At 37.1% G+C, this 144,179-nt stretch overlaps 2 protein-coding genes and 2 long non-coding RNA genes across 19 annotated transcripts; 1 reads left to right on the top strand and 3 right to left on the bottom strand.

Annotated features, from left to right (window-relative positions):
* Positions 1-44,174: 44,174 nt before the first annotated feature.
* On the bottom strand, positions 44,175-47,865 carry LOC110131866 (uncharacterized). 2 transcript variants are annotated; one of them, XR_002312291.2, is made up of 3 exons: positions 47,118-47,865; positions 46,104-46,188; positions 44,175-44,910 (listed from the first exon to the last, which is right to left on the bottom strand). It is a non-coding gene; the product is annotated as an uncharacterized lncRNA (long non-coding RNA). The 2 variants fall into 2 exon arrangements; XR_002312292.2 differs by having other exon boundaries at positions 47,439-47,865.
* A 933-nt stretch (positions 47,866-48,798) lies between these two features.
* LOC139039445 (uncharacterized) lies at positions 48,799-51,957 on the bottom strand. The gene is made up of 3 exons (XR_011492707.1): positions 51,780-51,957; positions 50,224-50,359; positions 48,799-48,885 (listed from the first exon to the last, which is right to left on the bottom strand). It is a non-coding gene; the product is annotated as an uncharacterized lncRNA (long non-coding RNA).
* Positions 51,958-60,990: 9,033 nt separating this feature from the next.
* Positions 60,991-100,905, bottom strand: FBXO8 (F-box protein 8). The gene is made up of 6 exons (XM_020884847.2): positions 100,725-100,905; positions 86,458-86,794; positions 84,734-84,860; positions 67,504-67,622; positions 65,238-65,434; positions 60,991-63,973 (listed from the first exon to the last, which is right to left on the bottom strand). Exons 2-6 carry the CDS (start codon positions 86,784-86,786, stop codon positions 63,786-63,788), a joined length of 960 nt encoding a protein of 319 aa, XP_020740506.1. The 5' UTR covers positions 86,787-86,794; positions 100,725-100,905; the 3' UTR covers positions 60,991-63,785.
* Positions 100,832-137,824, top strand: CEP44 (centrosomal protein 44). Of its 15 annotated transcripts, XM_070480673.1 has the most exons (15): positions 100,832-101,427; positions 102,621-102,729; positions 104,439-104,486; positions 107,561-107,819; positions 109,112-109,250; positions 111,922-112,069; positions 113,223-113,369; positions 113,753-113,875; positions 115,840-115,998; positions 116,682-116,888; positions 117,342-117,417; positions 119,916-120,040; positions 120,340-120,374; positions 131,959-132,007; positions 133,850-137,824. In XM_070480673.1, exons 5-15 carry the CDS (start codon positions 109,162-109,164, stop codon positions 134,015-134,017), a joined length of 1,326 nt encoding a protein of 441 aa, XP_070336774.1. In that variant the 5' UTR covers positions 100,832-101,427; positions 102,621-102,729; positions 104,439-104,486; positions 107,561-107,819; positions 109,112-109,161; the 3' UTR covers positions 134,018-137,824. The 15 variants fall into 15 exon arrangements, 14 of the variants coding, with proteins under 14 accessions (XP_070336774.1, XP_070336775.1, XP_070336773.1 ...); XM_070480674.1 differs by lacking the exon at positions 102,621-102,729; XM_070480672.1 differs by lacking the exon at positions 107,561-107,819.
* The last annotated feature ends 6,355 nt before the right edge of the window (positions 137,825-144,179 follow it).

The following is a 144,179-nucleotide window of genomic DNA, read 5'->3' as shown; positions in this document are numbered from 1 at the left end:
ACTTATCAGTGCTTGGAACAATTTTCAAATTGATGATAAAAATGAAATCAAAGAAAGAATAATATTTCAAACCTAACATTTTCTATGAATCAAAACTGGCTTTGAACTTCAAGTTAAAGGGAAATATGTCAAAAAAAGGTTATTTTTAACAATTAGTTGCAATGTTTTTCTATTGTTTTGTGTGTGTGTGATCTAATTTCATAGTTCTCTTTTATTCCGCTTTTCAAAGAGCAAAAGATGATCTGATCCATAAATAAAGAATAGATACAGAACAGGTGTAAAATGCAGCCACAAAGTGAAGAGTGAAAAAAATATGACTCCAGTGAACAAGGTGTCATTTTATCTGATGTAGAAAAATTCACCTGGTTACCCTTCTTAAGTAAACTCAATTGGTTGCGTTTTTCAATCATTTCAGGCCTAAATTTCAATGAATTGAGAATAGACTGCAATCCTGTTGAATCTTCCTGAGACTCGTGCGAACACTGTGGGGCTCCTCTCCTCCAGTGATGGACAGGAGCGACCCTCTACCTCACAGGCGTCAGACGCCGTCATCCTCTGTTGACATCTGTCATCTGTTCCAACAGCACTCCTCACCCCAACCCCAGAACTGCCACCAGCCACAGTGTAACTATGACTCATCCAGTACCAGCCACAGAGTCACTCTTCATCCTTTGCTAGCTTGTCCTTCATCTGCAGAAAAATCCTCAGGGGTCCCCATCTCCCTTTCCCCCCACTTATTCTCCTCCCCCTTCTCCTATGCCCTAATTTGAGGCAAGCACAGGCTCCTAGGATATCTGAGCTCTGGAAAGATGAGCAGCAACCCCTGCCTCTCACATGGAAGTCACCTTGTTACAGCCATGCCAGGACATTCTCACTGAGACCCTCTGTCCTCCTGTTTGTCTGGGGAGTGAGGGACCAAGTCCTTATACTTCATAGGTGCTTCTATTGTCTTCTGCCCTGCACTCACTGATTTTCTTCTGCCCTGCGCTCGCTGCCCTGGAACAAGAGTGGGGCAGGGCGGGAGTCCTGTGCTGCATCCAGCTAGCTAAGCCCTTCTCTGACCTTGCCTTCGCACCCACCCCACACTGTCCAAGGGCAGAGAAACCTGCTCAGATTTAACTTCTTCGAGTTCAAAGCTTTGATATTTCATGCCCAAACCTAAATTTCCAAATGTTCACAAAGTGTATCTTGGGTTTCAAGAATCTCTTCCAAAACTCCCAAAGGTGGTGAAGAAGGGACTCTTTTCTTACTTGGAGGAAAGGGGGGATAAAGTTGTACAAGTCCAATAAATGTAAGGGAAAAAAGCATCTCATTGTTAGTATCTTATGTTCATTATTCTGCTACAACTCTTTTCCATGATGAACAATATAAAGAGAAACTTGAGGGCAATTGTAATGAGTATATCTAAAGCATTGAAAGATGTGGAATTTCTCTTCTGTAAGTGGCTCTTTGATTTTGTTTAATTTCCTAACTGTGACTTAACATTATGGCAATTAAGTTTTTACGTCTTTCTATGGATATATTTTTAGTGTTTTACTCAGAAAGGAATAATAGTATTTCAGAATGTCTAAGGTAATAGAAATAATCAAGACAAATTTATTCCCACAGAAAGGCATTACTACTAAAAACCCCTACCCCCCCAAAAAAATTTACATCATATAATAAATAGTCACCTCAGAATAGAACATACAGATGTGTTGTGGTTATATACAGTGTTTTTTCATTTCCCTCATTTTATTATAATTACCAATGGTGTGTCTGCAAATGTCACAATGATCCATTAAATTGTTTTAAAAGTTAATTAATTGAAAAACCCAGCCAAGCTAAATGTAAGCTGATATCAACTCTTTTAGATTAACATTAGTTCAATGAAACCTCAAATATGCATTTTTGCTTTAATGCAGAACCTACATTCTCTTTAGTAAATGAATAGAAAAAGATTTTAGACATGTGTTATATCATCTGCCAAGTGCTGTCTTACCTAGTAATCTCATCTTCAGAGCCTGCTTCTTGCCTGTTTCACTGTGACATTGTTTACATTTTAAAAATGGGATGATAATGCAGACAAAATAAGGGAAAAAGGAAAGAAGGAAATTCGAAAGAAAAAGGTACTTTTATACAATGGTTATCAAAACTAATAATTTCTTTAAATCACCTCATAACTTTCACTTTAAAATTCATCCCTCCCTTCTTCAACACCTGCCCACAGGTTTGCTTCCTCATCTTTGAAAGAAGGGGTAAAACAGAAGGTCTAGGATTTCAAAAAGAGACATTCGAAACAGCTGAAAAACCGCAAACCAAAGAAAAATATTGCTATCAGTGTTTGTCAAATAGTAGAACATTAAAACGCTTACCAAAAATGTGATTGCTTACTTAGAGGGTATGTTCAGTATCTCAGTGCTGAGAAATCTTCCAGAGTAGAAATAATTTACCATCCAAAGAGGAAACTTCCAGGATGAGTCTGGCTTAATTCTCTTTTAAAGTTGTTAAAGACAGATAAAGACTGATCCTGTAGTTAAACACTTCCCCAAGTGTTTTTAAGTTCCCCAAACAATTTAGTTGCTATTTTTGTTATGGGTTATTGATCTTTTTTAATATTTTGGTGGTAACAGCAAAGACAAGGTTGATCTTTCTGTTCTTTAACATACATTAACAATGAACTCTCTCCTATATCCAGGCAATGAATACAAATATGTGTTGATCACCTACTAAAGTGGTGATAAATTCTGTAGGAGAATATTAAAATGTAGAGTCATCAGAAAACATAGAAAATAAAATATGGAGGCCATTTTAAGGGAAAAGCTGAAAATACGGCAGCAGAGACAAAGTTTTATTTGAGTTCAAAAGAAGGAACAGATACTTTTGGCCTGAAGAGTATCAAGATGATTTTTTTTTAATTTTTAAAAAATTTATTTATTTATTTCAGTTGGAGGCTAACTACTTTACAGTATTGTAGTAGTTTTTGCCATACATTGACATGAATCTGCCATGGGCGTACATGTGTTCCCCATCCTGAATGCCCCCTCCCACCTCCTTACCCATCCCATCCCTAAGAAGGGTCATTCCAATGTACCAGCACTAAGCACCCTGTCTCATGCATCAAACCTGGACTGGCGATTTGTTTCACATATGATAATATACATGTTTCAATGCTATTCTTCAAATCATCCCATCCTCGCCTTCTCCCACAGAGTCCAAAAAACTATTCTTTACATCTCTGTCTCTTTTGCTGTCTTGCATATAGGGTCATTGTTACTATCTTTCTAAATTCCATATATATGTGTTAGTATACTGCATTGGTGTTTTTCTTTCTGACTTACTTCACTCTGTATAATAGGCTCCAGTTTCATCCACCTCATTAGAACTGATTCAAATGCATTTTTTGATGGCTGAGTAATATTCCATTGTGTATATGTACCACAGCTTTCTTATCCATCCATCTGCTGATGGACATCTAGATTGCATCCATGTCCTGGCTATTGTAAACAGTGCTGCAATGAACATTGGGGTACATGTGTCTCTTTCAATTCTGGTTTCCTCAATGTGTATGTCCAGCAGTGGGATTGCTGGGTCGTAGGGCAATTCTATTTCCATTTTTTAAGGAATCTCCACACTGTTCTCCATAGTGGCTGTATTAGTTTGCATTCCCACCAACGTGCTCCCTTTTCTCCGCACCCTCTCCAGCATTTATTGTTTGTAGGCTTTTTGATAGCAGCCATTCTGACTGGCGTGAGATGGTACCTCATTGTGGTTTTGATTTGCATTTCTCTGATAATGAGTGATGTTGAGCATCTTTTCATGTGTTTGTTAGCCATCTGTATGTCTTCTTTGGAGAAATGTCTATTTAGTTATTTGGCCCTTTTTTAAATTGGGTCATTTATTTTTCTGGAATTGAGCTGCAGGAGCTGCTTGCATATTTTTGAGATTAATTCTTTGTCTGTTGCTTCATTTGCTATTTTTTCCTGCCATTCTGAAGGCTGTCTTTTCACCTTGCTTATAGTTTCCTTTGTTGTGCAAATGCTTCTAAGTTTAATTAGGTCCATTTGTTTATTTTTGCATTTATTTCCATTACTCTGGGAGGTGGGTCATAGAGGATACTGCTATGATTTATGTCAGAGAGTTTTGTCTATGTTTTCCTATAGGAGTTTTATAGTTTCTGGTCTTACATTTATATCTTTAATCCATTTTGAGTTTACTTTTGTTTATGGTATTAGAAACTGTTCTAGTTTCATTCTTTTACAAGTGGTTGAACAGTTTTCCCAGTACCACTTGTTAAAGAGATTGTCTTTTCTCCATTAAATATTCTTGCCTCCTTTGTCAAAGATAAGGTGTCCATAGGTGCGTGGATTTATCTCTAGGCTTTCTATTTTGTTCCATTGATCTATATTTTTGTCTTTGTGCCAGTACCAGTCTTGATGGCTGTAGCTTTGTAGTATAGCCTGAAGTCAGGCAGGTTGATTTCTCCAGGTCCATTCTTCTTTCTCCAGATTGCTTTGGCTATTCAAGGTTTTTTGTATTTCCACACAAATTGTGAAATTATTTGTTCTAGTTCTGTGAAAAAATACCGTTGGTAGCTTGATAGGGATTGCATTGAATCTATAGATTGCTTTGGGTAGTATACTCACTTTCACTCTATTGATTCTTCTGATCCATGAACATGGTATATTTCTCCAACTATTTGTGTCATCTTTGATTTCTTTCATCAGTGTTTTATAGTTTTCTATATATAGGTATTTTGTTTCTTTAGGTAAATTTATTCCTAAGTATTTTATTCTTTTCATTGCAATGGTGAATAGAATTGTTTCCTTAATTTCTCTTTCTGTTTTCTCATTGTTAGTGTATAGGGATGCAAGGGATTTCTGTGTGTTAATTTTATATCCTGCAACTTTACTATATTCATTGATTAGCTCTAGTAATTTTATGGTGGAGTTTTTAGGGTTTTCTATGTAGAGGATCATGTCATCTGCAAACAATGAGAGTTTTACTTCTTCTTTTCCAATCTGGATTCTTTTTATTTCTTTTTCTTCTCTGATTGCTGTGGCTAAAACTTCAAAAACTATATTGAATAGTAGTGGTAAGAATGGGCATCCTTGTTTTGTCCCTGACTTTAGGGGAAATGTTTTCAATTTTTCACCATTGAAGATAATGTTTGCTGTGGTTTTATCATATATGGCTTTTATTATGTTGAGGTATGTTCCTTCTATGCCTGCTTTCTGGAGGGTTTTTATCATAAATGGATGTTGAATTTTGTCAAAAGCTTTCTCTGAATCTACTGAGATAATCATATGGTTTTTATCTTTCAATTTGTTACTGTGGTGTATCACATTGATTGATTTGCGAATATTAAAGAATCCTTGCATTCCTGGGATAAAGCCCACTTGGTCATGATGTATGATCTTTTAAATATGTTGCTGGATTCTGTTTGCTATAATTTTGTTAAGGATTTTTACATCTATGTTCATCAGTGATGGCAGGTGCCAGTTCATGAGGCCTCCAAATGGGTCAGGACTGTAATCAAATGGAGCACAGCAGGTCCCTTCCAGTAAAAAGAACTGAAAAGGAAGGAGAGTGAATGTGACATGATTAATGCAGAAAACACCAAAGGACCCAAATCACAAAATCGTCAAACACTGACACATTCTTCAAGTACTATGGCAAGGGAGATCCTTTTTATAATGAAAATTAAATACCTGAGTATCCTGTATCAATTGTCTAAACAAAAGCCAATAACACACAAACCTTTTCTAAGTTTCTGACTTTACCACCAAGCTCGAGAAGTCACGTATGTCCATTTTAATATGAACACAGTAAAGTGAACGAGGGTCAGTAGACAATTATAATAAAAATCTTGCCATTTATCTGCTTCAAGTAGTATGACAAGGGAGATTCTATTTAAAATGAAAATTAAATACCTGAGTATCATCAGAAGGACTGATGCTGAGGCTGAAACTCCAATACTTTGGCCACCTCATGTGAAGAGTTGACTCATTGGAAAAGACCCTGAAGCTGGGAGGGATTGGGGGCAGGAGGAGAAGGGGACAACATAGGATGAGAGGGCTGGATGGCATCACCGACTTCATGGACATGAGTTTGAGTAAACTCCAGGAGTTGGTGATGGACAGGGAGGCCTGGCGTACTGCGATTCATGGGGTCGCAAAGAGTCAGACACGACTGAGTGACTGAACTGAACTGAACTGATCCTGTATCAATTGTCTAAATAAAAGCCAATAACACACAAATCTTTTCTAAGTTTCTGACTTCACCACCAAGCACAAGAAGTCATGTATGTCCATGTTAATAGGAACACAGTAAAATGAACGAGGGTCAGTAAACAATTATAATAAAAATCTTGCCATTTATCTTCTGAGTGACCACATGAAAGTTACTAGACTCTCTGAGTCTCACCTAGAGGCAAGAGATAATAAAACTTCCCTCAGGGGTTCTCCTGGCGATCCAGTGAATAAGACTTTATCCTTCCAATGCAGGGAACATGGCTTCCATGCCCTAGTTAGGGGACCAAGGTCCCATATGCTACACAGCGTAGCAAAAAAATAAAAATAAACCTGCTCCAACAGTGTCCTGTGCTTGTTCAGTTCAGTTCAGTCACTCAGTCATGTTTGACTCTTTGCGACTGCATGTACTGCAGCACACCAGGATTCCCTGTCCACCATCAACTCCTGGAGCCTGCTCAAATTCATATCCATTGAGTTGGTGATGCCACTCAACCATCGAAACCCCTGAAGTCCCCTTCTCCTCCTGCCTTCAATCTTTTCAAGCATCAGGGTCTTTTCCAATGAGTCAGTTCTTCACATCAGGTGGCCAAAGTATTGGAGGTTCAGCTTCAGCATTGGTCCTTCCAATGAATATTCAGGAATGATTTCTTTAGGATTGACTGGTTTGATCTCCTTGCAGTCCAAGGGACTCTCAAGAGTCTTCTCCAACACCACAGTTAAAAAGCATCAATTCTTCAGTGCTCAACCTTCTTTTGGACCAACTCTCTCATCCATACATGACTACTGGGAAAACCATGGCTTTGACTATACAGACTTTTGTTGGCAAAATAATGTCTCTGCTTTTTAATATCCTGTCTAGTTTGGTCATAGTTTTTCTTCCAAGGAGCAAGCATGTTTTATTTTCATGGTTGCAGTCACCATCTGCAGTGATTTTGGAGCCCAAGAAAATAAAATCTCTCGCTGTTTTCATTGTTTCTCCATCTATTTGCCATGAACTGATGGGACCAGATGCCATGATCTTAGTTTTTTGAATGTTGAGTTTTAAGCCAACTTTTTCACTCTCCTCTTTCACTTTCATCAAGAGGCTCTTTAGTTCTTCTCCACTTTCTGCCATTAGGGTGGTGTCATCTGCATTTCCGAGGTTATTGATGTCTCTCCCAGCAATCTTGATTCCAGCTTGCACTTCAACCAGCCTGGCATTTCTCATGATGTACTCTGCATATAAGTTAAATAAGCGGGGTGACAATATACAGCCTTCACGTACTACTCTACCAATCTGGAACCAGTCTGTTGTTCTGTATCTGGCTCTAACTGTTGCTTCTTGACCTGCATACTGATTTCTCAGGAGGCAGTTAAGGGTGTCTGGTATTCCCATCTCTTTAAGAATTCTCTGTAGTTTTTTGTGGTCCACACAGTCAATGGCTTTAGCGTAGTCAGTGAAGCAGAAGTAGATGTTTTTATGGAACTCCCTTGCTTTTTCTATGATCCAACAGATGTTGGCCACTTGATATCTGGTTCCTCTGTCTTTTCTAAATCCAGCCTGAACATCAGGAAATTCTTCATTCACATACTGTTGAAGCCTAGCTTGGAGAATTTTGAGTATTACTTTGCTAGCCTGTGAGATGAGTACAATTGTGCTGTAGTTTGAACATTCTTTGGCACAGGCTTTCTTTGGAATTGGAATGAAAACTGACATTTTTCAATCCTGTGGTCACTGCTGAGTTTTCCAAATTAGCTGGCATGTTGAGTGCAGCATTTTAACAGCATCATCTTTTAGGATTTGGAATAGCTCAGCTGGAATTCCATCACCTCCACTACCTTTGTTCTGAGTGATTCTTCCTAAGGCCCACTTGACCTTGCACTCCAAGATGTGTGCCTCTAGGTGAGTGATCACACCATTGTGGTTATCTGGGTCATTAATATATTTTTGGATAGTTCTTCTGTGTATTCTTGCCACCTCTTCTTATTATTTCCTGCTTCTATTAAGTCCATACAATTTCTGTCCTTTATTGTGCCGATCTTTGCATGAAATGTTCCCTTGATATCTCTAATTTTCTTGAAGAGATCTCTAGTCTTTCCCATTCTATTGTTTTCCTATAATTCTTTGCATTGATCACTGAGGAAGGCTTTCTTATCTCTCCTTGCTATTCTTTGGAAACTCTGCATTCAGATAGATTTATCTTTCCTTTCCTCCTTTGCCTTTCACTTCTCTTCTTTTCTCAGCTATTTGTAATGTATCCTCAGACAACCATTTTGCCTCTTTGCATTTCTTTTTCTTGGGGACGATTTTGTTCACATTCGTACAATGTTACAAACCTCCATGCACAGTTCTTCAGGCACTCTGTCTATCATATCTAATCCCTTGAATTTATTTGTCACTTCCACTGGATAATGGTAAGGGATATGATTTAGGTCTTACCTGAATGGTCTAGTGGTTTTCTCTATTTTCTAGTGGTTGAGTGGTTGTTGGGGTCACTGGTGGTTGTTGAAGTCACTAAGAAAATGGAATTCAAAGGGAAATAAACACTTTCAAAAATTTATTATTTGGTAGCACAGTTATATGAGAAAGGTGATGCTTGCATTCTTCAGTTTTCACAAACACAAACATGCACACACAGAGATGATTGACTCTTTTCTTTTTCTTTTCCTTTTTTTGAGAAGAGACAAGCAGTGACTATGTGTATGGACGTGCTGAAGGGTCTTCCTGTACTACAAGAAGCCTTCCAGAACATGTCTTCCATTATGATGGAGTTCTGTCCTGCTTCCAGGAAACCTCTGAAGGTCCATCATGAAAATCATCCAGGGATCAGAGATGGCCTTTTCATTAAAGTTGCAATGCTCACTAAATACTGAACAAAAGTTCCTCAAACGAGAAAATACCTTAGTTTCTGTCAGATTTTACCTAAAAACCTCTTACAACCCCTTGTTTATGTCAGATATTACCTTGGAACCCTCTAGTTTCTGTCAGATTTTACATCAGGTCATCCTAGTTAGACACCCTTCTTTCTGTCACATTTTACCTAAAACGCCCTAGGTCTATCAGATTTTACCTCAGAACATCCTACCTCAGAATGCTCAAATTTCTGTGAGATTTTACTTCAGAATATCATACTTTCTGTCAGATTGTAACTCAGAACCCATTCCTTATGTCAGATTTTACCTCAGATCTCCCTAGTTTCTATCTGATTTTACCTCAGAATCCCCTAGTGCCTCAGAATGCCCTAGTTTCTGTCAGATATTACCTTTTCTGTCATATTTTACCTTAGAATTCTCTGGTTTCTGTCAGATCTTATCTCAGAATCCTGAATTTCTTTCAGATTTTACCTTAGAACCCTCTAGTTTCTGTCAGGTTTTACCTCAGAATGTCCTGGGTTCTGTCAGATTTTATCTCAGAAACCTCTAAGTTCAGTAAGATTGTACAAGAGAATGCTGTAGTTTCTGTCAGATTTTACCTCAGAATGTCCTAAATTCTGTTTGATTTTACACTAGAATCCCCCAGTTTCTGTCTGATTTTACCTCAGAATGTCCTAGTTCTATCAGATTTTACCTCAAATCCCCTTTCATTCTGTCAGAATTTCCCTCAGAACACCCTAGGTTCTGTTAGATTTTACCTCTGAAGCCTCTAGGTTCAGTTAGATTTTACCTGAGATCATCCCAGGTTATGTCATATTTTACTTCAGAATCTCCCAATTTCTGTCAGATTTTACCTCAGAATATCCTAGTTCTCTCAGATTTTGCCTCAGAAACCTCAAGTTTCTGTCAAATTTTACCTCATTGCCTCCTAGGTTCTGTCAGAATTTACCTCAGAACCCTCTAAATTCTGTCAGAGTTTAACCCCAAACCCCTTAGGTTCTGTCAGATTTTATCTCAGAATGTACTAGATTCTGTCAGAATTTACCTCAGAACACTCTTTCTGTCAGATTTTGCCTCAGAACACTTATTTCTGCCAGATTGTACCTCAGAACCCCATGCTTCCTGTAAGATTTTACCTCAGAATCCTTGAGATTCTGTTAGATTTTTACCTCAGAACCCCTTTGATTCTGTAAGATTTTACCTCAGATCTCCCTAGTTTCTGTCAGATCTTAACTCAGAAGCCTCAAGTTTCTGTTAGATTTTACCTCAGAACCCCCTAGTTTCTGTCAAATATTACTTCAGAACCATCTAGGTCCTGTCAGACATTACATCAGAACCCATTTCTTTCTCCCAGACTTTACCTCAGAGCCCCCTAGTTTCTGTCAGATTTTACCTCACAACTCCCTAGTTTCGGTACTTCAGAACCCTCTTGGTCCTGTCAGATTTTACCTCAGTACTGTCTTCTTTCTGTCAGATTTTACCTCAGAACCCTCTTGGTACTGTCGGATTTTACCTCAGAACGTTCAAGTTTCTGTCAGAGTTTACCTCAGGACCCCCTAGTTTCCATCAGACTTTACCTCAAAATGCTCTAGTTTTGTCAGATTTTACTACAGAACCCTCTCATTTCTATAAAATTTTACCTCAGAATATCCTATGTTCTGTCAGAAATTGCCTCAGAACATGCCAAGCTCTGTCAGATTTTTCCTTAGAACCCCCTTATTTCTGTTAGATTTTACTTCAGAACCCTCTGGTTTCTGTCAGATTTTACCTCAGATCCCCCTAGTCTGTAAGTTTTTACCTCAGAACCCTCTAGGTTCTGTCATATTTTACCTCAGAGCATCCCAGTTTCTGTCAGATATTACTTCAGAATCCCTCAATTTCTGTCAGACTTTACCTCAGAACATCCTAGTTCTCTCAGATTTTACCTCAATCTTCTAGGTTCTGTCAGATTTTACCTCAGAATGTAAAATCTGAGTTTCTGTCAGAATTTACTTCAGGATCCTCTAGTTCCTGTCACATTTTACCTCACAATGCTCAAGTTTCTGTCAGATTTTTGCCTCAGAACTCTATGGTTCCTGTCGGATTTTATATCAGATCCCTCTAGTTTCTGTCAGATTTGACCTCAGAATCCTCTTCTTTATGTCAAATTTTACCTCAGAGCCCCGTAGTTTCTTTCAGATTTTTACCTCACAACCCCCTAGTTTCACTTCATTTCATAACATCTATCAAGGAATGATGAATTCAAGTTTCATGTGTGCTTTATGACATGAGAGACACATGTGGAATACTTTTTTACTCTTCATCACATTCTAAAAAATATTCTTAGGGAATTCCCTGGTGTCCAGTGCTTAGGGCTCAGCTCTTTCACTGTTTGGACCCAGATTTGATCCCTGATCAGGGAAATATAATCCCACATGCAACGTGCTGCAGCCAAATAAAGTGAAAGTAAAATGAAACTGAAGTCGCATTCAACTCTGCAGGCAGAGGCTTTACGCTCTGAGCCACCAGGGAAGGCATGGGCCCTGGAGAAACTCTGAATGACCCATCCCCCAAGGGACTATCATAAAGCTCTACTCTGCAAACCCTCAGCAAATCTCAGGCCACAATGACCTCTACAGTGAGCCTTTCATGGGTGTCCTATGCAGCCCTGGTGGCTCAGACAGTAAAGAATCCACCTGCAATGTGGGAGACCTGGGCTCGGTCCCTGGGTTGGGAAGGTCCCCTGGATGGAGGAGGGCATGCAAACCACTCCAGTATTCTTGCCTGGAGAATCCCATGGACAGAGGAGCCTGTGGGCTATAGTCCATGGTCACAAAGAGTTGTACACGACTGGGTGACTAACACACAACTTTTTATAAATACAGAGCAAAGTATATATATATTTAGATCATTTTTTTAGAGTAAAAGGATATATATATATATATATGTATATATATATATTTAAATCATCATTTTAGAATAAAAAGAAATAGTTATTAAATCAGCTTTTTAAAAATAAAAAGCAAAAGCTTAAAAATCTCATGTCATAGGCTTGGTAATAAAAATAAAATAATCTGATCATGAGAGTAAATGTGCATAAAATGGCTACATGCTACTCTTTATAAAACTAATGGCACACACAGACACAACAAGAAATAAAATAAAAAACAACAACAGAAAACTAATGGCACAAAAATTTATTAAAGAATTTCTTCTTATATGTTTATGGATACTAACAAAGAAAGTGTTCTATGTACTCACTGTCTATGATCTACTTTATTTTGTGTCCATGCTTTAATTATATGAATTTTTGAGAAAAAAATCATTTGGATGCATCTATTCTAGGTTTCACCACTGAATCATGCAGAACTAGAGATGTTAATCTTCTTCCTCCAAACAACCATTTTCTTTTGCATCTCTAAATGACACCGTTTCAGGCAAGCTCTCCATCAGCTGTACAGCTGTGACACAAGACGATGTGCAGTGTGATCTGCCCTGCCACATCTGCTTGCTGTCTCACATATTTAACAAAGCTTTCATCTCTGAAGTGCAAAGATAATTATTTCCAGAAGTCCCTGAAAAAAGCAGGACCATTGGAGGACATGGGCATTAGAGATTTGCTTGACTTTCAGACCGTGAGCATAAGTGAAAAATCCCCCAAAAGAGGAATTAGTGAGATTTTACAGGAAGTATGTATTTTACATTCAGGTTTGGTCTTAGACAATGAGAAATCTACTATTGGTCAGGAAACCCCACCAGGGCAGGAAGCATGCTTTTCAGCAGTCATTCATTCCAGTGAGTTGGAGAGCTCCATGGCTATCCTGAGACGGAGCACAAAACCTGTCCTGCATATGGAAAAGCCTCTTGTGCAAAGTAGGTCCTGGTGTAGGCAGAGGGCTGCCCACAGTCCCAAAAGAACCAGATAAAGCAGGCTTTAATGAAAGAGGATTGATTTAAATATTTCTGTTAGCAAGTTATGACATCATTATTGTTCTGCTAAAACATGATTATTGGATTTCTTTTTTATTAACTAAACAAATAGAAATAGTTCTTGATTTGCTTAGAATTTTGCAAGTGTTGATATCATGTCAAAACATTCAGAAATTGTGTAGTCTTTTTCCTTTTTACTCATGATAATGACTTGGATATGAAAACGTGAAAAAATAATTACTAGTAGGTCCTTTATTTGTGATAAATAATAAAACAGCTATATCCTATTCAATTAAAAAAGAAAAAAATTATATATAGCTGTTATGCTGTTAAAAAATATAACTTGTATTTGGAACAATTCATTTTAAAAATGACATCCTTACATCAATATTTCACCATGTCCATGATGTTAACTATCACTCTTTGAAGATTACCATTATAGTAATTAGTTTGACATATTGTTTTTAGTATATACTATATGCCAAACACTGCTAAGAGCTTTACTTGCATTATTTTTATCATTTTAAATTTTTATTGTGGAAATTTTCAATAAAATACAAAACTAAAATGACATAATGAGTTCCTATGTACCTCATAATCCATTCCCTACAATCAAAACCTCATGGCCAACCTAGTTATTTCTATCAGCTCAGTTCAGTTCAGTTGCTCAGTCATGACTGACTCTTTGCAACCCATGAATTGCAGCACGCCAGGCCTCCCTGTCCATCACCAACTCCCAGAGTTTACTCAAACTCATGTCCATCAAGTCGGTGATGCCATCCAGGCATCTCATTCTCTGTCGTCCCCTTCTCTTCCTGCCCCCAATCCCTCCCAACATCAGGGTCTTTTCCAATGACCCAACTCTTTGCATGAAGTATTGGAGTTTCAGCTTCAACATCAGTCCTTCCAATGAACACCCAGGACTGATCTCTTTCAGGATGGACTGGTTGGATCTCCTTGCAGTTCAAGGGACTCTCAAGAGTTCTCCAACACCATAGTTCAAAAGCATCAATTTTTCAGTGCTCAGCTTTCCTTACAGTCCAACTCTCATATCCATACATGACCACTGGAAAAACCATAGCCTTGACTAGACAGACCTTTGTTGGCAAAGTAATGTCTTTGCTTTTTAATATGCTATCTAGGTTGGTCATAACTTTCCTTCCAAGGAGTAAGTGTCTTTTAATTTCATTGCTGCAATCACCATCTGCAGTGATTTTGGAGCTCCCCAAAATAGTCCACCACTGTTTTCCACTGTTTCTCCATCTATTTGCCATGAAGTGAGGGGACCAGATGCCATGATCTTAGTTTTCTGAATGTTGAGCTTTAAGCCAACTTTTTCACTCTCCTCTTTCACTTTCATCAAGAGACTTTTTAGGTCCTCTTCACCTTCTGCCCTAAGGGTGGTGTCATCTGCATATCTGAGGCTATTGATATTTCTCCTAGCAATCTTGATTCCAGCTTGTGCTTCCTCCAGCCCTGTGTTTCTCATGATGTACCCTGCATATAAGTTAAATAAGCAAGGTGACAATACACAGCCTTGACGTACTCCTTTTCCCATTTGGAACCAGTCTGTTGTTCCATGCCCAGTTCTAACTGCTTCCTGACCTGCATATAGGTTTCTCAAGAGGGAGGTCAGGTGGTCTAGTATTCCCATCTCTTTCAGAATTTTCCACTGTTTATTATGATCCACACAGTCAAAGGCTTTGGCATAGTCAGTAAAGCAGAAATAGATGTTTTTCTGGAACTCTCTTGCTTTTTTGATGATCCAGTGGATGTTGGCAATTTGATCTCTGGTTCCTCTGCCTTTTCTAAAACCAGCTTAAACATCTGGAAGTTCACGGTTCACGTATTGCTGAAGCCCAGCTTGGAGAATTTTGAGCATTACTTTACTATTATGTTAGATGAGTGCAATTGTGCGGTAGTTTGAGCATTCTTTGGGATTGCCTTTCTTTGGGATTGGAATGAAAACTGACCTTTTCCAGTCCTGTGGTCAGTGCTGAGTTTTCCAAATTTGCTGGCATATTGAGTGTAGCACCTTCACAGCATCATCTTTCAAGATTTGAAATAGCTCAACTGGAATTCTATCACCTCCACTAGCTTTGTTCGTATTTCTATACCTTTACACATTTCCTCATATCTGCATTATTTTGAAGTAAGTCCTAAACTTCATATTATTTTATCCATAAGTACTTCAATACAGAATCTCTAGATTTTTTTAAGCAGCATCATATTTATATGATCCTCAAAACAACTTTATGAAGCTGGTCCCATTAACACTCCCATTTCTCAGATGAGAACACTAAGGCTTAGTGAAGTGAAGTGTCTTGTCCAAAATACTCTACTAGTGCATAACCTACTGGAGATTCAAATACAGCTCTGTCTTAAGTCAAAGTCAAAGATCCTGGACATTACTTTGGTTCTCTGATGAAAGGCAATTTCACTCTTTAGAAGCCTTTATGACTTTTTTTAATATCTCAGTACTGGCTGGTACTTCATGGCGATAACACCAAGAAAGTAAAAATGCCTCTAATCACTTTAAAAATTGAGAATTTTACTCAACACATGAAATAACATGAATTTCTGAAAACCAAGGTGGTCACAGAAATTATGACATGCTTCTTTCTTTACTGTCGTTTAGGTTCATCAAAATGTGTGACTTTGACATATAGACTCCCAAAATTCTGCCTCTGGGTAAGAAAAGTCTCTGGGTCGTGTGTACTCTGAAGTGCTGAAGGTAAAGAGCCCTGACATATATCCGGGCAGGCCAAGGGGAAGGCTGTCCAGGAGATGGATAAGTCCCAGGAGTTAATATGTCACTGCAGGACTTCCCTGGTGGTTCAGTGGTTAAGAATCTGGCTACTAATGAAAGGGACACGAGTTCGATCTCTGGTCTTGGAAGATTCCACAGCCACAGAACAACTTAACCTGAGCACTGCAAGTACTCATACCCACGCACCCTAGAGCCCCCGAGCCACAAGAGAAGCCAGTGCAGTGAGAAGTCCGAGCATCACAGCTAGAGAGCAGCCCCTGCTTGCTGCAACTAAAGAAACTCTGCTCATAGCAACAAAGATTCAGTGCAATAAAAAAAATAATAATAATAATTTAAAAAACAAAAAATAAAAAAACTGTCACTACAACTCAACATTTCTCCACAGTATGGCACATGCTTTAGTGGGGGGTTAGGGTTAGGGGTGGAGGAGAGGGTGATGCATAGGGGTTTCTGGCTGGTGACTAAAAGTTGCTGGTTGTTTTTAATGTTTTCATTCTACACAGATTCTTTTCATACAAAATATGCCTTCTAAAATAATTTTCACAACTAAATATTTTGCCACAAGTTATTTATGTTACTCTACTTGTAAAGCCAGCATGGAATTACTTTCAAGTTCCCTATATGAATAGAAATAACAGTTACATGACATGGATTTTTCAGTTCAAATCAAGCTGTATAATCACAGTGATTTCCATGCAAATTATCCTAGACATCATTCTGACCTAAAGAAACCTAACCTGCAATTTTCAACTGCCAAATGACATGGAAGCAGTTGTCACAGAGACAGACCCATGGAATAGTCAAGGATTCAGCAAAAAATAAGAGTTTCTTTCTACTCTGTGGTGATGGGATATCTGAGCAGGCTGAACTGAGAGATGAGAAAATGGAAAAGTCTTTGCTTAGGATTCTAACGCTAATGTTTCACTTACATTCTTGTCTGCCTTAAATAAGATTCCTTCCATTTCTGTATATTTGGACCTGGATATAAACAAATCAAAAGTACATGATAATTTTTCACTTTCATTTAGTTCATTAGCCTACTTCATTGTAACTTTGATTCCATAAACAAGCACAATTTGCGTATGTGGTGAATACAAATATGAGTAAGTCATAGACCCCCCCATTACAGTCTGGTAGAGAGAAGTACAGTGATGACTATGATACATTGTAGAATAAGATGTTCCTCTTATGAAAGGAAAGAAATTATAAATAAAGTGTTATTGGGTTGGAGATGAGGATAGAAGAAAGGACTGATACTATTCAACTGAGATGGAATAAAAAAGTCATGACATTTGGGCATTGGACCTTAAGACATCCCCTTTTGGCCCTTTTCACCCCTATTATTGCTCAGTCTCAAGTAGAGGGTCACCTTCTCTAGGAATCCTTCCTTGACTCCATCCCCAGACTGAGTTCCCTGGCCATTCTTAGTCCTCCCATGTTGCTATTAAAGCCCTTTTCGGTGATACTAAAATGATGCTGCTAATCAGGGTATCTACATTGAATTTGAAGGCACTGACTTATCCATCATTGCATCACTTTTGCAATCTTGGCACATACTAGATACTCAAAACTCTGTCAAACCAATGAAGAGTGCTAAGATGTAAGCAGGACTACATCTCAAGGGGGGAGCCCTGGTGACTCAGTGGTAAAGAATCCGCCGGCAATGTCAGAGATCTTACACTGATCCCTGGGTTGGAAAGAGCCCTGGGTTGGAGAAGGAAATGGCAAACCACCCTAGTATTCTTTCCTGAGAAGTCCCATTGACACAGGAGACTTACAGGCTACAGTACATGGGGTAGCAAAAGAGTCTGACATGACTTAGCAACTAAACAGCAACAGCACCACCTCGGGGAGAGACAGCATTAGATGTATAGATTGGGAGATGACTTACCTAGAGGTGCTGGTCATGGAAGTTAAAGTGGGTGAGCTCCCTAAGGAATAAGATACAGAGGAAAAGATCAGCCCTTGTGGGACTCTCTTCTCAATGAGGTCCACTCCTAATAGGAGTAGCTGCTTCCTGCTTTGTGCTCACCACCTACTGCATCCTCGCGCATCCTCAGGATGCCTCTTACCCTGGGTTTTGTTTGTTTGTTTGTTTTTGTTGTTGTTTGGCTTACAGGATTCCCACACCAGGTAGCAAATCCAGGACCCCTGCATTGGAAGTGTGGAGTTCTAACCACTGAACAGCCAGGCAATTCCCAAATTCTCTTTCTTTATTAAGGCATTTTTCTATAGTACCAACATTTTATTGCACTACAGCATTTCATTATATTACCAACAAAATGCCAAGAAGCAGGACGAGGCCAACCTTGGTTGCCTCAACATGCCACCCATGGTTTAAGACCCAGCCATATGAACAAATCCCATAAAGCATCAAGCTATACCTAAGACAGGTGACTTTCTCCAAAGTTTCTGTATTGAGCTCTCCAGTTCACCCAAGGCATTGATCCAGATACAAAGAGGAGGTTGAGAGCATAACCACCAGATCAGCAAGTCGAGGCTGGCCTGAGCACCTTCATCACTGATCACTTTAATGAGTTAGTTAGCTAACTATTTCCATACCACCTTTTCTAAATGGATGATTCCTAAGGTTGGGATAACTTCCCTCAAGGTGCACATAATAAGTAGGTTATCCCTCCAGGACACCTTTCAAGAAAGGGCCATCTTGTTTAGAGAGACTTTCACTGTCTTCTGAGGCAACATAATCTGCTGATGATTTTACTTCAAACTCTTGAAGTTTACGTATGATCACCCTGATAATGCAGCTTACCATTTGGGGAGGAGAGAAGCAAGTTAATGCCTGACTTTTACACAATAAGTACGCATCTCTCCCAGTGGTGCATGGAAAGGAAGTTTTGTTTGCAAACGTCCGAGCTATCCAAGTGGAACCTACACAGGTCACACATCACAGGGTGATAGTTTTCCAAGGGAGCCCTGACATGGAGGCGGTTGCACTTTTAGATAAAGTGACAGGGAAAGACTGACAAGTTGGAATAAAGACATGAGCAGCATGAGATGAGGAGTGGCTTTGTGAATGTCCGGAATTGTATCATACTCTCTTATTCATGGAGAAACAGCACTAATAAAAGGTTGCTAAAAAATACTTGACTGAAAACTAGAGAACATGGGTTAGAGGGCCAGCATTGTCATTTACACTGACAATCTGTGTAAACTAGGGTGCAATCAACTGGAGTTTCCTCTCCTCAATATGGTCTACAACCGGAAGGGGATAGACCATAGAGGCTTTCCTGCCTGAGATTCCATGATGATCCACACCTGCAGAAGCCCAAGTAAATCTTAAGCTCCTCCTCATCGATAAAGTTTTGTACCTGAGAATCTGGACTTTTTAAGATGAGCCCCTTGGCTAAAACAGCTGGTTCCCACCACTACCACCACCTCCTCAAGGACTGTCATCTCACACTGATTTCTGATTTCTTGCAGTAATCTTCTCAATTTGAAATCTGAAAAAAAAATACTTTTGTTTATTATTTCCCTTACTAGCATATAGGCTTCATGAGGGAAGGGATTTTTGAATCTTTTTTGCTTCCAAATTCCTAGCAAATAAAATAGTGCCTAACAGATAATAGGCACAAGATAGGTGTTTGTTGAATGCTATCACTTAATTATGAAAATACTTGATTTGTCAGATTTCCTACTGAAAGGCATGTCTAGCTACTCTGGAACCTATTTTCAAGTCAAATGAACCCTGAGAGTATTTGCTACTTGTAACTTAAGTATCATACATTTCCTGATTATAGGCATTTAGTTAAATATAATGGTATTTTTAATCATATTTCTAACTAAAAGAAAAAATACAAAATAAACTCATCTGACTGTACTGCTTTCATAGCTTCAAAAACAACTTAGTTTTAAAATTTGATTATACTTCAAAAAAATTATCTGTTTCAATAAGATGACTTGAGGGGAAAACCAAGTTGGATTTCCTAGATAATCTAATGAAATAATACAGCACTTCTAGGGATGATTACGATATTGAACAAGGAATTTCTTTTAACTCTCCACTTGCATTCACATGTTTTTCCCCTCAGAAAAACATCAGTTTGCTGATTTTGATACTTAACCAGATTAACAGATGTCTTATTTTTTAACTGTGATACCAACATTTATCACTTTTAAATATCTCTCAGCTGTCCAATATGTGAGATGGAATAGATTTTTTAAACCTTCTAATAACTTGACCAACAAAACAAAGTAGAAGTAAACAAACAAAAGCAAAACTTTGGATAAGCCATATAATTTGTGGTCAAGAAGATAAATTCTGGAATTGTATAATTTAGATCCAGTTCTGACACTGCCTCATGATCTTAGGAAAGTTATGTACCACTAGGAGCTTCACTTTCTCTATATGTAAAAACTGGGTTAATAGTGTAGTGTCCACCAGTTGGGAAAGCCAAAAGAGATATTTGCAAAGCATTTGTCACAGTATCTGGCAAAGAATAAATTCCATTAAATCTTTGCTATTGCTATCATTTTAGACTTCAACTGACTAAACATCTTAATTAAAATCTCTTCTGGTCAGTTTAAGTCTTTAATAAATATTCTGCATGTGTTTACCAAGAATCTACTAAGTTAGCAATATCACAATCATAAATATTCATGGTGCTGTTGACACACCCTACCTTAGCCCAGTTTTCTGGAAACAGAGCCCCAGGCAAAACAGATGTGCTGATGTTTGATGTTTGTTGAAGAGGGCAATCCAGAAAGGCAGGCGTGGGAAGATCAACTACAAGCAATGCAGGATACAGCTTCACAGTGAGCTGGTTGCTCACTTTCACAATGTATCGCCAGCAGACACTTACAGCTTCCCTGGTAGCTGAGTGATAAAGAATCTGCATGCAATGCAGGAGACAGGGCAGGAGCCATGAGTTTGATCCCTGGGCTGGGGAAGATCCCCTGGAGAAGGAAATATATCAACTTACTTTTAAAAGGTCAGTTTTCATTCCAATTCCACAGAAAGATAATCCCAAAGAAAGGCAATCCCAAAGAATGCTCAAACTACCTCACAATTGCATTCATCTCACATGATAGTAAAGTAATGCTAAACATTCTCCAAGCGAGGCTTCAGCAATATGTGAACCGTGAACTTTCAGATGTTCAAGCTGGTTTTATAAAAGGCAGAGGAACCAGAGATCAAATTGCCAACATCCACTGGATCATCGAAAAAGCAAGAGAGTTCCAGAAAAACATCTATTTCTGCTTTACTGACTATGCCAAAGCCTTTGACTGTGTGGATCATAATAAACAGTGGAAAATTCTGAAACAGATGGGAATACCAGATCACCTCACCTGCCTCTTGAGAAACCTATATGCAGGTCAGGAAGCGGTTAGAACTGGGCATGGAACAACAGACTGGTTCCAAATGGGAAAAGGAGTACGTCAAGGCTGTGTATTGTCACCATGCTTATTTAACTTATATGCAGAGTACATCATGAGAAACACAGGGCTGGAGGAAGCACAAGCTGGAATCAAGATTGCTGGGAGAAATATCAATAACCTTAGATATGCAGATGACACCACGCTTATGGCAGAAGGTGAAGAGGACCTAAAAAGTCTCTTGATGAAAGTGAAAGAGGAGAGTGAAAAAGTTGGCTTAAAGCTCAACATTCAGAAAACTAAGATCATGGCATCTGGTCCCCTCACTTCATGGCAAATAGATAGGGAAACAGTGGAAAACAGTGCGGACTATTTTGGGGGGCTCCAAAATCACTGCAGATGGTGATTGCAGCAATGAAATTAAAACACGCTTATTCCTTGGAAGTAAAGTTATGACCAACCTAGATAGCATGTTAAAAGGAGAGACATTACTTTGCCAACAAAGGTCTGTCTGGTCAAGGCTATGGTTTTTCCAGTGGTCATGTATGGATGTGAGAGTTGGACTGTAAGGAAAGCTGAACGCCAAAAAATTGATGCTTTTGAACTATGGTGTTGGAGAAGACTCTTGAGAGTCCCTTGGACTGCAAGGAGATCCAACCAGTCCACCCTGAAGGAGATCAGTTCTGGGTGTTCATTGGAAGGACTGATGCTGAAGCTGAAACTCCTATACATTGGCCACCTCATGCAAAGAGTTGGCTCATTGGAAAAGACCCTGATGCTGGGAGGGATTGGGGGCAGGAGGAGAATGGGACAACATAGGATGAGATGGCTGGATGGCATCACTGACTCGATGGACATGGGTTTGGGTGGACTCCAGGAGTTGGTGATGGACAGGGAGGCCTGGCATGCTGCAATTCATGGGGTCGCAAAGAGTCGAACATGACTGATCGACTGAACTGAACTGAACTGAACTCTGAATATCTAAAACACTCACAAGTGAACTATATATGACTATCCCTATTAGACTCCAAGAAACTCTGCTACTGTAATTGATCTGCAGCCTCTTCAAATGCTACTTCATTCTCTAGCATGTGAAAGAGCAAAGCAACAAAAAGTCAAACACAAACCAAAACAAAATTAGCTGAAACTGCCTATAGTAGCCAGCTAGAAAACATGCTACACGCAAAGAACAAAAACTTTGTAGATTATTGTTTTCAACAGTGATGCAAAAAATTGTTCCTATTAAATAAAATGTAGACAAAGGACTCCATGGACATGAATTTGAGCAAACTCCGGGAGATAGTGGAGGACAAAAGAGCTTGGCGTGCTGTAGTCCATGAGGTCACAAAGAGTCGGACATGACTGAACAACAGGACAGACAAAGGTAAGCCTTCCATACCAGTTAATATTTGACATATATTTTAGTGAGATATTATGATCCTAAGATGCATGCCAGAACTATTTGAAAGTACATCATATAACTGAAAAATATCTACTTTACCTCAAAGAAACTGTAAAATGATGGGAAAACTTTGAGGTATATTCTGGTTAAATTTGAATGGAAGGGTGAGAAGGGATAGAGTAGGAGGCTGGGGTTAGCAGATGCAAATTATTATGTATAGGATGGATAAATAGCAAGATCCTACTGTATAGAATAGGGAATTATATTTGATATCCCATGGTAGAGATTTACCTGGTGGTCCAGTGATTAAGGATCCACCTTGCAATGCAGGGGATGCAGGTTCAACACCTGGGTGGGTAGGTCAGATCCCACATGCCTCAGGGCTACTGAACCAGTGTGCCAAAATGAAAGATCCCACATGATGCAACTAAGATCCAATGCAGCCAAATAAATAAATAAATATTTTGGGAAAAATGCAACAAATGTTTAAAAATACTAAGATAAACCATAATGGAAAAGAATTTTTTTAAAGTATATATGTGTGTGTGTGTGTGTATATATATATATATATACATATATATATATATATATATATATGTATATATATATGTAAGACCTTACGGACTGCATATAATTTTCCAGGCCAGAATACTGGAGTGGGTAGTCATTCCCTTCTCCAGGGGATCTTCCCAACCCAGGGATCAAACCCAAGTCTCCCACATTGCAGGTGGATTCTTTACCAGCTGAGCCACAAGGAAAGTCCAAGAATACTTGAGTGGGTAGCTTATTCCTTCTCCAGGGGATCTTTCTGAATCGAATTGGGGTCTCCTGCATTGCAGGCAGATTATTTACCAGCTAGTTATCAGGGAAGCCCTACATATATATACGTACGTGTGTGTGCAGTTACAATGTTGTGTTAATTTCTGCTGTGCAGCAATGTGATTCAACTATATTGCAATAAAAAAATAAGTAAAAAATTAAAATTTAAAAATTTGAGAAAATCTGAATGGAAGGAAAAGTAGGAGAGTTGAAAGCCACAAAGATATGTAAAAGATGATGCTTAGCCCAGAGGGCTTCTGCTTCAATCTGTTGAACCAGCTTCAACCAAAGATAAATAAGTTGTCACTGTATCAAGGAAAGTTTGACCATAAAATGGAAAAAAATAACATCTGTTATAGCACAATGAATTAAAGGGAAAGTGGTGGACTAGATTATTTAGAGTGGTTCTCTGCCATGTATTGAAACAACTGGATCAAACATGCAAAACATCTGGTTTTAAGGCTAGGAGAGCTATCTTGTTTGTGAAGTGCTACTGCTTCAGTATCTTGAGGTATAAAAGGGAAGCAGAAAATTCGGTCCAGCTCTGACCACTTTTCACATTTTTCCTCTAATTTGAAAGAGCAAGGGTGAGAGCATGAGAAGTGCTTTTGACAGAGAAAATGGAAACAGTCCAGAGCCTGTCAATGGGAGTTCCCAGTTGAAATCCTCTTCTTTTAGTTGGAAGGAAGGCACCTTCAGGTGACAAGGATAAGGATAAAGAATAAGATAAGAGTGAGATGTGGGGTGTGGCACTTGCAGGACCCAGAGCTCAACTTAAAATCTTCTCAATAAGTGAAACTGGACTAAGATGACTCCCCCCGCACTAGGTACCTGATGGAGGGAAAAGTAAATCCTCTCTGGAAATAAAAACAGTATCCCCTTTTCCAGAAAAATTTAAAAACAGTCTTATGAACATTATGGCAGGGGTGAGGCAGTGAGCAGGCACAGAAAAATGACACTACTGAAAAATAGCAAAAACAAACAATAGAAGCAGATCCACAGGAACTTCAAATTTGGAGTTAAGCTTATCGTGTACAAGGACATAAAAAATCAAGACTTCAAATTTTAGCAGAAACTAAAAATCAAGTTTTTTTAAAGATAGAATTCCAAAACAACAACAAAACAATTACAAAGTTAAAATTTCAGTGAGAAGTTTTTATGGTAAATTAAAAATATTAAAAAGAGAATTAGTGAACTGAGATATAGGTCAGAACAAAATGTTCAGAATAAAGCATGGAGAAATTAAGAATGAAAAATATGAAAAAGAAAACAAGAATTATAAAGGGATATAGTATAAAAGCTTAATATAAATAAAATGGAAGTCCCAAAATAAGAATAGAAAGAGAATGGAACAGCAGTTATATTTAAGGAGAAAATGACTGAGAATGTTTGCAAACTAATGGAATAAGCCAAGCCATGTATTCAAAAAGCCTCACAAATCTCAAGTGGAAATAGCTTAAAAAAAAAATCAGTATCTGTTCCAATAATAATAAAGCTAATGCTGAGAAGCAATCCAAGAAATAATCTTAAAAGCAGTTAAAAGAAAAAAGAAACAACAATTAGACTGACAGCTGACTCTCAACAGAAACAGTATAAGCAAAAACAAAAAAGCAAACAAATCCATAAAGCTATAAAGTATTTAGATAAAGTTATAGCTTAAATTGGAATTATATGCATAGCAAAAATACCTTCCAAAAATAATGATGAAATTAGGACATTTTTCAGAGAACAAAAACTAAGAAAATTTATCTTTAGCAGACTTATATTTAAAATATTTTCCAAGCTGAATACAATTTATCTGAGGAAAGTCAGAAATTCAAGAAATAAAGACTAAAACACAATAAGTGTAGGTAAATCTAAATCAATCTAGCATCTGATTAATGTTTTTATGACGCTGCTCTCTAAGGACTAAAACCTAGAGGTGTACATCCGTTTCATATGTGCCTCTAAACTGACACACGTGATCATGAATCCTGTTCTCTCATTTGTTGTTGTTTAGTCACTAAGTTGTGTCTTGACTCTTTTGCAGCCCCATGGACTGTAGCCCCCCAGCTTCCTTTGTCTTCAGGATTTCCCAGGCAAGAATACTGGAGTGGGTTGCATTTCCTTTCCAGAGGATATTCCCCACCCAGGGACGGAACCCGCATCTCCTGCATTGTTGGGCAGATTCTTGACCACTGAGCCACCAGGGAAGCCCTCTCTTGAATACACTGCTAATATAGTAGCCAGTTGCCACATATGGCTAGTCTAAATTGAGATAGATTGTAAGAATTTAGTGAACTTAATTTTTTCAAATACAAATATTCTATTAATACTTTACAATGATTAAATATTGGTGTAATATGTATCCATTTGATTAAATACAATGTTATTGAAATTTCACTTTCTTTTTGCTTATTCTAATGTGACTATTAAACTGCTACAAGTTTCAAAATGACATATATGGCTCTTATGGTGTTTTTATTGGGTAATGCTGCCTTAGAGCATGAATTCCATTCCTTCAAAATGGAAAGTTTCCTATATCTACTCTGCGAAGTCCCTGTAGGGAGTTTATATTCATAGCATAGACATAGTAATTCATGAACACTATGACTTCTCCACTCTAAGATAAAGTCATTTCTTAAATTTATTCATCACTTCAAGAGCTACAACTATTCTTCAAACAAGAGTCTTTTACAAACCAGATCTGCTTGTGAGGATGTAGTTGGATAGGAATGTGAAGATTTGCGATGGTAGCGGCAGCCCCAGCACCACAGAGCGTCTCCCTGGAATCGCCCTGCCTGGTGGGAGTTCACCCTATCAACAGGGAAGGAAGCTCCAATCGCCTCTGGAATTATATGATATTCAGTCACTGAGAAAGGAAAGTGGTTATGTCTTAGGGATGGTTCGTGTTTCTTATTTATTACAGTCTCTTGGTAAATACATCAAGGTTTTGACATGTGAACAGCACATGGGAAGTGAAATGAGAAATGAAGACCAGCCCATAAACTGTGATGGTGAGTGTGTACACACAAGCCTGTGATGATACAGCCTAGCACACAAAAAGCAGGCAGATGGTCCTCCGTGAATATATGTGGGAATATGTGTATTATGTAAATACACAAGTCTCCTCTCGTGACTTAGGAAGGACACTGAATGTGCTTTCCTCACAGACTGCTCAGTAATCAGCTATTTGAAAGGCAGTTTGGTTCCCTGACGTTTTTTTTAAATCTTCATTCCAGACCCTGATCCCTTGGAGGTCAGTGTGTGCTGAGATAAAGAAACGATGCTACAGAAATCTTACCAACTGTTTGTGGGAACAAAGTGTAATAGTTACAGGCGTCTTTCAATTCATACCAGACAGGAAGCCAGGAATATGATCCAATGGGGACATCGCCATCTAAGCCTGATACAGGAAGAAGTTGAGGGGAGAGAAGTAATTGAGAAAATATTTTCATGTGCCCACAAGTTAACCCATTGAAGTAGTCCAATGTCATTTCTTCAAATTACAAGTCCTAAGATCTGTGCTTCTATTTTGCATATTAAGGTCCTTCACAACCTGAGGTTGCCATGTCAACCTCATCCCCCGTCACCCTCCCGCTTGTCTTTGCGCTCCAGAAAGACCAACTTTCTGCTACTTTCCTGGGCGTGTCATTTTCTTTCACTCTTATGCTTCTGCCTACGTGCTTTCCCCTCTATGTGGAATATTCGTCCTCACTTCCTCTGGTGACTTTTAACCTATTTTTTCCATATAACGAAACTCAAACTTTACATCTTGGTTTATCTTCACCTCATAAAAAATGATTTTTAAAATCCATTTTAAAGCATTTATAGGTGAAACTGTGGGAAACAGGGAGAAATAATGTCATTCAATCTAGAATAGTTTTCTTAAAGTTTTACTTTATTTATTTTTAAATTTTTACTGGAGAAAAGTTGATTTACAATATTGTATTAGTTTTGAGGTGTACCGCAAAGTGATTCAGTTATACATATACATATATCCATTCTTTTTTTTTTTTAGAATCTTTCCCCACATAGATCATTACAGAGTATTGAGTAGAACTACCTGTGTTTACAGCAGGTTTTTATTAGTTATCTATTTTATATTTATATTGTAGTACGTATATGTCAATCCTAATCTCCTAATTTATCCCTCCCGCTCAGAATAATTTTAAGAATTAACAGTTATCCAAATAGAATAAGCTTATAAAAATAAAACCTAGATTATGCTCACACATCTATGAATACATATATACTTTCATAATTTCTCTTTGAAAATGATATGAAGAATTCTACATACACACATAAATATAGGCACATACAATATTACTGTTAACCAAAAAAGGAAAATTTTGTCACTATATTTGTTAATGTTTGGGAAACAAAATCATGTAATAGTCACTGGAGATATATTTGCTGTTCTTTTGTTGTTAAAGTATTTCCTTACTAAAATGATTAAAAATGTGAGCTTCTGATGAAAAAATAAATGACGCAGTTTGCAAAGGGACACCAAATTAACATCTCAACTTCAGTCATGACAACAAAAACATGTTTCTCTTCAAATTTAATTTCCATGAGAAACTATTCTAAATTAAAACCTTCCAGTGCAGTGTCCTTCCATTTTTTGCATTTTTACTACCTAGAGATCAAACAGTTTGACACAGCAAAAATTCTGGTAAGTTAGGAAGAAATGCTGATTGGTTTGTTGGCTGGTGGCCGGGGGAATGTTATGACCGAGTAATTATGTGTTCTGGACAGATGCATTAACCAGGCTTGGGGCTGGAGCCACTGGATATTATTTTAGTCATAAGGCTAGAGGAACTGAATCATTTTCAAAGCATCGGCTGGCTGACATTGCCTCACTGATGCCTGTTCCAATGACTCTTTGGCAATAACTTCCAACGCTGCACTTATGACATGGTAAACAAAAACTACATTAAAGGTTTGCTTTTTAATCATGAAGGACTTCAACATTTCCACTAAGCTCTCTTGCTATTCATCAAGTCACATAGAAGTCTATTGCAGATTTTCACAGCCCTGTCTTCCGATGGAAGAGTTGTAGCAGGCAGAAAGGCTTAGTTTTTGGGTTTTTTTTTTAATAGCAATCGAAAGGCTCATGATCAAAATTCAAAATGATAATACACTTTTACAATTGTTCTCAACTATTAAATAGACTGAAAGTTGATAATAGCTTTCACCTTTTACCAATGACATATATTAATTCATAAAATGCTGTTCCTTACAATGCATCTATGTTTAATGATCAGAAAAATATACATAATAAAATAATACAGTCAACATGATGACTTTTTGCTTCTAGGAAAATACAGTAAGTCCCATAATAATCAATTGTTTAGCTTTAAGTAAATTTTGTGTCATATAGACTTGAAATTTTGCTTCCACATCAGGTACTAACTATAAATTTAATAATAATTTAATTGGAATCACACTCAGTTAATGCAGATATTTTAATACTTATTATTTAAAAACTTAATCATTTTAATATGATTTAAAGCAGAAACATTTTTACTTTTTTAATGGGTTTGAATTATGAGGGCCTAGTGACATTTCTCACCAATGTAGCACTACTGAAATAAAATGCAAATAATAATCAGGGTTTATGACATTTGAAAGACCTTGAATCATTTTTTCATATTTGCAAATGATTGATTTTGATAGATAGCAAGGTAGGTGATGAATGGAAGAATGGATGAATTAGCAGACAGACATAAATAGGTGATAGCAATAGATAAAGATGGAAGTGTTTCATTGTGGTTTTATTTTCTTTTTTTGTATTTTTAGAGCATAATGACTACAAATTTTAAAACAATTAAACAAAAAAATTATTGGAGGATATTCTCCAAAATCAGATATGCTTAAAAACATTCTTTGGAGATTCATCATTTTGTTTCAGTTTCATAATATTATTGTGATTTTTTAAAATTTTGATTACTATTAAATAAATAATCCATCAGGGGAAAAGGAAAAATTAATTTCATGGATAGAATTTTTTCTTTAATTACAAAGAATCTCTCAACAAATTATAGTATTAGTGCCTGTGCTATAACTGTTATATGTCTCAAATAGCTGCAATGGAAATTTCTCAGGAAAACACTCCATGAGATAATTATAAATTAGTAAAGAAACACATTACTATGATCATTACAATCATTGTAACCATCTTGTTATTTTTATTAACAAAATTCACTATTTAAAATGCTGTTTGTTTGTTTCAAATGAGCTCATCCAGGAAACGCTATCCCCTTGGGCTAAAGAACTATCAGAAGCCTGGAGGCCTCTGTTAATTAGAACGTACTTAATGACTTTGGGAAAAATCTAGAAAAATTTCTTCCTATACCATCAAGCATTGACAAAAATATAAACTGGCTTTTTTTGTTGTTCTATGCAGGAAGAATTTACTGAAAGAAAACTTTAAACTATATCTAAAAAGCAATAGACAGACATAAATGAAACCATGATGATGTAAATGATGAAAACTGTATTTCCTAGAAAGTGGAGACTACAGAAATAAAAAGGATTGTTGAAGAAAGCGGCAGAGTTAAAAGCACTGTCTTAAGTTAAAAATTATATCATGATTTTAAAAATGGTTGTTTATGATTCAAAAATACAGGATATATCAAAATATGATATAACTATAATCTAATTAGGTTAAAGTTCAAAATATATAATGAAATATTATAATGATACTATAATTATTCTATAATAAAATATTTTAGTCCATTAGAATTTAATACATAACCAATATAACAGAAAAACTTTTACAAGAAAAGAATATATGTTACAGCCCAACAATAAGAATATACTCTAGAAATTTCTTATTTAAAAATTTCTTCTTTCTTTTTTCTAGGGACTCAAACATTTTCACAAAATAAAAGGTTAATTTTTTTTACTATTTTAATCATTTTAATAAACATTTTGCTCTGAATTGTTACTAATTTCACTAGTAGTGTTAATTAGTGAAACTAATTGCCACTTAAACTGATCTTTAATAAGTGAGTAGAATATGAATTAGTGCTACTTTATCATATGTGGTATATTCAATTCCTTTCTGGAAAACAAAAAAATCAAAATAGTTTGATAGCACTGTTTAGGTTGTAAAATTCAAATATGTAATGTAACATCTGCCACATAACAACAGTTTACAAATATCATGAATAAATAAATCTGTTCGTAATAAATGGGTTTTTGTTTACAAAGTCTAGTATTCGGGATTTATTTTCCGGCTTACTCTATTCTCAGGCATTATTTTCATTCAGTATATAGATTGGATAGATCCATAAGCTAATTCCTGTTCAAATGCAAGAAATTCTGGGACTTATCTTTTCAAAAGTTTTTATAAGAGATGTTTTTGATTTTTAAAAAAGCTATGTGATCAGATGTTCACCTAGCTGAAGTGCCACTCCCCACCAAAAAAAAAAAAAGAGAGAGACTTTGAAAAAATAAGTCTTTGAACAAGCACAGTATAAAATATGGTGAAAATGTTGAAAGGTATTTTATTACCAGAGGGTGTAGTAAATGTGAATTTAGCAGAGAGTGACCTAAATTAAATACAGAAACTTATACAATATATTCTCTGATGGAGCTAATGAAAATACACTTTTTAAGCAAGCTGTAAAAAAGAATACAAAATAAATGCATTTTAACGTGAAATGATCCTCCACTAATGATTTTCTTTAAAAAAAAAGGAAGAAACTTTCTATAAAGCCTAAACAGGCAGAAAAGACACACAGACACACATCTGTCATATGTTTGCTGCCTTATGGTTACTGCTTTAAGGAAGGATGTGACTTATGAAGTGAGTCCTTTTGTAAACATTCTAATAAAGTCTGGGTAAGATATACAAGACTTCAGAACGCTTTAAGCTGCTGTTCTCTAAATAACACTAAGAATTCTATAAGAGTCTCAAAGTTATTTGTGTAAATTGCTACACCAATGCAAAACACTGGGCTGCTTTATCATTTTTAAAATCCTTTTAAGAAAACCTGTCGTTATTCTTCCACTTTACAGAGAGGTGATAACACAACAGTGAAGAATCTACATTTTATAAGATGTTCATGGTTTTTGGAGAAAGGGGTCAGTACATTTAATTTATGAGCCCTATTTCTTTTCTTTTTTTTTCCCTTCCTAAAACTTCATGTCATTAGCTCCATTGAGGGAGATGACATGACCACGAGCACATTCTAGGCATTTATTCTTAAGAAAGAGGTTGGTAAGAGGATATGGAAAAGTCAACTAACCTTTGATTACTTTATGAACTGTAGTCTATAAAAATCTAAAATGAAAGGACCCTAGATTTTTAAAGCTCAGAACAAACAGTAGACTATCTCCTCTTGTTCTCACCTGTCATTTCTACTAAATATTTCTGAATCAAATCATTTAAATTTGGGGGGACTAATTTCCACAAAGACTGTTTGAAGAACTGAGTCCCCATTCCTATTTTCAGATTGTAGTAATGCTAGTTCAGCCCTAGTCCTAGCGACCCTGTTTCATGGCATATTTTTATCATTCACTTCCAAACTAAAACTAACTTCTAAAAAAGAAAATGTTAAAAATTATTAAAAAATCTCTGCCACTAGTTGAATAAAAAACATTTTTCTTGGTTTCTAAAAATACTTAAAGGAAATGTTAATCTCTTGAGAAAATATGAAGCTAAAGTAAAAAGTTGAACCTAACTCCAGTGGACAAGTTGTTATCAAAGCATTGATTGTTTACAAGGTTTCATTGTTTCATGACTATTTACAGCGTGACCAGTTGAAAGAAAGAAAAGTATATAAACATAATGATGGAAAAAATAAATTTAAAAAGCAAAAACTAACAGATTTGTTTATTGTCTCATGTAGAATGTGGAACTGTAATCCACTTCCTAAGACACTCAAATTAGTGTTTACTGCTTTTTCGTAAGGATTTATGTTCCTTAAATTTACTGTTACATTGAGTCTGGGAATCTAACATCACAGATTTGTTTCTCTTTTCTTCAATAGCAATTCCCTATGGATAAGAGTTGCTACTGCAAAATTAGATGTTAAGGAAAAAGAGAAAAAAATAGAGACAGCAAAGAGTTTGAGATTCTAAAAGTTAGAAGGACATTTTAATTTTTACTTTCTTTTCTGTTAGCAACACCCAGCAACTCTGGGACTTACTTTTTTTTGGGGGGAGGGGGACTTACTCTCTTTAACTGATGCTATAGAATATTTATGCATGCATGACAACAAAATATGTTTCAATAAAAATATATTTGAAAGAGCAAAGCAAAATTGCTTTAAGCTTTTGATCTGTCTCAGAGCTCACATGGCTGAAAGTCTTTTCCTTTCAACAGTTACATTCAGAAAGTCAAAGATATACAGCTGACGATTCAAGCTGAATGACAGTACGATAAACTATGGTTTCTCCTGAAGATAAAATACATCATAAATCCAGGCAACACTTACCTCATTTTAAATATTACTGTCTCCTTTTATCAGGTAACACTATATGACCTCCCCTTACCTCCTTTCTTCCCATATTTTACATGGGATTTTAATTCTATGCAATGATCACAACCAGAATTTTTTTAATTAAAATAGGATATATGGCTTTAAAGGCTTAGGTTATCTGATAGACAGATTTAATTTGAAAAAATAACAAAGGCAGACTGACTTCTGATGCCCTATAAAATGTGACAATAATGGAATTATATCTATTTTAAAATGGCACTAACTCAAAACTTAAATGCAATTTATCACATGATATAAAAATGATAGGCAACACTTTTGAATAAAATGGAAATGCATTCACGACTACATGGCAAAGGGATATTTTTGCAGGGAGTGTTATGAGAACATAAAGTGTCATTTTTTTTCTCATTAATGTATCTATTCATGAATTATCGCAACCTTATCAACACTGTATGCCCAGTGAACTGCTTGATTTATACTGTCCAGTCTCCAGCAAGAAGTTATCCTTTTTTTTTTTGTATACATAAATTTGGACTACACTCCTCGAACTCTTCAGTGTGTTAGTGTACTAGTATAAATGCCAATTATCCACTGCACAGCTAGGGGTTTATATGCTCCCCTCATCGGGAGGGGAGCACCTCACAGCAGACAGCAGGGTAACCAGGTGCTCTCTGCCCTTTTCCTTTCACTGGCTGCCCCAGAGCAGAAGCTAGGCCCTTTTAGTTACCCCTATCTTGTCCATCACTGGAAAACATGAGTCACAGAGACACCCCAGACAGAAGCCACGGAAGGCACTCTCAACCATATCCTTTCATCCAGGGGATCGTGGCTACCAGCAGGTAAGGATCACGTCCCAGGTGGAGGGAGATGCCCAAGCTAGCTGAAAGTCTCTTTATCGACTTCATCCATTCTGTTGTAAATGATTACTTTTTTCCCCCTACACAGGGACTCAGGGACTTCTGAGTATATGAAAGCTTTACACACAGCAGTAAATAATATATCCTATTTTCATAAAATATGAGAAAGAAATAAAGTGCCTTAGATTCTGACCTATAGATTCTAATGGTTTCCTTTAAGGTCATGCTTTGTGGTAGATTCGTACTGATGGGTATCAAAACGTTTCACACCCCCAGGGTCTATGAACCAGGACCTGTCCACCACCCTGGGCTGACATGGGGTTGAGAGTCCAGCTTTCAGCCTTGAAACAGAATAAGGCCAATTAATTCCAGCATGAGAACACAAGGGCTTTCTGCACCCACATTCCCGATGCCTCAACTTCACCTCAAGGCTAAGGCACCCGGCTTGAACCTTGCCAGCTCTGAACAGCATTATCTCTATGCTATAGTGTTCTCTTATTCCTCTTGCCTTTAAAAAAAAAAAAATCAATGTCCTTCTTTTCCACAAGTAAACCTCTCCATCTGTGCTGAATTTCACCTTCTCTTGCCTCCCCGAGAACTTTGCACCATCAATTATCTACCCTTGACCTCCTCATAGACTCCTCCCAATTATGCCTCCATATTGGATCCACTTGGAAAAACAAAATTATTTCATGTGTCCCTACCACATTCTTCCAGCTATTTTTCCATTTCTATCTTTCTTTTCACTGCTGTAAACTTCCAAAGCATTAATTTTTCTCCTTCTATGACACATAATCTATACATCATTAATGACTTGTTTCCTGTCTATTTTCACAAGCAATCTATAAACTCCATAAAAGCAGAGATTAAGTTGTCTTGTTCCAGGCTATTCCCTCAACACTTAATACTGTTTCTGGCACATAATAAGTGATCAAAAAAAAACCATTGATTATATTAGATTATTTAATTTTAATAAGTACTTCTTCTTTTTCTTACCAGTGTCACCATCATTTATGAAAATCTGGTTTCCACCCCACCACTGACATGAAAATGTACACTCATCAAAAATACATGGTTTATACTTTCTCAACACTTACTTACAGGTCAGTAAATACAATAGCATTGTCTCAGCCCTCACTGTTTTTGACCCTCAAGAATTGGAGGTGATGAGGATAGAGGAGCCTAGTGGGCTACAGTCCATAGGGTCACACAGTCAGACACAACTGAAGTGACTTAGCACGCACACACGAAGACTCTCTTTGGTGACTTTCCAGGGCACTGGCTCTCCTCACGTTACAATCCCTGGGACTTCATCTCTGTTTCCTTCATCTAAACTTTGCAAACTCTGGGAATTTCCTGACAGTCCAGTGGTAAGGACTCCTTGCTTTCATGGCTAGAAGGTCCTGGGTTTGATCCCTGGTTGGGGAACTAAGACCCTACAAGCTGCATGGCACAGTCAACAAGATAAAGAAATTAAAAAATAAATTTTACAAACTCACCTCACCACCTCCACCCCAATCTCCTTGCCTGGGGTGCTGTCTTTGATTCCAGCCTCTCCTGTCTCATTCCACACTGAAAGTTATTAGGGGCCTTACTACCCCTGTTCAAAATTTTGAAAGCTTCTCTCTGTTTACATTATTATTAAATCTAAACTCCTTTTCCTGGCATTCAAGGCTCTTTATAATCTATCCCTTAATCTCTTCAGCTCAAATTACTTACAGTCATCCCCATTTACTTATTAGGACCATAAATGTTGTCTTTTTTCCTCTGTAGGGCTTTTGCTCAATGTCAGTTGAATTCAGAATGCTTCCACCTCCTTTTGGAGTATCCAAATAGTATCTATCTTTTAATATTCAGTCCAGATTCCCATTTCTTCATTAAGAAGAATTCATAATTTAAATATTTCAAGTATAATGGTTTTCCATTTGCACCATTGTTTTGGAAAGTAACCATGTACTTAAATATTGATTTTCTTTTTATTTTGTTCATTTGGAGTACTTTTGTAATACATTCTTGGTGTTGAAAAATCAAGAGGTACAAAAAAGTATTTACCAGAAAAAAAAAAAATGCCGGGGACTTCACTAGTGGTCCAGTGGCTAAAACTCTGTGCTCCCAATGCAGAAGGCCGGATTCAATCCCTGGTCTGGGAACTAGATCCCACATGCCTCAACTAAGACCCAATGCAACCAAATAAATAAATAAGTATATATATTTTTAAAATACCTCTCATCCTTCAACCAGGTAGGTTTCCTCCTGGTAATAACCAGTGTTGTCAGCTTCTTGTGTATCCTAGAGATTTATTTATTAGAAGCAAATAAAATGTACCACATTTTAATATGTTTCACATTTTGTACCAAACAACTATGTATCTACACATCTCCTTTTCTAGATATTTAACATTTTATATATATACTTACATATTATCTTCCCACTTATGGAGATTGTGTGTCTTGGCTTCTTTATACAAAAAAAAAAAAAAAGCTGTCACACAAATATTGCTTGATTGTGTAATTCTTCCTTTCAAGTTTGGGATAGAGTATGCAATGGGAAGACTGAATCTCCACCACCTCCTCAATTAAGGATAAAAATGTAAGCAGTAGGTTTTTCTCAAACACTTCCTCCCCATCCGCCACCACCATTAAAGGAAAATTAAAGCATGACTAATCACATATGCAGATGTGCATTGTTTTCCTGCGATAGTTTAATGTGTTCCAGATTCAAGCATGTATTACCATATTTCCTTTGGTCCTGATACATCTGCTGATACAAAGATTAACAAAATCACTGATTTGTAATGGACGATTCTGTTTCATTTTAGAAATCTTTCATTCCTGCAGCATTCCAAGTTCACCCAAGGTATGTTTGCATTGAAATTTTTGCTTCGTAATTGAGTCCATCTCCATTTCATGTTGCATGTATTAGAAATGACGTGAAAGCCCACCCACCTTGTTACTGCTTAAGTGCCCTACAGTCTCCTATAATTATTTTAAATGTATATACCAAACTGTGAAATGATAAACCTTCCAATTTTTTTTAATAAAGTCATGAAATAATACCTAGGAGTGAAGCATTGGAATCCGAGTAAGTTTCATTCATAGCTAAACACTGCTCTCAGTCGTATTAATTTAAAGTGTTGCCTAGTACATGAGTAAGTGTTTGTAATGAAACAGGTTATTTGGTCAATAGAGAAACAAAGCAGATAAGCCAGAATCCCTCAAAATCCATTAGTTAAAAGGTCTTTAACTATGAAGTTGTCTGTTTTTAATGGAAGAAACTGAATAGATAGTTCCAAATATTGTCTTCACTTCACACCATGCCAAACATAACTTTAAGGTATACCTCACACTTGTTCCTTGAATTATGATATTTCTTGCTGATTAATCTTGTATCTAAATCCATCTCCAAGATTTAAATATTAATTATAAAGCCTCAATTTTCCTTAGGGGGGGAAAAACTGTCTTGAACCAATAAATAAAATTCTAGTTTAAAAAAGTCAACCTAAATGATTTTTTTCTCTACTAGTAGTGATGCTTTTTAAAGTTTGAAATTTTTTCCCACAGAACTCTGGAAAACACTAGTATTTTAGGCTTAAGAATTTTAGTAACTCATTAAATCACCATAATTGCAGCATAGTTTTGGCTTATGTTATTTTTCTTAATGGCATCTGTTCTTCCCAACTAAACAACATAAAATGGTCATAGGTTTGTTTTTATTCCTATAGGCCTTCTACCTACAACAGTCCTCTAAGTATGAAATTCACAGTAAGTGTGAGTGAGATTAAATGAGATTCAATAGCTGTCATTCATCCTTACAAAGACTGAAGGTTTTGGAGGAATTGTTTGTTTCTGCTTTTTTTAGGGGGAGGGGCTGCATACAGGCTTACTTTACTGTGCTTTGCAGGTATTGCACTTTTTTTTTAAACATATTGAAGGTTTATGGCAACCCTGCGTTAAGCACATTTATCAGCACCATTTTTGTAACAGCATTTGCTCACTTCATGTCTGTGTGTCACTTTTGGTAATTCTTGCAGTATTTCGGATTTTTGTTATCCTGAACTGGGATACATTTTGTTTTGGGTTTTATTTCAGGATGGGAGTATCTGTTGTCATCCATGGTTTGGACTTTTGCTAGCTAAGAAATTAAGTAAATTTAACAATTCAACAGAACGCTCATGTTAGATGTTAAGACACGCCGAAGGTAGGTTGGAAATGCTTAGCTTTGATAGGCGTGATATATAGTTGGGGAAGTGAGTGTTCCTAAATAATTATGCTGTCTTTGAAAGAGTGGCCTATTTATAAGCAGAACAACCAATGAGACTGAGGTAGCAGTTGTCAAATTTACAGGAAGTAATTAAAGAACCAACGATTCTCCTCTTTTACTGGCTGTTTCTGGGTTACATAGAGATTATGAAGAGAGACAAGAAAAATGACAGAGGAGCCTAAACAGCCCATCAAACTTTCCACTAAGAAAATTGTTTTTTTCCCCAGATAAACTTTCCAATTAACAAACACTTATTGTTTTTATTTCATACCCTATTGTGATTCTGCACACGCACACACACACTCACACGCACACACATGCACATGCACACACACGCATGCACACACGCACGCACACACGCACACGCGCGCACGCACACACACACGCACACACACGCATGCACACACACACACGCACACACTGATTTCTACAGGTTAGCAGAAAACACAGGGATGTTTATTCCCCTAAGGACTCGTTCCCTGTTTCACCAGCATTTTATAATCTCCTCCATCCGCCGTGCCTTTGGTGGCCTGCCATCTGGCATTGTGCCTTTTATTTTATGAATAAGGTCCCCAATTGTTTCTGCAGCTGCTATCAGTGCAGTCTGACCTGCTGCAGATGAGGATACCAGAGAAAATCATCTTCAAGACTTGCACAGCGTTTCATTCCTGTGGTTCTCTTCCCAGACCGCAAGCTGTACTTTTCTCGCATTTATTCCTCACCACAGATGGGGACAATACTAGACCCTGAGTTCAAGGAAGATATAAAAGTGAACCCTTTCCAGTAATCACTGTTTATGAACGCATTTATGAATCGATGAATATGGAACCTATTCGTTCTATACATAGTACATACATGTGGTTGTTCCCATTCATGGTCTCTGAGAATCCTAATTAATCAATTTCTCTCTCCTTCCAACCAGTTGTTTTTTATGCCAATATCTTCCTATCAACCTCAGGCAAAATAATCATTTTCAAACTATTCTCAAGAGTCCACGGGGATGAATGGAAGAGATCCAAGTGGCAGGATGCTGCCCAGCACCATCCTGTCAACCAGGGTAGTTCTTTTTAATTTCTTTTTTCTTAATGTGGACCACTTTTAAAGTCATTATTGAATTGGCTAAAATTTCTGCTTCTGTTTCATGTTTTTGTTTCTTAGGCCATAAGGCATGTGGGAGATTAGCTCCCTAGTCAGTTCAGTCGCTCAGTTGTGTCCGACTCTTTGCAACCCCAGGGACTGCAGCACGCCAGGCTTCCCTGTCCATCAACAACTCCCGGAAGCTACTCAAACTCATGTCCATTGAATTGATGATGCCATCCAACCATCTCATCCTCATCCCAACCAGGGATCAGACCCATACCCCTGCATTGGAAGGCAAAGTTTTAACCTCTGGACTGCCAGGGAAATCAGAGGAAACTCTTTTTAAATGTCTTTCATGTATTTAGTTTAGGAGTAAAATTTCATTTGGAAAAGGGGTCTGCCTACTCAATTAGAAGCTAACTGAATCCACTCACTTTGAGAGGTGGCCTCAGGCCAGTTCAGCCCACAGACAAGATTTCATTGTGTTGAAGGGGCCTTTGTCACCAACTTCCCCCAAAGCATCTCCCCTTGTATTTTGCCACAGGAGAATTTCTACTTCTAGGCCCATTTCTTTTTAAGGCATTGAAAACAGCAGTTGGGAGAACCTAGAACAGATTGGTCAGGAAAACACATTAAGGCATCCATTAGCACTTCCATGTGAATAAGATTGGGCTTCCCTAGCGGCTTAGTGGAATCTGCCTGCTAATACAGGAGACATGGGTTCAATCACTGGGTTAAGAAGACCCCCTGAAGAAGGAAATGGCAACACACTCCAATATTCTTGACTGGAAAATCCCATGGACAAAGGAACCTGGCAGCTACAGTCCATGGGATCGCAAAGACATGATTGAGTGACTGAGCATGCATGCATGAATAAGGTTATCTATTAACTCATGGGACCTAGTAGGGCCTGGAGAAAACTTGATAAGTTTCTGTGGAGAGGACAAGAAGGAAACGACTGGAAACCTGAGCAAAAAAAGGGCAACGATAGGAAACCTAGGTTCTGAAAGTTGAGACCCATGAGTCAAGGAGAGTGGAGAGCTGATGGCTAGTAAGGGCAGCAGTAGGGGGGGGGTGTAGTTTTCATCTACCCCCCACTGCTCCCCCACCCTCCCCAATCTCACCTTGGTTAGCAGAGCTCCTATCTCCAGATCAATAGAGTTTTTCTTCTCTAATATAAGAACTTTATTCTTCTGATTGTGTCAACTATTAATATAAATATTTTTGTTTAACTGAATTTTACTCTAAAAGGCTTCTGTTGGAGGAAAGGATAAAGAAGATGTGGTACGTATATATATATATATATATATATATATATATATATATATATATAGGAACATTATTCGGCCATAAAAAAGAATGAAATTGTTCCATTTGCAGAGACATGGGTGGAACTAGAGACTGTCATACAGAGTGAAATTAAGTCAGAAAGAGAAAAGCAAATATTGTTATGTTAATGCATATATGTGGAATCTAGAAAAATGGTATAACTGAACTTATTTGTGGGATAAGAATAGAGACACAGACATAGAGAACCAACCTATGAACACCAAGGGGGAAAGGGAAGAGGACGGGATGGATTGGGAGATAGGGCTTGGCATATATACACTATTATACATATAAGAGATAACCAACAAGAATCTACTGTGTGGCACAAGGAACTCTACTCAATGCTCTGTGGTGACCTAAATGGGAAGGAAATCCAAAACAGAGGGGGTGTGTGTACATGTTTGGCTGAGTCACTGTGCTTTACAGCGGAAACTAACACAGCGTTGTAAAGCAACAAACTCCAGTAAAAAATTAAAAATAAATAAATGAATGGTTCTGTTGTCACCAGTACCAATAATAATGCCTAACCTATATTCATCTTGAGTTTTGCTACCTTCATAAAGCCTGTTTATTTTTTTTCCAAATTCAAGCCACAAAGTTCTCAAATCTATCCACAGAACTGGTTATACACACTAATGTTTAGGTCTCCCACTTTGGCACAGGAAGAGATGGATAGAAGCTCGCCTAGGGTACAAAGGTAAGATGCATGCAGTCGGTTCCCTAAATTACATTCTCCTTGCAGCAAGGTATGAGAAGAGTCTTTACTTAACCTGTACAATTTGTAAAATGGCAGAAGGAAAAGCCTACTGGGTCTAGTTTTTACATTACATTAAAGTGATAAGTAAAATTGAGTTATAGCCATGACTCACTCTCTGCAAATTACCATCCCACATCTCCCAGCCTGCACTGGAGGACATTTCTCTGAAGAAACGTGCTTAAGAGAAACATGCTTCTGAACTGTGAATGACTGAGGTAAATTCTAAAGCCAAGTTGGCAGGGCGCTTAACTGTACAAAGATGAAGACAGAAATAGGACTGTGTTTTTACAAAGACTGTGTCAACTTTCAGTAGAAGTCAACCTCAGATGAGAGTGGAAGTGAAAGAGAGGTGGCAGAGAACTTGAATGAAATGAATTTTCTTACCAATTGTCCCCACATAGATACATGAACATTTCAGATACACCAAGTAATACTGCCAGCTAATAGTCTACAATTGAAGAAGTGCTTTCATGTGTGTTTTCCCTTCTTTGCAGACTGTGAGCCTTGAACATCAATCAGTCATCCAGGATGCTGCTGGAGGCTAAAGAAGAGCCTTCTAGACCTCAGCTTTCTTCAGGTATCACCTATATATAGATACACCCCATGGCACCCCTCCAAGGTCCATGGGTCTCAGGACTGTGTGTGTGTTTGCGTGCACACTGTCTCTACTGCACATTGCAAGGTCAAGACACAAGGAACAGCTGCATCTTCTTTCTGCAGGTAAGAGCTCTCTCTTCCTCACAATCTATTGTTCATCACATTTAGAAGCCAAACCCACACCCAAACACCCTTTGAAAACTCTCAGTGCTGCCTAGGATGCTGACAGAGATGTCTTGCTGATTTACCCAGTCCTTTGATGATAAATAAAATCAAGCCCTGATCCCCACTGCTGTTTGGTATTCAGCTATGTCCAGGGAGGGAGCCCTGCTGGTCACTCATAATGCAGCCTCCCAGTCTTCATCTGTTTGTGAAGGACCTATGGAAGGTAGGATGCTAACAGGCCGACTCTTCCTTTTCTAAAGCCCTATTGACACAAGTTGTTGTTTAGTTTCTAAGCCCTGTCTGACTCTTTTGCAACCCCATGGACTGTAGCCCTCTAGGCTCCTCTGTCTATGGGATTTCCCAGGCAGGAATACTGGAGTGGGTTGTCATTTCCTTCTCCAAGGGATCTTCCTGACCCAGGGATCAAACCCAAGTGTCCTGCATTGGCAGACAGATTCTTTACCGCAGAGCCATTAGCGAAGCCCATGTTTACACAAATTACTTCTTCCTTTTAATGAGCAACCAGGATTTCTTTTCTCTTTGTATCAAACACACACACACACACACACACACACACACACACACACACACACACATACACATTCAGTGCTGGAGAACTAGTGAACATTAGTGTTCTTACTTATTTTATTCCTAATGAAGCAGGTTCAAATCAAACAGCAAAGTCTGAGAAAATAATCAAAAAGCTCATGGAAGGCTTTTTGCCTTTGTGTTTGTTCTAGTTTTCCTCCACTGATCATTTTCAACTCTCTTCTCAATCAAGGGCAATTAAGTAGGTGTCCTGACCCCAGGGCAGGTGGTAGCCCCAGGTTCAGGCAAAAATCACTGAGACCCTGACAACTACCGTGTCTTGGTACTCAATGGGCAACTTTCCCAGGGGAGGCTTTCAGTGGAGAAACAGAGACACTTGAGAGACCTTTCTGCAAAACCAGGTATTACCTGGAAACCCAGCCAGTTCTGACTGTTGTTGAGAAGATGCTCAGCCTTCCCCAGGCAACACTTCTGTCCCCAGAAAGGAGAGGGCAGTGAGATCCCAGGTAGGTAAAGTGAGAAAACCCCTTCTGTCCCTGAGAGATGTGACCTGCTCTTTGTCTTGAATTTGGCCTGGTGTCAGTGAAGATCCATGGGGCCGAGATCCCATAAACGACACTAAGTATACTGAATTGTTGACTCCATGGCTTGAATCAAGACCAACACTAGTTTGAGAGGGGTTTGGAGAGCCCTTCACCCACTGCCACACAGATGGAAATGGTGTGAGCCAGGCGAAAAGGATGGAGGGTGCTGCTATCTGCTTTGTATCGAAGCAGGTACCTGGTAGAAAGACTGGGGAAAGAAAGGCAGTGTAATTTGATTTATTATGTAATAGGATTGTACACAATAAAGAAACCTCTTAGGTGACAAGGAGAGAGGTCTCAACCAGATGGCTAGGACTGTACCTTATGCTTCTATTAAAAATTACATCCTCTGTGTGTCCAGCCCAAAGTGAGTCCTAATATAAAGCTGACACTCCCCACTAGAGTAAAAGCTCTAGAAAAGGATTTTTGTTGTTGTTTTGATTTTTAATTGTGTGTACCCATCACCTAAACAGGTAGGCATTCAGTACGTATTTACTCATTGACAGAACTTTCCATGTCCTCCTCCCTCCCCATCCCCATGAAACAGGGATTTATAAACCAAAGCCAGTGAAAAGGGAGATGCTGGTAGAAAGAAACGCTTTCTAACCACGGTTTACGGAAGAACTGGCCACCCAGGAAGATACGTTCTGACTCAACACCACCTTCACCTACTCTTTATGAATAAGGGAAGCAAAGTCACAGGTGTGTTGGGGACCTTGGGTGGGAGGGGCCTGAGCACTCCTAAGGACTTTTCCTGAGATTCTTGGAGAAAAGAGATCCTGGGTACTGGGGATGATGGGTACAGGTGAAAGATGGCATAAACATCAGACGCATAAGAACTTGCAGACTACTACATAACGGAAGTGTATCCATTCAAAATACAGGTAACGGGAAAACGGGTTTTGGGAATGGCTCTAGTTTTTGTTTTGTTTTTTTTTTAAGTGTTGATCTTGGAGCTTCTGGTTTAGACTCTTTCTCCGCTTCCTTCTTGTGGGTCCTTACAGAAAGAGGATGCTCCACGGACGACACCAGTGTCCCCTTCGCTGCTCAGGGACCGGGTGATGCCAGGTTCGGTTCTGGCCCCCAATTCCCCTTGTCACAGTCCCTACCCCCACCCATCCCCCGGCTACTGACCGAGGCCTCGAGCAGCTGCCATAATGTGTATAAAAGAACCTCTCCCAGACATTGGTTTCCTCTGTTCTTGGAATGTTTTTGGCAGATTCCCCCCGTTTTCCAGGTCTCTTGGGAGTCTAAACACACATTTTCTTTATTTCAGACTAGATTACAAAGTGTTCACTACATTGCGCGCTTCCTAACCCTCTCCCCCTCCCAACCGTGCGCTCGTCCCTGCCAGCCCCGGGCGCGCGGGGACTCGAGGGCGTGAGCCCTGGCAGACCCAGCCTTTTGCAACTTCCAGTGCAGAATCTGATTCAGAGTCAGGACGATTCAAACTGCTATATGCCGCCGGAAGACTGAAGGGCCCCGTGCGGCCAAACGAGAGCTGCTGCGGACCCAGCGCCGCGGTCTCCGGAATGCGGGTCCGGTGCCTGCGACCAGGCTCCACATCGCCGCCCCACTTTTCAGACGCACGCTTTTCAGAAAGCTGTTCATTGGAATACATCCTTCAAACCGGTGGGGAGAGGAGCGGGTGGAGCAAAGCCCGAGTGGAGTCTAGGGGCTCCAGAGCAGAGGAACTCGAAAATGCGAAATAGGCTTCTGCTGGCCTTGGATCATTCGGCTTTTATACTGAGCTGCGGCTATGTTGGGTGGTTTCGGTCCCGGCCCTCACTGGCTCTAGATCCTTGAGCTAGTTACAGCCGTTCCACTGGTACGCGGGTGGGGCAATTCATTAGGCAAGACGCGGATTAGTTGTTTATTATCTATAAACATTCCAACCACAGCAACCAATCATAAAACCGCGGAAGGGCCTTGGTGTGAGCGGTGCGGGCTCAGTGACCGTTCCTGGAGACGAGGGGTCCTTGAGAGAGAGAAAGAAGGAGAGAGAGGGAAGCGGTTTGGGGTGGCGTGGGGTCAACAAGAAAGCCATTTGTCGGAAAATCATTTACTAGATTTTTGAGAATAACGATTTAAAAAAAAAAATGGAACAGGGGAACAGAAAAATTAGGCAGCTTAAAGTCATAAGTGGGGTTGTTGATGCCAGCAATAAAAGCTATTGATTAAATGGGAAGAACAATTTAGTCTTTGGTTCTTGGTGAAATACAAAGTGACCAATCATGAAAGGAACCTAACAATAATTATGGAGGGAAAACATGTTTCAAACTGCCTTCTTTTTAGTGACAGAAATTAGCTTTTGAGTATGGCTGAGACCCTTTTTAAAATTCTCGTTTGGGATAAAACATTTTCGAATACTCGGAGTTAGTATCAAACAATTAAATACCGTTTTAAAGTATGAAGTCTCGTCGTTGTTTTTAACCAAATAGCTATTTTATTTCTTTAGATATTAGACAAGGTTTAAATTCTCAGTGCTCATTTGATATTTTACTATATTAGAAAGCCATCCAACTTTTATACTGGTTTTCTAATAATTCAAGCGCATTGTTCTCAGTCTGATTCAGAACCTATTACTGAGAAACCAAGTTATTGGTAAATTTCTTATATATAGTTTAACAAATATATTGGTTTGCAAATTCATTAGAAATAGATTTTAGGAGATCTAGTGACATACACACATACCAGAGGTTTCCTATTTTTTAGATTTTTTAAAGCTTTTAATTGAAGTATAACAATGCAAAAAGAGCCACAAATCATACACTAAATGCTCAATAAATTATTAAAAACAGTACATCTCCTGTAACTACCTAGATCAAGAAAAAACATTACCAACATCCAAGAAGTCCCCCTCATTTAAAAGTAAAATAGGTTTGCTTTTGATTTGGAGATAGGCTTTTTAAAACAGTTGCTCATCACATGCTCAGATTTCTTTTTAGTATCAGTATTGTGGATTTTTTTTCCAGGGGATTATCTTCTGGTAAATAAAAATAAAATGCTCTGAGTTTCCCTGTGTTGAAAGGGAATAAAAAGTCTCCAAATTCATTTCCCCCCTTGGCAACCCACACCCCTTCCCAGCTTTCCCGAGTCCACACCGGGAGACATAACAAACAAACGATTACATGTTGAAAAACACAGCTGAAAACAGAAAGGTCACATTACCCCTGAGTCCTGGGGAACATTAATCTCGTGTTTGGAAAACAGTTGACAGTTGAAGGTTGGGGTTTCTCTCTCTTCTACAGTAGGTCTAAAACGGGCGGGGGAGGGGGAGGGGAGGGGGGAGAGGGAGAGTCATTTGAGAATAAAAGGGAAGAGATCATCTCTGTGGCCTCTTATAGAAATAAATGCTTTGGGGGACCACCAACTTCCAACCCAGATTTAAGTGAATGAGTGAATGCATGCATGATTGGGGGGGGAAAAAAAGAACGCCACCGGGAGAAAAAGAGAATCCGAAATTGCTTGCCTTTACTCAAAGAGTGCAGAGGTGTGCGTGAGCTTTCCTAGAATAATTAATGTGAATAGTGAGCAATAGTAAGATAGCGTCAAGCCCAGAGCGCCTAAGGGCAGAGTTTGCTGGACGAAAACCAGTCCCTTCTCTAATAGTTTATGGGAAGGTGAAAGCTGATTGCCTAACTACTCGCCTGGATCGGCATTTCCCTGAGCCTGCGCTTACCCCAGGTCCCCCACCCCTCCAGTTCTCTGACTGCTCGGAATTCCTCCTCCTGACTTGGATGAGTGCCCAGAACCCACTGCCGGGTGGGGGCGGGGGTGGGGGGCAAAGTGTCTGGGGAGGTGGATTGGGTGTCTAGCACCCTGCTATCTAAGATCGCACGAGATTCTGCGTATCTGAATTTATGAGGTAGAATGAGGAAAGATCTGAAGTACGTTTCTGCGACGATAACTAGAAATATCACGCCGAAAATTATACTGGTCTATTGCAAATTCAGCATATAGTGATTTCCCCTTTATTAGCATCCTTACATCCTGACATCTCTAAAACAATGAACTTGAGAGGCAGGACGATGGAGGGGCCAGGCAGTGATAGCGAGAACCAAGGGACTTCGGGCCAAGCAGAAGTTTTCCAAGAGCTTTAAATGACCTTGAGAATGTCACTTTAACCTTAATGAGCTCAGGGATCCCCGTGCACAAAATGCGATCTGATGATGCGCTCTCTACCTCTCTGACTGCAGGTCAGTAATCAGGCCCTGGCGAAAAGAGGCGGTAGGTGGCTAGAAACATCTTCCTGGCTCCCTCTGCGCGTCCGAGAAAGTGCAAGCTCGCGTCTGAAGCCCAGGAGATCGGGGTGGGAAAATTAGCGGGCAATTCGCTCTGAGCCGGGACAGTTAATCTGCCTAGAGCCCGCGTGGCCAGGACTAACGCGCTTTCTCTCTGCCTGCTCTGTCCGGCTGACAGTGATTTATGCGCCGGTGACACAAGCAGGCCGTGAACCTGGATGGTTGGACGGTTCTTGGGGCCTGCAAGGAGTTAAAGCAGTACCTCTCAGCGCGGCGCAACCTGCACGCCTCTCGCGGGTGCTCGCAGTTGCAGCGCGCGGATGCGGCAGATTTTCCCGCTCAGTTGGATTCAACGTCAACCTTCTCGGTTAACCGAAGGCATTTCCACTGCTGGGTGTGTGGCCCTCGAGCCCCGGGCTCCGGACCGAACTCGAGGTGCAGGTCTCGCGCCGCTGGTGGAAACCACTTCTCCTAGAATTCAAAGCCAACTGCCTTCGGGGGAAGGGGGGGCTGGGTGGATGCTTTGCCTCGGGAAAGAACTGTCCCTGGTTGTTTATTTTAAGACATGAACTCCTCCAGATCCGGAGCCCAGCCTCCCTGCGGCTATAGCCCCCGCGCCAGGCAAGCGGCCACACCGCGCTCTCTGTGAAGCAGCGAGACTGGATCAATCCGGTTGCAAATATAGTTGTTTGTTTGTTTGTTTGTTTGTTTTACAGCCGCCGGCCACGGCCGCACTTTCCTCGCGGTTCAAAGTCCACAGCAGCCGGCTCCCCGGAGGCTGCAGGCCGCCTCCCGGGACCACAGAGCGAGCGCCTCCGCCCGGCAGGCCGCGGGCGGGGCCGCGGGACTCCTGAGGTGTTGGGGGATGCTGGCTCGACTCTCCGCGGTTCCTTTGTCGGCCCAGGGGTTCAAACATTCATTTTATAATCGTCCCCGAAGAACAACGCGCGACTAAGAAAGACTGCCAAGAATTAAACTGAAGTCAGGCACCCACGTTTCGGGGAGACCTTTTTTCCCTTGAGCTTGGGACAAGGGGGCTGTGCCCCTTACGATTCATTCACCCTCTTTCTTCCAGCTCTCTGTTCTGCTTGATTTCGAGGAGGGACGTGGACCCGGTGTGAAACCAGGCGGGCGGAAGGTGGGGGTCCTCTCCCTGGCTCAGGCGTGTCATCTCCAACCCACTGCCATCCCCAGCCCACCTCCCCCTCCCCACCCCCGGTTGCAGGGACGCGGGAGAAGCAAGCATATCTGGGCACCGGTGGGAAGAAGGTCAGGCCTTAATGCTCTGCGAGGGTGAGGTGTGGCGATCTCTGGGGAGTTGGGCCTTGCTGCCCTACTGCTCCTCTCCTTTATATCTCCCACCTCCTCCCCATGACACACACACCTGGAGGGAGGGAAAATGGATGGAGAGGAGGCTGGAGAGACACTCCCACCCACCAGGAGATCAGACTCTTCTACGGCCACGCGATTTGCCCAGTTCTGGTGGAGGTCACAGAAGGTGCTAAGACCTGCTAAGATGATGCTAAGAAGATGCTAAGATGAGAAGACACAGGAATGGTCCAACGCAACGAAGCTCAGAAGGAGACAACCCTCTCTCATTCATAAATATCACTGCAAATGTATTAGAGACCTCAAGTGATTTTTTATTCCGTTTGCAGTCTCCGCTGAAAAGGATCTGGTACTGTTTGTGCTAGTCAAGCGCCAGAACACTGTTAAAGTGAAAGGGAAAAGGGAACTAAGAATGTTTAAAAAGACACACGTAACATTTTAAGATAACCACATACAAAATGCTCACATAACTTTTATGAGGCCAGTTACAGTTAAGAAAATACATTTTCTAATTTAATAAAATTTAGTTCCTTTGGTTGTTTCAACAGACTTTCAAAATTGATGACATTTGATTATGAAACTTGACTTTGCAGAAAAATTAGTACCTTTGGCTTTTTAAACATACATAGTTATTTTGAAACAAAATGTTTTTAACTATCTGGCACAAACACAAAATACAAAACATATTTTAGGAATTATCATAATACCTCCTCCTCTATGAGATCAGAATTTGACCTATTTAAACCAAGAATAAATAGCTAACTCTTTGGCTTCAACAATTTTTTCTTCTTAGTTCCTAGATGTTGATTGAAAAGTAATAAATGACTGTTTTTAACAAATCCTTAAAAAGCAAGATTAAAAACTGCGTAATCTTCCTAGATTATAAAACATAAACATACTAGAAAACAAAATTTACATAAATTTCACCTCTGTATGAAACTATTTATAAATTTTATACTCTTATGAAACATAATTCACTTATGTATTTTGTAACAAAATGGGAGCCTTATTGTATTACTATTTTCCTTTATCTTTAAAAAACCCCTCTCCCCAATGAAAGATCTTTTTCTTTAAGCAGCAAATTTTGTCAAAACATAAAATCTAAAGGAATTGGCTATTTTAAAGATTTTTGACAACTTTGGAGATTATGTATTGGTGTTTTTTTCTCTTTCTCTCTAATTTCCCTAATTTCCATATGTGAATATGTGTTTGTGTAACTTTCACTATCTTTCCCCATGTAAGTCATGTATATCAGGCAGGAAAAGTTAATTTTGAGACTCATATTTATTTTAAAAATGTTACACATTGTATGTATGAGGCGAGTAAACTAAATTTAGAATATTTTTTCACAACGATAGAGCAAATGTAAGGAATACTATATTATTGACGTTAAAAGAGAAAACCTCTCAGGCTGTGAAAATCAACGACCTATCTTCTCTTGATTAAAAAAAAGTACATTGAATTCTTTGGTTAGGCTCTGTATATATTAATAATGTGTCCTCAATAGTTTTGATCTCCAGTATTAATGTTGAGATTATAGAGCTAGCTTTATACCAATTAAAGAGAATTTCAGAGCAACATAAACATAAAAGGGAAAAGACATCTTCCCACATATCCACACCCCAAACTTCTATCCCCGATGCAGTAAGAATAATCTTTTTATTCCATTAAAATGGTCACTAACCTTATAATGATAAAAGAATGTTTCCATCTCTTACCTGAAAGGAGGCTTGTCAATATAACAGGAACTGAAATTGGGACTGTTCTGTGCTGTCTATTACAGTACAAGGCTCTGCGCTGTTTTGCCTCTTTGAAGGCTGAAGTAACAATGTATGACTCTTGCCTCCTGGGACCCTATGAAAATGAGATAGCTGGTTCCAATAAAAGCTATAGACCTTGACGCTGGGACAGAGTTGAGGAAAACCGATTATTTCACATACACTAAAAAATAATTAACATGTTATTCTAAACTTGTTTTTCTTGAATATTTTTGTATGTACATATGAATGCTATCCTCATTCACACAAATATGAAAGAAATGATTTTACTGACACAAATACTACTTAAACCTTTTGTTTTCAGAGGGGCAAAAACCACCTTAGAAAGCAGTTGCTTAAAGCCTTTGAAATTTGAATATTTTAATTTATAACATATCCTTATCATCTTAAAAAATGTTAGGCTTCTTCAAAGCTGGCACTTTAAAATTTTCTGTGGTTTGGTGGGCTAGGTATGTAGGGTTGCCTTTCCCATTAACTCTGTCAAAATGCTTTGCATTTAACATTTATTTGGATGTGTGTGCAAATCTGTTTAAGACTATGAACTCTGGAGAGTTTTCATTCTGTGCAACATAAATGAGTTTTACATAGTGAATATATATGTTTCAGCTGAAAAAAAAACAGGCTTTGTATCTCGACAATATATTATTAAAATGTTTTAGGATATTGTCAGCCTAAGGTCAACTTAATATAAAAAAATTAAAAGACTAAGTTCTTTTAATGAAATACTAGCCTATGTTATATGTATACCTATTTTGCTGATTTTAAAATGAAAACTGATTCTCCTGAGAAAGAAATTTGAGGTGATTACCTAATGAATTATCTTTAGCCTAATGTTAAGGTACTAAAACACAGTCATATATTTTGCTTTTTAAAATATTTTCAAAAGAAAGTCTTAAAAATCAAAAAAGGTTAGAGGAATATTCAACTTAAAAGCTATCATTCTGCTCTTTAAAATTACCAATCTTTATGCCAGGAGAAATATGTTTAAGAGTCATTAACACTGTAGGCACATTGAAGGGGAAGCACAGAATATTATTTTTAAAATAAAATATATATATATATTCATACATGTGCATATGTACTCTTTTTAAAAAGAGGCCTAGAGAGGTTTCATAATTTTTGGTAATAGATAAAAGGAATAGCAAGTATCACAGACTAAACGAGAAGAAAGCCAGTCATGACTTTTTAAGTAAAGGAGAAAGATTATTTTCCAGGGTAAATTTAGCTTTATTTGGAGCAGTTGAGGTGAAGAAGAGGTAGGTGCTCACTCTCTGAATTAAGTCAACTGGATAATCTGTCTACATAGAGCAATGAAGACATCTCTTATTCTAATGAGCTATGTAGACATTTCTCTAACCTGAGAATATAGAGCACCATTTACTTTTGAAATAATTTAGAACTTTTATTTCAGTTAGGAAACATATTTTGCCAACATCATATTGTAACTGTATTTTCAATGACATTCTCCATAATAATAATCTTTAAATGGAGAGTACCTCCAATGGTAAGTCATCCTCCATTAAACAGCTCTATAGTGACGGTCTATGAAGCGCCAGGCACTGTAGCAGGAGCATCATCAATGAACAAAACAAATAAAATTCCTCCTACTTGGACGCAGAGCAATTCTTTCCCACGTGTATGGAAATTAATCATTAGGGGCGGGGGGAAGACTGTAGTTTTCGGATTGTCCACTAGGTGGCAAAATGTGAAAAACTGACCGCCTGCTGGGGAGCCAAATTTGGTGCGAAGAATAGCGTATTTCTTTGAAAATCTCGTTCATATTTTGCTTAAACCGTCTCTTTTTGAGCACTACAGTTAACAGCTAATGGTTGGATTACATCTTGTGTTTAGTTTATAAACCATTGCCAGCTGCTTTTCCTGGAGTCCTGTCTGCAAGAATCCCAAAATTATTTTAAGACGTCTTTGTACGTTCCTTACCTTACTTCTCTGTGTCCTCAGGTGTGTAGGGTATAGACACCTGTCTAGGGATATAAATATCTGGCTTTGCATAGGGCCTCACGAAGGCTTGGGTCGATTTTATTCAGATTTACATAGAGAGATTTAGTCATTAGACTTCAATTTGCTAATTTAAGGAGATATTGTCCAAAAACACTAACATCCTAGAGTAACATTCATGCTGTGGAGTAGCCAAACACATTTGCTAATATATACATTCGTACAATCATGCATATATTTTGTATTCAGAGGTCCCTGAAGTAAGATCTTATACTTAAATCAAACAAAGTGAAAGTGAAAGTGTTGGTTGCTCAGTTCTGTCTGACTCTTTGACACCTCATTGACTGTAGTCCACCACGTTCCTCTGTCCATGGAATTCTCCAGGCAAGAATTCTGGAGTGGGTAGCCATTCCCTTCTCCAGGGTATCTTCCCAACCCAGAAGTCAAACCCAGGTCTCCCACATTGCAGGCGGAGTTTTACTGTCTGAGCCACCAGGGAAACACCAAAGAAACACAATTACGTCATTTAATCAGATCTCTCTGGGACAGAATGAAGATATTAGTCCCAAATAAAATTGGGATCTGCATTTGTTTTTAGATCTAGTAAAGACATTTTAAAAGAATCTTCCCGTCTCAGAAAAAAAAAAAAAAAAAAGGTTTATACATGATGTAAGAACAGTTGTAGAGGGGTTTAAATGAAGAATTTGAGATTTTTCTCTGCTTGTGTACTGTGTGAATCTTTGTTTCTAGAGGAGTGTTCTTTCGATCTAAAAATGAAATGTTACAGAGAAACATTTCTATATGGAAAGATGTTCTCCTCAACCAATTTGTGTGTTCTTATTCCTAAGGACAGAATTAGTAGAACACTCAGGTTTTAGTAAGTGTTGCTGAAAATTTTTCTCCTTGCATTTTCACTTTGGCTTTGGTAGTTCATATATTTGAAAAGCATGGATCACAGTAGAGTTTATCAGTTTGGTCATAGGATTAGATAATAGCTGTGAGTAAGAAAGGAAGGATGATTTTATACAGAAACTGGAAATGTGAGTAAGTTTTCTTGCAGATGTGGCTGTTCTTGAGTTTTGGAGTTCTAGGGTCACTGTTGTTTGATAGAAAGTGAAAATATGTATATGAAGAAGGCACCGATTTATACCTGCCCTGTTTTGCTGGGGGCCCCACAGTAAGCTGAATTGTAACAACTTCATTATTGATAGTGAGGATAATTTCATGCAGAAATCATTTGTATAAAATCCATTTGTAGGGGCTTCCCTCATGGTCCTGTGGTGGAGGAAGTTCCTCATGTGAGGTATGCCCCCCCCCCAAAAAAAGTCCATTTGTAACTCTCAGTGTAGCAAAGCTAAAGGTGTGGTGTGAGTAATCTATTCTTAACATGCTTCTAAGGGTAACAGGATTCACCACTGAAGAAAAGTGAGTGAAAGTGAAAATTGCTCAGTTGTGTCTGACTCTTTGCAACCCCGTGGACTATGCAGTCCATGGAATTCCTCCAGGCCAGAATACTGGAATGGGCAGCCTTTTCCTTCTCTAACCCAGGGATCAAACCCAGGTCTCCTGCATTGCAGGCAGATTCTTTACCAGCTGAGCCAAAAGGGAAGCCCAGAAGAAAAGAAGGGATAATTAAAAGGGGCTCAAGTATATGAAGTGTTTCTTTCTGAAGCTGGCAGTGCATTGTAATCCATTCTCACCAACACCAAAACAAGAAAAAGTGAAATATAGGGAAACTGAGGACTTTATGTTAGAAAACCATCATCAGGGGTTCTTCCATCCATCCATCCATTCATTCACACATTCCTTAAATATTTACTGACTTTTTCTTATGGTTCAGTGACATTTTTAGGTGCTTGGAATAGAAGAGTGAGTAAAGCAGTGTCTTCCTGAGACTTCCCTGGTGGTTCAGAGGTTAAGACTCTGCTGTTCCAATGCAGGGGGCACAGGTTCTAACCCTGGTCAGGGAACTAAGATCCACATCCTGCACAGCACAGCTAAATTAAAAAACAAAGCAAAAGTGTTTCCTTCTTGAAGCTTTCATTCTATGGTACATGGACCAGCCCATGTACCTAAGACTGTTTTTGCCTCACAGTCTTTGTATTTGCTGTTTTCTCTGCTCTGGCATGGGCTTCCCAAGTGGCGCTAAAGAACCCACCTGCCAATGCAGGAGACATAAGAGACATGGGTTCAATCCCTAGGTTGAGGAAATCCCTTGGAGAAGGACATGGCAACTCACTTCAGTATTCTTGCCTGGAGAATCCCATGGACAGAGGAGCCTGGCAGGCTACAGTCCATAGGGTCACAAAGAGTTGGACACTAGTGAAGTGACTTAGCATGCATGCATGGTGCTTTGGCAGACTCTTCTCCAGATCTACTCAGGGGTGGATGGAATATTTAGACAGATATGGATATACAAATATGTCAGTATATGCAGGACTCACAAGCCTATGACCTGTAAGTTAAGTCACATTTATGTTCTCCGTGTGTACTTGGGAAGATTAAATAAGAGAAATGTTATCTGTAATTTTGGTTTTATTATCATCATTGCCAATTAAATATCTCCATAATCTTTCCAGAGTTTCTGAGACTCAGTTCCTTAGGATTTTGACCAAACTACAAAACAAGCTCCTCTCCAGGGATTCTAAATTACCAAGTGTGTTTCCAACAAGCTGAAACATTATTTCCTTCTGGAGCTTGAGATCTGTTGTGCTGCCTGGTGCAAATAACCCTGGCTTAATGGCATGTTTTTTTTTACCATGGATGCTGACTGAAAAATAATTTAGAGATGTTTCTGATTGGAAACAAATTTGGACCCATCAGTGTGTTACATTCAAAATGTTCCCCCTGCAAAGTGTTTAAACTTTTATTAACATGTTTATCACATTGTATTATAGTCACAGGTAGGGCGACCAAACTTCCTAGTTGACGCATGTTGTCTTGAAGTACCATCTGGTTTAGCATTTTAGCACTCTCAGAAGTATCCTGGTGTGGACAATAAAGTCTATAGGCCCCCAGGTTATGAGGCAGGTGCCTGGCTGGAGAGGCTGAGGAGCACTGGGGTGGTCCTCAGCCGTGGGTGGGTCTGATGGAGAAATTGGTAAGTCTGGTGACCCAGGGATGTCTGGTCGATTTGCACACAGAGCAGGACTTTGAGGGGAAAATGAAACTCTGGAGGCTAAAGGCAGAGTCAGTGGAGGAGAATCAAGAGGGCCTCAGAGATTGTGCTAAGCCCTGTGAGGAGTTTGCCTTCCCATTTCTGCTAAGAATACACCATATTCTAAGACAAGGAGACTGCAAAGACCATCATTTTGGCTCTTTTAGAGCTTAGTTACACGTGGATCAGGAACAGCATCCTGGTGAAGGAAGTGAGGGCAATAAGACATAATCCAAAGATACTTTGAAACTTTGAACCGTAGCATGCCATGAAGGCAACTCACCTCGAGTTTCCAAGGACTCAGGAATAGTCAGGTTGGTTATCTTGGGTGTGGGGATGGGAGCAGTAGATTTGCATGGGTCTTAATCAGCAGTGCAAGATTTTATCTGGTTAATTATCATTTTTAGCTTTGAGTATTCCAACTATAGGGTCAATTGGAGTTTCTCCAATTATTTAGAAAAAAAAAAAAAAGCTATTTGATAAATAGAGCCCTTGGGCTTCTCTGGTGGTTCAGAAGGTAAAGAATCTGCCTGCAATGCGGGAGACCTGGCCTCAATCCCTAGGTTGGAAAGATCCCCTGGAGGAGGGCATGGCAACCCACTCAAGTATTCTTGTCTGGGAAATCCCATGGACAGAGGAGCCTGGTGGGCTACAGTCCATGGAATTGCAAAGAGTCAGACATGACTGAACAACTAAGCACATTCATATCCTGGCAAAGATGTGGATGGTCAAGAGGAAACACTTTTCTGAACAGATCAACCTCAGTTATTTAGTTTTTAAATTGGGTTGTGAAAGGTTCTTTGGATATTTGAGAACACTCATCAATATCAACTTGCTCATTTAACCCCCACGTACTGTACAAAATGATCTTGACAACCTTAACATATGTATCTATTCTTTTTCTTCTATCTTATTTGCGCAGAGGACTCTCTCAAAATGTAATCTAAGCTTTTATCTCCAATCCTTGCATTAGATTACATTTCAAACTAACTGCTGAATTCTTTTGCATAATTGTCCTCTCTGCACTTAAGGAAATGGCAACCCACTCCAGTATTCTTGCCTGAGAAATCCCGTGAAGAGAGGAGTCCATGGGGTTGCAAAGAGTCAGACATGACTGAGTGGCTAACATACACACACACAAGGAGAAATCCTCTCTCTCTCCTCAGTGCCTTACTTCCAACCCAAATAAACTTGTTGGTCACTTGGGTTTTCTCTGTTTATAGGAGCAACACCTTCTTCAGATCATGCAGAATCATTTTTAACTCCTTCATCTTTACGGCCAACGTTCAGTCTTGTACCAGGAGGATTTACTTCTTTCCAATCTTTCTTCTATCATTTCCATTCCAATAGCCATGCTAAAGTTCAGATTTGCACCAAATTTCACTGCCAGAATTCCAGAAGCATTTTCACTAGTTTTCTTATAAAACAGTCTAGTGTGTTTTTGTTTAACATTTTAGATTGGCTTTAAAGAGAGCTCCCTAAATCATAGATCAGAAATGACATCTGTGTTCATGAATATCTCCAATTGCCTACAAAAAGTCCCAACTGTCGCTTGTAGCATTATCTCTGTCCAATCTGTATTTTCCAGCCTTTTCTTCCACTAAATCACTGCTGAAAACTTGCCCTCCAATTCCAGCAAATTGTTCACTGTTTCATGACCTCAGACACTTGCATATTTCCAAGCTTTTGGTCAGGCTATTGCCCCATCCAGCAGTATACCTGCTGATATCACATTCCTTCCTTCATACTTGGCTGTGCATTTAGTCGCTCAGTCATGTCTAACTCTTGCAACCCCATAGACTGTAGCCTGCCAGGCTCCTCTGTCCCTGGGATCCTTCAGGCAAGAATACTAGAGTGGGTTGCCATTTCCTTCTCCCAGGGGTCTTCCCGATCCAGGAAACGAACCTGGGTCTCCTGCACTGCAGGCAAATATTTTTACTGACTGAGCTATGAGGTAAGCCAGTACTAATTGCTCACTCTTCTCTTTAAAAAATCATAAGGCCTTTTCTCCCCCCATAAAATTGAGGTGGGAAAAAAAGACATAGTGTTTTTATTAACTAACTCCATAACAAACTTCTGTTACTTTTTCCCCTATATTTTTAATTTTTAAAATTTTATTGTTGGAGAATTATTACTGTATGATGTTGTTACTTTCTGCTATAAAACAGCTTGAATCAGGTATAAGTATACATGTATCCTCTCCTTCTTGAGCCCCCCTCATACCCCCACCATCTCACCCCTCTTGTCATCACAGAGTACCAAGATGAGCTTCCTGTGCTATATAGCATGTCCCCACTACCTATCTATCTTACATACAGTAGCGTGTATATTCAATCCTAATCTCCCAGTTCGTCTCAGCCTGCCCTTCCCTCCCTGTGTCTAGTTTGTCCTCTGTGTCTGGGTCTCTGTTCCTACCCTGCAGATAGGTTCATCTGAACCCTTTCTCTAGAGCCCACATATATGCAATAACATATAATATTTGTTTTTTCTCTTCCTGACTTACTTCACGCTGTGTGACAGACTCTAGGTTCATCCATGTCACTACGAATGATCCAATTTGTTCCATTTTATGGCCGAGTGATACTCCATTGTATATGTGTACCACATCTTCTTTATCCATTTGTCTATTGATGGGCATTTATGTTGCTTCCATTGTCCTGGCTATGGTAAATGGTGCTGCTATGAATGCTGGGGTGCATGTGTTTTTCTGAATTAAGATTTTCTTAGGGTATATGCTCAGGAGTGGGATTTCTGGGTCATATGGTAGTTTTATTTTTTTAAGGTGGGCTTTTTTTTTTTTAAAAAAAAGCTTTTTTAACACATCTTTCAAAGCTTTTTATGGTTAGTAATATACAAAATGTACTCGGGGTCTGCCTCTCCTGATCCCTATGGTCACATGAACCTCCAAAACTCACATAACATCTCCAGACCCCGGCAAAGTTGCAGTGGTAGATATAAAGTATTCTAGAATTGTATGTGATTATGGTTGTCTTCCTCCCAGCAAAGCCCTCAATGGCAGGACGTAGATTTTTTTGTTTTCATTTTAGCTTTCTTTTGCAGCACATGGTTAATTCCTTCCTTGCACAAAATGAGCCATCTTTAAATGCTTACTTAAATATTTAAATGAAAATTTCACTGTCATGTAAAATGTACTGCTGTAAACTCATGTCATATTATACATATTGGGGAGCTATAGTGATCCTGAATATATGAGAAATGAAATTCTCCTTGAATAGAAAAGCAAAGAAATGCATCAGAATAACTTTAGAAGAGCAAACCATGCCCAAGTGATTAGCTACAGTAAAGTTTTAAATAACTTGATGTAATAATCATGAGAGTATTAGAAACATTCTGAGTCAATAAAAAGAGAAACTGCTGAGAAGGGAAAATTATTGTTCCACTTAGCATAACATAAAGAGAAACAAGCAGCAAATACTGGTAATATCTGGTAGAAAGCGACTTCAGTTAGCAAAACTTATTTATGTATAATATTTATGGGATATCCCTGGTGATCCAGTGGCTAAGATCCCATGCTCCCAAATAGTGGGCCTGGGTTCGATCCCTGGTCAGGGAACTAAGATCACACATACTGCTTTTTACTGTTCTCTTAGTAAAAGCAACAGCCTTGATCAACTGCTCAAGGCATTTCCACTTCTCTGTGCCTTCCTCAGCTTTCCTACCATGGGAATGAAGCTGGCAGTCACTGGAAGCCTGGCTCTGGCTGAGAATTTTTTCCTTAGATTGTCTACAGGCACAGTTCAGAAGAGATCATCATCTTGATATTGTGAATAGGAAAACACTCTTAGCTAATTTTTTGCTTTGATAAAAATTGGCAGGTAGACATTATGTTATTTCTAAAGAAGAGAGTCCAACATTAGTATTGTTTCCTTATGTGGTTAATTAAACAACAAAGCAAAAACACATATTGCATTTACCCCATAACTAGCCACATTCAGCAACTTTGTTTTAGCTAGTCATATCATTGACTATTTAAAAATAAAAGTACACAAGTAAAAGAGGAGTGCACTGTGTCAGATCATAAATTTATAGCTTATCTTAAAAACTTGATGCTAAAATTTGGTCATGCTAATGGTTAAAAACAGCATTTTGAAAAGTGAAAAATCATTTCACCTTTTTTTTTTTTAAAAAAGCTCCACCTTAATTCTTTAAGTTAAAAAAAAAAAAGAAAAACAAAAAGTGACCCAAGATCACAGGATTCCTTGTTTGTTGAATTTTTTAAATAATTTAGGGAAAAGGGATATATTAGTAAAGATTTTGTCTTTAAATAGTTTCCTTTGGAAAACATCAACACTTAAATATTTAAAAAGCGATTAACCACTTGCAAGAGACTGAAAACATCCCAGGTATGTGTGTTCCCAAAACATACATTTTCCAATTGAGACTTTTAAACTGTCAATGCCCGAGAGACAATGCCATTGATGTGTACCTGGCACTAGTTCTGCCAGTTAATTTTTTCCCCAGAGAGTAGTTTTGGGCGACAGAGTGGCGTCCTGGCTTCCCAGGTTGTTGCATTGACAAACTGCAGTGGGGTAAAGTCAAGAAGCCTGACAAAATCTCATTAATCATTTTAAATTAAATCCAACCCTCCTGTCCGAGCAGGCCAAGAAGAAAGTCATTTTTTTTTTTAAACAAATGAAAATTTCCTCCTTAAAGATTTGGTATCTTTCTCTTGTTGGTCTTTAATTTGATGAGACAAAAATAAAACAAAACAATCCACTTTTCTAAGCTTGAAAACAAAACATTTATCCAGATATGATTTAACAGATCAACCAAGTGTCTTTTAAAAATAAAACAAGCTTTGAATGAAAAATGCATGGAAACATTATGAAGGGAAACTCTACTAGCCAAATTAGGAACACTCTATCATTTTCTGAATACTTTAAAGAATTTATTTTGTTCTGTCTAAAATACATGACCATTAAGAACATTTGAAAGAAGACATTTTAAAAATATCATTATCCATACTATTTTGGTAAATTGTGTGCCAATCTGTTCTTTTCAGTCATAGGCTTTTGCTCTGTTTTACATACTAATTGTAATGTGTGTGTTTATATGTAATTCAATATCCTTTTAAATATTTACCATAATTTACAACTGCTAACACATTATTAACATCATGGCATCATAGTTATGAGGATGTGTTCTGGTCTACTTGACCAGTCCTTAGTTTCTGGTGTCTAGTATAAACTCAAATATTTATTATTTGTTAGAACAGCCCCAAGTTTGGGGCATTCCAAATTGTTACTTTTCCTTTTGTATTAAAACATTGATGTGACGAAGACTGTACCTACTGCCCTTCCTCTATTTTGGATTATTTCCTTAGGATGGTTTCCTGAAGCAGACATATTCACTTACAATGCTTGAAAAGAAACCATAGCCAGTTCATTACATTATTAATAGTAATATTTAAGAAAATGTTCACTAGAACAGTATATAGGTTGAATCTGCATTATTTTAACTCTAATACATCCAGATTTGTAAAATGGGTACACCTGAAAGGTCTGGATGTATTTTTTTGAAATGCAAACAGTAAAGCCATCTTTCTGTATACTTAGATAGAAACTAAACCAGGGTTAGAATAATACAATTTTGGGTTTATTGAGAAACTGCTTCCAGGCCAAGGTCTATGTTAGGTATTGAGGGAGATCTAAGAATACAATTCCCACCTGCAAGAATTGAGAAAGCTGCCCCGGAGGCAAAAAGTATGAGGGAACTTTGAAGGGCAAATAACATCTAAACAGGTAAATAGTGAGGGATTACAAGCTTTCCAGAGAGAAAGTAGTACAGATGAGATTAGAGATTGTTAGCTTGGACAGAATAATGTTAGTTAGAAAAAAAACCCTGTTGATGGAGGTAAATTTGGAGGGCTCTAAAAGTTTTCAAGCATATTCTCCCTTTGCTTTTCTTAATATAGCTTGTACTGTATGTCAAAGTGTAAGTGGTGATGGTGTATAGGAGGGAGGCACGAGCAGCATATAGTTGGTATGGTGTATTCTGGGCTTGAAACAGCAGAGCCCTTACTGGGAAGGAAAGTGTAGACAGGTCTGAGTTGCAGAGGACCATAAGTACTGTTATGGGTTTCAGCAGAGTTCGGATTACACACTGCACAAGGAGGTATTTGGCCAGAGACAATATAAAAGCCATTAGCACTACCATTATTTTCTAGCCTCAAAGAAATGAGCCACAAGTGGAGAAGGTATACTCAAAAAAGGCCTGAGTGTAAATGGAAAAACAAATCTACTTGGGCTGCAGCACATGCAAACTCAGCATCCTTCTTGAATCCCTAGCTCTTGGGATTCCATCATTCCCTGGTCCTTCTACAGTTTTTACAAACCTTTGTTTTCGGACTTCATGCTTCACCTTGTATGCTGCTGCTGCTGCTGCTAAGTTGCTTCAGTAGTGTCTGACACCAGGCTACCCTGTCCCTGGGATTCTCCAGGCAAGAACACTGGAGTGGGTTGCCATTTCCTTCTCCAATGCATGAAAGTGAAAAGTGAAAGTGAAGTCGCTCAGTCGCATCTGACTCTTAGCGACCCCATGGACTGCAGCCTACCAGGCTCCTCCGTCCATGGGATTTTCCAGGCAAGAGTACTGGAGTAGCATACTCCAAATTCTAATCACCCTCAAACTTACATATCTAGTCTTATTCTTTAGCTTCAATGTTCTATTGATACTTTCAAATTCAAGACATCCCCAAATTAGAATCATTATCTTTTTCACTTCATTCCACTGGTTGCTTTTCCTACTAGTTACCTTTGATAATAGAATAAGCAGATCCTCGTATTAGAAACTGATCTTCCAAATCACTAAATCCTATCAATTTTCAGTTGTGTTTTTAAAAACTTTTTCTTCCTCACTAAGTCCTCTACCACTTGCCTAGTTCAAGCCTTAGAACAGAATCTAACAGAATAGACAGACTAGCAGTAATCCTTGACATTAGTAAGACTACAGTTTGATAGAAAAGTTAGACATGTAGAAAATTAATTAACACCAGTGGTATATATTATATGATAGAGACAGTCTTTTATAGCTTTGACCAAGAAATTATATTTGAAGTGGATCTTAGATGATAGTAGGGGGACCTTAGATACAAAAAAGGGTTAAGGATATCACAGAAAGATATCCGCTTGTAAAAAGACAGATATGGGTTTGGTTTACATGGATGAGGCATTTATAAAGACATTTATTAGAATTATTTTGTCGTGGAATTCAAACTTACATACATGTGAAACATAATTAGATATTTGCTTTGGAATCTTAGAAACTGTGTGTGTGTGTGTGTGCTCAGTCGTGCTCCTGTGATTCCATGGACTGTAGCCTGCCAGGCTCCTCTGTCCATGGGATTTTCCAGGCAAGAATACTGGAGTGGGTTCCCATTTCCTTCCTGAGAGGATCTTGTTGACTCAGGGATCAAACCCAAGTCTCCTGCATTGGCAGGTTCTTAACCATTGTGCTACCTGGGAAGACCCTAGAAATTGTTTGCTACCAGCCTAAAAGTCCCTTAGCACATGGAAGGCCCTTGATAAATATTCACTGGATGAGCGAATAAAGACAGTTTACTATCATTCGAAAGATTCCTTTCCCAGATGATTCTGAGCTGAAATCATCACAATTAGAATAGTAAGGTCTGACTAATTACTTTGGATATAAGTTCTAATAGCATTTTGTTCTAATGTGTGAAAACCTTAGATTTTAATGTGTTTTGCTACGGGTTAAAGGACTTCAGACTTAACTAAGGCAGAAATTTAAAAAATGAAGTCAGATGATGAATTTATGTTGTAAAAATAAGTGCCTGTTTTGCATAGAGACAAATATACTCTTCAAAGACTGGAAAGAGAAGCTGGTATCGGTTTCTATCCAGGTTAGATGCAAGTTTTATGAAGACAGTCATAATTTCTTATCAAATAAATTTCAGAACTCAGTTTGAGAGAAAAAGGAAAGGCTTTAGTCAAAATCTTTACAATAAAATAATTATGATTATAAATTTTTAGTTAAATATGTACATATTACATGGTATTTTAAAAAAGAATGGAAATGAATAAAGTTTCAGGCAAAATCTAATGCACAAATATACCATCTTTTTTAGAGTATAACGTCAGTTTAACATTCTTAAACAGCTGTGTCAGACAATGGCTCTGCTTTGTGCAAAACATGATAGGCAAAATTAAGAAAAATTCTGCAAAATTCTTTAGTTCCCCAAAGAAGTCACTAAAAAAGAAAAGAGTAAAAGGAAAAAGGTTGTACACTCAAGCTTGATTGTATACAGAGGCTAGAATGACCAGCACTAATGTCACCCCCATATCTGCTAAATAGGTCCTTGGGTAGCTTTAGTTTGCAGTTAAAAGCTGAAGTCCCAGCAATTGTGCTTTTATGCAGCCACATGGCCAATAAGGTAGATGTTGTCATAAAGGTGCCCCACGAAATCTTCACTAATGTTTTGAGCAGCACGCCGGGTGTTTCGAATAAATTCTCTTTTTGACATTTTATTCTTCACATGAGGGCTAGTGAGGTCAATGGAAAGTAGAATCAAAGAGTAGCACAGTACATAGACAGCATCTGGAAGGAAAAAAGAAACACCTTCAATTATTAGATGGTTATTAAACAGTGGTCCCAAAGGAAAAAGTGTTCATAATTCCAAAAGATTAGATTAAAATTAAAAGAGAACTGCCTGGGCCTTTTCCAATTTGGTGATGAAAGTCTTGTGTCCTAGAAAACTCATCTCCTGGGCAATCAGGGATGTCAATTATCCAAACACCAATTCACTGAGCATTTTCTTCAAATAATTTAGGAATTTTTAGTGAAAAGTCATTCTAAATTTAAAAATTTCAGAATTGGCTTTATTTTCCTCTTGCTTTCAAATGTGATATTCCCATTCAACTACCCGTAAAACATATTTGTACTCTGTTTATCCTATTAAAACAAAGTAAGATATTTATTTACATATGCTTTTACAGAAACCTAATTTAATTTGGAAGCATTGTATATAACAAGAAAATGTATTAACTTGGTACTAGAAAATAAAATGTAAACACCTCATAAAATTATTCTTCTTCTAATTTAGATATGTATAAAAGGTTTAAAAAAATTCTACGGAATTTACATATTAATCTCAAACGTGAATCTTTAGATTGCTAAACATGAGCCCATGCAACAAAAAATTTTCTTCTCTATATATTTTCAGGGCAATAGTTGATGCTTATTGTTATCCTCATGATACTTGCCATAACTACTTACTACTACTACTATGGTGTTTATTTTTCAGAATCTTGAAAGTCTTAATAAAGACTGCCTTGCACAAGCATGTTCAACAAATTTCTTATGCAAGGAAAAGGTTTGGTAATCTCTGTAATAAGATATGAAAAACATTCTTGACAGGAAGAAAGAAATAAAGCTGCATCACATGAAAAAATACATAAGTGACTCAGGCTACATCATGCACACATATACATACACACAAACAGTGAAAACTAGTTATATAAAAAATACAATTTAGTAGAAAAATTCTAGGTGTTACTATGTAATATGTGTATTATGAAAAGCTTTAAAAATAATTTCTCAAGATTTTGATTAGAATAGTACAAAATTTCCAATGCTTAAGTAAGAATTAACATTCCTAAGTATAACTTTCCTCCTAAAACAGTATATTTACTACATGTAAATAATAGCTTTGACAAACTAGTTACTGCTAGAAGCAATGAAACAAGTATTTGTAATTATGGGAAGCATTTTTCCCCAGAGTGAGGAAAATGTCTCATTTACTACTATTTTTACCTGGAGATGGGAATGGGAAAAGGAAGGAATTCACTACACATACTCTTACCAGGACTAAGGCCAAGTTCTCTCATTAAATCAGGGTTACAAGCACAGAATCTATGTGAGAACTTTGTTATAAGTGTTTCAAGATACTCCCCACGCTCTTCAGGGGCATGGATGTGACGAAAAAATTCTCTCAGTGCATTGGGCAAGAATTGATTTCTAAAGTTATGCAGCGTTACAAGGTCATCCAAGACATCTCTCCTAGTAGAAAAAGAAAAAAGTACAGCTTTAGTTAACTTTTCTCTATTTAAAAAAGATGGGAAAAATCATAGATTATTTACTTTTTGGATGAAAATACTTCACTATTTATTACCAGTCTTATAAAGCATATATGTCTTAAAAGTTAAAAAAAAATCAAAGTATGATTATCAAGTTAAACAATTTAAAAAAATCTTTCATGAATAGAACAAAAAACAAGGTGCAACTAGAAATTTTAATTCTGAAATGAAAAAATGAATTTTTCAGAATTAAAAATAGTAACTTCTTTTCAAGAATCTTCTTGGTTAAATCCATAGGATCAACAAAATTCTCTACCTTTTAATTCTGAAAATAAGGAGAATCTACACTTTCCATACCAATCCACATTGCCAGAGGTAACAACTGCTGATGTGAAGCTTTTTAAAGTGTCTATCTATACCCTATATTGTTCTAGAATCTGCTTTTGCTTATTTCATATAGTATAATATGAACAGCTTTCTGTGTTTTTGCACATGGATCTAACTCATTCATTCTAATGGCTCCACAGTATCCCATCTTAAGGACATAATTCTAACGAAATACATTTAGGTTGTTTATGATTTGTGTACATATGTGCATATATACTTATTATCACTAGCATTCCAATAATAATGCTTTCGGGTTCCCTGGTGGCTCAGATGATAAAGAATCTGCCTGCAATGCAGGAGACCTGGGTTCAACCCTTTGGTTGGGAAGATCCCCTGGAGGAGGGCATGGCAACCCATTCCAGTATTCTTGCCTGGAGAATCCCCATGGACAGAGGAGCCTGGTGGGCTACAGTCCATGGGGTCACAAAGAGTCAGACATGACTGACTAAGCACAGCACAATGCTTTGTTACACTATGCTTCAATCCTTACTAAACTCAACAACGATTACATGATCATAATCTTAATTTCTACCAGTTGCTTACGGCAGGGACAGGCAAACTACAGCTAGTGGGCCAAATATTACAGAGGCCCATGGGCTGTTGTTATAAATAAAGCTTTATTAGAACACAACTTTTCTCATTTGTTTACTTATTGTCCATGTTTGCTTTGATGACACAATGGCATAATTATAAGTAGCTGCAACAGAGATCATATGTCCTTCAAAGTCTAAAATATTTACAGAAAAATCAGATTTTCCACCAAAAAAACCTGCCAATTCATAGGTACCTAGCACTTTAGGACAAAAAGAGTTAATTATACCATCTTTATGTAAGAAATTTTTTTCAGTGACCAATATGCTGAACTGTGTACCCCTCAAGGCTAGGGATTATGTTTTAATCAACTGCATACTGCAAATTCTAGCAAAGTTCCTGGCATATAATAAATACAAATTGTTGGAAAATCCTGAGAAATTTAAAAAAAACGAGAATCACAATGAAAAGGCAAACCGATTTTTGAAACATTCCTTAGATTACTATGAGATCTATAATTTTTAAAACCATAGTTTATGGTGATATCACATCAAAATATTTCCACAATATTTTTATGTCCTTGATACCCAGAATTCAAGAGTACAAGTGAATAACTATCAAGTCAGGACAGCATATCAGACACTGTCTCTGGAGAGCACACTATTAAATCATACTTCTCAAATTTTCAAACTTTTAGATAACACTTTTCGTGTACTGTATCACAAATATACACATCTTATACTTCTAGGATTTGTGTTTATGAGTACAATTTGTCTATTTGATTTATATATGAGCAATTTCAAAATTCAGAACTTTTAGTTACCGAACACTTCTTAGGGCTAGTTACTAAGGAAAAAAGGCTTCGACCTTCTCAAAAATATTTGGTTTTGGTTAGCTATCACAAAGATGTTAGACTTCTTGGGCCTTTTTTTTTTTTTTTAATTTTACAACAGTAAACAGTAAACTCACACGCAAGTTCAAGTTCACAAGAGTAATGATTTGCAAGGCACAGGAATCTTTTCCCTGTCTTCACTCAATTTTACAACTAGATGACTATAATTTTTAAAGTAAAAGTTAACTAATTAAAAGCATACCTCAACTCATTTCTCATGAAAAATTAAATTTCTTTTTTACCTTTCATCAAGATAAATTCTCAGTTTTTTCCAATTTAGTGTCCTTGTACAGAAGATAAACTTTGCTATTTCCTTTGGTGAATCATCAAGGATGCCCTTGGACATAAAGTAGTTCACTCCCTAAGACAGAAAGACAAGTCTACATAAATAAAATCAGTCTTCATTTATAAATTTAACAATTAGGCAATAGCAAAACAATAGCTATAGAGTCTTTCCAGCATCAACAGACTGTTTATAGCTTTCACATGCAAAATACAAGCTAGAACTTGAACTGACACTATTATTTATGGTTGATAGTTTACATGCAATGAAAAGTAGGAAATTCAAAGTTAAGACTTCTAAAGTAAGTCTGATTCAATTTTCTGACTTATGTCAATTAAAAAAAGTATCCAGAAATATCACCTAAACTGGGTTATGGGTAGGGGTAATGCATAACTATTACATAGACTTTAAAAATAAGCCTTATAATGAAAACTTCAATTGCCTAATTGAAAACATGAAGGTGCAGATATACATTCTAACACACTTTTCAAGGAAACAGATTCTTGAGAAAAAAGGATTCTCCAAATCACAGACTAGCATTTTTTTAGGGGTAGGGGTGGGGAAGAATAATAAGTTATTTAACTTAAAGTAAAATGGGCAGAATTCTAGACTAGTTTATGGGTTGTATATAGTTTTGCTTTAAGTATTGTTATGTTCTATAAGAATTTGGCTCCAATACACAATGAGGCAAAACACAGTAAGACAAAACAATTTCAGTGTTTTTCATCAGGTTTATCTTTGAATTTCCTTTTCTCTGCATGCAAAGTTTTCCAGAGAAGCATCATCTATAAGGTTGTGCCCTACTTTAGATTTAAACCAACAACAACAACACAGCAACAACAAAAAAATCAAACACTGAAACCAATGTTTTCTCATGTATATGAAGGTCACATTCAAATAAATGTCTTATGTGGATTTGAATGTGCAGTTATTGAAATAAAAGGCAGGTGTGTTTATTTCAACTCACAGTTATCCAGATACTTGCATTCCCATGAATGCTCATGTCTGGATAATAGCACAATGTGTGCAGTTAATTGGTAGAGAAAAAGACATATTATATACACGTAACATACTGTTTTCACACATAAATTCCTTCAGCATTTCTTCCCTTTACAAACAATGACACAGTACTCAGAAACACTGCATATATTAGGAATTCTAAGAGTTGGATGAATTTTTATAAAAACTCCCATAAAAATTTTATATTACATTTTTAGAGCAATTTGGTACCATGAGGTTATGCTTTTGAAAGGTTATAATTATCTATAGAATGTAATTCAAAAAGATAAGATTTTTATACAAAATTAATTTTATGAGCCATCAAGATAATAGGATATTAGCAATGTCATCAAATTTTCATGAGAATTTTAAAAGTGTAAAAACAATCCTAAAGCACTGATTTTAAAAAGCACTGACTTTAAAAAGAACAAAATGTGAGAACATGTGACTCTGTCAACTCAGTGGGAAGCCATCTTTCAGACTGCACTGTACCCGGATAGGAGGCTAGAGAATGTAATATGGTCAAGATGGAAAGGAAAGCCAAGGACCTTGTTTGCAGTAAGGCTCTCAGCAATAGCCTGAGGGGGTAGGAACCAGGGAAATAGGAATGAGTTTTCCATCCTTCCCTCCATTAGTTTGAACAATCGAGAGTTGACTGTATATTTAATTGATCTACTTAGCAAGATTAAGTCAGGTTTTATTTCTTTTCCAAAATTCATCGATTTAAAAAGTGTAACAAAATATTAGAAGTATTTCCAGTGTTTAATTTTAATCCAAGTGATTCAAAGACAAAGGAATGTCAGTTAAATAGTTATGAATAGGTTCTTTATTCACGCTTACTTGTAAATCAGTATTTAAGAGATACAAAACAAATTCTAATTTACTTTCTAAAAATTTACAAAATATAAAAAAACTAATGTGATCTATTAAATAGTATATAATTCTCTAATTATATGATATATGCCATTTTTAATATTGCTTGATGCTCCTCACTTATAAACAAACACTGGCATTTGCCTTATGCAAGCATCATAAAATTGTTGGTCATTTCCTTTTTCTATGGACTACATGTTTGAAAATTTAACATATAATCTCACTTGAGTTCTCCAAAATCAGTTAAATGCAGAGGAGGAAGCAGATGGTTTTAAACACAATCCTGAAAACCAGCAACACAAACTTGAAATCAGCTAGCATTGTTGGTTTTGAGGATAGACGGCCTCAATTTCAAGCCTGGGATTCCTCTGGAAAGGAAGATTACTTCAGAAGGGCTATCAGAGTGAAGGGTTAAGAAATGACACAACAGAAAAAGGCACAGGACCAGATTACAATTGTCTTCAATAAGCAAGCTGGCAACCATCCAAAACTATCTTGTTTTGTAAGCAATAAATACAAAAGAAACTACAGCATGAACTGTTGAATAACTATATATTTGTTTAATACATGTATAAGTATTGTTGATTTTTAAATAAAGTATTAGAAGAATGTTACAGAAGAATCCCTAGACCATATTGGAGGTGTTGTCTAGTCACTAAGTTGAGACCCCATGAGCTGCAGCACGCAGACTTCCCTGTCCTTCACTATCTCCCAGAGTTTGCTCAGACTCATGTTTATTGAGTTGGTGATTGCTATCCAATCATCTCATTCTCTGTTGCCCCCTTTTCCTCTTGCCCTCAATCTTTTCCAGCATCAGAATCTTTTCCAGTGAGTCAGCTCTTCGCATCAGGTGGCCAAAGAATTGGAGCTTCAACTTCAGAATGGTGCTGAAATCACTCAAAAGGGTTGATTTCCTTTAGGATTGACTGGTTTGGTCTCCTTGCTGTCCAAAAGATGCCACCACCAAGCATCTTCTCCAGCACCACAGTTCAGAAGCATCAATTATTTGGTACTCAGCTGTCCTTATAGTCCAACTCTCACAACTGTACATGACTACCGCAAAAACCATTGCTTTGACTAGACGGACCTTTGTTGGCAAAGTAATGTCTCTGCTTTTTAATATGCTATCTAGGTTTGTCATAGCTATTCTTCCAAGGAGCAAGAGTCTTTTAATTTTGTGACTGCAGTCACCATCCGCAGTGATTTTGGAGCCCAAGAAAATGAAATCTGACACTGCTTCCACATTTTCCCCATCTATTTGCCACGAAGTTATGGGACTGGATGCCACGATCTTCATTTTTTGAATGCTGAGTTCTAAGCCAGCTTTTTCACTCTTCTCTTTCACCTTCATCAAGAGGCACTTTAGTTCCTCTTAGCTTTCTGCCATAAGAGTGGTGTCATCTGTGTATCTGAGGTTATTGATATTTCTCCCGGCACTCTTGATTCCAGCTTGTGCTTTTTCCAGCCCAGCGTTTCTCATGATGTACTCTGCATATAAGTTAAACAAGCAGGGTGACAATATACAGCCTTGAAGTACTCCTTTCCCAATTTTGAACCAGTCTGTTGTTCCATGTCAGCAACCAATCTGTTGCTTCCTGAATACAGGTTTCTCAGATAGCAGGTAATGTGGAGAATTCCATGGACAGATGAATATGCTAGACCTTATAGCATTAATGATAGTTATTAATCAGGAATAGAACTCTCAGCAGTATAGATATGTGCTTCTGTGTGTGTGTGTCTTATAGGTAGCAAGGAAATCATGACCCAATACTAGTTTAAATTAATATAGTTTCCAGAAAAAGGAAGGGTGTAGCTCATTATCATCTACATGATATAGTAAAATAAGTGTCCAATTCCGGATGTTGCATTTTATGGGACATATTGACAAACTAGAACCATCTGAATAAAGGAAACCAGGGTCTGAGTGTGTTGTTGGAAGGTTAGACTGTATTATATACGGCAGAACCAAGGGAGAGAGAGATATTAGGTCTAAAGATGAAGCTATTTAAGAAAGAAGAAAAGATTAAGACATTGAGACATCTGAAGAGGTTAAGACTTGTGACATCTGTGTCAGAAAGAAAATAAACACTGTGTGTGGTTTGAGGGAAGACTTTAAACTGATGAAACTTAGAACTTCTTGCCCCCCAAAATGCATACTGCCAGGTTTTCAGTGATAGAAATCAACAAGTATCAGAGTTTCAGTCTAAGAATATATAAAACAGTGACTTTCAAGGGGTCCCATTTCACATAGTAATGGGAAAAGTAGAAAACTAAGGCATGAGCAAGGTGAGAAAACTGAATACAAATCTACTGACTTAGTGCATTAGTACGTGTGTGTGTGTGTGTGTGTGTGTGTGTGTGTGTGTGTGTGTGTGTGTTAGCCGCTCAGTCATCCAGCCCTTTGTGACCCCATGGATTACAGCGCATCAGGTTCCTCTGTCTATGGAATTCTCCAGATAAGAATACTGGAGTGGGTTACCATAGGAGAAAAAAATGGCAAAATTAATGGCAAAAAAGTAAGAGAACATAATTGGAGCTGCAAGTAGAGGAGAACAGGAGAAGGATCAAAAATACAGGTGGGGTCTAAGACACTTCCTCAGCCTGGAGGACAGGATGGCTGTACTTGTTCAGAGACAGATGTTTGGAGAAAGCGTTAAAAGACAAAAACAGAGTGCACATTGGTTTTCTTTTTAGGGAAGATAAGCCATCCAGAAAGAGTTGGACAAGAGCAAACTTGGCTCCTCGAGCAAAATGGTAAAGATTTCTATCAACAGTGGTGGAGGGTATAACAGGAAATCCATTACGAATAAACAAAAGGAATGGTAAGCATCAATGAAAACCCAAGAGAAATTAAGGTGAATTCATCTTATCTCATGTCAAAGCTTTAAATAGAATACATACTTTCAGTGATTCAAAGATTAAAAAAAATCAAGAAATTCTGTAAAGCATTCTCCATGGAGTATGTCACTAAAATTTATTATGCAAATTATGCATTATTATTATGCACCAAGACTTAATCTAATTAGAGTGGTAAGTCGTTTAGACATAAGGTTTATTTAGGTGGCAAACACAAATAAGTCAAGAAAACATATACAAATAGCTAAAACCAATATTAAGAAGGAATTCAGAGTGAAGAATGACATGTTAAAGCTCAGTCCCCTACACAATGCATCTCCCCATTTTCTTATAAAAATGTCTCTTTCACACAGCAATTTCTGTTTAAGATATACATCCCTTCTTTTTCTTCTATTGTACTAAACTCATGTTTTTGTCTCCTATTTTTAAAAATCAAATCATTATTACCCATAGTGTACTTCAAAGGCAAAAATCTACTATATCTATGTTCAGAGCCAAAAAATATATATTTGGGGACAAAGTGAATTCTAGGAAACTAGACATGTAAAGTACTGACTTCTGCTGTGAATCTAAAACTGCTCTAAATGATAAAGTCTTAATTTAAGTGCTAAATACTAGTACTGAAAGTACTGGCAATTGGCCCAGACACTTGGCAGAAACACTGTGTAACAGTTGGTATCAATAGAAAAAAATCACTAATAAAACAAAACTGACATACTAGGGAGTATCTTTAATGTGTTTTCCTAAAGAACAACTTAGGAAAGAAATTTAGTGAAAAAAGTTGCTTTAACTAGTTTTGTTCAAACTTGCTGTTGTGTAAAATGTAAAAACCAAGTATTACAACTACAACTTTTCAGGTAATAAATCTGTCCTTTGAGCCTTACACAACAGAAAGCAAACTGGACACTGCATTTAATTTCCTTTTTAAAAGGACATTTGAAAACTTTTAGAATAACAATCCTTAAATTTTAACAATAAAATATTTATAAAATGAAATACTTCAATCTAGATTTCTAATTTTTGTTTCAATATGGAACTGATCTATTGTCAAGTGTACATTTTAACCATAGGGGAATGAGCAATTGAAACGTAACATTTTCATACTAAAAAAAAATAAAAATAAGATACTATATTGTAAAAGCTTTAATTTTAAAATTTTAATTATTTCTAAAAAAAAATTAGCACATCACGGGTAGCCCTCCACAGGTCAGAGTATTCCCATTGTCTTATTTGAAAATAGCAGCAGCAGTGGGTAAGATGACAGCTCTGCTACTATTTCTCCTTTTTCTAGTGCTATCATAATTGCTAATAAATATGTAAAATGTACTAATATTAGCCAGCCCAGAATTTCTCATTCTTCCTATTTATTTAGAGAACATGGGCACTATGGTCAATGGAAAAAACACATCTAGAAATTCTTCTAGGGATATATACTCTGCAAATTAAAATATCAACACTTTGTTTTTTAGCTGAAGTAAAATAAAGATTATATTACTTAAAGGGCAAGTTTTAAAACTAGGTATCCATGTTTTTATGCTGTCATTTCATTTCACTCTACCCACTAAGTTTAGCTATTCCATTCTCTTGTGTATAACACTGCCCTTCAGCATGTAACTTCAGATATGTCACACAATATTTTTACTCATGGCAATTTTATTCATGGTAATTTATTATGGTTAATCTAATCAATAGATTGAAAATACTAAAGGAAAAGCTCTGACCAAATTTTTAAAGTTATCTAACTGGAATTGGTCAGAACCCCATATTCTGTTTGGAGGATGATGAAAAGTCCTGAGTATGGAATACGGACTGAAGTCAGCTTATTCATGGACCTGTTTCAGTTGGCAAGGATTTCAGTCTCCAAAAACGATTTATGGAGGGCTTTTGGTACATGAAAGTACACAATGCTGAGGAATTGCCAAGAACAGTCACACCTATGTCCTAAATTATTTGTAGCTATTAGAAAATGTCAACAGGAAACTCAAGAAAAGCAGGGATAGTTCAAAGAAAATAAAAAGAAAAATGGAAAATCATCTCTAATGGAGTCCAGGAAAAATGGAGGAGAGGTGGGGGACAGATCTTTCTGTTTCTTTTTCATAGGAGAGAAAGCAATGCCATCAGACAAAAATAACATGAACTTCATTGTCTAAGGTTTCAAATAACACTACAAAGTTCCTGTTCATTGGTTCTAATCGCTTCAAACAGAAAGCAAGCTGTATCTGTGAGTTCTAAGATTCCTCAGGAGTCACACCCATCACTGGGACAGACTACTGCATGAAGATGACGTTACTTCCAAAGTGATAAGTTACTCAGTTCACTTCAGTTCAGTCGCTCAGTCATGTCCGACTCTTTGCGACCCCATGAATCGCAGCATGCCAGGCCTCCCTTGTCCATCACCAACTCCCGGAGTTTACTCAAACTGATGTCCATTGAGTTAGTGATGCCATCCAACCATCTGTCATCCCCACCTCCTCCGCCTTCAATCTTTCCCAGCATCAGGGTCTTTTCTTTTCTTTTTTTTTTTTAAATCTGATTTGCCATGCTAGGCCAAGCTTATTTTATTACTTACATTCTGCATTCTAAGAACTAGTAACTTAATATTGTAAACATTTTAAGCATACAGAGTTAAAGTTCACGGCCACATGAGATCATTGATTGTCTCTTGTGTCGTGTATCTTTGGCTGGCCGAGATCAACTCGTAGTGTATAAATGCATAAGTTATATAATTATTATATAAAAAGGAAAAACAAAAAAACAAAAAAACCCAAACCACTGACTTGCATACTTCATTCTGACAAACGCACAGCGTTCGCAACTCAAAAGCAAAACTGCTTTTTTTCAAATGAGTCAGTTCTTCGTATCAGGTGGCCAAAGTATTGGAGTTTCAGCTTCAACATCAGTCCTTTCAACAAATATTCAGAATGATTTCCTTTAGGGTGGACTGGCTGGATCTCCTTGCTGTCCAAAGGACTCTCAAGTCTTCTCCAACACACAGTTCAAAAGCATCAATTCTTTGTCGCTCAGCTTTCTTTATAGTCCAACTCTCACATCCATACATGACTACTGGAAAAACCACAGCCTTGACTAGACAGACTTTTGTTGGCAAAGGAATGTCTCTGCTTTTTAATATGCTGTCTAGGTTGGTCATAACTCTTCTTCCAAGGACTAAGTGTCTTTTAATTTCATGGCTGCAGTCACCATCTGCAGTGATTTTGGAGCCCCAAAAAAATAAAGTCAGCCACTGTTTCCCACTGTTTCCCCATCTATTTGCCACGAAGTAATGGGACCAGGTGCCATGATCTTAGTTTTCTGAATGTTGAGCTTTAAGCCAACTTTTTCACTCTCGCCTTTCACTTTGATCAAGAAGCTCTTTAGTTCTTCTTCGCTTTCTGCCATAAGAGGAGTTAAATTACTACTAAAAGTTAAATATAGCAATCATTATTGTAATTATATTGACAAAATTGCTGGTAGGCTATGTAAGCTTCTAGAAAAAGCACTATCTCTAATCTGTCTGTAAATTAGAAAAAGATAGCATTAATCAAAATATGTAGATAAATCTCTGTTAGGTTAAGGTATGGTTACTAACACTTCAAACTAATGACAAAGTGACACATTTAAGCACTAATGTTATGTCTAGAATTCCTGCTTTATAAAAATTACAAATATTTCACTTGCAATATGTGCATTTATAGAAATACACATACACACATACATATATAGCTATTTAAATGACAGACTTTGATAAATAAAACTTACAATTTTATATTATCTGGAATGTACATTTATAAATATATTTTAACAGCTCTGAAGCAATTTTCAAATAAACAAGACTTTAAATGTTTTCCTGACTGAGAACAAATGAATACTTTTAAAAGGACATTAAAATAAAAAAAAAGAGATTTTTCAAAAACCCAGATCTTATTAATAGAGAAGTTGGGGTTTAAATAGTAGTTTTGCTGCCATTACATGTGCATACTTTTTCATGTAACTGAAGTCTCTGTTCATCCTACCACTATTTCAGCCCAAACATGTTTAAATTTGAGCATAATGTTTTATGTACCTCAATTTATTGCTTAAAATGTCTTTTAAAAGATTAAACTAAGCCCTACCACTGAACCAAAAAGTTACTGGTTAATAACACTATTATTAAAATATGCGAAAACTGCTCATCACATGTCAGAAAACAAAATTAAAGGCAAAGTTTATCACTATATAAAGCTAGAAGATGCTGTTGTTTCTGATATATACTTGATGAAGGACCATTACTCAGGTGTCAAATATTTATCTATTACAATCCAAAAGTTCCAGGAGACAAAGAACCCCTAAGCTTAGAGCAGTACCTGCTGTTGATACTATGGTGTGTGCAGTTGTGCTTGTAGTATAAAATAAAGCTCCAGTTTGGTGAGCACTAAGCATTTAACACATACTATTTCATTAAATCTTGACACCACCATGATATACATACTATTATTATCCCCATTTTGGAGTTGGGGAAATTGAAGCATAGAAGTAGTGCAAATAATTTGCCTGAGGCCAAAGTCATATACCTAGATAGTGGAGAGATACTTAATAAGTATCTGTTGAATGAAAGCACAACTCTATCTATATAAAGCTTCCAGGTGACTTTCAAGGGAAGCTGTAAACCTTGTAAGGATTATATAATTCAAAGAGGGGGGAGAAAAGACAACTGTAACATAAAAAAGAAAAAAAAAATAATGTATCTAAAACCTATGAGTTGGACAAATACACCATAAACACCTCAAATTATAAACTCATAAAGGTTGAAATCACTATCTCCAAAAATAAAAAGCACCATGTCATTCTAATGATATATTTAACTAATAAATGGTTCAGAAAGATCTTAAGACTTTTATTATATAGAAGGTAACTCTAAAAATCTTATAAAATGGAAAGACATTACATAATCTTATGGATAAATGTACACTACAACTAGCTGGTTGAAAATGCATAGTGTTTCTTTTATACTTCCACATTTCAAAGCTGCAATTAAATTGATAGATGGTGTGCAACTGATGAAATCCAATAATTGAGGAAATACTGTCTTTTCAATTTCTGATAAAGCAGTCATATTTGAGTGACATCTACTGTGACATTGGTAGCAACAATTTCAAATTCAGGAAAGACATACAGGGAGACAACTACCTCTGATGGTAAAGCTGAGAATTTAAATCTGGAAAGTGATGTCAAGTTTCACTGAAACTGTGGTTACATCAGATAAAGAACACTGGAGAGGTGTCAAGGCGGTCAGATAGGGTATAATAAGGAAATAAAAGACAAAGAATTTTCTTGGAAATGTACTTAAAATATTAATAGAGGACTGCAAAGTTTCTAGGAACATATATCTAAATTGGTAACAAAATTCATACAAAGAAAAAATCTCCCTGATTTTTAGCATTTCCTATTTTAAAATATGTAGTATGAGTGCTGTGGTGTCAAAAATATTATAATTAAAATATACTAATTTTATTCTTTCCTCTAGTTCTTAGTCCTCAGTACATTGTGCATTAATTTCAATATGCTTTTACTCCAGTAGTAAATTAGTATATCCTATAACACACAGAGGAAAACAAAAGCAAAGCCCATCAGGTGGTTTGGGTGATGAATATGGAATACTCTAGTCCTGAATCTTTTTCAATTAGATACAGACTAGAAAGGGGCCTGGGAAACTGATTTTCTCTGAAGTTTCTGAAAGGTTTATGCCAAGTCTACAAACGTCCTTCGGTGAACTGATTCTAAACCATGTGAGGGAATGACTTGGGGACGAGGGAGGGTACGGGAGGATGGTCAAAGATACAGTATGGTCAGGGCAAGGTGTAAAATACAGTTGATCTAGTAGACACCAGACAAAACCAACACATGATAGATCAGATTGAAACAGGCAGAAACATACATACATATGCACATACTGACACATACATCATGTCGCCCTTAAGAGAGTTAATGTTTAGTATGACTAAACGTTTAGTTATGTATGGCTAATTTTAGTTTAGTATGACTTGACTAGCTGTACCAGGTAGAAGGTTATTAACTTAACTAGACAGAGGTTAACTAACATTCAGTGTCTGAGAGGCAGAGTTTTTTTGTACTTTGACTCTAACGATGATCAAGGTAAAGGGATTTTGCTAATGAACGAGAGCATTTTAGGTCTTTTGAGTATATATATTTTTTTATAGAGGGGAAGGTATATTTGGTAAGGGAGTCCTCTCATTGTCAACAAGCTCTTTTTGCTATAAATAAATTCTCATCAGCAAACTGGAGACAAAATTAATTTGCTAATGAGAACTAGCAATGTCTATTTTTCTGAAAAACTTGGTTCAGAATTACATGTCAAACTCCTAGAGTTTGGGTAACAGCAGTGATGATGATTATGTAGCATTAGTATGTTTTAACTGCAAACAGCAGGAACCTCAATCCAAAAAATGTCCAGCAATTTATTGCCTTGTATTAGAAGTCCCAAATTACTAAGGCTCTAGGATTTTCAGGCTCACACATGGACCATGGACCCAATTCTTTCTTTCCAGTGTGTCTTTCTTGGTGTGTTAACAACCTACATGGCTGCAAGTTGGTCAGCAGTGTTCCTATCACTACATCCCTATACACCCATGTCCAGAGGTACACATGAGCACACGGAGCATACAGTACTCTTTCTTCCAGTCTCATAGGCTGGCACTGGATTACATGGATGTCATGGAAGCCAAAGGGAATGAAAGCAACATGATTAGCTTGGAATAATCTATACTCAACTCCTGAGGAATGGAGCTGGGCTCTCAGCTGTTGAGGGTCTTTATCTAGTGAGGTGTCTAAGTGACGGGATTTAAATCCTGCCCATATAGGACTACAGGGATTTAAGAAAAAATAACTTGCACAATAGAATATAGTGGAATTGGAAGGAACACGAGACATCTCCTGAGTTCCACTTACGTTCTTTTGTTTTTCCACACTGTGTAGCAGTAACTATTGCCTTCTAGATTAGGTTTGGTCACTTCAACCACAGAATAATTATCTACGCTTGTACCTTTTTTCCCTCCCTTTCGGTCTATTTGCTCAGTGGTAGGAGGACCTAAAACAGTGAAAGGGTGGTCTCTGCAAGCAATTTGAATTGTTGTGCCTCTGGTGACAATACTCATGCCTTGACTATTAATGTCTCTAAACCAGCAGAGCCCCAGGAACAAGGGAAGTGGAATCACACATTTTTTGAGTGGCTCACTAGTGAAAACAGTGCTGCAGACTCTTAGAAGCCTGATCAAAGGCTCATTCGCTCTTTCACTGCTTCCAACTCAGCCACAGTTGCTAAATCATGTTAAGTCTAAGCCAATCATATAACCCTTTCTCTTAAGTTCTCCACTGGTCTAGAGGTGTTCTGTGATTCAGTTCGGGTCATAAGAAATGAAGCATACTGAAGCATACAGAAGCATACTGAAGGCTCCAGAAAATAATTTTTTTCTCCTTAATCAGCATAAGGAATTTGAGGAGTTTGCTGCCGATCTTTGTGCTGAGGATACTTTCATACGAGAATGTGATACCTTGAGTAGTGGTAGCCAGTCAACACATTGAGCTCCCACTGTATCACTGAAAGAACTTTGGGATACCCATTTTGGGTGTCTTCTGAAGCAAATGAATTTAAATGGCTTAAACCTTTATTAGGTTCTTTGTTCTTTCAAGTCAAAAACACCTAGATGAACCATACAGGGAAAGTGGGTACTACAGGTACATCATAAAATGTAGTACTGAGTGGAGCAGCACAGTGAAGGGGAGTGAGGACCCAATCATTCCTAGACATATTTTAGTTTGTGACATTAGCTAAGAGCTTAGGCATTCTCACTCTGTGCTATGAGGCACTGTTTAAAGTACACCCATCTGACTGTCAACCTTGGCTCAGGTTCTACTATATGGCTTATGTTTACTCCTGAGAGACTGATCTAATTTCAGTGGAAAGATAAAGTCAAACTTCAAGGCTTGCAGAGCTGGGATAAAAACCCCCAAAAGTGGTACATTTGCCAAACTAAAAAGCATCTGTTGTGGCCTGTCAATCTTCCTTGGGAATACCCCTGTTGCAGGAGATTTAACAGAGTTAGTGTAGAGAATGAGACACCAAGGATATGATGATGAATGATCTGTTCCAAGTTATTGACAAAAATACTTAATCAGTGTCTACAGGTAGTTATTTGAATACAATATTGCTATCAGGTTTGATGTCCTACCCTTATTTTCCACACTTAACATGTTTGATTACAATCAAAATATAGAACATGAATAAAGAAAGCTCTTGGTTGTCTAGACTTAACTCGGTTTTATTATTTGTTGGTTTTTTTTTTTGTTTTTTGGGTTTTTTTTTTTGGTAACTAACACTATCAGACCAAAGGAAAGAGAACAAAGAATTATAGATCCATTGACTTTAAACAGGAAAGGAGATTATAGGTAAAATAAACATCATATAGCTGTCAGTGAATAATAGGGTATTTCCACCATTTAATCCAGGTTTATTTAATTCATTCAGAAACACATAGTCATTTACACAGAGTAAGACTACAGATAATCTATCCTAGCATACCTCAGAATCTGTTCCCCAGAATGTTACTTTATACCCCTCCACCCCACCTCGCCAAAAAGAGACTATGACAAATAAACTCACTTACAGCACTTTCCTCTTAGATATTCACAATGGGCATCAATATATTATAAAGGCTCTGAAAAATTCTTTAAATAAGTCAACTAATTGTAACTTATCATGATCAAATTTATTCGACTTGGGAAATAGGACTATGTCCATTATTTTGTGGAATAATTAGTCCAAAGAATACATTTGGGAAATGTGTACTTTCTGATGATTTCAGAGTTTCAACCTCCAGGAAAAAAGTTACTGTTCATCATTGTTTCTATGGTATGAAGTCATGGCAATGAACATTTTGGTGCTGTATATTGGAACAAAAAAGTAAGGTTTTATATATGAGACAATGTAAAAATTGAGTACAAACACCCAAATCCTTCTCTATAATGAAGAATTCCTCCAAATTTCCTGTTTGTATTTTAGCCGGTCCAACAAAAAAAGGAGATGATCCCTTAAAAATAATTTGCTTACACATTTCCATCTAAAATATATGCTTAGGTAAAATTTAAAATGTTTCTCATAATAGATTTTATCCCAGATTTGTCTAATAAAATACACATAATTGTATGCATGTGGCTCTTTTTACATGAACACAGGAAAAATGTGCTTATATAGTGTTTAAAAGGACTTCTTTTACCTGACCCCAATGAGGATATTGGTGCTTCCCTGATGGTAAAGCGTCTGCCTGCAGTGCAGGAGACCCGGGTTTGATCCCTGGGTCAGGAAGATCCCCTGGAGAAGGAAATGGCAATCCACTCCAGTACTCTTGCCTGGAAAATTCCATGGGCAGAGAAGCCTGGTGGGCTCCAGTCCATGAGGTCGCAAAGAGTCGAACACGACTGAGTGATTTCACTTTAATGAGGATATTATTTTAAAAATTTATAAGCATATATAGAAACAAAAATAAGCCTATAATATAAACTATGTTCACTACCAATTTCAGCCTCTAAATTTACAAATAACTATGTCAAGAAAACATTTATTACTCAATGGAGTAAGTTACTGGTTGATAAGTAAAATTACTTTATTATAATAATGCTGGGGAATAAAATCACACACGTAACTCGTACATGCAGGGGAAATATGGCCTAATGTAAACAGATGATTTCTAGCACATTCCTTTACTAGAATGTGGTCACCTGCCACAAGGTACACAAGCTCATGCACAAGATCAAGACTTCACATACAGCTGAGATCACAACGTCATGCATGTAACAGCAGCGTGCTAGACAATCGTACCACAAACTGTGCAGAAGTCCTCCCCCACCCCATGAGCCACTGCCAGCAGCTGCTGTGGAGTTTGGTTACCCATATCCGTGACATGAACGATGTCCTTTGGAGAATCTTGCTCCCTGTGGCTGTAAGTATTCTTATTTTTATAATATTTTAATGATGCTTGCTATCAAAATGTTAGGTACAGAACTAGAAATTATGGAAAAGTAGATTTATTACAATACTGAACAGTTATATACATCTTATCTCAGGTACTTAAAATAAACACCGCTTACATTTAAACATAACATCAAACGTAATTAATTTACTTCTCAGCCTTAAATAAACCCAAATAACACATCTGATGACAGTGCTCCAGTGAGGGGGAAAAATAATCAACCTCCATAGGTACTTTCTGATTGCTAGAACTAAAAAGTCATGGCAAGAGTCATTCTAAGACCTGGCTGAAGTATGACTCATATAGGTGAGTTCTGTATAAAAACATCTACTAGGATGATCTTTTGATTATATTTTGGTTGGTTAAGCAACCAAACTGACATTGATTGTTTATCAGTCAATGAAAGCAAGTGTGGAATATTAATTAAAATACTTCTCCTCATTTCCCTGCACCTACAAGTGTACTTCAATGTCCTTCCACGCCTACTTATATCCTAAGGGTACTCTGGTAAAGAAAGAATTCTATTTTGTTATTAGGCAACAGCTGCTTCCTGAGAGCCTGTGTGACATTAAATAAAAGCATAGAAGCAGAATTCTGGAACCGAAAGTCACTTTGAATGGTTTAGTTCTATGCTGCCTGACAACAGTATGTGCCCCTTTCAGAACAGTGAATTCAATACTTCTGGAATGCTCCAGGGTATCTTTGAATCAGGCCAGGGAGTAAAAGAAAGAAAATACAGCCAACTCTCAATAACAATGGGAGGTAGGATGGATAAGTAAAAATCTGAAGATCTAAAAATCTTATTTTTAATTAGTAACTTGAATCCCCTCTTTAAGCAAACATTTGACTTTTATAGTTTATTGTCAGTTAAAGAGGATTTTAATCTTACCTCTTTTCTCTGCCCCCCCTCCAAACACTCTAGAGGAGGTACAAAAGAACTCTAGTCTGATATATGTAGCTGCAAAGATGGAAACGTATTTTGACATCTAACTTCTCCAATTTAGATATTTAAAACTAATATAATATTCTAGTATATAAGGGCCTATCTGTAGTTTCATTTTTGCATAAAAAGATGCTTTATAATTTATTTTAAAAATGGTACTCTTTTAGCAAGGAATGACTACTTACCATAATCAATATGAGCAGTTACATCCAACTTTTCTGACTTCAAAAAGCTACAACTTAGTACTTACCAAGTTACACTTTCCTTAGAATGTAATATTTGCAACTGATATGAATTGGGAATGACAGTTTTGCTCAACATTGGCATAATCCATGACTGGAACCAGTATGACTTGATAAATTAGTCCTAATAAGACAGGCCTGTAATAGCTGCCTTTCCTGATTCCCACATATCTAGAGTAAAACACCACACCCCTCTGCCTCAATTTTGTAGTAATCATCATTCAATTAACTCAAGACACTAATGCAAAATATTTCTTATGGTAACACTAGTCATATGACCTGTTTAAACTGGTAACATCAATATTATACTGGTTTTAAATGTATATTTTGAACTTTAACTTCTTATAAATCACTCTACTTTCATTAAAAGTATGTCTTCTATTCATTGAAAATAAAAGTGGTGAAAGAAGAGAACAAATATAACATATCTGTTCTTTATAACATATTTGCTTTATAACATATATACTTTGCTGTATTTGTGGGGCTAAGACTTAAATGGTCCACCCAAAAGTTGTAGTTCTGAGTGTTACATAATTTCTATTAGATTTATAAGAATAAGAAACACTTCTAAAAATCTGAACCTTTCCAGAATATATTGAAATAAGAATTGGGGAGAATGGGAGCCAGTGACAGAACTGTCTTCACATTTTGATCACTCATATGTTAAGAAAGGATTAAATAACTAATTCATTTCAAGCAGTTCTTTTTGATTCTCCCACTCCCCCTCTTCTTTATTTGTGTTGGCTTATTATCTTAAGAAAAAAAAGAATCAGATAATTAATGCAAAATAATGCAATTTTATAACAATCTATAAGTTGTTTCTATGTTATCATGGGATTAAGATTTTTAAAGGCATTATTTAAAGACATTTTGATAGGTCACGAACTAGAAAAATATCCTTTGTATCCTCTGATAATCATAACTAAGTGGAAATGAGGAAATAAAGAAAATGCTGCAGAAAAAGTCTGATGAATATATTTTGTGCTCTCAACTGATAATGTAGTGGTATCTCAACCAAATGCAGGCCATGGCTGCATGTGCGTCATGGAAGCTGCCATACAAAGTGAGCAGATAGCAAGATTAGTATTTGACATAGTAAGGAAGAAAGAAATGACTAAGTCATACAGCAATAACTCCAAATACTAGACTTCACAGTGATTCAAAAGTCATGTTCAGGGACTTATAACTTCACTTGCAAATTTATTATGTTGGAACAATTAAGTTCAACAGTTACAAATGTTCAAATTCTTCACTTACCTCATCTGGGTTGGCATTAAAGGTGAGACTGCCTTCATCCAGCTGCATGTACAACTTTCTGAAAGAAAATCCTAGAGGTGGGTTCTTGTTGTAAATGGAACAGTGACCCCAAGTGGATTTACACAGCCTGTAAGTATGATAAAAATCAGATGAGAAAACATGACCAGATTGAATCTTCTAAGTTAAAGACATATATACACGATAAAATAGTGATATGAAGTGATATAAAATTGGATTTTACAGCTCTGAAGTATAAACTGCTTAATTTTATGCTTGTTTTATTTATTTACTAGAGTAAAACAGACAAACGCCTTCAATTTAGTAATTCTGACAACACTTAATAAATGTGAATTACAAAGATTAGTAATATTCGAGTCCCACTGAAGTTAAACATAAATGATGACAATGATAACAGCTAACATTTACCAAGTGCTTAACAGATGCCAGGCACTATTTAAAGCATTTTAATAGTATTAATTTGCTTAATCTTTACAACCATCCTATGATTTGGCACTACAGATAAAGAAACACAGACACCATAAAAAAGATGCCCATGGTCACACAGCTAATTTGTGTAGAGGCAGGATCTGAATCGAAGGAACTTACTCTTGAGCTTGCAGTCCTAACCAAGAGTCTAAACAGAATTAAACAACTATGTGCTCCATTGTGAAATATAGTCGAGTGGGGGATGGGGGAACTGCTGGGCAGAGGGAGAAACTGTAATGCTGTAACTTTAATACTTAAATGAAAAGTTGCAACATTAAGATTAGTATATGTTAGGATATTGCTTTAAAACACTGGTTCTTACTATCAGAGCTAAACATGACTTTTTACAAAATCTGTAATACTTAAAATACCTCAAAACACAGTTTCTATTAATACACATTGGGACTCTTGTTTCCCATTTTGTTTAGGACATTTTGTTTAGGGGCATTAGCTACTGGTTATAATTTGAAAGCTAACCTTTCATCTTGTCACAATTCCTAGAAATTCTGGATGGATACCATAGTTTCACTTTCTGATATTCATTATTGATTTTTGACTCAAACTTCCAAATTTCCTTCTTTTCTCTCTCTTCTACACACACACACACACACACACAGAGAGAGAGAGAGAGAGAGAGAGAGAGAGCTTACAGGAAAACAAGAAAGTTACTGTCTCAGCCTGTAACATCAAAATTTCTGAGGAAAGTGGGTAGAATATTCACTTTTACATGGGAATATCTTCTTCATAGTTAATTTATATCATTGCATTTTTTCCCCCAGCCAAAGGAGATGATTCTGTAACAGGGAGTTTGGTAACTTGTTTAGAAAATTATCAATATTTTAGCAGTCTTTTTAGTCTAGTCCCATAGCTTTTGACTTTTATTACTAAGCTATGTAAAACAACAGACCCTCCCCTAAATTAAAAAACAAAAACTAAGCCAGCCTTTAATTTATCAAAGAAAAAAAAATCTAAGAGTCAGAGATATAGGCATAAAGGAAGCATTTCTCTTAGAAATGAACGATCCAGATTAAAATCCCAAATGAAAACTATATTCAGACTGAGTTCTGATAAGCATAGAAATAAACTTTTTTAACAAAGTTCAAATATAGGACCATAAATTAAGTTTGATGGGAATATTAAAAAGGAAAAAAGTAGCACTCCATCCTTCAAAAAAAAAAAGCATTTAGGCAAGGTTATACTTAGAGATATCTGGGCCAAATATGGTGAGTTCAACTTACCCTTGCCAGAGAAGTTCATCATTGGCCAGGTCCTGCCAAACGCAGGAAGCTAAGCAGAGGTCGGTTGCATTCAGGTAGGACAAGATGGTAAAGCTTAGTTCGGGAGGCAGCATTTCCAAATTAATGAATCCTTCCTGTTCTTTAGACTTTCTTGTCTTCAGAAGATGATATATGTCAATGCCCCCCTGGACGTGTTTGCGATGACTGGTGTGAGACATGTTGCTGGCAGCCACCCTCCTGCTCTGCTCTCTGCTGAGGTAGCCTTGCTCACCGTAGCCTTCCTGCTGTAGCTGCTGGTTTCTGGCCACTCTCCACAGCCCCTGACCCATCTGCAAGCCTGGGAGAAATGCCAGAATGGAGTAAGGCTCCATTAAGAAAGTAATCCACCTTTCCCTGCGGTACGACAAGTCTACATGAAGCATTCGTTTATCAGAATTAACATGCCTCATTAAAACATATTAAATGGAATAGCAAATTACAAAGAACAGTCGGAACATTGTAAGTATGAAACTTGGATATGGAGAACTACTTGGTTTGATTATCACCTTTATCTCGGTTTGCTAACTGCTTTTAAAATCCACAGGTGACATAATCATTTTTCACAAGGTAAGATTTAAAAGTTACTGACGTTCTAAAGACTCTTACAAAATTATAATTATGTGGACTTATGGGCCAGTATTAAATACAACTCTGATCAGAGCACAGGACTTCATTTAAAAGGTCCCCACACACTGCTTTTTATCACAACCCAGGCTAAGCTAAGCTAGCCCCTTTTAACCAAATTCCCAGATGCATAACAGCTGTGAAACAGGCTTTTCGTTTAATTCTTGCCAGTCTGCTCTTAAGTTGTAGGCTGTAATAAAATGTAACATAGGCCCTGAAGTCTAATTCAGAAACCTTATAAATTAGACACCTAGAACTCCATGATAAAGAGCTCAGTGATGACTATTTTGTTCTGTTGCTGCTTTAAATACAAATCTTGAAATCAATTTTCCAGTTCTTCTCCACATAGCCCTATGGACTCCTCAGAGGTCCCTGGGAAAAGGCGGGAGAAGGGGAGGAGGTGCTCCAGTCTCTCTTGCCTCCATTCCACCTCCCACCAGTGCAGCTCTACATTTATCTGTTACAAATACCAGACTTCCTCATATGCAAATATTTAGAAGGCTACTGGTCTAGCCTTTCCATTTCGTTTGGTTTTGCAAATAAGTAACTTTTCCTGGGCAAATAAATTCATTGAGAAAAATGAAACCAGGAAGTGCTTTTAACTAACATAAAAAAAGTTTTCCAAGATCTTTTACAAATAAAATATTCCTGTTTTAAAAACCCAATTTTTCTACTAATATGTATGAGTTTTAAAAATTTGGAGGAAGAAACCGGTTTTTGTTCAAAATCATTAAATTTCATTGCATGACCTAACCTTAAAATATGGTTTTGTTTTAATTGGCTGTTTACAATAAAGAGTAGTAATCAAAATATAAAAAAGCAACCCCTCCCCTAGACTATTGGTGACCAGAAATTCTGAAAATTATCAGGAATAATTTTTGAAAATTGAAATATTTCAAATAAATTTGAAAACTGAGTGGAATTTGAAAGAATATCAAAGGCTATTTTTTCAATATTTAAAAAAAGCATGTATATTTACTGAATTGTTGGTTATTATTTGGATAATGACTACTTGTTGATTAAAACAGGAAAAACAGTCCAGGATAATTTTTCACTCTTCGTCCTTGGAAATCCAAAAGCTTAAGCTACAAAGAGATCGGGTGGGGGTTGTGGGAAGGGGTAGGTATAGAGAGAAGGAACATATTAATAATTTTTAAATGTAGGAAAATTTGTTTTTGCAAAGAAACCACAAAAGGTAGTAACTTTTCCTCCTTATAACACATATAACAAATATGGTAGTAGTTCCTAAAGTAGTACTTAAGCTATAATAATTAAATTCTTATTTTCTATTAGAATGATTGAGATCCCAAACTGACAACACCAAATATTGGAAAGATGTGGAAATTCAAAACAATACAGTCACTTTGGAAGACAGTTTGACAGTTTCTTACAAAAATAAACATGCTTTTACCATATGCTTCAGCATTCATGCTCCTTGGTATCTACCCAAATAAGTGGAGAACTCATGTCCATACAAAAACCTGCAAGTGGACCTGAAGCTTTAGTCATAATTACCAAAACTTGTAAGCAAACAAATTGTCCTTGAGTAGGTGAATGGATAAATTTACTGTGATATATCCAGACAAAAGACTATTTAGTGCTAGAAAGAAATGAGGTATGAAAAGACACAGAAGAAACTTAAATATATATTACTAAGTAAGAGCGGCTGATCTGAAAAGGCTACATCATGTGTGTGATTTCAATTATAAGACATTCTGGAAAAAGCAAAACCATGGACAATAAATCAACAATGAAAAAAGTATAGAATATCAACAAAAAATTTGGAAAGACCTTTAAGTTTCCTAAAGGTTTAAATATGCTGTCATACTACAACATAAGTACAGCTTAATTTTGACACAAGACTCATAAACATTTAAAAAATTTTATCATAGCCATTTCTCTGCTGATCTTAGCAAGAACATATCTAGAAATTGAATTGATTTCTAAGCTCATCCACAGTATATCTGCTGTCATTTTAGATAATTATATCTATTCTTCTCTCTTGCACTTTCACCACCAAAGGTAAATAATCAAATATGATGACTATGATGTCTGAAGTCTCGAGATTTAAGGCACCTAATGTCAATTTGTATGTACTTCCCTACCTCTTTATGCTGGCATATGGTTAGGCAGCTGTTATTCTTCTCAGGGATGTTGCTAGGGAACGCAGAATCGGTGATTTCCCTAGGCTCCAGACTTAAATGGGATCATTTAAATAGAGCACTGGATAAAGGGACTCAGAAAGCATCTAGCAGGTAGAAAAGAGGTAAAGCCAGCAGATGGTTCTTAGTATTAAAAAAAAAAAAAAGTTAATGGGGAGGGTGGAGGTTTGAGGCACATATACACATGCATTTTCTATCCTTCTACAGCTAAAATATTGCAAATTACCCTTGTGGGATGTCTTTTTCCCTTTAAAGCAGTTTTGGATTCGGGCGAAGAACGCAGCATGATAAATCACTTCAGAAGGATTAATACCATAAATTTATCCTTTGAAGAAAGGCAAGGGTGTCCACAGTTGTTCCATCCTACTCCCAGTCTTCCTTAGGGTAACAGGTGTGTGGCATGTGGATGGAACTGTCAGAAAAGTGATTAAACTAAAAAAGACATGAGATCCATTGCAGAAGTTGTGAAGCAAATCACAGAGGGAGCATGGTGTTGAGGACTCTGACGCTGAGCAGACACTTGAGTTCAAGTCCTGACTCCACTGGTCAGCACTTACAGGACTCTGGGGAATTTACTTCCCCTGTGGCTCAGATGGTAAAGAGCCTGCCCACAATGCAGGAGACTTGGGTTTGATCCCTGGGTTGGGAAGATCCCCTGGAGAAGGAAATGGCAACCCACTCAACTCCAACCCACTCCAGAAGGAAATCCCATGGGGTCGTAAAGAGTTGGACACGACTGAGCGACTAACACACACATAGTCTAAGCTCTGGTTTTGTCATATTTAAGGTGATAATTTGCATATAATAGTAATACACACAGTTCAAAGGGCTTGAGTATTAAATATTACATATAGAGTTCACTTCACAGATAATAATAAAATGTTAGCTCATGTGTTTTGACAAAACCATATTTTTACAGAGCAAAAATGATGAGCCCTTTTGTAATAAGTAGCTCTCTATATAATAAACAATAATAAATAGCTCTCTGATAGCTCAGTTGGTAAAGAATCTGCCTGCAATGCAGGAGACCCTGGTTCAATTCCTGGGTCAGTAAGATCTGCTGGAGAAGGGACAGGCTACCCACTCCAGTATTCTTGGACTTCCTTGTGGCTCAGCTGGTAAAGAACCCGCCTACAATGTGGGAGACCTGAGACTTGGGTTCGATCCCTGGGTTGGGAAGATCCCCTGGAGAAGTGGTTACCCACTCCCGTATTTTGGCCTAGAGAATTCCATGAACTGCATAGTCCATGGGATCGCAGAGTCGGATACTACTGAACGACTTTCACTTTAGTAATAAAACTTATAGAATGATACTCCAATTATCACATAAGGAAGAATCCATGATTGAGTCCGCACTGATGATTAATAAACACATAAAGAAGAAAGGAAAGCTATTCCTTATAGTAAAATTCTGAATAATAAGGTGTTAGAAAAATTATCATTTTACAATCATCATAGAAAAAATAATTCAGGTAAGTATTATCAATGAGTGCTGAGTCTGGAGTTTGATAAAGAATGGAAAGTTTACAGAGTCTCAAAGTAATTCCCCCTATACATTACTCATTAATTACAAAAAGAAATTAAGAAATCAGATAGTATTTAACCAAGTGTTCAAACTTAACTTTTATCAATAAGAGACAAATGGACATATGTGCCTCTGAACATATGTGCCTCTGGACCCTGAGAAGGACATAACAGTTAGACAGTATTTTGGCCAAAATGTATAACCTTTATCTAATCATGAGGAATATCAGAGACACCTGAGTCTACAATCTTTTTTTTTTTCCTTCAAAATTGCCAATGCCATGAAGCTAAAGAAAGGAATCATTCCAGATTAAAGGAGACTGAAAAACATGACATCTAAATGCAATGTGTGGACTGGATCATATACTGAAAAAAGAAGTGCTATAAAGGACATTATTGGAATAACTAAAAAACTAGATACACAGCCTAAGATTGGGTAAAAATACTTACATCAATGTTAACTTTAATGAATTTGATAACTGTGCAGTGGCTTTGCGAGAATATTGGGTTGGCCAAAAAGTTCATAACGTTAGATGTTAAAGAAAAACCCAAATGAACTTTTTAATATATTCTTGTTCTTAGGAAAAATACTGAATTGTTAAGGCATAATGTATACAATCTCGTCTCAAATGGTTCAGAAAAACAGTAATGTCAATCTCCACACAGAGAGAATGTTAAAGCATGTTGCAAAATGTTTAAAATTTGTGAATCTGGGTAATAGGTGAAAAGTGTTAGTCTGGCAGTCCTGTCTGACTCTTTGTGACCCCAAGGTCTGTAGCCCGCCATGCTCCTCTGTTCATGGAATTCTCCAGGCAAGAATACTTGAGTGGGTTGCCATTCCTTCTCCAGGTGACCTTTCCGACCCAGGGATCCAACTCAGGTCACCTGCATTGCAGGCAGGTTCTTTACTGTCTGAGCTGCCAGGATAAAAGGTATGCACCAATTATTTTTATTAATCTCAGAAATCTTCTGATTGAGGAATCCAAGCATGTGAAACGAAAATAAGTGAGTTTGATGTGCACTAAGTTTAAGAAGTACTGTTCTTTGAGCTTAGTGTCATACAGACTGAAGACCATCACTAAGGAAATAAAGTTCAGCATCAAGGTTTAAGGGTAGTAAGCGACCCATGTCAAGGCAAACATCAAAACAGTAAGAATTATTTTTGCCATTTGTGATAAAAATTTTTATTTAAAGAACGAAGAAATGTTTCTTAAAGAAAGTAGAGGGGGAAACCCTTTAATTTTGTGTGTGCAGATTTAAGGCTTGGGATTACGGGCTGCATTCCCTCCTTTTGTGTATAATATTATGTACACAATACTTTATATTTAATAACAAATATTAAACAATAATATTATTTTTGTACTATAAACCACAATTTATTTAATACTCTGTGCCAAGTACTATGGAAGTTTTAATTACATTATGCCATTTTTGTCCTCAAAACAACCTTAAGAGGTAGATATTAGATATTATTCTACCTATTTTATAGTTGAGGAAATACTGACTCAGAGAGGTTAAGCAACTTTGCCCAAAATCTCAGAGCTGACAAGTGGAAAACTAAAGATTCAAACTCAGGTCTGAGTCCAGAGTTTTTATTCCTAATCACTGAGCCCTACGCACAGAACTGGCAAAGACAATTTACCATCTGTTTCTTCATCACTAACTCTCATCCCTTTTACCTCTGCAGCTGCTTATTACCTCCACCGTTGCTTCCAGCTGCAATTTCTCTTTCAAGCTACTATTCTTGTGGAAAGCACATAGGCTTTGATGTGAAAAAATATCTACTTCAAACTCCTACACAGAATCTGATTAGACTATAGTTTATTTTCCTCACCAGGAAAACAGTGAATAACTCTTACTCCAAAGAATTTAGAGGGGTTAAGAGAACCTAACACACAGGTAATTTACCATCACAGGTAGTTTTGTAGTCACCATTCAACCCCTTTTAAAAGATAACTCTTATTTTGGTTCTTCCATTTCAGAGTATACGTGATTATTCTGGACATAATGATCTGAACAGTTACAATCCTGGTTTTAAATTTCATGAACTTAGGATCTGTGAATTTTGAGATGCCATTTACTTTTGCTAGGAGAAAGAAAAATAACATCTAGTAAATATATAAAGTTAACTAACTTTGCTTAGATTGACACACTTAGTTTGGCAAATAAAGTCAAGTATACAGTCATCAGTCAGTGATAACAGACCATTTTGGTAGTTCAGTATCAGTACTATTATCATCTTTAATCACTACAGATATATTTCTAGAAATGGAAACTTTATGACTTCATGGGAAGATTCAATATATCAAAAGTCCTTTTTGCAGTATCACAAACTAGATTAACAGTAAATTTATACTATAGATCTTTATGACATTTTCACATCCCTAGGAACCTGAATTATAAAGAACTTTATGTATAGAATGCTAATTTCTTAGAGCTCTGAAATCAATTTACAACTGTTGAGAGCTGTATTTTTAAGCATATTTCTTGATTATAAAATATGAATTACTCAAACATATGTTCCTTAAGACAACAATAATTTCGGAACTCACCTATCATATTGTGCTTTATTACTGTCAGAAATACAAATTAAAATATATATACAGGTAGTCCTTGTACAGGACAATGCTAACCACTGGATAACAGTTCTATGGGACTTTGCACAGCAAGGCCATGGTTCTAAAAAGCACACATTTCTGTTTACATGGTACCATGCAGAATAAGAACTGCCTGTAAGTACTAAGATGGGGGAACAATTCAACACAATAGGCAACAAGGAAAAATCCAGTACCAAATACAGTGCCTTAGACCTACAAAGCACTCAGCAATATTTGTTGACTGAATGAATCTTTAAATGGTAAACAACAAGCAAAACTGAATTAGATCAACCTTATCTAAATTTCACATCTTTCAAAAAATCATCAGAATAGATCATAGACTTAAATGCAAAACATAAAAGAATACAGCTTTTAGAAAAACACAGAGAAGGAGATCTTAGGGGTCTACATCTAGGCAGAGTTCATCAAAAGTACAATCTATAAAAGTAAAAGTTGGTAAAGTCAACCTCAATTGATATTAAAAACTTTTGCTCTTTGAAAAGTCCATATGAAGACAACAAAAACACAAGCTAAAGATGGAGAGAAAATATCTCAAACATACAGCAAAAAAAAAAAAAAAATCAAACAATTCAATTAAAAAAGAACATAAGACATGAACAGATACTTTGCCAAAGAGGATATATAAATGGTACATAATTACATGATAGACATTCAAAATCACTACCCAGAAGGGAAGTGGCTGTAGTTTTAAATGGTAGCACCAGGGATCCCAGTGGTGTTTGAACTGTTCAGTATCTTAACAGTGGTACTGGATATGTGAATCTGCTCAGAATCTCATACATGCACATACACATGTGAGCAAAAATAAACTGAAGAATTCTGAATAATATAGGTGAGATATGTTAATTTCAATATCCTGGATATGATGGTATATTATGATTTTGTAATATGTCACACTACCCAGGAAACTAAGCAAAGTGTACAAGATATCTCTTGCTATATTTCTCACAACTGCATGTGTATCTACAATTAACTAAAAAAGGTGGGAGGCAGAGTACTGTACACTTAAAACAAGTGAATTTTATAGTATATAAATGACGCCACAATAAAGTTCTTTGAACAACTAGACACTAATAAACACTCTAAATAGGGTGACCAAGGACATAGCAAGTCTAGTGACATTTGACAACTAGTAACTATTTTAGATTTAAGGAAATCCAGCTAATTATTAAAAATCTATGACCTCTGAATCACCTCTGACTTTGTGGAATGCACTATACAGATCAAAAGAAGAGAGAATCAAGGAATACAAATCTTTAAGCATACAAATTATAATAATGTGTAGACTATTTACTTAGGATATATCAATAATCAAGTAGAGGTATAAATATGAAAGAATTGATGTGGGCCTATTCCTGGGCCTAATAAAGAAACAGCATAAATGCAAGCTACATTAAAAGTGGTTTAATTACTCATTAAAAATCAAAGTACAGGAAATAATGTGATTTAATTTTGATTGCTGGAGATAATTTTATAATAATATTAAAATAGTTACAATATAATAACTTTATAATATTTCAAATTTGTGAGAATAATGATCTAATTTGCTTAAAATATTTTTACAATGTTGAAAAAACCATCAGTTGTTTAATCTCCTAACTACTTGTATATCCTTATTTCTATTAAAATAACAGTGACAATAACAACAGTACTTTTTTTTTTACACATTGACCAAATAATTTAGAAGAGCTGTGGTTTTTTTTAATCTAAATATTTAGGCCTCTGGTTTTTAAAATTAATGTCTAGTTTTATTATGCTGAGACTAGAGAATGTGGCCTATATGAGGTCTGCATGAGAGAACTGTGTAGGTTTTCCTGACACAGCTATTCTGGAGAGTGAATTTAAAGTTGGAGTTCCAATTACACAATATGCTGTGTGACCTTAGATATTTCAAACAAGGTCTGATCTTTGGTTTCCTATAAAATGGAGGAAATCACTCCTATCTGTATTACAGGATTGCTATAAGTCTTAATGGAGATAATATACTGAATATATAAAGGCATCTTTTAATTGTAAAGCAGTGTGTATATCCTGACTCATTCCCTTTTCTCTAATGCAAAAATCTGAGAAACTTTTCTGACATATTTTAGATATAATTTTCATTTTTTAATATAAGAGATACAGTGGCAGTCTAAATGTAACTGTTGTAACAGCACAAAGGCACTTCCACTTAAAAGGCAGCATTGATTATATTAATTACCAAAAGCTCTATCAAGTTAATTATTAACATTTATGAGAATAATACTTTTCTGTTATTGTAATATCTTGTTCTCTTTTCAAAAAAATAGACTTTTCCACAAAAGAATGCTAAAGATTGCTTTATTAATACCTGCTGGTATATCTAATATAAAATTATCTGTAAAGTATATTAAGCATCTTTAATAAAAACATCCCTATGTAACAAGTTAAACATCAAATAAAGTATTATTCTAAAGTAACACACTGCTCTACTGCTTTCAGTAATTCTATGGCACTAAGGATTTAAAGAGCACATGCTGTGGAAACAACTATATGTGATAAAGAATGGGTCATACACCATTTAGATGGATGGATGACACACAGGGGAAGATGTCACACTTTCATTTGAAGTAAAGGAGATTCTATAAAGTGTCTTCCTGAGTAAGCAGTGTTAAATCACCAGTTTGTGGTGAGTGACATAAATGAGCTACTTTAAATACTCATTAAAAATCATTAGTTTTCAATATTTCTTAAATGTCTAAATAGTTGGATTTACAAATAAGAAATTTCCTATCTCAGATAAAGATCTAAAACTCTGTGTATCAAAAGAGTTATCTTTAACACACATCTAAGACTTAAAGATGAGGAAATTCACTCCTTTATATTGCCTTAGAAATTTTCAATTTTTTTTTCCAACTAGGAAGTCAGTAGATTTTTAGTTACTTTCCAAGTGTTATCATGTGATTGCATAAGAACATGGGAGATTCTGTGAGAAAATATTTTCCACATTTATAACCAAATTGGCAGCCCCGGCATTTATTTCTCTTTTTCCAAAAGAACAGACCACCAAGGTAGTTTAAAACAGACTGAGGAAAGGGGGAAAAAAGAAAAGGAAAAAAAACCCTGATAACCAAGCATACTTCTAACTTTGAAAGGCAACAACTGTGGAGAAATGAAGGAGGGTAAGTCCACAAGGAGGTCCTTCTAAAGAGAAAAGGGAAATAGCTAAGTACTAAGAGGTCACAGGGTACATTAAACACATAAAAAAAAAAAAAAAACCCACTCATTAAATTTAAAGATCTGGTCCTGCAAGAGCAGTTTTTTTTTTTTAGTAAAAGGCATACCATTTGTAGTTTTTTTTAAATTCAAAAAAGATTTACAATATCACTTTGTTTTCTGAGGGTTTTTTCCCTGTTCTTTAATTTGATTCTGTAATGAATGTTACCAAATGGTATCTATAGAAGTGTAAAAATTAAGATATGTCACTTAAAATACAACCAAAAAGCAGGGAATTGGGGGCTTATTCAATTTCATTTATTTCTTCAGCTTCTTTTGCAGAGAGATGTTCCACTGTCTGTTTTAACTTTCGAGTAAAATAAATTTATTGAATTTCTCACCAGCATTATTTTTTAGTTGCACTGATTGTTTAACTGCCCTCTTTATTCAAGTATCAGCAGTGGTCATGGCAGCACATTCCCAACCCTCAGGGCACAGCACACTCCATGCCCACTAACCACAAGGCCACTCTTATCAGAGCTGTGGAATTAACAAAATAAAACAAAAACTGTCACTGTCACTGACATACTTTTATACAAATAAAGACAAAGTATCAAAATAAAATAAACATTTTAAATTTTATTTTTGGCCACTGCATGCAGCATGTGGGATCTTAGTTCCCCAACCAGAGATCCAACCTGTGACCCCTGCATTGGGTGCATAAAGTCTTAACCACTGGAGGGCCAGGGAAGTCCCTAAAATAAAATAAATACTGACAGCAGGCCAATAGAAAAGTCGGAAGTGAGATGAGAAAACATTTAACAGTGAAAACAGACTAACACAAAATATGTGCTTTATTCAGGCTCCTTCAACTTGTTGTGACTACAGGGCACAATACTCAAAGTTTCACTTTCCTCACCTATAATGAGAGTTTTGAACTTGATGATCTCTAAGCTCCCTTTTAGCTATAAAATTCTGTGATCCTCTAAAGATGAGAAAATTCGAAAAATTAAAACAAAATGAAGAGGTGATAGAGATGGACGTGTGCGTGCCTGTATGTGTGTTTAGCATCTGTCCTTTCTGTCTCTTTCCCCTGTGTTTGTGACTTCTACAAATTACTGCTCAGCATAAGCAAATAGGGGTTCTTCAAGCATGGCTCACTTGCTGAAATCGTGTTCCTTCTTTCAAATAGCTTATGAAATTCTCTGCAACCTGTTCTTGCAGAATACACAAACTGCTGATCACAGACCTAAACCAAACCTGCTGCCTAAACTTGAAACCAAATGTCTTTTCTCATCTCTCCATCATAAATACATTTGCCCTAAATAGAATATAAACTCATTCAAGTTTTACCATAGAATCTATGTCAATAAATATCAGATAAACAAAACCATGAGAAAAAAATAAGCAGGAAACATAAATTTCTAGAAGTGGATATAGTTCACTAAAGTTGTTTTAAAATATTAAGTAAAATAATCAATGAAAATGCAACATGAGTTAGACAAATAATTCACAGACTTCATATTAATGATTTTGACATGTTATCATATCAGCCAATGGATTACCCTCAATTTTCAAATCTGAATACAAATGTAGGGAAAAAAATAGACTTGTATATAGCCATTGGTTAAGTAAATAATGAATGATAAATTTGTAAATTTGAATGACTAACTTCAATGCTCTATGATCAAATAAAATATAATTTCTTGGTAATTCATTCCTTTTACACTGTGAAGTAAGGAAAATAACTATTTTTAACCTACTCAAAAGCACAACAAACATAAAAAACATTCCCTAGCAAACTGATCACAGGTATAATAAATTATGAGGCATGGTTTAGCTTACCTAGTTATTACCATAAAATAGTTTTGTGAATGAAGCATTTCAACTGTGTTATTTTTGCAAGCACCTGTTTAAAATTTGGCAGATATCTAAGGGCCTAAAAGTACATTAGTTAATTGGCTATATCCTACTATAAATGAAGTATATTAACCTGATAGGGAGCACCATTTTATTTTTATTTTTTTATTTTTCCATTTATTTTTATTAGTTGGAGGCTAATTACTTTACAATATTGTAGTGGTTTTTGTCATACATTGACATGAATCAGCCCTGGGAGCACCATTTTAAAAGCCAAATCTACAATTTGAAAATTTACACTGGCTAGTATTAAGCACCTGAAAGTTAAAAGATAAACTTGAACAATACTTTACTAAGGATTGACAACATCTTTCAAAACTGGAAGAAGCATAGGCAATTTTACAGTGGGTCAAAGCCAAAATAATAAACCCTGAAGCCTATACCTTTCATGTCTAATAAGCTTATCTGGTTCACTGACAAAAACTGTGCTGGTGATGTGCGTCCAGTAGTGCTGAAAGAATGTAACCTGACATCTAATAATGCTTAAAAACAAACACACAAATGTGTTTCTGCTCTCAGACACACCTCTCCTATCCCTATTTGCTCTCATACCAACATAGAGACTGCCACATTCTTTCTACACTAGAAGGGCTTACCTCTAGCCTTTCCTAACTTCTTTCCACCTTAAAAACTATCTTTGCCCATGTTTATTTTGAAATCATTTCAACCATGAAAAATGGCAATCAGTAAGGAATACACAATCTCCAGTTATGAGGTACTCTGCTCATGTATATCCTTGAAACACAAACCTTTCTCTCACACATGCCATTTCTCAAGCAGTTTTCCAAGAGAAAAAAAAAAAAAAAGCCTTTCTTTATGTAATCAGTAGGAAAAAAGACCCCCTACTTAACTCTCCACCCCCCGGAAAAAAAACTTTTCAAGAAGGAAAATCCTTGTTTAAGTTGGCCTGTTTCATTACAACCAGGCTTTTCTCTTGGATAAAATTTTGCTCAGTTATGCCTATTAACTCCTAAAAGTTATCAGCCAGTGTAACTGTGTTAAGCTGCCTCTAAGATGGCTCCTAAAGACCCTTGCATCCTGGGATTTATGCCCTTGTGTAATCCTTTTCGCAATGACTGAGTTGGATTTATTGACTCACTTCTAACAAAAGAATATGGCAGTTGGCAGTAGTGATGAGAGGCGACTTCTGATACTAGGTTATAAAAGACTAGAGAGAGTTTTGGGCACTATCTCTCTTAGATTGCTCACTTGAGGGAAAGCCAGGTGCCACATTGTGTACAATACCTCAGACTAACTGTCAAGTTATCTGGATAAAAATGGCAAGCTTCCTACTCAACCTGAAAATAGAATAAAACTTATTTCTCATTCTGATATCTTCTCAATTTTGTAAACCATTTTCTTAGGTGGTAAAAATCCCTTCTATCCCAGAAATATGGTCTCCAACTCCAAACTTAAAAAAAAAAAGGAAAGCTGAAATGGAAAATTAAATTAGCTTAACTTTGCAGTAATAAAGGTCATGATCTATTGATACGGAGACAAACATCTGGGATCCCTGAATATAAAAACTCCAGTTGTTAGAAGAAGTAATCAAAGATTAAATTGCTAAATGTACACAAAATCTAAAGTAAAACCCTTAATTGACTGAGGATTGGGATCCATTTGTGATTTCACCCACTTTTACTAAATTTAATTGAGCAGCCACCATATAAGAAACTAGAGCCCAGTCACAGAGAAACAAACGAGACGACAAATTAATAATTTGCCTAGTTTATAGCCAAAGTTTAACTGCTAAAGCAACTAGCAGTCCATCATGACATGAACTGTATGTGTTTGCATTCATGTTACTGGAAAGTATGTAAAGAATCGAAAACTGTGTTTATGAACTCCCCCAAAACCCACTCTACTTAAAAGCTACATCTGGGGTAGAAGAGTAACCTCTGCTTTTTCCTGGCTTTATTCAGAGTGAAGTCGGGTCCTACCTGGGGTTCCAAGTTGACTTACACCCCAGTGACCTAGGAACACAAGAACACACCTACTCCCGCCTCCTGACACGGATTCCTTATTTTAATTAGCCAGCACCGCTGTCACTCAAGATGTTTTGCACTGTCATTGGCCCCGAAGTCTTACAGGTTGGCAAGTTTCTGCCAACTGGCAAGTGTCCGTTGTCATTATTTCCGAGAAGAAAAGTAGGGGTGTACAGGGAAGGGACGCAAGAGCTATAAAATATCTAGGGTGACGCCCTTACCTGAGCGACCTGCGATCCCACCGCCGCCGCGACGAATCGGCCTCTGGGCGGGGGCTTTCAGCCAAAAAGAAGACGACTCAGCCGGGAACGGGCGCCCAGGCCATGGAGAAGCCGGTTCAAACTTCACTTGTTCACACCGGTGGAGGTGAGGAGGGGGAGAATCCCAGAAACGTACCGGATCCTTCCGAACTCAGAGAGCCTCAAGCTGCAGCCCACTCAGCGGCCGAGTTTTGACGTTTCCTATTGTTGCCGGAAGTGACGTCAGAGTTCAGAGGCTTCAGAAAGTATTTTCATCTCCATGGCCTACGATTCGCCACAGGGTCTCGGCTTCTCACTTCCCAGTTCGAGCCCCTCTTAGCCTCAGAACTGGGTAGACTTCCAATCTGCACCTTAGGATCTGACTAAATGTAGAAAAACCTCTCGGCAGGACGAGTCTTCTCAGGGCTCTGGATAAACATCCCGTGGAATCTGCGGCGGAGAATCCGGGGACGTGGGGGAGCCGACAGCTTTGAAGGTCCTGCTGCGGTGCTCCGAATACAAACGGTCGGCGCGAGAAGCGCGCCCCGGCACCGCCGTCGGGCCGCAGGGACTAGTTGCTGGAGGCTGGGCTCCCGGGTTCTCAGGTTGCATATGCTACCACCATCTTTGCCCGTTGTGCGGGGCTAGAAGCCTTCGGAGCCCTTTCTTTGCTGGGCCGTTCTGGGTGAGCGCGGGGGAGCCGACGGGGCTGCTCCCGGGATTTGGCGGGGGTCGCCTCTCTTCGCTGCCCTAACCGAAGCCCTGGGAGAGGTGGAAGTAAACAGCTCTGCCTTATCTTTTTAAATTAAGTGGAAGGAGGAGAGCCCTAGATGTGCCTTGCCCATGAACCCGACTGGGGCATCCTTTTGATAACGACGCAAATGGAAAGAGCTCATCCTCTCAGATAGTTTATGACTTAGGGTCCTGGACGAACCGATTCCTCTTATTGGAGCCTCTGAGCTGAGCAGTGCGGCTCCTCGGAAATACTGATGAGAGGGAAGAGCTGAGGATAGTTGATGTTTTCCTTGCTTTACCTTTCCCGAGTATTTCAGGGGGGAAAGAAAAAGTACTTCACTTTCCTGCAGGACTGGATTTTTCCGTTACTGGGGGAAAATTACTGAAATTTGGATTCCGGAATCAGGGCTGTAGTAGACTTTTTCTAAAATTGTCCACAAACCTTTTCACGGTTTTATATATGAACGCAGCTATCCCTCAGATATGCTTGACCCTTACTCCCCGTTTCCCCCCGTTTTCTCCTCTATTATTTTTAGTAGATAATATCAATAGCTGTCCCAAACTCTTAGTCATCAACCATAGTCCTTACACCAATCAGTTTAATTGCTTCATTCTGAACAAAAATCACTGAGTTCATTGGCATTCCATTGGGAGGCAACATTTAATGACCTTTAATGACAGTGAGACTAAATTAGATTAAAAGTCTTAAACTGCTATTTTATACCATTTTCACAATACCTCCTGTAATACAGTGGGGCAGATCTAACTCGTAGCAGAGAACTCTGGAGGAAGCTAGGAAGCAATACTGAGACCATTTTAGTGGTTGAATCTGTGCTACAAGCTGAGTGGTATATGCCTTAGTCTTTTAATTTCTTTTTATAAGTGTTATAAAGTGAAAATGTTAAGTGACTTCTTAAAAAGTTATTTTTCATGTCTGAAACTACTGTGTTAAAATGTGCACAATTCCTAGATTGGCTTTTGTTAATGTCTTAATTTTTAGTGTTTTTTCAGTTTTATAATAAAATGTAGAGCCTTCCATGAAAATGTAGAGCAGTAGCTGTAATTTTTTCCTATAATACTCAATTTTTTTAATCCTAAAATTTTTTTCTTTCCTATTTTATCACTTATCTTCCTCACCTAAAGATCCCAGCTGTACTTTTATCATACTCTTCTTCAGAATATTTATTCTGCTGGTACAGAAGAGGATGTGTTCCAGGGACATACTTTGTTGTCAGAAATTCCATTACCAGAGGTAGAAATAATGAGACATTAATATACATTACAGGACTTAAGAGAAAGGAAAGATACCATAAAGTGTTAAATAAAACAAAATTTCATGTATCACAGAGATTGAATATACCTCAAAAAGAGTTTAAAGAAGTCTGTGGAAAGAGATAAAATTTATATTAAAGTAATAGAATGTCTTAGGAGAAAAGGTGGAGAAGGTAATGGCAACCCACTCCAGTACTTTTGCCTGGGAAATCCCATGGAGGGAGGAGCCTAGTAGGCTACCGTCCATGGGGTCGTGAAGAGTTGGACACAGCTGAGCGACTTCACTTTCACTTTTCACTTTCATGCACTGGAGAAAGAAATGGCAACCCACTCTAGTATTCTTGCCTGGAGAATCCCAGGGATGGGAGCCTGGTGGGCTGCCATCTATGGGGTCTCACAGAGTTGGACACAACTGATGTGACTTAGCTGCAGCAGCAGCAGGAGAAAAGGTGCCCCTAGAAGAATTGTATTAAGGTAACATGGGTCTGGAGGCTTCCCAGGTGGCACTAGCAGTAAAGAACCCACCTGCTAATACAGGAGAAGGTAAGAGACTCAGGTTCTATTCCTGGGTGGGGAGGATTCCCTGGAGGAAGGCATGGCAACTCACTCCAGTATTCTTGCCTGGAGAATCCCAGGGATAGAGGAGCCTGGCAGACTACACCCCATGGAGTTGCAAAGAGTTGGAGACGATTGAAGCAACTTAGCACATGCACATGAGTCTGGAACTTAACAAACTAAGACCTACTATATTGGCCAGTGACAGCACCCAAAAAATATATATATATTTTGCAGTCAACAGCCAGATTAGTTCGCACTTCATCTTTTCCAGGAAAATTAAGGCTGGTCTTGGGAAGTCATTCTTAACTGCTTCCCTATGTACATATATTCCGCCAGTTATCCTGAAAGATTTTAAATAAGGTTGACCTTTCTTGGCCAATACATTGTTGAAAGTGATTTTTAGAATCACTTCCTTTTTTTTTCTAGTTTTCTTGCATTTGAAATTTCCTCTGCTTAAAAATGTAAATGCTTAGTTGAAGTGGTTGATTGGCTGAAAAATATTGACTAAAACTCACATATGAGCATTTAAAAGTATATTTGATAATGTGTTCTTTACCGTGTGGATAAAGGAGGGGAGATTTGGAACAGGAAGCGAAAGTGAAAGTTGCGCTGGACTCTGCGACCCCATGGACTTATGCAGTCAATGGAATTCTCCAGGCTAGAATACTGGAGTGGGTAGCCTTTCCCTTCTCCAGGGGATCTTCCCAACCCAGGGATCGAACCCAGGTCTCCTGCATTGCAGACAGCTTATTTTCCAGCTGAGCCACAAGGGAAGCCCAAGAATACTGAGTGGGTAACCTATCCCTTCTCCAGGGGATCTTCCCGATTCAGGAATCGAACCTGGGTATTCTGCATTGCAGACCGATTCTTTACCAGCTGAGCTATAAGGAAAACGATACAGAGGAGGAAAGGGTACAGAATTGCATGGCCAGTGGCTTAATATGGAAAGCTTACTAAATTTAGGATTTTGCACATTTGTACCCCATCTCAGGTTATATATAGATACAGGGAAGGTGTGTGAGAAGGTGATTTGTACCCTAGGCAACTGCTGGGAAGTTGACCAGGGGACATGATCATGCTGAATCTAGTTCCCCTGATTTATGGATTATTCTGTTTTGTTTTTAATGTCAGTGGCTTCATTTGAGAGGAGCAGCATTCCCAGAAGATTCAACACTCAAGGTATTGTTATATTTTTGGACAGTTATAAATACTAGATATTTTGAAGTGTGTGACTGAGCTTTGCCTCATTGGTTACAGTTTAGAAGCCCTTTGTCTTTTTCTTGCAAAAGTTTTTAACCATTTGTTTACCTGTTTAGGTACCTCCCTTGGGAATAATCTCCTTTAGTCTAAAGAAAGCCCTGCCCCATGCAATAAAATGAGTCATTTAAAAATGTAATTCCATGGTATTATTTTTAGATTTAAAAAATGAACCATTTAAAATCTCAAATGTCATTCATATCTTTTGGTGCACATAAAAGTACACACATACTCTGTTATTTGTATCCTTTGGCCTCATACTCCTGTTTCATGGACCCTGAGTTTGTTAGTAGATATCACTAATAAGTTTCCCAAAGTCATTATACTCATTTATACTTTTCACAGCATTGTGCTCTGTTTCAGATGCTTTGCAACCTTGCTTTTGGGTTTACTTTGTAATTTCCTAATGATTAATAAGGTTGCATATCTTTTTACATTTTTGTTGTTTTCACATTTACTTTTCTGAAAAGCTCCTGTTCAGATCTCTTTCCTGTTTTTCTATTGAGTTGTCTTTCTTATTACTTTGTAGCATTTTTTTTTTAATCTTTTTGTTGGTTATGTATATTGACAGTATCAACTTCCCCTCAATGACTTATCTTTCCATTCTCTTAATGGTATCTTTTGATGAACAGAAGATAGAAAGTTTATTGTGGCTCATTTTATCACTCTTTACCTGAAGAATCATGTATTCTATAATCTCTAAGAAGCCTATCTGTCTTATATTTCACATTTAGATCTTTGACAAACCTGTAATTGATTGTAATGGATATAAAGTTCCCTTTACATCAAGGGGGTCAAGATTTATTCATCCCATCTGGGTATTCAGTTGACACAGTACAATTTATTGAAAAAGACCATCCATTCTCCAGGGCTATTCTCCATCAACTTTGTCATAAGTCTAGTGTTGATATATGCATGGTCTATTTCTGTGCATTATTCCATTCCATTGTGATGGTAGATGTTTTCAGTAATTCTAAATTCAATTTTATAATGACTCTCTATATCCAATGGTTGAATTTTCCAATTTTGATCATCTTCACCATGGTGTTATTTCCCATTTATCTTTTGCATATCTATGCAAATTTTAGAATCAGCTTGTGAATTTCCACCTTTAAAAAACTACAGTGTGTTTTGGTGGAGCATGGGATGGAGGGAATACATTGAATTATGGGATCAACTTATTGAGTCTTTAAATCCTTGACCCAAATGTAGACCTCTTTTTTAGGGCTTTATATTAACAAAGTTTTCTGTTTTTTTGTTTTGTTTTGTTCGAGGTCTTACAGATCTGTTTTAGATTTATTCACACATTTATGATACTTGAGGCTAGTGAATTATTTGTATGTATGTTTTAAAACATATTTTCTAAATTATTTGAGAAATACAGAGATATACGATTGATATTTTTATATTGACCTTCAGTCCAGCAACCTTGCTAAATTCCTTTTATTTCTTTTGAATTTTTTCAAATACAGTTATGTTGTCTGTGAGTAGTAACATTTTTATTTTCTTCCTTTTTAGTTTTTCTTTTTCTTGTGTTTTTGTACTAAGACCCATGGTACAGTATTGAATAAAAATGGTGCCAGTGAATAAACTTGCCTTTTCCCAATCTCAGGAAGAAAGCTTTCAATATTTCACCTTTACATATGATGTTTACAGTAAATTTTTTGTAAATATCCTGTAGATGATGGCAAGCAGTTCCCTTCTATTCCTAAGTAGTATAAATATTGAATTTTATCAAATGCTTATTTTACATATATTGAAATAATTATAAGACTTTTTTCCTTTATTTGTTCACATTGAGTTATACTGATTTGTTGTTGTTGTTGTTCAGATAGTTTCAGCTTTGCTCTCTGGAAGCTGTTTCATTCCCTATGACATACTCCTATCAGTGTGGGATTGGTTTCTTTGTTTTGTGTGTACTTTTAAGAATGATATAATGATAAAACGGGTCTGAGGCTCATCTTGTATATTTCCTGCCTCAGTCCGAGAATTGGCCATTTCTCCAGGGAGCCAGCATTGCACATATTTCTGTATCTATATTAAGCTAAACATGAGTTCATACTGATATGTTTAACTAGTCCACAAAGCAGGGCTGATTCCAGTCGCCTCCCTTTGCTTCTCTGTAAACTCCCACTTCAGCAATGAGAATCATACCTTCTACTATTCAGCCATCCGTTTACCTAATTGTTCAATTCCATTGAATATGTATAGAAGCATCATAACTCATATGTACATGGGAAACAACTTGATAACTCGAGTACAGTGTTTATCTGCAGTTCATTTTTCCTTTAATCTTATAGATGCCTCTCATTTCCAAAGTTAACATAGCTTGAGGCTTTTTCACCCGCCCCTTTTGTGAGGTTGCTTTGCACATTAACTGTGATCTTTCTTCTTACTTCTGAATCCTTGCAGCCATAATCTCTAGTTTTGTTGTCTTTATAGTTTTGTCTTTTCCAGAATGTCGTAAAATGGAAAACAAACAATATGTAGTCTTTTCAAACTTGTTTCTTTTATTTAGCAAGATGCATTAAGGTTCATTTCTGTCTTGGTTGCCTTGTTGAATAATATACTGTTATATAGATGTATTAGTAATTCATTTGCCTATTGAAGGACATCCGAATATCTTTTGGTTTTGGATGATTAAGAGGAAAGCTACTATAAACATTTCCATGCAGAATCCTGTATGTACATTTAAAACTTTAAATCAGTTGGGTAAATACTTACTAGCACAACTGCTGATTGTGTGACATTTAGCTTTGTAAGAGTCTGCCAGACTATCTTCCAAAATGACTATGCAGTTTGCATTCCCACCCACCAAAAATGAGAGTTTCTGTTGCTGTTCTCATAGGCATTTGGTACTGTCAGTTTTTTGGATCTAACCATTATAAGAAGATATGCAGTGGTGTCATTTTTTAATTTATAATTACATAATGACATTTGATGTTGAGCATCTTACGAGCTTATTTGCCATCTTTGTCTTCTTTGGGGCTTTCCAGGTGGTTCAGTGGTAAAGAATCTGCCTGCCAAATAGGAAATGGGAGTTCGATACCTAGGTCAGGAAGATCCCCTGCAGGTGGAAATGACAACCTACTCCAGTATTCTTGCCTGGGAAATCCCATGGACAGAAGAGCCTGGCAGGCTACAGTCCATGAGTTCGCAAAGAGTCGGACATACTTAAACTGCCACCACCACATTTTTTAATGAGACTTTCGGATAAGAATTCTTTGTGTACTTTGGAAATAAGTCTTTTATCCAGTATGTATTTTATAAATATTCTGTCTGTGACCCATCTGTTCATTCTTTAACAGTGTATTTTGTAGAAGTTTTAAATTTTAATGAATTCCAACTCAGTATTTTGTGGGTTGTGCTGATTTTTCTAAAAACTCATTGTTAAACCTGGGGATCAGAGGTGGTTGCTCCTGGAGCAGGTTATATATGGAGGGAGGGAGTGGAAGCAGAGGGACAGTAAATCTCTAGGGTTTATTCACTTTTTTATGTCGACCTTCAAATAATCATTCTTATTTCAAGCCCCTGGCTGTACCCCTCAGGAAAATCAAGGACCCTCATTTCTGAACCTGTTTTGCTGTTGTTGTTTCCTCCTAAATAGGAGGATGGGATTGACTTGTCTTTGTTCTGCTAGGTTGGTTGTTAACTCATCCATCTGTTTTCCATCTTCCAAAATTTTGTCATGTGAAATCCCCTCTGGTTTTCTTTTTCCTGATGAGTATATATGGTTTCTAACCATTTACTTTTATTTTACTGGAGTTCAGAAAAGGGAATAAAGGTAACATGCATTTTAATCTGCCATATGTAATTAGCTGAATCCTGAATTTTTTAAAACTCATTTATTTTTATTTTTTAAGCAAGCCATCTGATTTACAGCTGTGTAAGTTCATGGCCCTGAGAATACTGACTAAACCTGTGCTTAATTTTTTTGTCTCCATTTCCTACTGATTTTATTATGTACCCTTTATAAGTAGCCAAAATAGTCATTGATGGAAATTATTTTAGGGTGATATGTCTTCCCAAATGGTACTTTGTTGTACCATAGTTAAGTATTTGCGAGAGTGTTATGTAATATCAGTGGTAAAGAATCTTTGTGCCAATGCATAAGGCACAAGGGATGTGTGTTCAATTCCTGAGTTGGGAAGCTCCCCTGGAGGAGGACATGGAACCTATTCCAGTATTCTTGCCTGGAAAATGCTATGGATAGAGGAGCCTCATGGGCTACAGGCCATGGGATAACAAAGAGTCAGACATGACTGAGAACACACCCATGTAATATCAGTCTCATTGTAAGATGATGAACATCTGGCAAACTTATTATTATTTTTTTAATGAAAAAATGTTGAAGGGAAAAGTGCACCTGACATTCAGGAATATATAGAGGATACCAGACAGTACCAGACCAACAGGGAAGATAAATTGGGGAGAAATAGCTAAAATAAATACAGTAAGTATGTATGAGCTATGAACAAAAGAGATTAAATAAACTTCAGAAATACAAAGAGTTAAACAATGTCTCATGGATTTATTATTTTTTTTAGGTGAAAAACTAGATAATTTACAAAGCTGGAGTTGAATCAAACGTTAAATAATGGCAACAGGTGACTTAAAAAGAAGCTTACGGAACTTAGAACAAGTGCTTCGCTCGCTAAATTATCCTAGAGAGGTGGATTGTGTAGGGTAAGCTGAAATATTAAACTTCTTTGTATTATCTTCACTAATGATGTGAGGTAACACATGGGAGGAGTATCTAAATAAAAATACAGATTTTATATAGGTCCTTTAATTTTTTTCATCAAAGTGACTGAGATATTTTAGAAAGCAGTTAGGAGTTTGTTTCTAAGTAGGAATTAATGAAAAATTCCAAGAGATTTGAAACAGCTTTTAGAAGTCGAAACACAGTATTGTAAATATAAGGTATGGCCTCTGTACACCTTTTAATCTCATGGAAGTATAATGGATTTCATTAATTCTGTAGTTTACCAGCCTCCTACATTTAGTTGGGTGGTATTCTGTTTTGATTTGGAAGATTCTAATTAACAGATTTCTTAGGACAACTTATATCACACTTGAAGATTGTTATTAAGCTGTCTCACTTAATAGCCCCACTTTGAACCATTTGCTTTAGTTTCTGCTGTCCAAATATGACTGACTTGCCTGTGTAAAATATAGCAACATACATTTCTTCTCTAATTCTGCTAGTCTAATATACACTCCTATCATTCTTTAGCCTTTGATACCTCTTTTCCTTCATATGTGGGATTGCTGACTGATTAAATATTTTTCCCAGTAGAATGCAGCTTGACATCTGGTGCTTTTGTTCAATTTACTGCAGTCTCCCCCTTTCTAGAACTGCATGGAACATCTTCGAAGCTAATTAGACATTTATTCTATGAATGTGTTGAGGGACAAGTTCATATTAGGTATGTGTTCAAGTAGTGAGTGAACCTGAGTTAAACCAGCTACTCAGTAGCATCCTAGATATTCTCATTGTGAACCAGGGAAGATTAACTAAGAGAAGGCTGCCATTGAAAGGGTAGTGAAGAGACTAAGGAAAGTTTAGCGAAGATGACTGTTATTACGACCATTATTTGTGAGAAGCAGAAGGTTATTCCCTAATCTGCTCCCATACTGTGTACTGGTCATATATTGGTTTCTCAAAACAGGGATCTCTCTACTATCCGGACTTGCAGGGACTAATCAGTTTGAGTAACCACATTTCCTTCTTCCCACTTTTAAGTATTAGCGTTGTAAAAGGCATTTTGGATAGAAATAGTTCTGAAATATACTGATTATTCTCCTGTCTTCTGAGTATAGCGTTCAAGCATTTGATTTTCTTACTGACCTAAGCTTATCATTAAGAACAAGTTTAGATTATTTTATAATGTAGTAATGTCTGCAGGGTTTATTGACACAGGGTTGGGGGAGGTAATACTATTTTGCTGCTTCAGATTGCTCTCCTTGACCTCACACATACACATACACACACACACACACACACACACTGCTGTCCTTGACCTCACACACACACACACACACACACACACACACACACATTGCTGTCCTTGACCTCACACACACACACAGCCTCCATGTATTTTGGGTTCTTTACACTTTTTCCCTTTTTAAAGTTTTATCCTGACATCTGCTGTTTTTTGTGTTGGCTTGCCAATTTATAGTATCTGTTTTTCTTACTGTTTCTAGTCTAAGTTGATGGAAACTGGATAACCAAGATTTTTGAGATTGTTTAGCAAAAGAGGTATTCATTGCAGACTGGCTGTTTTCTATTATAATGTTCATAAAATAGACAGATTTTTCTGTAAAAAAGTACTTTTTCATGTTCTGTTTTGAACTGTCTTACAGAGAGACAGAGTTGCCAGAGCAGTTTTCTCATTGAATAAATTATAATTGTACCCATAAAGATAAAAGAGAAACAATTTATATTTTTCTTGAAAAAACAAAATGTAATGTTATCATATTTGTTCTCTTCCTTTTTTTAAAATTTGGGGCAGGATGGGGAGATTTATGTACATGTTTGAATTTTGTGGAAAACAGTCATTTTGAGTAAGTGCATTGTTACGTCAGTTGAACAAATACTTGCTGTGCTTTGTTGAGAGAGAATCAGTGAAGGCACTTCTTGGTGAGAAAGACCCATGTGTGGAGACAGTTAGACAACAGTACCAGACAAGGGCATGAGGCATCAGATCCTGAATACCTGGAGAGCTGTTCTAGAGAGATCCTTGTGGGTCAGAAAGATGGCTTCAGGGAAGGCTTGAGATTGGGTGGATTATTCATACAGAATGAATGACACATAACTGAAGAGAAAGACATACTTTTCTAGGCTAGAAGAATTAGCATAATCTAACAAGTTAGATTCCAAATGAGCCTGATGTCAGGGGAAGATTATAAACTGGTCAACCTTGTCAGCAGTGATGCCTTTTCCAGCCCTGGTATCCTCATCTGTAACTTAGAATTCATAATATTTTTCTCTTGGAGGTTTATGATAAAGAGTAAGTGAGGTAATATGAGAATGTTTGCAGAACCATAAAGCCTATTTGCATACTGTAAGGAGCTACCTATGCTGTATTGGTAGGAGAAAATAAACTAGATTGAGTAAGGCCAGTCTTTGGGAAATCAATGAATACTGTGGTAAACAGACTGTTGGTATTGATGCCAAGGAGTTCTTGTTTCATAGTAGTTTGGCTGTACTGTTTTAGAGTAGGGGATGGAATCTGAAGGGTCTCGTGCATCACCTAATTATTATTGCTGTTGTGTTAAATTATGAGTTTTTAACAGCATTTAGTTGTGGAATTAAGCATATTAAAAATCTTTTTTCTGTTTTTCCATATAGTTTGATAAAGGGAGATACAGCAGCCTCTCTGCCCATCATCAGCTATTCCCTTACCTCATACTCACCCTATGTAGCAGAACTTCTGGTCGACTCCAACGTTGAGCTCCTAGCAAAGAATGACTTGCGCTTCATAGACACTGTCTATAAGGTATTTTGAGTTTATGAAACAATAATTCTTTTAGAAGTCATCGAATGGTTTTTTTAGATCAATATTTTTATAACTCCTTACATATATAGTTGATAGTATTTTCATATGTATTTATCTTATATAAATGCAGTCTCTTACAACCAAGATGCAATTTGTTTGCTTTTATGTTTTGTACTCCAGTAAATATGATGACTGGTAAACATTTATCATTGGTTATCATTTGTCCATTTTATATCTGTTTTTAGTAAAATTTGGTATACTGGCAGAAGTTAGAGTGAATGTGGTTTTATTAAGTAAAATTTGTGGTTCATAGAGTTGTGAGTTAATTTGTTAATTTAGTTGTTCGTAAGAAGGAACTACAACTTATGTTAGAGCAACTTGTGTTCCTTGAGATCTGAAACCACGTCTTATTATCTACTCTGGCATCTACACTTGTACTGCATGTATCCTGAACTTAATCTCTGTTTGATTTTTCAAAACCCTACTTTGTATCATTAATTTTATTTACATACTATGGTTTATGTAACCTTAAAAAAATAGTAAAAGTCAATTTATCAAATCAAATGTTTTTTTTTTTCTTTTGTAAGTAAAGAGTTTGATGAGATGGTAGCTTTTATATGTAGTCTCTGTTTAATCTTCCCTTTCTTTGCCTTTTACCTCAGAAAGCATCCATGGAAGCCTAAAAAGGACTTCTAGGAAATCTGAGGTTACACAGAAGAGATTTTGGAAATTACTGTTTTAATCTGTTTCTTTCATTTTACACATGAGAAATCAAAACTGAGTAGCCTACTGACTTGTCTAAAAATTGTCATAATTTCTATAAACAAATAGAACTGTGGTTTTCTGATATTTGGTATTAACAAGCAAAGGAGTTTTTCTAGTTCCTATGAGAATATTTGAAGTTTTTGATGATTATCTTTTCCATCTTTCTGGAAAGCTATCTGGTACATTCCTAGCTACCTGTTTTCTACCTGTTTCCTACTTGATCAGATCTCATAGCACCGCTACAAGTCTCTTTAGTGCCCTTTCTATAGTGGCTTAATCCTCCCCCATCTCTCAAAAATGGTATTACATCCCTGGTCACTTACCATTTTGGATTTTTGAAAGAAATTGCTCCCAACCTTTATGCTGATCTATTATTTCCTCTTTACAGCTTCTTCGTGATCAATTTAATTATAAACCAATCTTGACAAAAAAGCAGTTTATTCAGTGTGGATTTGCAGAATGGAAAATCCAAATTATATGTGATATTTTGAATTGTGTGATGAAAAAGCACAAGGAGTTGAGTAGTCTTGAGAAGGTAATTTTATTAATAGATTTTTAACTTATGTTAAGTGGCTATATTTTAATGTATAAAGTCAATACCTAGTCAGGAAATTAATGCACAGTGCAATTACCGTGCTACTCACAGATCTGAGTGGCCTTACAATGCCTGATGTTTGCTTTAAATACACATCACTTGTTTTGACACATTTGTGACTTGGAACTACTAGTCCTAAACTAATATAACAAATTAGTATAACACATTTTCATCATTTTGTAGTTTTCAAAAGACATGTGGTCTCATTAGACTTGGCAATATTTGGCAGTCACATTTCATAAAAATTTAAGTGATAGAGGAATTTAATATATACATGCCACCTTCCCACATAGTTTATGACGTCTTAATACCTTTTTTCTTAGACTCCATCACAACAAAGAAAAAAAACCAGTTCTGCTAAGTCAGAACCTTGTTCAAGTGCTGAGAAGACATCTACTGAACCTGTGGGCATTGATGTCACTGGCAGATTTATGACTTCAGGAAAGGTGGGACAGCACAAAGACAGTGTGTTGCATTAGTGTTAAGAATTACCTGCCTAACTGATCCAACACACAAGGTTCACTTTTCTGACTAGCATCTAGAAAAACATTCTACTCAGACATTAGAGTGTAAGGATTTTTCACGATACATATCATGTATTATCTGGGAACATTGGTAAAGTTAGAAGAGGGTAGAAATGTACAATTGAACATGTTTTCTCTTTATATTTCTAATCCCTCATTCTGCCTCTTGTGACTGTGAACATTTACTCTTAATTATGTATCTAATCTTCCTAAGGGCCCCTGCTTTAGTTCTAGGTCTTGATTTATATACATTCATATTTCTGTACCAGGAATGTGGGTTATCCAATGGTTGATAGTCCTTAAATCTATAATCTGGTTTGGGGATGGTGTTTTGAATGTTTTCTGTTTGTTGGTAGATACCTTCCCTGCCTTTGTCTGCTTCAAGAAGCTGTGACTGAATGAGTTCTATGCATTTAGGGATGGTTTTTCTATCTCCAAGGGAAAATGAAGCCATAATATTATTTTATAATGGTAAATATGCTTTCAGCTGTCTTCCACTTGGGGTAAACCCATCGAGACTGAAGGATAGACTATCAGACAAACAATCAATGTGTCATTAGATACAGGATTTGAGTATATTTTAGCTGAAGTAAGATTCAGGGAATTATTTTTCCCCAATTCATAATATGAGTTATAAAAACAGAACCTGTGAATTTATTTATACTTTACTCCATTATAAAATATAGTGACACTTAACTATAAGAAAAAGGCTCCTATGTCAGTAACTTAAAAAGAAAACTATGCCTGTTCTGTCTCAGGTAATGAGGGCCCTGTGAAAACAAATGTAACTGTCCTGAATCCTTTCCCAACTAGAATTTATCTAAACAAGGAATTTCTTATCCCAGATTTTTCAAATCTTCATTGTGCTTTTTTAGCACAGTACTAGGTACACTGTAAGGACTTAATGAATCTGAGTTGATACAACTGAATATGTTTTTCAATCTTCTATTTCAGTGTGGGGCTGAGGAATGATCTAAATTGTCTTAACAAAAAAAGATACAAAACTTTAAGACATTAGACTTGTTTTTAATTTTCTTAAAATTTCTTTTGTTATCCATCAAAGTTTTATCAATTATATCAAAATTATCCCAAATTTGTGTAGGTATTAAAATTCTTCCAGTTTAGAGAAGTTGGAGTCAGGAAGTACACTGGTTTACATGAAAAGCTGAGTCAGTGCTGAAGCAAATTGTCTCCTTCTCCATGCTTTTCTGGAGTGCTAGTTGTGACTTCTGTGTCATGTGTGCTGAGTTTTCATTGTACATATGCAGATTGTAGAAAAAGGAAGTAGGCAGAAGAGTCCTGCATAAATGCAATTTCACCTAAAGCTTCCTCTCAATGCTTTCCGTTTGTAATTGTTATTGAGGGTCTGATGTTTTGTGGTTTATTTAATAGAAAAAAGCATTGTAATGAGTCCTACTCATAAAGCCAGCTCAATTATCTATATACATGAATAGTGTGTTAACCTTTTAAAAACAACTTCCTTTTATGGACCATCTCTAAATTTACCAAAGTATTCATTCAGAGTTTCAGCAATTTGTCAACTCTTTGCTAATCTTCTTTTATCTTAATTGTAATCACTTCTCTCAACATCTTCCCCCCCCCAAATTGAAACCTTTTGAAACAAGTCACAGACATCATTGAGTAGATTATTTCAATATTTTGTAAAATGTAAAAATGCTTTTTAAAAATCATGACCACAACTTTATCATCACATATAAAATATTAATAAATTTGTAATATTTGGTATATGCATATATGGTAATTTATACTTCTGTAAATTTTAAATGGCGAATAGGATGTTTGTTTTGAAAAATTACTGTGTGTGTGTTTAAAATAATTGTGGAAGAGAACATGGAAGCATCTCTGATGTATTTTTCTCTATGCAGAAGAAAGCTGTGGTGATCCGACACCTGTACAATGAAGATGGTGCTAACATTCCTGAAGATACAGAAACAGATGTTAACAAAGCATTTGATGTTTGTGACTTAAAGGCTGCTGAAATAATTCCTGAATTACAGGTTTCTGACATTAACTGTGAGCAACAAGTAAGAATTTGGGGCTTCTTGAACAGATGCCAGTATTTCTTGCTTTGATGTACATGATTATTTAAGCATCTAACCTTTGTAACATTTCTAGTCTTTTAAACTATTGATCATGACCTGTTACCATTATTTAAGAATCACTAAGTCTTACTGAATATAATTAAAAAGATATTATTTGCTCCTCATGTTTAGGGTACTAGGAGAGATGATGCAGAGATGAATAAGACATAGGACTTCTTCAAGCTTCACAATCTAGTGAGAGACATAGACTGCTTTGTAGGGAAGGTTCTTTCCCACCTCTTCCCTGTATTGATGAATGGAGGAAAATGGTGCACTGCAGCCCTTTCGTTTTCCTTCTGGGGCCCTGCTGTCCTTGTGCCCTCTCCCTCTCTCTGTGAATATCATTTCTGTTACTTTGTGGTCACAGACCCTGTTATAGTGTCTGGTCATTACTGCTTTTGTTAAAACTCCTTTTTCTGTCTTTTATGCCTTGTGACTTACATCTTGGTATACAGTTGCCATTTAAAAGCCACCAGATATCCATTAGGCTTATTTCCTGTTTATAGCAAAGGGAACAATCTCAGTGTACTTTCATTTCTTGGTCATTTCCTCTTAGCTTTCCTAATTATAAGAAGCGAGTTAGTTACAGTTTTATTTTCCTAACTGATACTGTTCTATCATTTTAGGATATAAAACTCAATCCTGAGGTTACTGCATTACAGTCTGTGCTTGCTGAATGCCAAGAAAAGCTTAAGAAACTGACTTGCATAGAAAGTAGATTAGAATCTTTGGAAGAAAAAATGAAAGGGAAGGTGATGGTGAATGAAAAAACCTGGGCCAATCTTCTGAGTCGTGTCACTCTTCTCGAAACAGAAATGCTTTTATCTAAAAAGGTATTTTCTTTCCTTTGCTTCTATAGAGTATCTCAGATATAATAAAGTACTTCTATTCATTATTATGTGTATATTCTTTGGGATGCTAAATAAGAGCCTGTTCTGGGTCTTGGGAAGTGTTTAGTTGAAATGAAGTCCTAGTTGGACACAGCCCGTTTAGTGGTGCCTGTTGGGACTATTGCTTTTTCCTTCATCCAGTAAGATAATCTGATGAACTTGTATCAATTTCTGGTCCTAGTCTATCTTTCCTTCTTAAAAAGTAGATTAAAGGTTTCTATCTCCTTCCACATTTGAAAGATTATTTTTTATATAGAGAGATGTTTATGTTTTGCTTGTAAATAAAATAAAAGTTTCTAAGCATTTTTATGTCATCTATATATGTTATGCAGTAAGAATATAAATTGAGAACATATCTTTTCATTTTATTCTAAATACTAAAGTGTGTTATTTCAGAATGATGAATGTATAGAGTTTAATGAAATGAGTGAAGACTATGTTTCCAGTAGTGACATGGACAGCCTCAATCCAGGTGAGCTCTTGGTGTGTTGGAATTGGTGATATGATTAGGAGATTTCACAAAAATGTTTTTATAGTATTTGATTATTTTAATCCCTGAAACCTTATTTTTTTTAGAAATTGCAAAACTCCTAAGAAGAAAGAAAATAGTTACTGAACTTATAGATAAGTCAAGAGTTGCTAGAAAAGCCAACTTACATATAGTAGTGGAATAAATTCCAATCTATAAAATTGCAAACGTTTAGAGGCGTTTTACTCTTTTATTTATAAAGCAAAATGCTTTAATAAATGGACCTCCGTAATTTCTCATTTAAACTTAAGTAATAACTTTCACCAGGAATGGCTTCCCTGGTGGCTCAGATGATAAAGAATCTGCCTGCAAAGCAGGAGACCTGGGTTTAATCCCTAGGTCAGAAGATCCCCTGGAGAAGGGCATGGCAACCCACTGTAGTATTCTTGCCTGGAAGACCCCATGGACAGAGGAGCTTGGCAGCTATAGTCCATGGGGTTACAAAGAGTTGGATGTGACTGAGTGCCTAATACATACTAACTTTCACATATGTGAATAATCTATATAAAAGAAAAAAAAAACACATTTGTCAGTAACCTGTAATGTGTTACAAACCTCTTATATTTCAGCAGTTCACCAATGATGATAGAATGTGAAGACCTAAAATTAGGGCAGATCTCCATGTCCCTTAACTTCTTTGGCTACTGGCATTTCCATTGTGACTGAACAGCAGGGATAAGATTTCTAAGCTGCTTTTCGGTGATGGCTTTTTTTTTTTTTTATTCTTACACTTTTTGAAAAGACAAAGACTAAATTTTGTCTCATGTTATAATCATATTTGCAGAAGAGATATTTTTCTAACTGAGAATTCATAATGAAGCTATAGTAATAAAAATTTAATTCTCAAAACAATACAAGTGCTTTATTATCTATATTTTACAGATGAGGAAGAGAGGTTAAATATTTAACTGCCAAAAGCCACATAGCTACTGAATGATGGGACATGTTTGAATTGAGGCAAATTAGCTTTGACATTTTCTTTTCAGCACTGCATACTTAGTGTACATACCAGTTTCAATGCACAGACAACAATTTCAATGTTTAGGTTATTAGGTACAATTATTAAAGATGCTATTTCTGGCATTAAATTTATTACAGACTACAAGTTTCAGATTTGGTAAAAGTTGACTTTTTTCTCTTTATCATTCATTACTCAACAAATTTCTAAGCTCAGTTCCAAGACCCTTGAGAGCAAGAACTTTATCTTATGGTCTGTCCAGCATAATGTCTGTATTTCTGTCCCCAGTAAATATTTATGGTAGAAATTAAGTTTTCATGCATTGCAAGAATACTGAATGCCTGCTATTTGCAAACATTGTCTTTGCCAAGTTCGATATTGCCTGTTTGGGCTTAAACTTTTTAAATAACGTATTGCAGCACATACTATTAACCCCTTAGTTAAACACATAACTGAGTTTAAGACCTGCGCTGGGACTCTGAGTGATGAGCAGACAGACCACTGTCTGACATGAATTATAGATTAGGAATGAGGTGAATACTTGTCTCAAAAAATTTTTAGTCTGACCCTGGTCAATTAAGAGTCAAATTTATGAAGCTTATACATTATATCTAACCTATACATGCTACCTGGAAGAAGAGGGTTTGACTTCCTTTTGATGCTGAGAGCAGCAGTTTACCAATCTGATCTTAGAATTATGTTGGGTTGGGGGTGGTTTCCCTGAAGTTCATGCTGGTGAGTGAGTAGAGGAGTGGAGCCAATAGGCAAGAGGCTGTGGCTTGGTGAGAGACTAAAAAGTCCTCATGTGGTAATACTCTGTCCCACAATACAAAGATTGTCTGTGTAGGCTTATGGTAAACTGTGTAAAATAGTTTAAATGGGTACCTGATTTTTTTTTTTTTTTGGCCTTGTTTTTGCAAATGTACTATAACTAAAAATGCAGGGCTTATGGAATTGATTGGACAGAGACTTGTCTTTTCTATGATGTTCCGCAATTGATTCAGTTGTAGGAAAGACTTGCCATCATTTTGCTGAATGAATAATATCAGGATACTGGAAAAGGAAAGTTATTCAGTTATATAGAGAAGTAAATCTGAACCCTGAATTTTAAGCAATTTTTTCCATACATATCAACTCAGGGTAAAATGTTTCTTGATTTTTAGGAAGTATATACAGTCAGTTTAAGAAAAGAATATTCATGGGTCAGTAGCCTATATTTAAAAATACATTTACCTGTATATTCAGTTGATTGCTATCGTGATAAAGATAATATTACTTTTCTTGATTTTTATTGGCCAATTTTTAACATCTAGATCTTCATGTGCAGGTCATTATCCTAAAAGAATATTAAGGACTCATCTAGACCTATACCAGTAGCTATTTTATATTGAGATGTTTATATACATAAACATATACATAAAATTTTAGATATTTGACTCCCCCGTGAAAGGAAAAGGTAACCTAAAAATTAATTTCTCCACAGATAGAAAAAGCAAAGAGGAAAGGCATGCAAATATTCCTTTGTCCTCTGGTTATAGTACGGTGTCATCAGATTCAACTCCCAGAACCTCAACTGTTCATTACTGTGGTTTGAAAGAGTTCTCAGAGGTAAGAAGAATCTGGCAACCACTTACATGATTTCCTTTGTAATGTCAGAAAAAGTAAGCATTAGATTTAGTTATAGATGCCATTGGCAAGAAAAATAGTGAAACTATTTTAAGATATTTTAAACTATTTAAGATATATTTAGGACTATTAAGATAAATCTTAATCTCATAAAAATTCTTTGTGATAAATAAACAGTACTTAATGCAGTGTTTTAGAGTGTGTTTTATATGTTCATGGTCCATCTTGGATTATGGTTTACTTTGAGAAATTGTCTAAATTTGTTGCTTTTTAAATTAAAGGAAACAATGCAGAAAATGGAAAGGATGAAAAAAATGTAAGTAACCAAAAAAGGGCAACAGAGATTCATTTCTCTATAGGGAATTGTGTTGGATTACAGTATATAAAGAATGTACATGTGTGTTTCAGACCTTGAAGGTCTCTCAATCAGGTGTGGAATTTCCTTCAAGACTCTAGTGAATAATAAATCTATCTACAGTTATGTGTTTGTGAGATGAGTCACTGTTTTTGTTTCTAACAAGTGATGTAAAACATTGTTAATGAAATTAATTGCAGATTATAGAGTGCAGTGATATTTTTGGTTGATATTAATAATTAGTCCAGAAATTATCTATTTTTGATAACTACTTTATCAAACTATTAAATTATGTATGTAGATGAATGGTTTGGGGACATACAAGTATTGGTAAAGTGTTGCTAATATCTTTTTCAGAAAGTTGTTGGTATGATAATACTGAATATGATACTTTCATCTAATACAAATATAAGTTATGTGTATTTTTTAAAGAGAAGTTGAAATAAAATATGAAATGAAATTGTGTAAGATTATCATGCAGCCTACTACTTTAAAAGACTATAATTTTTTTTTTTTAATTTGAAATGTGCTGAAATAACTTATGTTCCACGATTTAAAGACTTAAATTGACTCTAGTTGTTTTACCTTCCCTTCTGGCCACAGTATACTTATTAACAGTACTTGTACCTATAAATAGGCACTGAAGTTTATTTAAGGCTCAAAAGCATAATTTCAGTAACCTAAATCCTACACCTTACTATGGATTAGTTATTTACTTAATATATTATTTATTTATTATATTTCAGGTTTGAAGAAACTGCAGAGTTACTGAAATGTCAAAAACACTAATTATAGAATTGTCTGCATGAACTTCTCTAGGACTTTGGCTACTGTACATGTTGTATATTTTAAAGAGTTCTCTATGCAATTTTAATACACTGGAATGTTCTTATTAGAGTTTGAATTCCATTTGGTATATTCACTTTTTGGTTCCATATTGAATAAATACTTAAATATTTTTGCGCTTTGATTATACTGCTTTACTGTTTTGCTATTCTTATGACAGCTAAGGTGCCAGTACACTTCTTTTAAAGTGTGAAGTCATTCCAGCACTGTATTTTTGTGTCAACATTTGTTGGCAGTGTGCTAAATAATATGTTTTTTAAAGTACAGGCTTGAGGACCATGGTTTATATCCTGTTGGAAACGCTTCGCCTGGGACTTGCATGTCATCCCCAGGAGGCTCTCATATATACCATCTTGCCATCTGTACTGACGAATATGTTGTAATGAAAAGTTGAAAATACTCATTGAAATTTAAATAAAACAAAAATACAACTGTTTCATGCGCAGTCAAAAGGCAGCAACACATTTTCAATTAATGTTGAGGAAGTCATGGCATGATTCTCCTTTTGTGTTTGGAAGCAAGTTGGACAGTTGTGAAAATGTGTTGGGTGTTTTAGTACTCTATTCTGTAACACATTTTAAGACTAGCAGCTCAGACTCAGATGGTGGCCATTCTGTATTACAAGATACACAGTGAGTATTTTTGTTTGTTTGTTTTTTTAAATGATGGGAAGTTATGTTCTTTTTGAGAGAGAAAAAAATCTTAGATGAACTTAAATTAGAGAAAAGTGGAATTCATTTTAAATAACTAGATGAATGATTTTATTTACTCATATATTTGTATAATGTAAGTCAATATTTGCCACATGTGAAACATTAATAGTAATTTAAAATTCTAAGTATAAGTAACCTAAAAATACTTTTATTATTCTAATACAGGAACATGTGTAGTCATCATACTTTTAAATTATGAACTTTTGAGTTAGCATACAACTTTGAGTTTAGTAGTTTCAGTAAATATTTCTAGAATTAATGAATCCATTTAGCTTTATTTTTTCAATTGCACAAAGTTATAAGCCAAGAGATTATGAAAAACCACTTTATCAATGAAACTTCTAAAAATTTAGTATCTGTAGGCATGGAATTGTAGCACCACCTTGTGGTTTATATGCTGGTATTTTACCTTTTATTAAGATATGTGGTTTCCTGTGAAACATAGGATCTTATTTTCCCTTTGAAAAATCGAATTCCAGTTTTAAAAAGAAATGTTTTGGAATCTTCTTTTTTGCACAAAAGAGAAGCTATCTTCTTTTCTCATGGTCTTTTTTTTTCCCCCCTCTCCTTTATGTAGTATACATATATACCAGTTGTTGTTGTTTAGTCTTTTAAGTTGTGTCCACTCTGCGACCTCATGGACTGTAGTTCGCCAGGCTCCTCTGTCCATGGAATTCCCAGGCAAGAATATTATAGTGGGTTGCCATTTCCTTCTCTAGGGGATATTCCTGACCCAGGGATAGAACACGCACCTCCTGCATTAGCAGGCATATTCTTTACCACTGAGCCACCAGGAAAGCCCTGAATACCAATGAAAAGAATTTAAACATTTTAAATTTCCTGATATACATTATGTGTGCTAAATATAAATTTCTACTGAAAATATAATAAAAGATGTCATATTATCTAGTGGAATTTGGAATCCAAATTTTTTCATACTTTTATCTAACAAGCTTACACAGGAATTAATGAAAACAACCCATAAGAACACCATGTGTTTATACTTACAAAGAATCTTACTACTTTGATGATGTAATTTTTTGGGGAAAAGAAAGCAAATTTGACTTCATTGAAGTTACTGAAGAGAGAGCAATTATTTATTCTTCTTCTAACTCTCCTGGAAGTAGTAGAAAACTTTTTCCTCTTAGGTAATTTGGTGAGTAGCTTGAACCATAAACCAGTCATTTGAAGTTCTTAAGAAAGTAAGGAAGGGAACTCCTGGTGAGATTATTTGGAACTACATAATTAAACCCGCAGTTAACTAGAATTTTCACGAACTCCATCCCCTTAATTCTCCCCTAAGTGGGATGAAAGGTATTTATTATACTGCCCACAAAGGCATCAGCAGCTGGTGTGGCCCTACCTATACTGTGCTCTGAATACATCTAGATAGAGATCAGATAGAAACACTGAGAATTCATAAGGTGAAATAAGAAGTAATGGCAATTCTATGAAAATTGTAGGCATAACTCAGGACTATTAAGTTGGAAAAAATGGCTCTACATTTGTTTGTTTGTCTCACTCTAACACTTTGTAATGTCATATTTTAACATGTAATACATTCCCTGAAAAATAAAACTTCAAGACTTTGGAGGCTGCATTTCATGCTACTCATTCCTCCAGCTTTACATCGTTGACAGGCACTTGGGGAGGCATTAAAGTGTAAATGAACCTTGTCAGTTTTACAAACTACAACACTTTTTGAGATCCAATAACATTATAGGTTTAATTTTTACTTTTTAACAATTCCCAAGTTCATCTAGTGTAAATGTCAGGTTTCTTACCCTACTCACTTAAAGAGTGATAAAAGGCAGCAGTAGTGATACAGAGAACATGCAGATTTATTGGGGTGGGAGGGGATCTTTTCAAAATCCATACTCATTTGATTATGGTTTTTATATCTAATACTTGTAGGAATGGGACTGTACAGTATGTATGTCTTATTTGTCTCTGAAGTTCACAAATCACAAAAAATATTTGATTTTAAAAAATTTTAATATGAAATATTCAACTCAACATTTTAAAATTAAGAATAGAGCACTTGGGTTTCCCTGATGGCTCTGGTAAAGAATCCACCTGCCATTGCAGGAGACATGGCTTCGATCCCTGATCTGGGAAGATCCCGCGTGCTGTGGAGCAAATAAAGCCTGTACACCACAGCTGCTGAGCCTGTTCTCTAGAGCCTGGCAGCCACAGCTACTGAAATCACATGCCTTAACTACTGAAGTCTGAGCCCCTAGAGCCTCTCCTCTGCAGTAAGCCACTACAGTGAGAAGCTGTCATGCCACAACTAGAGAGTAGCCCCTGCCTGCTTACCTCAACTAGAGAAAAGCCCACGGCAGCAACAAAGACCCAGTAGAGCCCCCCAAAAAGCATTTATTCAGTAAGTTTCCCAAATGCATAAATTATTTGAATTATATATTATGGATGGGTATTAAGATAAAGGAGGACATCATAATTACTGATTTCTGAATCTGACATCTTAATTTCAATTTAACATCAGTCATTTAGATGTTATGTCATATTGCTCTATCTGGTAATGTATTTAAGTGTGAAAAATAATATGTAGCATGAATTTATAAGTTGATAATTTTTAACATAATTTCCCATACTTAAAGCATTAATATTTCTGAGCCTTATTGCAGTAAGTTTCTCCCAATAAAAAAGGTGAGCAATTTTTAGAAACTACCATATTTTTAAAAGCTTGCACAAAACTATCTAGGTCTAATTTAAAGCACTAGAAGCCGGAGAATTTTTACCAAAAAAAAAAAAAAGTGAGATTTCTGCTTGCAGCAACATGACAGACAAGATATTAAAAGAATTTTTTAAACTCCTGCAAGAAACCATCAGACATTCTGGAGGAAATGCACTAAATATTTATCACAAGAAATCGAAAGAAATTCTTAAGGACCTAAAGAAGAGGAAGCAAAAATCCAGAGGGCTTGCAGCTGACTTGGGGTAGTTTGTTGACAGTAGGACCCTAAGGCCTTCAGGGTTTTTCCTTGTTTTCTCATCAGCCTGATTGTGGAATAATTTACATATAATAAAACTTCCTTGATGGTCCAGTGGTTGAGAATCCAGCTGCCAATGCAGGGGACAAGAGTTCCATTCCTGGTCCAGAAGTTCAGGGCAGCTAAGTCGGAGTACCACAACTACTGAAGCTCATGCTCTGGAGTCCATGCTCTGCAATAAGAGAAGCTGCCACAATGAAAAGCCCATGCATTGAAACTAGAGAAAGCCTGTGCACAGCAAAGAAGACCCAGCACAGCCAAAAATAAGTTTAAAAAATTTAATTACATACAAATGTTTTAAATTAATTCACCAGTTAACAGAATTCAGTGAGTTTTTACGTTCATGTAATTACCTCTCTAATCAAGATCTAGAACATGCCCCTCTGTACCCAGTCCTCCACCTCCACCCTTTTCTTGACAACCACTGGTTTGCATTCAGGCATTTTAATGTTGCCATTTCTAAAATTTCACATAAATGTAATCATACAGTATTTTCCTTTTGTGGTTCACTCACGTTGTATTAGTTCTTTCCCGTATATCATTGAGCCATATTTCACTGTGTGGAAATACCACAGTTTCTAGATGACTTATCAGTTGATGGACATTGGGTTATTTCTGGTTTGGGAATGTTACGAAGAAAGCTGCTGTGGACATTAGGATGCAAGTCTATTTAAAAATACACTTTTGCTTCTCTTGGGTAAATACCTAGCAATGGAATGGCTGGGTCATGTGATAGGTTATGTTTAACTTTTATGAGAAACTGCTACACTGTTTTCCAAAGTGGCTGTGCCCTGTTACTTTTCCCGCCAGCAGTCTGAGAGTTCCACTTGCTCTACATCCTCACCAACACTTGGTTTTGTCAGTCTCTTGGTGGGTGTGTGACCCCAGCTGGTCACTTTTCAAAGTGCAACCCTCACATGGCCCCACTTGGCCTGCAACATTCTTCTCCCACAGGTGGTGAGCACACTTAACTTAGAAACTGTTGAGAGATCTCACCTGTCCTGAGAGCAGGCATCTCCATCACCCTAAGGTAGGATGCTCTTCCTCACCAGTGATTAGTAAACAGGAGGTGACAGTGTGGTACCTCATGGTGTTTTTTTTTTTTTTAACAGTTTTATTTACTTATTTGGTTTTGGCTGTATTGGACTTTCATTGCCGTTCCGGCTTTTCTCTAGTTGTGGTGAGTGAGAGCTACTCTCTAGTTGCGGTGCGCAGGCTTCTCATTGTGGTGGTTTATCTTGTTGCGGAGCATGGGCTATAGGGCAAGTGAGCTTAGTAGCTGCGGCTCCCAGGCTCTAGAGCACAGGCTCAATAGCTGTGGCGCACGGGCTTGGTTGCTCCATGGCATGTGGGATCTTCCCAGATCAGGGATTGAACCTGTCTCTTGAATTGGCAGGCAGATTCTCTAGCACTAAGCCACCAGGGAAGTCCCTCTCATGGTGGTTTTAGCGTGCATTTCTGTGAGATGTTGAGTATCATGTCTTTATTTGCTCTCTGTGTATATTCTTTCGTGAAAGTTTCTTCAACTCTTTTCCCTATTTTTTTATATTGGGTGGTTTGTCTTCCTACTGAGTTGTAAGAGTCCCTTGTTGAATACCTGTTTTGCAAAGATTTTTCTCCTACTCTCTGACTTCTCAAATTCATTTCCCTTAACTAGGTACTTTTAAAGAGCAGAAGTTTTAAATTTTAATGACATCCAGTTGATCAGTTTATTAGTTGTTGAAACAGAAATGTTGAAATCTCCAATTATAACTGTAGTTGAAGGCTGCAAAAAATTCTCATTTCTTTCAGTTCTGTCCTGTATTTTGAATCTGTTGTTACATAGATTCATAAACACTTTGGATTGTTATTTCCTCATGATAAATTTATTCTTTTATTGCTATGAAATGGCCCTCTTTATCTTGAGTAGTATTCTCTCATCTGAAAATCTACTTTGTCTGATTTAATATATCCACTCCAATTTTATTTTAGAAAGTATTATTATGGTATTACTCCCCATCTTTTTACTTTTAATGTATCTGCATCTGTATTTGGTGGGTTTCCTGAAGAGAATATATATGTTGTCCTTGCTCTTTCATGCAATCTATAAATCTCTGGAGTGGTTAGATCATTTACATTTAACTTGATTATGGACATGGTTAGGTTTAAATCTACCACCTTATTTGTTTTCTTTTTTCCCATTTGTTTTTAGTTCTTAATCTCTTTTTATGCATTATTTTGCATTAATTGAGTATTTTTTAATATTTCCATTTTATCTCTTGACTTATTAATTATATTTTATATTTATAAAATGTGTGTAGTTGCTACAGGTTTGCAGTATACATCTTTAACTTACCACAGGCTACCTTCAAGTAATATTATACCACTTCAAGTATAATATATGAACATTATAACTACATGTCCATTCACCCCTCAAGCCTTTTTTGTTTTGCATTTTACTTCTACATGTTTTAATTCCACAAAACATTGTCATTATTTTGGCTTTAAACATTTATTTATTTTTTAATGAGGTTTCCTATAAGGTATTTGAAATTATTACAAAACTATTGTAATTATAACAGTAACTATGATTGCTAAGCAGTTATGGTATTGCAAGGCAGAAAAATAGGCTATTGCAATGAGCAGAGTACAGAGCTTCCTACCAGACTCTACGTAGAATAAAGATTATGACAAACTGCATTACTGACTAGTGGGCAAAGGATGGACTATTCAGTGAATACAGGCTTCCTTGGTGGCTCAGTGGTAAATAATCTGCCTGCTGATGCAGGAGACGGGTTCGATCTCTTGGTTGGGAAGATCCTCTGGAGAAGGAAATGGCAACCCACTCCAGTATTCTTGCTTGGAGAGTCCCATGCACAGAGAAGCCTGGAAGGCTACAGTCCATGGGGTTGCAGAGTCATACATGACTGAGCATGTGTTACACATTCAGTGAGTAGTTTTAGGAAGGCCTGGCTGTCAAGGGGTGGAGGAGATTAAATTAGAGCCTCATTTTATACCATTCAATCATTTAAAGGTAGATTAAGGACATAAATATGGAAATAGAAATGAAAGTGAGGTCTATGAGCAGCAGCACCAGCATCACTTGTGAACTAATCTGCATTTAAAAATATGCATATGAATGTTAAGGAAGCACTGGAAAAGATGATCTTTGTGGAAATAGTTCTTAACTCAAATTGCACAGGTCATAAAAGAAAATATAAACTTGACATATGGGAGTTGAATTACTGACTAGAAAGATGGTGGCTTCTTGGAGGGTTGGTGGTTCATGCTGAAGGTAGCCCTCCCTGCAAATGTGTCAGCTGGAAGGTACTTGCTGAGCACCCCCAGCATCCTACACCTGCACAAATGGCTTGGCTTAAACTAGCCAAAACAGGAAACGATGTGATGGGTAAAGGGAACCATAGACATGGCAGAGCCCAGAAATCTCACTGAGAAGGAGGAAGCAGCTCTGCAGGCATTCCAATCTGGAAGGGAATGGGAATCGGGCACTGGGACTCAGGCCAGTGTGGGCAGCCATAGTGTGCACGCAGGAGAGGTGGTTGGGGCTCATGACTGCCCCGCTATCCCATCTCCACCCCCTGCCATCCCACAGGATGTCTGCCCACAAAGCCCAGGTGTGTATACTGAGGGGCAACTGTCTGGACCTGTCTGTGGAAATGCTGTCAATGTTAAAGGGCTTTAACAGCTCCGAAACCAACACCCTTTGTGCCTCTCAAGGTGATATAGATGTTCATATGGACAAAACACAGGATGAGTTCAAAGAGGCATGAGTTAGTGCTGGTGGCTCTGACTTGACTGTCAAGCCCAGGCTCCATCTCCAGAGGGCTTGTTCAGCTGCTTCGTACCAACTGGAGATGCACCTGCAACCTGGAGCGCCCCCTTCCATCTCAATGGCAAGAGACCTAACTGCGGGTCATGGAGAATGGCCAGATCATTGCACATCTGTATTTTCTACTTTCTCCTTCTCCACCTCACCCAGTCTGTGAGTCCTGATCTTCCCCAACAGAGTGTGCGAAGACAGTGGTTCTAGCACTCACATTTCTTCTTTGATGTCACATAAAATGTCCACAGTGGAGCCGATTGAGATTGCAGAGGTGAGCTGGCCACACAGATGCCATGGGTGCAAGTCACTCTGGAGCAGCACTGGCTGAAGCCCTCAGTTTGCACACACCTGGGAGCCAAACTACAGGAGTGACCATGCTGGAGAAGGAGGGCCATCCTCTGAGACCAAGGCCACTATGCAGGCATATTTCCCCATCATTTCCTTCCTGATAGCGGTGGTGGAGGAAGCCACCACCAGGGCCCTTAGGGCAAATAGCTCAACCTCTCAGCTTGGTTTCTTCTCCTGTGAAGAGAAGTTTGCCCTAGGGTACTGGTTCTCTAACTGGGCACTGTGGAACTCATGGAGGTTCCAGAAGTTCCTGGAGGACTTTGGTAGGAAGCACAGAAACCCTGAGTGGAGCCCCAGGAACTCTGAGCACTCGTCCCCCATGACTTCCAGCTGATGCCTTCCTCTCCGTTTGTCAATTTTATTCTTATTGACTTATTACCATGTGATTTTACCACTGAAATAAAAATTTGAGAATCACTTAAAAATATTTCAATCTATCAAAAGAAGATGTGAGATGACAAAGCAGAATTTTTTTTCAGTAGGAATAACCAACAAGTTAGTATTCAGCATGTAAAAAGAACATCCCTAAATAAATACTCCAATAGAATACAAAAGATGAGTTACTGAGAAAAGACATCCTGAATGAGCAATATACAAAAAAAAAAAAAATACAATGTGCAAAATTGTGCAATTTTAAAGTCAATTGTGCAAAATTACTAAGTTTTATTAAGATGGTCAACAAAGTCTTAAATAACTCTGATTGGAGTGTAGTCAGTACAATGACTTTGCAGATAGTTTGGCAAAAAGCTTGTAAGATGTGCATGTCCTAAGAAGTAGCAATGCCACAGCACAGCATACACCTTAGATACATTCCCTCGTAAGTATTGACAGAATTTATAAGGATATTCATAGTATTTATAGTAGCATTTTATCAAATTGCCAATGAAAATAGTCACCACTGGTGACAACTGAGGCTGAAGAGGTAGAATCTTGTATGTTATCCTAAGGAGCTTTACCTTGTGAAACAATGGGAAGCCATGAGGAGTAGAATATTGTTTTAGGAAGATGGCCCTGGTGGTGTTGGAGGGGGAACAAGAAGAGGACAAAGCTGGAGGCTGGGGGACTAGTTAGAGAATGCTTAAAGTGTCCAGGAGAGAAATGAGGCTGAAGGTAAAGAGCATTGGAGATGAAGGGACAGAAAAGAGAAATACTGACTGGATAAGGAAGAAAGGGTGTTTCTGCCTTGGATGGGTTATAGTCACCCAAGAGCACTGACAGCAGTCTCATGGAGTCACTTCAAAGAGCCCTATCTCCAAATGGGTCCAACAGGATAAATAACATCCAACAGATAATTTCAGATAAATATTTGGATTTGTTGGCTGGGCTCCTTTATACTGGTTGATATCAATTTAATATAATGTCCACCTCAAACAATGATTTAGTTGCTTCATAATAGCAATCAGTTTTCTGGCAGTAGTGTTACAAAGTTCTCCTAAAAGACTCAACTACAGCCCTTTTTCTTAGGATTGCTTAAAGATGGTCTCTGCTATGTCCTCAGACTGGCCCTGCTTCCTTCTCGGACTGGCCCTGTTTCCTCTGTTCTCCCACGGATTCATCAACTGGGGCCTATCTTCAAGTCAAAAACAGATGACATTGTTCATTTTGATTTTGGAATTAAAGACCATAGAATTGGTTGAGGTTTTTGTTGTTGTTTGTTGTCTTTTCATTTTGTTTGTTTACTCTGAAAAGTGAAGAAGTGTAATTATTAATGTGGAATAATCTACTTAATGTTGATGGGGATCGTAGACACATTAGCTGCCTGCTCTCATGCTTAGCTTTCTTTGGGGGATTTATCCAAATTTCCTGGTGGGTAACAATCCTTTCCCTTTCTGAGCCACGTTGCTGTTGTTTACTCACAAAGTCATGTTTGACTCTTGCGACCCCATGGACTGTAACTCGCCAGGCTCCTCTATCCATGGGGTCTTCCAAGCAAGAATACTGTAGTGGGTTGCCATTGCCTCCTCCAGGGAATATTCCTGACCTGCATCTCTTGTGTCTCCTGCACTAACAAGGTATTCTTTACCACAGAACCACCAGGGAACCCCTAAGACAACTATAAGCCTCAAGCAAAATGACTTCAGGTATAAGCCCACTTGCCTTATAACTCATTCTACTGATTCCCAGATGCTGATTGACAGATGAGCAGCCCACCCAAATGTAGGCAAAGAGCTTGGTCTTCTGGGGAAGATGAGTTTCCTTCCCTTGCCTCCATAACCACCAGAAAAGACCCTTAACTCTGTACAGTGTGACGTGAGGGTGTAGCTCTGGAGTTGATATACTTGTTTGTGCCTGAGTGAAAAGCCGCCATGTGGAACCCACAGAGGAAGGTATGTGGTCACAGCATTTAAGATGCTGAAGGAAGCTTCTTGCAAAGACAGGTCTCCTTGTGGATTTTCACTGCCATGAAACAGTACACTGCTATTATTAAGAGACCTTATGGGTATAATGATGTATCCAGAAAATTATGTGTAACTTTTGGGAAAAATCAACCTTATTTCTTTAATTATTTTCTCATGACAAGAACTATTTGATATATATGATTTCTTAACCCTAATACTTAGACACATGTTAAAGATATAAGTATACAACTCAAGCAAATTAGCTTCAACATAGAAGGTATCAGTTGTTCTTAACTTTTCAGGTCCAAACCATCATTTAACAACAATAACAAAATTAAGATGGCTTCTAAAATCTGAAGTTGATGTAGAAAAATTTATAGTGAGCCTTTAATGTTTAAGATTAGGATGTAAAGAATTATTACAAATATGTTGTTGTTTAGTCACTAAACCATGTCTCTTTTGCAGCCCCGTGAACTGTAACCTGCCTGGCTCCTCTGTCCATAGGATTTCCCAGGCAAGAATACTGGAGTGGGTTGCCATTTTCTTCTCCAGGGGAATCTTCCCGATCCAGGGATTGAATCTGTGTCTCCTCGATTTCAGGCAGATTCTTTACCACTGAGTCACTGGGGAAACCCTGTGACAACTATACTTTCCCATTTTATCAGGAAAGTGAATCAGGAGGAGTAGGAAAATACACAGGAAAGCACTTTGCTCAAACACACAAAAAATTAAATTTTAAAAAGAGCTGGTCATAAGAATGTTCAGATAAGTCGCTACCTCTTCCCCTCTTAGTCCAGTTTTAGTTTATTTTAAGTTGTAAAAGCTAAAGTTAAAGGAGACATGTGTTTTTAAATTGTTTTCAGTGTATCTTCAAAGTTATAAAGTAGTCAGTGTTAAAATATATCTGGTAGTTTAACAATAACATTTTGCTTCCAGGATAATGTTCTCACACTTTATAGCTTTAAGAATGTACTGTACTCATGGGAAAATGAAGGCTGTTATAAGAAACTGAAGGGAAAAGTTCAAAAGGTAGTCCATGACTTTTTGCCTTTTTTTTTTTTTTTTAGGTTTAGAGAAAGGATAAGACTGTTTGGATTATGTTGTTCTCTGACTTAGTAAAAAAATGCTAATGAATATATGTTAACCTTCAGGTTATCAACATTCTTGCTCAAGATAGATTTATAGTAAAAATAGACTACTGAACTGTCTTGTTAAATTTTAAAAGATGAGTTTGGATGAGTTACAAATAACATCCTCTACCCTGAGGTCAAAAAGAATATGCAAACTCAAATTTTTTAGATAAGAATACTTATTATAGTTTCAACTTTCATGCTTCTTATTAAAATGACTATGTAAGAAATACAATCTTTTATGGTTTTATTTTACTATATAGCACTCTCTGTTTTTAACATTTTCAAAGTACCACGTTCGTTTTATTCTCATTTTGAAAATTTTTAAAAGTACAAAGAGCACCTTAAACTTTGTTAATATTTTGGTGTTATCTTTTTTTATAGTTCTATGTGCACATTCATATGACTTGTGTGACTTGTGCACATTCATGTGACTTCATTTTTTATTAAAAATGGAGATTATATTTCAGATATAATTTTAATTTTTTCATGGGACTAGTGATCATTTTCCATGTCATTATGTTTCTGGATGCAAAATATGGATGTTTCACACTATTCTGTCCTAAAAGTTTAACAATCATTTGGCCTTCTTCAATGTGCTGGACATGATCCCATAATCTTTTAAATAATTTCTCTATTGTGCATTTTACTGGTTTATAAAGTTCCTAAATAGAAAAAGTGCTCATGATAAGCCTTCCTACATGTAAATTTTTGATGGTATATATTATTTCCTTGGGATAAGTTTTTAAGATATGCAATGATTAAGGTAATTGGTGTCTTATTTCTGACTTTATGTCTACAAAAGTTATATCTTCTACAGGAGTTTTTAAGTATACACTTGCCATAATTGAATATATTCACTTTGTAGATCTCTACTAATTAGTATCAATACCTATATTATTATACTATTATATTATGATGTCCTTGTATTTACTATTTTTTTTATAGATTAAGACAATTGCTGAGGCTTCTTATCCCTACAGCTCTTCACCCAAGCCCCACTCCCCAGAGGAAAAAATCTTGACCATTTTAAGTCTATCTCTGGTGTTTTAACTGTATTTGTAAATAATCTGGTTAGTTTTTGCTCATTTGGTCTACTTTTGACCTTATCTCTAGACCACCTATTATGGAATAAGAAGAACTAGCACTCTGAGTGCTATGTACCCATCCTGCTAATCTGTTTATACACTATTTTAATCTCTTGTGTTGTGTTTTCTGTTTCCTAGAACCTTCCCACTTGGAGTGTCCCATCCTCTTGTTCCCACCCTGGCCGGCTGCATTCTAGGCCTCCTCCATCCAACTCGTCCTGGACTCTCCCGGGTCCCTCTCCCGGGTTGCCTCTTCATTTCTGGGACCCCATGTCTCCCTTCCCTTGCTGCACTCGGATGTTTTAGGGGAGCTCCTCTGCTAAACCCAGAGCCCCTTCTTCAGTAGCAAGTCTCTCAATAGGTGGACCTTCACCCTCCGCTTTTCCTTCCTGCAGCATGACCCTTGTCCATCTGATTTCCATTTTCCACCAGCTCGTGAAAACCCCTGCTGATGGCCCCTCACCCATATTCCTCATGTGGGTTTATAACTTACCTATACCTCTGTCGTGGTAAATGGAGTGGAGGGCCCCACGGGCAGGGAAATACATGCTTTCTTCAAATAGAAAACGTGCTTCATTCACTCAAATATTTTCATTGACTTTACCACACAAAAATAAAAAATTAGGGCAAGATTACTAGAAAAATATTCAGATATGACAAAGCACCCATCCTTACTTTCCTCCCATCCTCAATTAAGTCCACACAAAGGTAAAGGACTGTGTAACCAGAGTAGTAAAAGGGACAAACATGGGCTGAAGAGGTAGGAATTAAAATGTAGTTCAACAGTGAAAACTAGGAAAAAGCTGAGCAGGGCAAATAGGATAGTTCTGTAGGGTTGGTAAGGATTCCCAGGTGGCCAGTGGTAAAGAACCCGCCTGCCAATGCAGGAGATGGAGGTTCAACCCCTGGGTTGAGAAGATCCCCTGGAGGAGGAAATGGCAACCCACTCCAGTATTCTTGCCTGGGAAATCCCATGGACAGAGGAGCCTGGTAGCTACAGTCCATGGGGTCACAAAGAGTCGGACAAGACTGAGCTACTGAGTACACATGTAGGGTTGGTAGTGTTCACAGAAGCTAGGGCAACAGGGAGAAGACAGATTGAGTCCTTGTATCTAAGATTGCTCCTCCTGGGTTGATAATATATTCTAAGCTGCACCATGGCACTCATTTCTGTGGAGTAGGAGAAAGCAGTGGCAAAGGAAAGAAGGGAAATATAATGGGGATAGCATTTGCTTAGCCTGAGAGCCCGCAGCATTGGCAGTGCTAGATCCATTCTATTAATTGCATCACTCACATCTTGTAAACACATTGCCTTAGACCGCATGTAATAGGCCTTGGCTCCATTCAGCCCATTTATTGACTCCTCAAATGCCTAACGTATAATTTTTTTTTCACATCATTCTCATCAAATAAAATTCACTTTCATTTTTATGACCATATTTAAAACAGAGAATATCTTCCCAAGTGGTCTTGGGTCTCAAAGTGGCAGAGATTTTATGTGCTGCACGTTTGAACTGCCAAAGATCTCCGGCGATGTATGCATTAACCACAACTACTTAAAGTTCTGGTTCAGATGTTTGCTCAAAGCATAGGGCTACCACCAGAAAGGGTCTCAGCCTAAAAAGAAAATTACTCCAGTTATGCAGATCCATAAATTCCGGCTCAAGCAATGTATTTTGGGGGTAATAAACACAATTTTGTTCCTAATTGGGGAGAAATAATACTTACGCTTGAACCTGTCGCCTTCCTGGAATTGAAGTCTATCCCACATGGAGACATTCCTCTGTAATGAACACTTTTGCTAGTAAAACCAGTCCACAAGGATATCCAGCCAACACTTCTTGCAGAGGGCAGAGTTCTCTGGAATTTACTGAAAATGGAAAATTGATTACATTGGACACAGAGGACATTTATATTTATACAAACACTTTAGACAAGGCTTTTAAAAGCCAGAAATCACTTTTAGCAAGATTTCAGAAAAGTGTGGTAGTCTTTTTTATTTTTAATAGGTGTTAGAAGGGTTATTATATTGATATTGACAGCAATTAGGTGATTAATTGAAGAATTTGACTTGAAAGGATGAATTGCTCCAACATTGGTTTGTAATTTTTCTTTACTATATGCAGTTCAATTTTGTGGTTTGGCAAATGACCAACAGCCATTCATCTAGTACACATACCTTTCTACAGCTGGATTTTCAAATATGATTATAAAGTTCATATGACAGAAGTGTCCTGAAAATAAATATGTCAGCAGGCTTTGCTTTATTTTATGCATTTATTCTGGATTTAACATAACTTGATACAAACACAGACGACGTTCTAAGACATTTTGCCAGACCTGTTCAAGTACAGCATCGTTTGAGATGGTGGAAGGTGATTTAGAAACACCTGGGTTGAGTATTTCTATCCATGCCTTAAATCCTAAAAGCCTTGCAGTTTTTATAGTCCTTTCGGGGAAAGACAGGAACTACATTAACACTTGTTAGTATAACAGTTAATGCACTTCTGAGAAAGACTTTGTAAAAATTTTGAAAATTATGCAAAAAAAATTAAAGGGAAGATTTAAAAAGAATTAGTGTTTGATCAGCCTCTATTGTGGCTTTCCTGGTGGCTCAGTCAGTAAAGAATACACCTGCAATGCAGGAGACTGCCTGCAATGCTGGAGACTGCCTGCAATGCAGGAGACCAGGGTTCTATCCCTAAGTTAGGAAAATCCCCTGGAGAAGGAAATGGCAACCCATTCGAATATCCTTCCCAGGGAAATCCCATGGACAGAGGAGCCTGGTGGGCTGCAGTCCCTAGGGTCACAAAGAGTCAGACATGACTGGAGCTCCTTAGCGTGCGTGCATAAGCTGATAGATTAATAGGGAGAAGAGACATAAAGTTTCTTCCTCTCTTAAGCAACAACATATTTGCATTAAACAGCCATCTTCTGAAGTGCCTCCACTTTCCTTGTCAGGAAGAGTAATTTTCAGCCAGTGTTATAGAAGGGCTACACCATAGCTCATAATGACATTTTTTCTCAAAGTGGGAAGTTTCATAGGCTATAACATTAGTCACATGAAGTGCCAGACTTTTGAAAAAGCTCCTTCCCCCACAAGATAAAGATTATGATAATAGCAATAGCTCTTATTGTGGCTAAGGTAGTTGAGTACTCTGACTGGGCAGAGAGGTTTACATGTACGAGCTCATCTAAATTTCCCAAGAATACTCCAATTAAAAAGAAAAAAATATAACTCCAAAGAATAATGACTAATAAGGACCTACTGTACAGCACAGGGCATTCTAGCCAATACTCTGCAACTCTGTTCCTTATATGGGAATAGAATCTAGAATATAAAAATAGAATATAGGGATATATGTGTATATATAACTGACTCACTTTGCTGTACCGCAGAAACCAACACAATATTATAAAATCAACTATACTCCAATAAAAAAGTTAGTTAAAAAAATCTCCCAACAGTCCTATTAGGTAGATTCTTATGCTCACCAATCTCACTGTGAGGTATCTCTATCAATTATGTGATTAACAAACCACCTCCAAAATTATCGGCTTATACTATCAACTCCAAATGTGATTCTGTAGATGGTGAACTGGACAGGGCTTCACTGCCCAGTTCTTGATCTTAAGTTGGTCTAGGTGATCTGGCAGAGACATGAACTTGTGATCACAAGTGAGTTTGAAGCTTCCTGGTCTAGAAAGGCCTTAGCTGAGACATCAGGGCTCTTCTTTAACCTGTTAACCCAGGTTTGTTCATGGAACCCCTTGAGTTCCAAAAAGTGCAGAGTGGAAGCTTCAAGACCTCCTGGGGCCCAGGCTGGGAACTAGCTTAGCCTTATTTCTAGAGCTTTCTGTTGTGCAAGTCACAAGGCCTGCCAGGTTCCAGAGTTTGGGGGAAAGACCTCACTTCTTGGAGGGAGCTTGCATTGGACTTGTACCACTGAGTCAGTGAGGTGTGGTGACTGACGGAAGATCACACAGTTAATAAGTAACTCGACTTTCATACACTGCAGGGTCTGGGTGGGGGTTTGTACAACCAAGTTGGAAAACAATTTGGCACTTTTTGAATTGTGTATCTTCTTGTTATTAAATTGTAAGTGTTCTTTCTATATCCTGGTTACCAGTTTTTCCTCTGACGTGTGTCAGGAATTTTTTTTTTCCTGTTTTTGGCTTTCCTTTATTTTCTTAGTGGTGTTTTTTTTTTAAAACAAACAAATGCTTTTCATTTTAATGAAGTTTGGTTTACCAATTATTTTCTTTCCATGTTTTGTGCCTTTGGTATTCTGTTTAAGAATGAATGAGTGAATGACAAGTGTAACCCTAGAGTCTGAGGGTATAACTTGAAGTGGTCCAAGAGTTTTATTTAAAAATGAATTTTGAATTCTACCTAATACAATAATCTTACTTGCCTTCACATAAAAACAGTGCCTTAGATAAAAGAGAGTTTATCTAATGCTTCAGGATAAAAAAGCCACATTTTCTCTGGGCACAGAACTGCTCACCTTCAGAACATAAAAACTTTAGGTTGAGAATCAGAGACCTGAATGGCCACTTGCCTCAGAAACTAACAACATTATTATTCATAATTAGTTCTAGTATAAATAAAAGTAATGTTACAATTAAAAGGGAAAATTGCCAAGTATATTTATACATATGCACACAGATACACACACATATACAGTGAACTCTGCATTAACCTTTTCTCATTGACTATATTATTAGCTTTCCATATAGATTCAACTGTTCAACTGCTTATATATATATCAGCTACTAAAAATCCTTCCTGAATGAATAGCAGATGAACAACTGAATATAAATGAAAACAGATGCTTCAAAGAAGAGGATCCAGAATTGTCATCAACTCTTCACAGTCACTACATGTTTTCCCTAACAAGCTCATATGCCCACAGCACATTGCCAAACCTTACTGACTTCTTCCAGCGTTTCTGTATGAAATTATGATTGTGACCTCATAGCACTCAGGACTGTTGGCTAAAGAGCAAGCCTCCACAGGATGCTCTCTTTTTCCAAAGAAGCTCTTACCCCCTGGAGGGTGGGGAAGGGAGGTGCACACACATATTGGAGGATGTCCCTCACGTAAACCCTGCCGTCTGACCTCAGAATCTCCAAAGTTTGACTTCTTTCAAATCTGACAATCTGGAAGTGCTCCAGATCTAGAGACACAAGGCAAGCAGAAGAGGAAAGCCATTGACCCTGTATTTGGCATCCACATTCTTGTGACTTTCAAGTATATATTTTCAAAGTTAACCTATCGAAATGTCATTATCCTTCTGAATATACACGTGTATTTTCACAGTACATACATTCATGATGTAAAAGAAAAGATGGGTTCTTAACACATAAAATGCAACATAACATAAAACAATGGTTTCCACTGTAGTAGTTAGACTCAATGTCTGTTTAAACGTATGTATAAAGCATGTTTAAGACGTGCTAAGAGGTTAGATGGTCAATAACTAAATGTGGAAGCTTGAACTAAGGCACATTGCTGAGTTTTAATCCCTGTTGGACAAATCCTAGAAGACAGAAAATTCACTTTATACCTCATTTCTGTACACAATCAGATTTAACTGCCGAAAAAAATCTCATGGGTCTATTATCATGATTCCATCTATCTCTTTTTATTTCTTTCCTGACTCTTTTTCTAACAAAACCTGTTGATTTTTAGAGACAGATTAAGAGAGGGAAGACGAATTCAGACTTTTGCACGTGCAGATGGTGGGGGTGACGGGTGCATGGGCTTGTGAGAAACATTTGTCATATATATATATATATTTTGCATAGAAACAGATACACAAGTGTTAAATACATTCCTATTATAACATCTGCTAAAATTATGGTTCATTTTGACAGAAAGATGTCTAGCTCAAAATCTAATTTCAGGCAAATATTCAGCAAGCAGAATTGTAGTAACAATCTTTTCTGTGTATGTTTTTCTGATGGGTTGTGCTAGTTATAGTAAGCCTTTCCTAGCACTCTACAGAATGTATCATAATGTGTGATTTAAATAAAAGCAAGTTATTAATATTTGAAACTTTAGAGCCCTCATCCCTTTGTTTACAATGATTTCTGGTTTCATCTTATTTATGTTGTTGGTTCTAGAATCAAGTACCTCACCAGATTTACAATAAAGTTATCCAAGTTTATGTATTATGTAAGAATATATTAACATTGCATAAAATCTTAAAGTGTTAGATATCTTGGGAAAAGGCCCATGAATATAAAGCACTAGTTTTAAAATTATGTATATTTGGATATATCCTTAATTCTGAAAGAATGCACAGCATAAACTGCTAGATTTTTTTTAAGGATTAAAATTTCTTATTTTTGTCTCAGTTTAAAATATAATACATAGTTCTACCTCCCAAAGACAACCTCTCTTAATACAAGTTTGTTTCTAGGCTCTTTTTTTTTTTTTTTTTTTTTTGGATACACTTTTACAAAACTGGGACCATACTCCCTATAGTTTCTATCCTGAATTTTAAACTTAAAATTAAACATAAGTTTTCCTATGATATTACCAAAATTTCCAGACATATAAATACAACAAGTAACTGTGCCATAATTACTTTAGTTGAATTCATAAGTTTCTAGATCATGTCCAGTTCTTTGGGACCCCATGGACTGTAGCTGCCCGCCAGACTCCTCTGTCCATGAAATTCTCCAAGCAAGAATACTGGAGAGGATAGCTGTTCCTTTCTCCAGGGGATCTTACCCACCCAGGGATCAAACCTAGGGTCTCCTGCATAGCAGGCAAATTCTTTACCCTCTGAGCCACTAGGGCACACTTAAGTTTGCTATTATAAAAAAGCTCTCATGGTAACCTTAGTATGTGAAAGTTTCACAAATTTCAGATTCTTTCTTTTATCATTATCAGTCAGGGCTTACCCTATGAAGCAGAAGCAGTAGGACATGTTTGCCAAGGGATTTATTGTAAGGATCTGGCTCACCCTGTGGAGGCCAGCCAGCCAGGTATGGAATTGCAGGTGAGAAATGGAAAATTTCCTGCCATACCAGTAAACAAAGGATGTCACATTCATCAGCAATTATTAGCCACCATGGATGGTGAGCTGGTGAACCTTGAGAAAACTCAGGGTGTGAAAACACAGACTAGCACCAGAAAGCTGAGGTTCGTATCATAGGAATGATTTCAGTAAGCCCAAACTGCATGTTCCCATACATGGAAAAGTATTAAATTCCTTAACCTGGGTTTTCTTTAATTAACAGTAACCTGCCCTTTGTTGCAAAACTTCTATTACTATATAACCTGGCTCCTCCCCTCACCTCCTTGCAGAAATTCTCTCAGGGTTACTTGAGATGCTGTCTTCTGGGCTCAAAGTCCTAAAAATCCCACCAAATAAAACATGTGAAATATTTGTCATTCAGTAGTGCCCTACTCGTTGTGACCCCATGGACTATCTAAGATGATCTCTTTTACTTATAGTCAATTGATTTTTTTTACTTTAATCACATCTTTAAAAAAAAAACAAAACCCAAACAAACAAAACCTTCATGGCAACACTTGGATAAGTGTTTATGAATAACTGAGGACTGCAGCTTAGCAAAGTTGACTCATCAAAAGACCATCAGGAACAACAACAACAAAAAAGACCATCAGGGCTAAAGTTTTTAGAAGTAGAATTACTGAGTTAAAGGAAATGGATTTTAAAAATAAATTCTGATGTGTGTCCTACTCTTTGCAACCCCATGGACTGTAGCCTACCAGGCTCCTCTGTCTATGGGATTTCCCAGGCAAGAATACTGCAGTGGGTTTCCATTTCCTTCTCCAGGGGATCTTACGGATCCAGGGGTCGAACTTATATCTCTTGTATCTCATGCATTGGCAGGTGGATTCTTTACCACTGCACCACCTAGGAAGCACCCCCAAATTTGATACATATATTTAAGTCCCTTTTCTAAAGGGTTGTCACAATTTTCTATGCTTTGCCACTCTATCCCTGAATTTTCTTGGGATAGATAGCAGACTACCTACCCCAAGAAAGTAGTGGGGTGCCTACACCATGATGCATGCATGCTAAGTTGCTTCAGTCCTGTCTGACTCCTTGTGACCCTATGAACTATAGCCTGCCAGGCTTCTCTGTCCACAGAATTCTCCAGGCAAGAATACCGGAGTGGGTTGCCATGCCTTCCTCCAGGGGATCTTCCTGATTCAGGATCGAACCTGTTGCTTATGTCTCCTGTGGGATCTTTACCACTAGCGCCACCTATGAATCAACAGCATAGTTGAGAAGCCTCCTAAAATAAAAAAGCACTAGTGTTTCAAGATAAGCACAAGGTTTTCTGGCAGTGAATATTTGAAGATTTGCTTTCCTAAGATAGTTATTGTACCTCCTCCCTGAGCCCCGTGTGAGCCTCACTGAGCAGTTGCCCAGATCTATTTACAGGGGGAATATAGATTACTATTTATTATTTACTATTTACAGGGAATGTGTTAGGCATTTCTGAGGGGAGATAAGAGTGTTAACCCTGTCCTCAAAAAGTCGCAAGTCAAGACTAATTTTCAAAAAAATATTGGATGTTATTATATCCATGTTAAAGTTCTTTTTCCTATATTTCTCTGGGAAACAGGGCTAATCATGTCTTTAAACTCCACATAACTATAAATAAAAGGCAGTTCTTTCTGAAGTTCCTTGCTGTTTCAGTAGATCTACATAAAATAAAGAACCACATTATTTTATCTTCAGAAAACTTATCATTAGGCAAAGGTCAGTGAAGTGATTAATTAGATGAATTTGGGGATGAGATTTTTTTACTTGAATTCTTCTACTTTGAACTATTTTTTAAAACCTGGACAAATAGTTTAATCTCCTTAAGCTTCAGTTTTCTCACCTATAAAATGGAGATAATACTCTCTCATGTGGTTGTAGGAGGTTTAAATGAGCCAATATATGTAAAAATGTGTGGTATATATGTGGCATATATGCTGGCATATGGTAAAAATGTGGTATATATGAAATGCATATTGTCCCTTTGTATTTTCTGCTTTTAAACAATTTAGAGGCAGGGCAGAAAGTGCAACTGGCTTGCAAATCATTCTTTGGTATCCTCAAATGCTCAAACCTTCAGGGAAGTTAGGTTTAGGAGGAAGCAGGAAATGAGGTGGGGGTGGGGTATAATCTGAAAACAGAAACAGAATGCCTAGGAAGAACATCAAGGAACACATGCTCCTCCAGAAGACACAGAGGGTCCCCAAGCTGAGGGAGAGGTGGATGGGGCTGTGGGTTCTGAGAGCAGAAAGGTCTGCATGCTTAGGGGTGGAGCCTGAAGAAAAGGAACTGAACAAAGAAGGCCTCACTGCCTCCGCTTCAGGGTTTGGAGGCTGTTTGGTGGCCTCTTTCCCTAAAATATAGCCCTCTCCCTGTTCTCAGATTTAATTTCTTAAGATGAACATTTGAGGGGGAAAAAAGAGGCAATTTTACTCCCAGTGTGAAAACAAATTAGCTTTCAAAAAATAGGAGCTGTGATTCACTATTTGCAGGCAAGCCAGGAGATAGCTTTGCCAATACTATTGATTCACTGCAAATGTCTCTGTGTTCTCAAAGCTTGATGTTAAGCTCTTCAGTCAATGACTGTTTCAAAGCACCTAATTTAATTCAGTAGCTTAAAAACATAATGTGGTTTCAGCTGGTAATTGAACTTTCACAGAGAGAATCATGTGCCTTGTTTCTGAGAAATGAAATTAAAGAGTTAAGTCCAAATAGATGACATCCATTATCAACAAAGTAGGTTGGAACCTTTTTTTGATGAGTATCTAGCAAAACAAAATAAACTAATAATTCTTGAGTGATTCTTTTATTTCATCATTGGGTATTAGATAGTCTTGATTACTTCTACAGATTCATTTTATAGGCAGTGTCAGAAACTACATCTGCAAAGCAAGAAGCAGAATGACTCCTTAAATGTCATCCTCATTCTCATTGAAAGTGACAGATTTTTGACAAAACTCAGTGTTCTCTCTGAACTATTAGAGCCAACAGCAGGTCATTCCAAACTGACATGATGGTTGGTGTGGACGTTTAGTTCACGAGCTAAACCTTCAAACCCCTGACTCTTTGCATTGGGGAACCTCCAGGTCACCTGCTGTGATTTCTTACAGAAAAGAAATAGAACTCTGTTGCCAATACTTTGAACTCTAGATAAGGGAGAGATGTAAAAGTGATATGTTTCTGGTGTTCCATTTCAAGATAATAACAATGCATCTATTCTTAAACACATAAAAACTGAAGCTATTGGAGTCACAGCATCTGTGAAGAGGGTGCCTTCGGAGACAGGTGGAAGTGCTGACATGTTGCCCATGTGTCTGGACCTGACGGGGTGGCCCCTGAGGCCGGATAGCACAGCACTTATTTCCCTGTAGACTCTGAAGCATTCTCATTCTTCCCTCAAAGGTAGACAGAACCTCATCCCACATGGGCCTCTT

This window comes from Odocoileus virginianus, chromosome 18 (assembly GCF_023699985.2).
Source record: "Odocoileus virginianus isolate 20LAN1187 ecotype Illinois chromosome 18, Ovbor_1.2, whole genome shotgun sequence".
In the NCBI taxonomy this organism is placed as follows: Eukaryota; Metazoa; Chordata; class Mammalia; order Artiodactyla; family Cervidae; genus Odocoileus; species Odocoileus virginianus.
The sequence above is the reverse complement of the archived record's forward strand: the minus strand, read 5'-3'. Positions and strand labels throughout refer to the sequence as shown.

What these genes read in the sequence shown, in the direction of transcription:
- FBXO8 (XM_020884847.2), bottom strand. Translation starts at nt 86,786, where the DNA reads ATGGGTCAGGGGCTGTGGAGAGTGGCCAGAAACCAGCAGCTACAGCAG. An exon ending in AGAATTTATCTTGATGAAAG is followed by an intron (nt 65,435 to 67,503) that starts GTAAAAAAGAAA and finishes TTTTTCTACTAG; the next exon opens with GAGAGATGTCTTGGATGACC. An exon ending in AGAACTTGGCCTTAGTCCTG is followed by an intron (nt 63,974 to 65,237) that starts GTAAGAGTATGT and finishes TTTTCCTTCCAG; the next exon opens with ATGCTGTCTATGTACTGTGC.
- CEP44 (XM_070480676.1), top strand. Translation starts at nt 109,162, where the DNA reads ATGGCAACAGGTGACTTAAAAAGAAGCTTACGGAACTTAGAACAAGTG. An exon ending in TCATAGACACTGTCTATAAG is followed by an intron (nt 112,070 to 113,222) that starts GTATTTTGAGTT and finishes TCCTCTTTACAG; the next exon opens with CTTCTTCGTGATCAATTTAA. An exon ending in GATTTATGACTTCAGGAAAG is followed by an intron (nt 113,876 to 115,839) that starts GTGGGACAGCAC and finishes TTCTCTATGCAG; the next exon opens with AAGAAAGCTGTGGTGATCCG.